This window comes from Crocodylus siamensis, chromosome 7 (genome assembly GCF_052110815.1).
Source record: "Crocodylus siamensis isolate JL-2025a chromosome 7, ASM5211081v1, whole genome shotgun sequence".
Taxonomy (NCBI): Eukaryota; Metazoa; Chordata; order Crocodylia; family Crocodylidae; genus Crocodylus; species Crocodylus siamensis.
Window position 1 is genome coordinate 81081980 of NC_143401.1, and position 144179 is coordinate 81226158.

At 42.8% G+C, this 144179-nt stretch overlaps 1 protein-coding gene and 1 long non-coding RNA gene across 2 annotated transcripts; one reads left to right on the top strand and one right to left on the bottom strand.

The window, feature by feature from the left end:
* Positions 1-231: 231 nt before the first annotated feature.
* On the bottom strand, positions 232-22570 carry GPR26 (G protein-coupled receptor 26). The gene is made up of 3 exons (XM_090058009.1): positions 21903-22570; positions 12078-12191; positions 232-460 (listed from the first exon to the last, which is right to left on the bottom strand). The coding sequence occupies exons 1-3, from the start codon at positions 22568-22570 to the stop codon at positions 232-234; spliced, it is 1011 nt and encodes a 336-aa protein (XP_089914135.1).
* Positions 22571-28715: 6145 nt separating this feature from the next.
* On the top strand, positions 28716-96499 carry LOC149860024 (uncharacterized). Its single transcript, XR_016443642.1, has 4 exons — positions 28716-28808; positions 86516-86636; positions 91292-91400; positions 96324-96499. It is a non-coding gene; the product is annotated as an uncharacterized LOC149860024 (long non-coding RNA).
* Positions 96500-144179: the final 47680 nt, after the last annotated feature.

Genomic DNA, 144179 nt, shown 5'->3' on the forward strand with positions numbered 1-144179 from the left:
GTTTGTAAAGCCTGACAGATCAGGTTTCAATAGAGCACTTTAGATAAAAGAAAGACACATGAAGCAGCCATCTTCACCACGGAAGTTGTTATAAAGGCTGCTGATGAGGTACAGGCTAGATGTCGATCAGCTTTCGAAACCACGTTTAGCTGCTGACACTTACTAGGGATACGTCAGTTACTTTTGTTCCTGTGTTCTTCTGCACTTCGTGGAGATTCCTTACCGGCGCTCTCATTCATTGGTTTGCATTGTATTCTGACTGTGCGATTCATTTGTGAGGGCAGAAGAATTTATGGAGCTCCTTTTTAAGATTTTGTTAATGATATCTTTCCACGTCTTCTTGTACTGATGTCGTAGTAAAGAGTACACAAAAGGGTCTGAAACAGCTTTGCTGTATGCCAAGCACTTGGAAATGACTCCCCAGTGAGACTCGATATTGTCTACAGATAATTCTACCAGTCTGCCAAGAAACAAGAGGAAAAATGTTACTGAGACACAGGCACATCCAAAGTACTGCTGCAAACGGAACAAATTGCTAGTTCAGGAAGAGACCCATTCAGTTGTTTTTCAACTGAACCAACGCACTTAAAAATAATTTGTTTGGATCATGCCAGATTCAATTAGTTTTCCAGAATTTTCTTGTCAAAACAAAATGTTGGTTTGTTTAACATGAAGTAAAGCATTTCATTTCATAACTCCTCTAGGAAAAGCAAAGGGAATGAAGGGCTAAATTCACTAGAATGATGGAGGAGGTGGTATTCTTAACCGCATAGCTTGCTTGTAATAGGCGTGACCTGAATTCCATTTCTAGGGGTTTGAACCCACATTTCCCATGCTCCCATTGCCTTCAAGCTCTGGAATATTTTTTGTTCCACTTTGTATAAAGTGATTGAGAAATGCACCTCAGAATACAATATAGCGTGATGCTTGGGAAACTGTCCTGAGGATGGAAGAACCTCAATTCAAATCTACTCTTTATGTGATGAAGGGAGTGGGGGGGGGTCACATAAAAAGTAAAGAGTGGGATGGGGTGATGGAGAGGGAGATTTGAACCCATGCCTTCAAATTGCAAGCAAGTTCTTGAAACTATTGAACTATCGTGTAAAAGTGTGCTGGCACCTTCAGGAGTTTTGTATTTTTTTTCCAGCTAAAACTTCAAAAAAACCAGAACCCTATATGTAAAATCTCCAGTTGAGTTCACACATAATTTGGGGATGATACAAATTGCATTTTTCAGTAAATTTATTATATGCCAAAAAATTTGCCCACCTCTACTTGGGAAAGTCTTATGACGGGTAACATACATTCAGTCATTATCTTTTAATTCTCCAAGCCTGCCTGAAAAATGAATGCTGCTTTCTCTGATCTCTCCTGGGACACCTATTTTTACAAGATCTTGGATAATAAAGGAAAAACCTGATTTTTTGCGTTGTCCTTCTTCAAGTGCTATTTTTAAATAATGCATTTTATCAGTTTGTATTTCTTAATGAGCAGACATTATAGAACTGTAATGGTAATACATTGAGCATAATCTTCAGTGCAAAGCTGCATGCAAAATTACACTTTGCCGGGAGTTTATTTCTCCCTTTGTGCAGCATCTACAAGTGTCCCAACATTTGCAGCATGTTGAGGCAAGTTGGAGCAGCCCCAGGTTGGCAGAGGATTGGGGGGTGGGGAGGGCGTCAGCCTGCCAGGGCTGCTCTACCCTGGCTCAGTGTGCTGTAAAGGCCCAGGCTGGAGCAGAAGGGTGCTCTAGTGCAAGGCTAGGAGGCATGCAGCCTCCACACCATAGCACCATTGTACCCCAGCCAGCCCTGGTCATCACCTCCATGTGCATTTTGGTGCATTAAATGACTTCACTATAAGACGGTACTTGTCCCAGACACTACAGCAGAGTTAATTAATATACTGGGCCCTAATACAGGCTCACATGTAGGCAATGATGCTTTACTGCAGAGCAAATTCTCCAACGCTGTAGTAAACTGCATGTGTAGATGAGCCCACTGTTTGTTAAACTAATATTACTGTCACACTAAGGGCATGGGCAGGCAAACAATTACACCACTTTAAAGTGCCAGGGGAAAGACTTATTAGCATCAGCTAATTCATTGTCACCATAATTCATTGTAACTGCTTTGTTTGTTTGTTTATGTCCTGGATTGAGTGAAGCTAAACCACAATGTTGCACCCCTGGATGAAACTTGAGGTGAATAATTTGTGGTTTAGTTTCTTTTTACCAGGACAACAGTTTCAGCACATATGGCTAGACTGCAGTATATTCCCTTCCCCATACTTCTTCAGTCAGTAGAATTGTTTTATTTGACCACAATCTAAACTGAATTGTAGTGAGTAAATTAATTCTCTAGTCTTAAAAGGTGCTTTTTTTCTTCAAATTTCCCAGTATGATTTTCTAAATATTGTCATAGATTGAGACGCATCAGTTGTCAAGCTACTGAACAGTCTATGTGGAGCACTGCAGGGCAGTACTATATAAAGTGCTCTTTAGCAACACCTGATAGTTCAGAAACATCTTTATTCTCACAGAGGAACCATATACAGTAATTCTTCCTGTTTATCAGCACCTACTATTAACAAGTATTGTTAACAGTCGGCACTGACAAACCAGCTGGCCCTTGAAACCAGCAAGTATTATGCATCTGATGAGGTGCTCAATAATAGGTGACCAGCCGGACCGCTATTAAACACAATGGAAAAATTAAATAGGCGTTGAGTGGGTCCTAGCAGAAAGTGGGAAAGTTTATTAAGGCGGGATAACTTGGGACACTGTTGGAGAAATCTTCTGGTTACTGAATCAGTCTTTTAATGGAGAGCACTTACACATTTACAACGTAGCAATATAAATGATAGGATCATGTAAATGCTTTGAAGCATAAGGGAAAGAAGGCATTTCATAACTTGAGGTCTTCTACACTGATATTAATAGAAATAGTTCATGCTGTGCTGATATTTTAGGCACGGCTGACAGAACAATATTGAAAATTCTCCACAATTTTCTCTTGCAATGCCTTTGAGAAGCACTGAAAGGCAAGTTCTGTTCAATCTATGTTTGTTGTTGAAAAACAATTGATTTTTCTGAGGGAGACTAGCTTTTAAAGGATGCGTGACCTGCTCTTTCAGATGAAAGTGCTCCAGTCTGCTCTTGGAAATCAAACCTTTGCTGAACACTGTTTCCAGCTGCAAGTGTCACTGAATCTGTATATAGAAAATGAGTTAATTGGTAGGGTTCCTCCAGGAAAAAAAAGTCCCAATGCTTTTTTCAGGGACCATGATTGAGGCTTGGTTTCTAAAGGAATACTAACAATAGTTTTAATAACTCAAGTGTCTTACAAATGATTAGATTTTCTCATTTGTTTTATTAAGCTGTCTCTTAAATCATGACTTCATCTTGCTTTTTGAAATGGCATTAAGAAATAGTGTCATCCAATGGACAGAGCAATGGACTGGGAATAAGGAGGCCTGCATTATTGAAGCGGCTGTGCTGCTTACCTTATATACTACCTGTGCTTCCCCTGCCCATCCCACCCTTTGTTTTTCCTGGCCATTTGGGCTGTGAACTCCTCAGGGAAGGAGCATCTTACTGTTGTGTTTGCACTGTGCCTAGCACAATGGACCCGGAGTTTCATTGGAGGAACGCTAATACTGCAAACTCCTTTATGTGTGCCTTACACTAAGATATAAACATTTTTAATATTACTTTTGTAGGCTTAAAACTGATTTTATGACTAGTAACAGGTCCAAGTATACCCTTTGCATATTATTTTGGGAACAGTGAAAGGAAGGGATTTAAGAGGCAGTGCAGCAGAAAGGTAAGCTTCCGTCAAGCTTATTGAATTTTCCTAAATGATGTCTTGTAAGGCTGTGCAAAGCTTCAGGTGTTGATTCAATTTGGAGGAGGTTTGGCTTGATTTGGTGGCCAAATCTCTGAAATGAATCAGGGGACCAATTAAAAAGTCCGAATCGATTCAAAGCTCTCTGAATCAATTCAGAAAAGTTTCAGAGAGGTTCAATGATTTGGGCAGTCCTTGCTTGCTGCAGCAAAGAGCTGTACCTGGACTCCGAGCTGGTAACTAGGGGCAGGGGGTGGGCTGGAGGAGAGGGGAGAGAACCATGGGAGGACCCCTGCCAGGCCCCCCCAACTCCCGCCCACTCCTCCAGCCCCGCAATGGCTGCTCTGCCTGTCCCAACTCCCGGTGCTTTAAAAAAAAGCCCCTATGCACTGGGTGCTGCCGGGCAGAGGGGTGATCCCTGCTGCCCCTCACTGCCCCATGCTGCATGGGGGGCTCTGCCATGAGGCCCCAACCCCCCCATACCCTCAGGCCCCCCTCCCCATGGCTGCCCCATGCACCCCAGCTCCGGCCCTTTAAGAACCCCCCCCAACTCACCAGCTCCTGCAGCAGCCTCAGGGTTCAGGGGGCTCATGCAGAGTCCCCCACATGGTAGGGGGCAGTGGGGATTGCCCCCTGCTGGGCAGGATCCAGTGAGTCTGGGGGTTTTTTGTTGTTTTTTTCCTTAAAGGGCCGGAGCTGGGGCAGGCAGGGCAGCTATGGGGGGACTGGGATAGTGGGGGGGGGTCAGAAGGGCTCATGCAGAGCCCCCAACACAGTGTGGGACAGTGGGGGGCAGTGGAGATTGTCCTCCACCCAGCAGCACCTGGTGAGTCAGGGCTTTTTTTTTTCAAAGTGCCAGGAGCTGGAGTGAGCTGGGCAGCCATTTCCAGGCTGGGAGAGCAGGTGGGGGATGGGGCCTGTGTGATTCAGAGATTTGGCTGATTCGTCAGCAGCTGAATCTCTGAATCAGTTTCAGCCATTTCGATTTGGGGCAGTGATCTGAATCACCGAACTGAATCACTGTCCCCTGAATTAGCTCCAAAGTCAATACTAGCTGCTTCGCACAAGCCTAATGTCTTGCATTTTAATATGATAGCTTCACCTCTAGCACATCTGTTTTCATTTGCTTTTTCTTGATTTGTGCATGAAAACCACCTGTGCTCTCATCATTTCTCACTCCATCTCCTGCCAATAAACCTTTCACAATAAAGTGAATTTACACTTGTGCCTTCAATATCCATTTGTGTTTATATCAGCATTGTGTGGAGGAAGTTCAGATGTATGCAGACTAGGGAAGTTAAATCTCATCACTGCAGAGGGGCAACCCTTGAAGATAATATTTGACTATTTATTTTAAATCCTATAGCGTAGTTTCCCTCTCAAATAATTTTATACTAGCCATTGTGACTGGCTCAGAATCAGAACCTTGTAATGCTGAAATCTTTCATTCACAAAGTTCAAACATCTGTTCAAGTTCTCTCATCTTGATATCAAGCTGCACAGTCTTCTAGAAATGCTTGGTAATAGAGAGAAGAGGTACATGAGCAAAGTGTGTGTGCAAGGTGGGGGGGAAGGTCAAAGGATCACAGAAAGAAATGCTAAAAATGATTGAATCGTTACACCATAGTAATGTAGTGTTGAGACGTTACCTTGGGATATCATTTAGTCATGTCCCCCGAACGGAGACAAGATATAAATATCTAGTCCATCCCTCACATACAGTTGTATAACCTTGCTTTTATGCATCTCTGATAAAGGAGACTCCACAAAATCTGTAGGTGGCCTAGCCCAATATTTCACCACCCCAACAGTTAGAGACCTTTTTTTTAGTTCTCAACCTAACTTTCTTTGCTGCAACTGAATTTGCTTCCTTGGTTTGTTCCTTCCCAACGGACATAGAGAATATGTGGTCACTGCTTCCTTTATGATTACTCAATTCCTTCAACATTTCCTCATAAATGATGCTTTTACATTTTTATCATTCTTCTCTCTCGCAAATCCTAATGGTCTTCTCTATTCTTAAAATGCAGTATTCCACCCGAGGTCTCGGCAGTGCCAAGTAGAGTGGAATAATAACCCATATCTCTTGTGTCAGAATGAGATTCATTTTTTCTGCAATAACAGCACAGGCTTATTTTATGCTTCAGCATAACTCAGATCTTTTACTGCTGCCTAGCCAGTCATTCCCCATTTTTAATTAGGCATCAGATTTCCCTCTTCTAAATGTAGCATTTTGCGGTTATCTACAACAAACTACAGTTTGTGGATTTACTTTCATTCCATGCTTTGAGTGTGAGCTCTGATGGAGTCTGTTACAACTACATTACAGTGGTTGCCTTGTATAACCAAGATGTGGAGAAATTTGCATTTGAGTCTGTGTCAATCAGTTCAATGAATTTTAATCAGTCTTCTCTAACACCACTCCAAGACTCACTGTTTTTTCTTTCCAGTGATTTATGCCTACCAAAAAGCCTACACTTTTATCAACAGAATTTTTAGTAGATCATTAAATACATTTCCTTAAGTGCCATTGAAATTTATAATTTCCATAACAAATAGTGCATTACTGCTTGGCAATAAAATTAGCTATAAACTAGGCATAGACAAGCACAGACAACTCAATGCTGAATGCAGCACACAGACGATCCTACACTGTTCATTCACCATATTCCTGATCAACTCGGAAATAAAATTTTGTTTCCAGCTGATGAGGGAAATAATATGCCTACAGTTTTGATTTTAATGGACCATATCAGGCAACAAGCAGTCCCTTTTAGTGAAGTAGCATTAATATTTTAGTGCCACCTGTAAATTTACATTCCACTGACGCAGCTACATAATTCCATTCTTTGGTCTCATAAGCCACTGTAGTAACTGTCTGATCTTCAAACTGCTTATAACTTCAAAGCTTCAAAGCTGTTTTCCTATAATATTTTGTTAATATTTTAGAATGTTATAATTATTTGAAGGTGCATAGTATCAGGTGGATAACACATTCTTTTACTTCATTTTTAGGCAACAGGTGAGAAAGTTTAGTTTGCGGTTTAAGGCAACATCTGATTCCCATCTAACTATTCATTTTAATGAAATATTGTATTGTAAACATTTAAAGCAAACTTATGCACTGAAAGAGTTTTATAGCATGCCTGTTTTTCATTGTTGTAGACTGAAAACTGACTTACCGGAAAAACACTGTATAAGGCAGATAGTTCGAACATTTTATCATTAAGGAATAAAACACAACCCACAGATGTTTTGGGGCTTTAGATGATGTACTTGTCTAAATAAATCCACCAGTCTTCCCAGAAATCTAGTTCAGGCTCTCCCTTTAGCCTGATCTTCTACTGCTTCAGTATGTGTCAAAGTAGTAAGAGTCAAATTTGGCCTTCCGTTTTCTTCACGCATATCTTATTGACATCAGAATTTGACTTTAATGGGTTTTTAGTTTAAAAAAATAGGTGACACTGTAGCTCTACGGGTATGAAAATAATTTTATAATTTTAAAACCTTTTTTACATCTATATTGTTTACAGAACAATAAAGTAAAGAAACCAAAAAGTCTCCTTCTGGTAGCTCTCTTTTAATAGTTAGTGCTTTGGATAAGATGCAATGTTGACTATTCCTTAGTGATAGTTCCCAGGCTTCATTAACATTCAGTATTGCTTTATAAATGTGTGTATATGTTGTGACCTGCCAGATTTTGCAAGAAACCATAGTGGCAGTATATCCTGACCTGTGAACCCTAGAAAGTTTTATTTCTAGCCATTGTCATTTCCCAGTGTCAAGGGAACCCACCTGTCAGCAGGAAAATATGATAGAGAGCAATACTGCTAAGTTTATATTGACAGAGATTTTACCCAGGAGACAAATAGCTGTACTTCACAGCAACTAAGGCTACCAGTCCAAGTTTCTCAGAACTAACAACTCAAAATTGCATATGGACATCATGTATTAATACGCGCAAGCAGACAAATGGATACCCCTGATGGGAATTCTGTACCCAAATGCCCATTTGCACAAGCAGGATTTGCATACAAAGTTCTGTCAACTGGTTATGAAAATATGGCCTTATTTGTCAAATATCCTGTAGAGATGTCATAAAGGAGTTTTTATTGCGGGGGAGGTGTTCCTTAAAAAAAGAATCTATTTTATAACAGCTTGTGGGCAGGCTAATTTCTGCTCATATTATACAGTTGTTAATTAATTTAGAATCACATTATTGCCACATGAAGTGAGTATTTACTTACATGAGTGAAAAATTACAAAAAGTGCCTAGAGCCTGAAATAATCTATTTTCCTTTTCTAATCAATGAATCAATAAGTTAAGTATTTTAATTTTCCTACTAAAAGGTCACAGGGAGAAAATAAGATATGCATGATAATGTTATTCGACTATGTAAAGATAAATAAATAAGTCTATATATAATTTAGGATTCATAAACGTCCTCCAGAGTACTGAGAACTGTCTCCCTGATCCAAAAAACCTACTCAGGTATATACTTGATTGCAACCCATGGACAGCCCCATTGACATCAGCAGGATTGCTCACACACTTAAAGTTTAAACATGTACTTAGAATTGTTGCTGGATCAGGAGCAGAGAACTGATCTTCATAGAAATTTAAACACTAGGGGTGTGCGAAGCAGGCCCTATTCGATTCAGATTCAGCCCTAATCAGGGACAGTGATTCAATTCGTTAATTTGGATCACTGTCCCTGATTCGATTCAGCTGAATCCAGATCTGAAGATTTGATACTGTTTCAGAGAATCAGTGATTCGGACATAGACACAGCTTTAAATGTTTTTTTCTACATACCTTGGAGGTACCAGAGTGACTTATGAATGCTGAGATGCTGGGGCAGATGGAGCATCCCACAGGAGTGCACGGGGGCCCTCCACATGCTCAGTGGCAAAGCCAGAAGTGCACCAGAAGTAGTTCCAGTCCGTTTCTGGGTCTGACGGGGAACATGCAGGGGGGACCCCCGCACCCTCTCCTCAGGTCGGCGATCGGCTACAGGGGGACTCAGGGTGCCTCCCCCAACCCAGGAGGCACCACTCATTAAGCTAGGGAGGCATGGGGGGTGGGGCTGTGCACTCCCTGGTAGACCCAGAAGTGGACCGGAAGTGCTTCTGGTCCACGGTCTGCTGCCAAGCCTCCCATGCTTCTGTGGGACACTCCCCAACATTGCAGCACTTATGAGCTCCTGCCACCTAGAGGTATGTAGAAAAATATTTAAAGCTGTCTCTATGTCCACATCTCTGAATTTTTCTAAATCTCTCTAAATTGATTTGGAGGGTTCCAATTCCATTCAAAGAGATTAAAGGGTTCAGAGATTTGGATTCAGAGATTCAGCCACCCAGTCAGGCTGAATCTCCACCGAATTGAATTAGGGATTGAAGCTTCGCACAACCTTCTACTGAGAGGAATCTTCAACCTACGCCTCATACCCAGGTTTCCCTTACAAGGTCTGGAGAAGGAATACTCAGAAACGAACTGGACAGGGGGCCACCAAGGCTAGCTAGGACTGTAATGCCAAGAAAACTGATCCGACATAGTTGCTGATATTTGTAGGCATGTATCTCTGGCCAAGCAGGTATCGTCCTCTGCTTAGGACCCTGAATCTGCTACTGGAGGGTGGGTCTTAAATCCAGTTTTTCTTATAGGTAGAAAAAAAATCCAGATGCAGAATTCTCAGAAGAGATGTAGAAGATATAGGTTCAAAACTTGGCAGTCCCTAATTTTGGAACAGGAATTTGAATCTCAGTCTCTCACATCCAAAGTTTATTAACTATTCTCTGATGGAGCAGCTTCCTACTAGAGTTGTTCCACTTCATAAGCATGACTAAATATTCACAAGGTAAGGAAAACATTACAGCGTAGTTGTCCTCTATTGCAGCTGGATGCACCCTTCATGTGCCTGACTGTCTATTGTGTGCATTGCATATACCTAAAGGATTAGGTGAGACATGTAAGATATTGCCAAGTTCGAGATCTTGCTTTGGAGACATGACTGCTTGGGCTTGAGTTAGGACATAAGCAAGTCTTAGCTGTAGGCTGATATCAGCGACTTTTGCATGTCACCCAGCAGGAACTCAAGTACTGGTGGGGCTGGGCAGCATCTGAGATGTGGTTTTGATGAGATCAGTGTCTAATGACACTTCAGGTGAGGAGGGGTGCCCTGGGCTGTAGGTCTGAACTTCAAAAAATGCTTGTCATTTGACTGGAAATGCTAATGTAGAGTGAAGTTAGCCCAATAAAATATTGTATTGTGGATGTCATCAAACAGGAAGTGACGCCTAGGTGACTAAAATCATATAAAATATGTCATAATCCCTGAGAATGAGTTTCATTGAGTACTTGATTGCTACTGTTAAATAGAATCTAAGAATAAAATATAGTCACGTTCAATTACAGATAAACAGCATGCATTAATTGGTTACTGCTGTCATGGGTATTACATGATTAATGCCACATTAGAAGCACCACTGTGCTATAGGATTCTAGAGCTGTTTCATTAACTCTTTTGTTAGAAATACATATACAGGATGCAATACAATTACTTTTGAGTATATGTCCACTTTGGGGGTCTGAATTTGGCTACCAATAGTTCATTTTTAATAGAACGTAAAGTGATTTCCATTTTCCAGGTCAGAACAAACCCTTGCTATTTTTTTTAAGTCCTTCATTAATGAATGAAAGTCTATACGGAAAACAAATTTGCAATAAACCCAAAATGCTTATGTGAGTTTCATCTTTAATACACTTATTTCATAAGAAGAATTTTGTAGTTCTTCTAGGAGCCAGTTTCAAAGATAAGCTAGTAGATAGATAATAGCGGTGTGCAAAGTGGGCCCTATTTGATTTGGATTCAGATTCAGCCCAAATAAGGGACAGTGATTCAATTCATTGATTCAGATTACAGTCCCTGATTCGATTCAGCTGAGTCCAAATCTGAAGATTTGATGTTGATTCGGCGAATCAGCAATTTGGAGATAGACACAGCTTTAAATGTTTATTCTATGTACCTCAAGGTTACCAGCATGGCTTGTGAATGCTTCAGTGCTGGGGCACATGGAGCATCCTACAGGAGTGTGAGGAGGAGGCCCTCCATGTGCTCAGCAGAGAACCTGGAAGTGGACCAGAAGTACTTCCAGTCCGCTTCTGGGTCTACCAGGGAACAAGCGGGACTTGCCTCCCCCCCACCCCCAACTCAGTGATCAGCCATGGGGGGACCCTGGGTTACCCCTCAGTCCCAGGAGGCAATAGTCACTGAGCCAGGGAGGTGCGAGATGGGGCCCCTTCAGTGAGCTCCCCAGTGGACTCGGAAGTAGACCAGAAATGCTTCTGGTCGACTTCCGGGTCTGCTGCCGAGCATGCTGGGGAGCCCCTGTGCATCTGTGGGACACTCCATGTGCCCCAGCATCACAGCATTCATGAGCTGCCTGATACCTAGAGAAAACATGTTAGTAGAAAAAACATTTAAAGCTGTGTCTATGTCCGAATCGCCGAATCTTTCCAAACCTCTCTGAATTGATTCAGAGGGTTCTGATTCAATTCAGATTCAGGGATTCAGCCACCAAATCGAACTGAATTGAATCAGGGACCGAAGCTTCACACAGGCCTAATAGATAATGACATCTGATTGTATATCACAAGAATTTTTATTTTAGCTGTGACTCATGAGAGCTTTGACATTCTAGCTATGGCTATGCTCTATCCAATCATACAAAATTCACATTTAAGTCTGTTGCCCATATCTTCCTTTCTGTCTGATCTCTTTTGATCAGTTTCTGATAAACTTAGTCATGCTGAGCAGTACCTTACTTTATCAGGACCCCCCACTGTTATCAATAAGACAATCAGAGATGAGTTAATATTCAGTGTGAATGGGGAGTATAGTGTCTGATCCAATGACTTTTGTGGAGTAACTCCTGAGTTCCTCTTATGAGCGCCAGTTCAGAAACTTGGTCTCCTGGAATGCTGAGATCAAAGTCTGGCCCATTGTCTGATTAAGACTTGGATTGAATATGAACTATACAATATATACGGTATCATTAGTGCAGTGAATGCAATCCCTGTCATAAGACTGGATATGTTTGACAAAAATTTTTGAAGAGAGTGGGAGACTTGAAAATTAATATTCTGTTTTCTGATTCACTAATACAGCAGTTGCCCTATTTTTCTGAGGTGGTGCATACGGAATTTCAGTAGGTAGGTATTTAACTTACCTTGTAATTACATAAGGTGCAAAACAAAGTACAAAAGTGCCAATAAAGGTACTGATTTTCTTTGTTGCCCGTTGCCTCCGTCTCCTTTGCTCCTCTAGACAACGTTCTCTTACGCTGTGATAATATTTAACACAAACAAGAATATGAAACATAGTATCAAATGATTTGACTTGAGCAATGAGTGACACAAACTTGCCCAGAAATATGCTATTTAGGCATGACAATGCTATGCATTAATTCATTTTACCCTCCAAAAATAATTACTGTAAGATAAATAGTTCTTTTCTTTTGTGGCACTGGATCATATTCCACTTTGCTGTAAGTAGCTGTAACTCTTTTTGGAATTGTGGGATGCTGAACCTGTTTCATTAGGCCCAAATTTGCCTCATTTGGAATTTGGCAAAAACTAAGTGATCCATATATGATGTTAGTCTATAGAAATAACATTTCAAACAATGTATTATAAGGAAGGAGAAACAAGAGCTCAAAACTTCCTGAAGGTATTGATACTAATCTAACCACAATCTTCATAACAAAATAACAAGAAAAACATAACATTAGAATGGTGGTTATATCATCAAACTATAAATTGACTATCCATAAACCTCTTAGCCACTTATGAAATGCAGAACACTAGAAAAATAGTTCATGCAGCTGTGTAAAGCAGAGGACTTATGAATCCAAAAATGATGCTGTCCTTAACACTCATCAGAAAGCAGTACTCTTTGTTTATGAAGACTGCCTAGATAAAGCAGATAGAAATTAGACATAGTTAGTATAATGCATGCTATTTTTGCAGTTGGCACAGTGGGTCAAATCTGGAGGTGTTTTCTCGAAATCAGATCCTATGAGCAACCCACAAGTTGCTGAGGGACTCAATTCAAATGGAATCTTATGTGAATGAGGGCCAAATCAGCTTTCTGAATTAATCCCCCAGCTTTAACTAAGGAGGCAAACTGCCTTAATTAGGAGTGAATATGTGTGTGTGTGTGTGTGTGTGTGTGTGTGTGTGTGTGTGTGTGTGTTGTGTGTGAGATCTGCCATCTACATTGGAAATAAAAGCGTTATGTTGGCTACCTATTCTCAAGGTTGTAGACTGAATGGAAGAGGTGGGCTATTAGGACACTGCTGTATATGAAGTGGAAATGAGTAATCTCAGCACAGTATGAGTCACTGAAAAACACAGGGTCTTCCATGTCTGAGAGGCTCAGCAGGAACATCAGGAACATCTCAGGGGCTAGGGACAGACTTCACACACAAACCAGTTTAAGTGATCAGAAACTGGTTTAAACCTGTAACAAAACAGATGTTCAGTGCACATAAACCAGTTTGAAAATGGCTGAAACTGGTTTGAGATAAACCTCGTTGAATGTAGTATCGGACTTAACTGATTTGGCTCAAACTGGTTTATGACATATCTGTCCCAGACCCCTTGCTGGTTTAAGATAAACTGGACACTCCTAGCATCCCGGCATGCTGTCTGGGCTGGTGAGGGCTCTCTGCTCCACAGCACAGCTGGCCCGTCCCATGTGCTCCCTGGCTGGAGCTCCAGAGACTGCAGGTTGCTCCTTCCCTCCCGCTTACCACTCCCCGCTAAGCAGGAATTCCCCTCTCCACTCTGCTTTGTGGAGAGGTGTCTGTGTATTAGCTAGCAGACTACATACTGGCTACAGTTCAGTGTTGACTCACCAGGCAGATCAACAGGTAGCTGGTAAAGTCCCTCTGTTGTTTTCTTAATGGGGTGATAAACACTGAATTAGGGGTGATAAACACTGTTATCAATTCCCTGCTGGGCTAATCAGAGCCTCCTGCCAGATCTGGCCATGCCCCACTCAGCTGGGTGCTGTGGAAGGGATGTGAGGGCTGCTCTAGCGCCCCCCAACTTCTGGCCTGAGCCACTGCAGGCATGTGCCTGCATGCCTGGGATGTCTGTGCGGTTACAAACCAATTCAGCCTAGCCAGGTTAGATTAACCTGCAAAGATTGAACCAATTCAGGCTCAGGCTTTTTGAATGGTTGTCCCTTGCCTTAGTGAACACTGTATCAAATAGCACAGTGCCTGGCAAAGCGTGTATTTCCCCAGGAGACAGAGAAACAGGAGGTGGATTTGGGTCAGTTCACTCCTGCAGCAGCAATGCTCTGTCCTGTCTCCTGCATAGAACTTATGGCAGAACTACTCTGATGCTTTGGTAAGAGCGGCACAGTTTGGCCTATGAGCAGTAAGTTGTAATTACCTGGACTCAATCTTTGTCTGTTTTTACTGTTTTATCCTATTTTTAGTGTCAAGATCTACTGTCTCTTGGTACTTTTTATCAGTTTTTCCCCCTTGCATGGCTTGTTCAATAACAACTATTTTTCTAACAACGCACTAGCTCCCTACTTGACTGCAGCCCCATCATGCTCCCTCAGACCCTGGGAATCCACAACATAGTCCAAGTACTCCCTTCTCTCCCTCCTCCAAGCACCCCATGTCAGACAACCACAGTGCAGAGTTCGTTCAGGTGCCGGCTACTAAACTTTACTGAACTCACGTTTAGGAGGCAATGGAAAGCAGTAAAAATGCCCAGGGCACTGACACTCTGAGAAGCTCTAAAACATGGTACAAGCACTCCCATCCTCAGCTTGCTCAGCTGGGGTTTCACTCCCAATCCCTGGTGTCATAGCCACTGCACATCAATACCTAAAAAGTGACTGTGCTACCTGTAATGCTAGGCACTGTACATTTGGACCCCTTTAGCCCACAGCAACTATGAACTGGTTCCCAGTCAGTGACATTTGGGAACCGTTGCATGGTTAGATGTGTCCACACTTACTCACATTTTCATGTATAACCTGTATTTGAATTCTACTAAATTCTTTGCTTCAAAGGTATCAATGGCAAAAAGTTCCAAGGTTATTTAAAGTTATGCTAAAGAAAGTGATTTCCTTTTTTCAGTGTTAAATACCCTCTGACATTTGTAAACCCCTAGAGCAGCTTCAAAAACCTGCCATCTTAAAAGCAAACAAAATACTAAAAGATGTTTCATCCACTGAAATACATAATTCCCATGCTGCCTCCTCCCTGAAACTAAAACCGACCAAACAAAGCCCTCAGAACTGACCAGACTGAGGAGCATCTAAAAAATGCCACATATTCAAGTCAGCTCCCTGGAGTTCTTCAGGGCTAGAAATGACAGCTCTGTCTTGGAGGAAATGTGATTTCCAACTTTCCAATGTTTGGATCTTAGATACATGACATTTTAAGATGGAGTCAAGCTATTCTATATAATTTGTAGAGGCCTTTTTTGAGCTCCATTGGAGTCTTGGTGCAGTTGGCGCACAAGCATGCTCTGGGTTGTGTGTGGGGCACTGGCAATGGCAGTTTTAGTTGCTGCTTTTTTTGCCATCTTCTCTCCTTCTCAGAGGGGGCACCCATGGGTGCTGCCCTGGCTCCCCCAGCTTAGTTATGCTAATGAGTTGGCTTCATTGCTATTCTACTGCATGGATCTAAAAAATAGTCACCCTTAATTAAAAACAGTGTCTAGATTATGCTTCAATATATATTCTCTATCATCTGTGACATAAAATTGTGGCATAAGGGTTTTATTAGCAATCAGCTGGGACATTCTGTCTAACACCTTCCCAGATTCTTCACTTTTGTGCACAACCATCTTCCCATTCTGATGTTCATAAGTTCATATCAGAATATAATTTCTTAAACTGTGTTTCATATAGAGGTATGTGCAAATGTATTTTCAGTTACTCTTTCAGCTACAAATATACACTTATGTGCATGTATGCATTTGCATGGGTGCCTTCACAATCTACCCCTGATTTGAGGATCTGAATGCAATGAAGAAACAGTGATTTAGGAAATTTCATAACTATGCTGTACTCTGTTGGAGAGTTATTGAGATACTGCACTTTTAAAATCACTGCAGACTACATAGGGGAAAAAGCTAATTTTAGGGGATTTTAAAAACTTATTGTGGGTTTTTTTCTGTCATGGTAACTAAGGCAACTTGGCTTACCGGAGTAGAGGTACCAATAAAAAATGTAAGACAACTGATGAAAAAGTATGCCATGAAGGTTTTATTGGCACTCATTCTGGAATATCTCCAGAGTAATATTCAAAGATTACTCAGGGCATAATGAATAATGTAGGCAACCTTTCCACTTCTGTGACAGCATGTGTGTGCTGGTATGTGAGAGCCTCATGCTGAATTGTGAACCCCATGAGGTTAGAGTGTATGCATCCCTATTTCTAAATGCAGGATTACAACCTAAATATATTGCGTGCAAAAAGACAGCATGAATACAGCTTGAGGTTGAGGAATATAGGTTGAGGAATACAGGCACTGGAATATCAGGAAAGATAACAACTCACCTTTAACTTTTTACTCTCATTCATAAACTTCAGTGTATCTTTTCCTCTTATGTCACTACAGTAGGTAATATAATAAATACTGATATTTCATATGCAAAATCTTATATACAATATACTATATTATACACGGGAAAACTTTTTGTATGCTATGTTTCAGCATAAACTTCTGTCTAATAATTTAACATGTATGCACCAGATTAAAGTAGCGGAGAAGAAAATTAATATACAGAAACTGTGATGATAAATGTGGAAAGACAAAGGGAACAGAAAGCCAAAAGGTACAGGAAGAAAAGAAATATCACTCCCAACAAGTGGCAATGAATAATGAAGCTTATGTATTACCACCTCTTATTTCCCTGTGTGTCCTCTTTTCCTTGTTTTGTTCATTTCTATAGTATTTTCCTCTTTTCCCTACTTTCACATACATTTTTTTCAAAACTTGCTCTGTTTTTATACCTGTTTTACTTCTTGTATGTTGTTGATAGTATTCTTAGTCCTGATATTGAGTTTAGGAATCCTTACCCTGGATCTTTGATTGACATTGTTAGTACTACAATAATGATAGATAAACTACCTATATGAGGGAAATTAGTTGGGGGTATTGTATCCTTGGAAAATACACAGTAATATTATAGGGTAGACAGTAGTTCACAGGTACATTTACTATAATGTGAGTATGAGCTATAACTGGTGGGAACAATTAATTAAATTCATAATCTCTATGGATTTTTTTTTTTTGGAACAAAAAGGAAACCCCCACAAAGTATTCCTATCTCTAAACCTTTAAAAATTATTATTAAAATAACTTCTGTATGCTGTTATTAAATCATTACTGAAAAATATGTGCTGGAAAGCAATTTCTGAATAAGATGTAATGGGTAAAAATCTCAGCAAGGGAAATTTAAGGTAGAGCTTTCTAGCTATGAGAGTGGTTAAGCACTGAAGTAGATTGTCTAGAAAGATGGTGTAATCTCCATTACTCATAGTTTTTAAGCACAGGTTAGACAAACACTTGTCTTGGATGGTATAATCCTGCCTTGGGCAGAGGGCAGGACTTGATGGTCTCATGAGGTCCCTGCCATCTCTGTCTTTCTATGAATGTGTGAAAAGCTATGAAATTTAGCTTTTCATTTTTATTTGTTAGCCAGTTAAATAGCATTGCTTTGAAGGGAATAAATAACATTGTTTCCCCCTTAGGATTGCCACTTGCTTTAGGTGACTAAATAGCTCCAGTATTTGAAATACTCAAAACATTTCCACTAGAAAAAATGAAAAACCCCAATGAAATAGGTCCAATTAATTATATACTGTTATCTTTCTAAAACTGGCAGATTTGAAGAATTTATTTGCTCTATTGAAAATCCTAGCATAGTTTTTTAGACCAGGGTTCAAAAGAAAAATCAATGGGACAACTTATACACTTAAAAATATGCATGTGCTGAAGTATTTTGTTGTATCGAGGCTTCCTAAACATATTCTGTAATAAGAGGCAGTTTTGTGGCCTTTTCACAGGCTCTCCTCACATTATAGCAGTTGGACTAATGTGTAATTGTTTTCAGCTACAGTAACTACCTCCATTTATTATAACAGCACTGGACAGCACAGCTAAAGATCAAATCCATCCAATGTCTGTTATTTACTACAGGACTTTAAACATCCCATCATGCAGCGTACCGGAACTTGGTATCTTGGATGGATTATGATTATTGCTAATGTACATGTGTAGTAATAGGCTCTACATTATTGTGTCACTTTGCAAGAAAAGGTGTGTAATATTCAAAACCACTGGAAATACTCAGTGATCAACTGAATATTGAATACCACAGAGAAGAACCATCCAAAAATTAACCTACTATAGAAAATCAAAATAATGTGGTCCAAGCAGAAAGTTTTTTTTACAAGAAAGATTTTTTTTCTAGGTTTGAGCAGTCTTAATTTTTACCATATATGTTGTATACAGTCCTACAGTATATCCTACTGTCTATATTGCTATAAGCTTGCAGACATGAAAAAAACAAACAAATTGGGGCTTTACTTCAAACTTGGCTCACTCCTGAGCTGAGCCTAGTGCATGCCCAGAAGAGGCAGTGTGTAAGTTGTATCTGACTTTCCCAACATCTTTAGATACTGGGCACTTTACGGTGGCTTTTATAGCGCTTTTCTCTAATAGCTGATTGAATCAGCTTTAGCTAAAATCATAAAAAGCCCCACTGAAGTGCCCGATCTATACAGAAGCTGCAGAGCTGGGTCAAAGTAATATGCCGCTGCTTCCAGTAGAAAGCATTTTTCCCCCGCCACATCTGTCAGCACCCATAGTGCCTAATTTTGCCAAAAACATTTTAAGCATAGTGACTACTATTTTGAGTAATCCCAGAGAAGTCTGTATTGGGACTATTGGCAGAGCACTTCAGGTATCTTGCTGTAGCTCCACAGGTGTGAGTTTGAATCCCAGTGGGCCTGTCTCCACGAGATGCTGACTGCTCAGTAGCCTAATAATACTGTGCGATAGTGCATCACAATGCTAATACGCTACTGCTTGGCATTTTTAGGCTACTGCACAGAAGTATCACTAAAAAGACTTTTGCCGGCACTACTGCACAGTATCTCCAGTTACTGTACATTTATTTAGTACTTGCTAATACAAGTATTAATAAATGCTCAGTAACCACTATGCAGTAACATCTCATGTAGATGCACCCATTCTGGACACATTATGAAGGTTGCAAGTTGACCTGGCCCTAACTGGGTTCCCGGTCATTTGGGTTGTGGAATTAAAATATATGACCCCAACTTCATCACTCCGTGGCATGCCTTACCAGAGTAGTCTGATGGGCCATCTAGGCTTGAGAAGACTTGCAACCAGTGAAATCAATGTCACTGCTCATGGCAGTAAATAGGTCTGGTAGTGTTAGTTGTCTTAAGATCCAAGTGTTGTGGGTTTTTTTCAACAGCACACAGGGTAGGGAAACAGGCATTCATCTATAATATACTGTAAAAGGAATGTTTTATACTTGTGATTCTTATTAGTACTAGCAGAAGTTATCTAACTATGTCTGTCCTCTAATCCTGTTCTAAAACAACCAAAAAATGCTAATTAACTGGGAAAAAAGAAAAGGTTTTTATGAGTTCAGCTCTTCCTTTCATCTCAGTCAGCCACAATTATACAGGGCAGCATAAGTAGTGGGAGACAATATGCAGCTGTAAGGTGTCACTGGCTGCCACAGAATAGCCCCATTAGCCGCAGCTTTCCAACAACTATGCAGGGCAGTATCCACAGGTGAACTCCTATCCCTGTATCCTTTCCATTGCTGTGGGTCCCAGGTTTGGGCCTCTTGGAAATGTGACTTATGGGCTCCTTCTGTTGGACAAACATGCTGAGCTGATTTGCTGTTCTGGAGTTCAGTAGCTACAGCTACAGTCCCTGAATATCCTCCCAGCAGAGGGAGCATCTATGTGCACCTTGCATGAACATTGTGGGAGGGCTGGTGAACATCAAAGAATTATGCTGGGGGTTTCCTTCTCCATCCCAGCCAAACCTCCTCCTCTTCTATCCATCCCCAGTTAGATGACTTACCCTCACCCACTGGCTGCCAAAGTCTTCTAAAAATACCTTTTTCATTTGCAGTCTTAGCTCCCACCTTCCAGCACAACTAAGGCAGACCTTTGGAGAGTGATCTATTTCCTTGTACACCATCCTTCCCTCCTCCTTTGATCCATCTCCAGTAAGAACGTCTCAGGCAAACCTCTTTGTCATTCCTTTCTTCACCCCACTACCATTTTCTTCCTTGTCTTCTTTTAGGCAAACATACCTCATACCAGTCCTGTTTTCCTTCAGGCACATACCCTAGGCAACTAGACACATTCTGCTCCCATCCCCAGAGTCAGACTCTTTTTCTCTGATACCTCTAGTTCCAATTAGCTTGACCTATGTCTCCTTGTTTCACTATATGCAACCAATTAGACTCACTTTCTGTTCCTTTTTAATAGCTTGAACCCAGCTCACTAGCTGAATCCATGGCTTCAGTCAAACAGACCTTATCCCATCCATTGAGCCAGACAACCTGTACTCTAAGCCAAGGCATGACTTGCTGAATCTCCTTCATTCTACCCTTACTTAAAAGACTCTTTCCCCAATTACTTCTTCCAGCCAGAGTAATTTGAATGCTGATTTGAGAGGCAGGTGGACTCAGCATTTTCTTCTTTCTATCCCACCTAACAGCTAGCCAGACCTGCTTTTCTTCAGAACTTGGTCCTCACTTTCCCATCCTATATCCAGTTCTCAGATGTGCCATCTCTATGCCAGACTCACACACCATCCCAGCACATTTCCATCTCTGGCCTCACTATGGTTAGGCGTTCCATTTTGACTCACAGCCCCTCAGCCAAAGTGCTCACCCAGCCTGAGTTGCTCCACTTCCAGCCACTGCTCTTGCCTTCCTACCCTGCTGGAGTCACCTTAAGCACCATAATTATTGACTCTTCTCTTATTGAAGATAGATCCCAGCCAAATCTGCTTCCCACCTCACTCAGCCTGTTAGACTCATTTCTCAGGCATATCTACTCCCTTGTACCTCCTCAGAGATCCACTGAGATTTACTGCTCCCTTACACCCAGGAATTTGTCTTTTCAGGCACCCCTCACCCCCCACCCTTAAACATGTGCATACTCTCTGCATACCTGTTCATCTAAGAACCATTATCCCTCTCTATACTGGATATCCATTCTTTTCATTCCTTTCATTCTGGTCATACATAAGCATGCTGAGCTGATTTAAAAAAACTTTAGTGTAAATCTAACTCACATTTCCCTTGTTTGGCAGATTAAGTTGTGATCATTAATGCTATCTTCTGTGCATTGTAGGCATTCACACTTTCTTACTTTGGAAACATTAACTCCTTAGGATTCTTCCCTAGTTACTGAGTCCACAGCAGCAGCGAAAGCTTCTAGTAAAGGAATTATATTCAGTGCACTTGTTTTCCACTGTAAATTCTTAAAGTTTAAGGAAGCACTTAATGATCAGTCTCAGATAGCATCCAGCTCTTTCTAAAATGACATTAGCAATAGCTGTGTATCTGCTCACTGCTAGATCATTTTTCCTGAGACAAAGGGTGACACACTAATCACTACTTCAAAAAGAAGTGCATTCCTATCCAAAGCTCCCTATTCCTCTGCACTCCCTCCCAATGTCATTCCTGAAACATAACAAAGAAGATCTCGTAAATTATATTCTTTGCAATAACCCCACCTTCAGTTTGGTTTCTAATTAATTTAATAGCAAATATGAACAAAATTAACTAGACAGGAATATTATAACAAGAAAATACTCGCTTTTGAGAATGTCCCCCCACCAAACTTGGGATACAGATGGGACTGGATTTTTTATGATCCTGAATCCACTCCTGCATCTGATTTGCCTTCTTTCATGAGTGCCCTCATTTATTGATTGCACCAGTATCTTACCTGGGGTGGATGTCCACAAGGAGCACGAGGGTCTGCATAGTGATCACATCAATCCTTTTACAGTGAAATCGTGCCACCTTCAGCACTTTCAGATATGTGAAACACAAGACTATGAGGGAGAGGATAAAACTGAGGGTGTGAAAGAACCCTGTGAAAATCACAAATTGTGTCCTGTCCTCCGGTCTCTTGTTGTACAGGGTGCAGGAGGCGTAGAGATGATGGAAACCCACCCAGGAGAGAGAAGCTGCCACTATTGGAAAGGACACAGAGTGTAACCACGTGTAGCTCAGTATGAGAGCAGCATCTTTGTAACGCATTTTGGAATGGTAACTCAGAGGAAAGACCACAGCTATCCACCTGTCTATGCTCAACGCTGCCATGCTCAGCATGGAGTTAGTGGTCAAGAAAGTCTCCAGGAAAGCCGCAACATGGCAAATCTGATCTCCTCCAGGCTGATTCTTGTGAATGATTCCAGCCAGGGTCAGGGGCATGTTCAAAACAGTCATCAACAAGTTACAGAATGTCAGGTTGAGGATAAATAATCCCGGGACCTGTTTGCGGATGTCTGCACTGTACAAGAAGCAGATCAGCACCAGCACGTTGGACAGCAACGACACGAGGATCAGGACCACAACCAAGAAAGCCAGGATCACTTCCCAAATGTTCATGATGCGTCCATTTACAGGAGGAACATTTCCAAAACTGCACCCAGCTGGCAGTCAGAGAACATGGTGCGAGGCACCCTCACCTCCTCCTCCTCATCCCCAGCCTGCTCACACTCTTGCATGCCCTCTGTATTTTTAGAAGAGCTGCAGTTTTTTCTTCCCCTGCTGCTTCTTTCCACGTCAACGCTTTCAGAGTCGTGCACAAAAGCACTGGGAATGCCCATCAAACTGCGAGGAGGGCTTAAAAAATATCAGCAGGACTGAACCACTGTCTCCACTCCTTCCATCCAAAGAGAGCAGGTTATTCAGAGAAGCAGGTCTCCTGAGATCCCTAATTATCAATCCAAAGCTTCCCAGCAGTTCACTGAGTGAATTTATTCTCTCTCCTCTCTCTCTGACTCTCTCTCTCCTCCCCATCCCTCCTCCCCCTGTCCCCACTCCCTTCCAGGCTGAATGTAACCTGCTTTTATGATTGCAGATAAAACCCTGTTAATGGATTAAAGCATGCACACTGCTGGCGATTTGCAAACATGAATGTGTTCCCCCCGACCCTGCAGTTGTAACAAGACTTTCCTCAAGAGAAATCCCATGCTTTTATTTAATTGATTTAGCCATTAATTTACAAACAGGCATGCAATAGAGTTCTTATACGATAGTATTTTTAATGTATATCATCTGTGTGCAAAATCACTGCTAGTTTTCCCGCTTGAGCATGAGATCTTCTTTCTATTGATTAGCTTGGCTCAGAAAGAAGGTAAGAATGATATACTTCACCACTCCTTTTGAGCTATCCCAGGACACAATAATTGGATAGCTTTTTCATAGTACTTTTCATTCATGGATCTCCAAACATTGGGTACAGGAGAGAAAACTCTTATCTTCTTTGTAGAAATGGGAAAAATCAAGCTGCAGAACAATAAAACAACTTGTCCAAGGTCATACAGCTGGTCTGTGGCAGGGGCAAGAAAAGAAGCCAGTCTTATGACTTGATCACACATCTTCTCCTTGACAAGGCTGGTTTCAACCTAATCCTCCTTGTCCCCAGGAGCAGTTCCTGCCAAACTGTAAGCAACATGCTGCTTAGTGAAGACACATTAAGCCAAGAAACTATATGTAAGTAGTTTTTTAAAATTAAACCAGGTTTAAATGGAGGAGTGAAAACAGTTTTCTGGTTTCTGCTCCTATCACTTTTAAATTGTTTTAACTGGACTGCTGAAATGTTACAAGCAACTGGTGCTGCTTGCTCATCAAGGCAGCTAGTCCTTACTTCTTTGATAATAAGGAAGCAAAATATATCCTGCGGCAAAGTATTGTGGCTTAAGTGGTTAGTGCACGTGTGCAGGAACTACATGCTTAGAAAGATTTTTTCTGCATACTTCTAGCACTTGTACAAGACAGTTTCCGGTTCATTTAAGATATCGATTAATTTAAGGAACATCTAGACTCCCATTGACACCGTAGCAGAGCTGTTACCATTCAATGGGTTGCATATTACAGAAAGACCCCATAGTCTTTCATTCAAATGTTTATCTTTAAAGCAGGTTCAATGGAGAAGAAAATAGTCTACATGAATATGCCATTGAAGACTGGTTTAAATTCATAGGCATGTTTAGCTCCAGTGTGAGATGCATAAAATGCACATTGGGCACAGTTCACAGGCCCCTTCCCTGCAAGTTGGGGATGAGATGGTCCAGAATGTTAGGAGTCTTGGGTCAATGTGCCACAATCCTCCTGTCTGTGGACACAAGTATCCTTGCCTCAGAGTGAGTTCTGCCTCAAATTGAGTAAGGGTTTAACTGCTTGAGTCAGGTGACCAATGGACACATGATGGCAACCTGCTAGTGGCACCTTCTAGAATAAATTAGGTGGACTGTTGCTCAGTTAGGTAAATAATTGAGGCTGCAAAACATGTTGAGGCCAAGGGTGAAGCCAGCAGACTTCCTTGCCCAGACACCAGAAAAGGATGGCTGGGACGTGGCTAGAGATGACCTTTGAGCAACAGTAAATTAGCAGAACATTCCAAAATGTAGAATCGTGAAGAGACTGTGCATGAGATCAGTTGACCAAAGCTGTGATAGCAGGGGAGCTAGAAGCCCTGGGAAAGGAAGCAAGCTGACTGGGGAAGCCCTAATGTTTGAGAAGTCATATTAGATGTAGAGGAATCTTACTAGAAAAGTGAAGAACCAAACACTTTTATGTTTGGTTCCATTAACTGCTCTAGTAAGAAGAACTGTCATAGAAATATGTGGAATATGTGTACTTTGTGGCAGAGAGGAAACAGGGGTGTACATTTGAACTTGGGGGCAGTATTAGCTAAGTCATGCGGGTTCCCTCTTCACATGTTCTTCTGTTTTCCCAGCAAAGTGATGCACACCAGCATGGCACAGACCACACCACTGTGAACCATACTGTGCAAGTGCTAGAGATATGCAGAAAAAAATCCCTCTAAGCATTTACCTCCAGCACATGTGCACTAACTCAAATTCTCTCCTCTCTTTCTCTGACTCTCTCTCTCTCCCGCCTCCCCCTGCACCACTTGTCCCCACTCCCTTACAGGCTGAATGTAATCTGCTTTTATGGGCACATACCCATACCATTTCAGTTCCATCTCTCTCTCATTATTTCACCCTACCCTGCTACACACAAGGCTCTAAGACCATCACATTACTCCTTCTCAAAGTGGTACTTCCACATTTCTTCTTCAGCTGTTGTTCTTGGATTTGGTGATACACAAACAGACTAAAAATGGCTACATATACATTACACATGGGCTGAACTGAGCATTGCAGGGGGAAAGGAAAGAAGGAGGACAACTCCACAGGTTGTGCTAAAGGAACAGGAATTTTGAAGGGTTGCCAGGAAGAAGGTCCAACTTTTGGAGTGGAAAGAAATGAGTGGGGCAGAAGGAGCATAGATTGGTCATATAAGGTCCATGGGGAAGGGACCATGTTGGAGTAGGAATAAAGAGCTTTCAGATGGTGGAAAGGATGCATATCTTTCAGAATAAGCATCAGAAGGTTCTGGGTGAAGGTTGGATTAGTGCAAGATGGAGTTATGTTGGATATGGGTTTATTTGTAAATCTTACATTTCAGCTTCACTCAGTGAATGTATGCACAACCGTCTGGACAAATACAATCTATTTCTCATATAAAAACTGAGGCTGAACTCTTGCTTTAAGTGCAGAATAGAATTGAACTGCAACTACAGAGTTTCTGTGGCTCCTTTGTAATATATTCCACAGAAATAGATGGAAAATGAAAAAAGGAAACAGAATTCTTAACAGCAGCTAGGAGTGATTAATATTAAATAAGGCTAGAACTGTTGGAGGTATCAACTTTTGATAGAGACATTAAATTAAGTTTCCTGGTGCTTACTTCTGGTAGCTGCCCTAAAGGAGTTAACCTGATTAGATAGTTTATAATATTCTAGGCATCATTGCTGTCCTGCTGCTGTCCACTGCTCTCCTAGCTTAGTAAAGGTTAATGAACACTTGATAGTGTATTTAGAGTGAGGTTATTTCTACCAGGGATCTATTTTGTAGCTGTGTTGGCCTGAGAAAAAAAGATACACAAAGCTGTTTGGCTAGAGGTAATATCTTCTATTAGACCAGCAAAATAGTGGGGGATACACTTCCAACCTCTCCCTCCCCTGTGCAAAATGGAGTTTATTTTCTACTTAGGAGAACTTTTACAATCTGTTATTCCTACCAGACATCAAAGGTCTAATATGGACTTGTGCCAGTGTGTAGGGAAGGTAGAGGGTTTACCTAGCTGGAGGACTCTAAACTAACTCAAGTACTGGGGACAAAGAAGCCATGCAAACTACTGAAGCTGAGAGGCTTTTATAGAAGGTATGGTTTGGCTTTGCTATCTCTCCCTGGCATGACAAGTAAAAGCATATCATTCCTCAACTCCAAGGTATAGCCCTTTGAAAAGAACAGGGGAGATAGTGCCAGAGATTACAGTAACTTTTGGCTGTCAGTCCTTTCTGGGCACAAAACATCCCAAATGAACAAGGGGAGTATCATCTCTCTCCTTCTCTACTAGCCAAGAGGGCTGCCCATCAGCTCAGGGATATGAATAAGCAGATTTATTCCTCCTTCTAGTCAGGGAACACCTAGAGACACTGTCCCTCTGGCTAGGGACAGACATTCAAAAAGCCTGAGCCTGAATTTATTCAATCTTCGCAGGTTACTTTAACCTGGCTAGGCTAAATCAGTTTGTAACCAGACAGACATCCCAGAAATGCAGGCACTTGCCTGCAGTGACTCAGGACTAGAGCAGTCCTCCCTTCCCTTCCACAGAGCTGACCTGAGGGTGGGGGTCATGGCCAGGCCCCGGCAGGATGCTCTGATTAGGGGTTCTTCCTCACTCCTGAGCAGCCCAGCAGGGAATGTTTATCACCCCTAAATCAGTGTTTATTAACCCATTAAGAAAGCAACAGAGGGACATTACCAGCTACCTGCTGATTTTGCCTTTCTCCCATCAGTTCAGAGGTAGTCAGTAGGGCTGAATCCTATTTGATTTGGATTCGGCCGAAATCAGGGACAATAATTCAGTTCGTTGATTGAGATCACTGTCCCTGATTCAATTGGGCTGAATCTGAATTTGAATATTCGATGCTGATTTGGAGAATCAGTGATTCGGACATAGACACAACTTCAAAACGTTTTCTACATATCTTGAGGTAGCAGGGGCAGCTCATGATCGCTGTGATGCTGAGGCAGCTGGAGCGTCCCCCAGGAGAGTCCACTTCTGGGTCTGCCAGGTATCATGCTGCTCCCCCCACCGCCACTGCCTCCCCAGCTCAGTTATTAGCTACAGGGAGACCTGGGGTGCCCCTCCAGACCCAGGAGGCACCAGTCACCAAGCAGGGAGGGTGTGGGAGAAGGCCCCCAGTGTGCTCCCTAGCGGACCCAGAAGTAGACCAAAAGTGCTTCTGGTCCACTTCTGGGTCTGCTGCTGGGTGTGCTGGGGAGCCCCCACACTTCTCTGGGATGCTCCATGCACCCCAGCATTGCAGCACTCACAAGCCCCTGCTACCTAAAGGGATGTAGAAAAAACATTTAAAGCTGTCTCTATGTCTGAATCTCTGAATCTTTCCAAATCTCCCCGAATTGATTCAGAGGGTTTTGATTTGCTTCACAGAACTTAAAGGGTCCTTTGATTCAATCTGGTGTCAGATTCAGCCACCGAATCGGGCCAAATCTCCACTAACTTTCATCAGGGACTGAAGCTTCACACAGCCCTAGTAGCCAGCATGCTGAGAGGTCTCTGTGTCTGTGAGAGATGGGTGACTTCCTGCTTAGCTGAGAGTGGGGAGGGGAGATGTGGAGCAGAAGCCAGGTAGATGCCTGCAGAGATGGCCAGAGATGCAGCCAAGGAGTGGAGGGGAGGGGCCAGCTCTGCTGTGGACCAGACAGCCCTGTCCATCCCAGAGAGCATGCCGGGATGCTGTGGAAGTCTGATTTAATTTAAACCAGGAAGGGGTGTGGGACAGACATTGCATTAACTGGTTTGAGCCAAATCAAATTTAAGTCTGATACTACATCCAACCAGATTTATCTGAAACTGGTTTCAGCAATTTTCAAACTGGTTGATGTGCACTGAGTATCTGTTCTGTTACAGGTTTAAACCAGTTTCTGATCACTTAAACTGGTTTGTGTGTGAAGTCTGTCCCTAGCCTTTGAGATGTTCCTGCACCAGTTTAGGGCTGAGCCTCTCAGACATGGAAGACCCCTGTGTTTTTCAGTGACTCGTACTGTGCTGTGTATTGGATTATTGTCGGAGGTGCATGATATACAGATGGGGTCCCTGATGTCCTGGTGTCTTGTGAGTCTGCGTCATGAGCAAAAACCTCTTTACCATTTATAATCAACTGATGATCACAGCTCGGTTCTCTCCTGCTCTGTCTAGATGTAATTCATAAACTCAGGAGGAGTTGCTCTGTTGGAGGTTAATCACTAGGGCATCTGGCTCGCCCCTACGGGGACTCCAACCTCCCCTGATAACCTCCTTTGGTGTTGGCCTCAGTCAAACACTAACCAGTTGTTAATATGTGATTGATAGTTGTCGAGTATTCAAGTCTACATCAGGTTAATTACTCCTCCTCAAACTAGTTCTTTTCTCTTGTTTCTTTCCAGGTTTCCTTTAGATCAAAAGGTTTATCACCCTTTCTCCAAGAGAACATTGCAGCTCACTGAATGTAGAGTACAGAGACACCTGAAGTGACCTGCATCAGGTAAGTGTTTACCCTTCACAACTTTTAGAGTCCTGTTAGCTTTCCAGCACTTTTCTTTCTCTATTTTCAGATTCCCAATTTCCCCAATTAGGATTTGGGGTTTTGTCCACCACAGTCCCTGGGAAATCACTCTAACCGAAAAAACCCAAAACAACAACCTAAAAATCAGCCAGCATCATCTGTGCCTCTGCTTACAGTTTGGTAGTTCGAGTTCAGCTCTCTTCTTTCTACCAGAGCCAAAGTCACCATTTCCCACTGTCATAATTACTCACCATTTTAATAATCCAGAGTTCCAAAAAGGAAGAAGAAAGAAAGAAAAAAACCCAAAGAAACTTCCCTGTTGATCCTGTGTCTTGCAGTCTCTTCTTTTTTGCTTCTGGGTTCTGGGCTCCAGGGTTGCAGGGTTCGGCCAAACCCTTTTCTCAGCATCTGAGGTCCTCTGAGCTCCAAGACTGGCCGTTGCCCTGTTCCTGGGGTAACTCTGCCATGCTTCAGTGGAAAGTCCTGACACTCATCTGCTCCCTCTCTCCATGAGTCCCTTACTGGGGTAGGCTTCTCCCCAGAAACTGGATACGGGCAGCATGGGACACCAATCTGGATAAACCGGTGGCTCGAAAAATGTTGTTCTAGCCACAGTGGCATTTTTCACAGCAAGGTCACTTCTGCCCACACTGGTAAGTTTTCCCCGGGCTCTCTCTCTTTCTCTGGAGAGGCATAGGGAGCCTCTTCACAATTATGTGAGCTTTTTATTAAAAATCCTAATATTGTATAGGACTCTGTTATACAGAAAGGGTGTTTTTTTCCCTCTGCGTGTGTCCTCCTGTTATCTGTGTATCCTATTATCTTCCTCCCACCACACTTTTGTCTGGGTGTACCTACTTCTATTTTTATTGTGGGAGAGCTAAATTGTGTATTTTGTTCTGAATGTGCTAAGAGAAACATGAAGGTATACTAGGTAAACATCATAATGCAAGTAATGTAGTGCCTATATTCTTTGCTATTCTATGGTTCCCGAGTCAACCATTCTCATGAGTAGGACTGAATTTTATGTTTTGGAAAGGTTTGTAATAATAAGGGACACGTGCTAAGAAGTAAGCAAGGGAAGAGTGAAGCCCAAGTCAAGTGAGTAAGCCCAATACTCTAGAAATGCACATCTCAGCAGAGAGTTGAAGGCTTCCTTGACTCAAATTCCAATACATATATACAGCAAGCTGCAGAAACCCAGAAACTTCATAAAGCTTTTCTTGCTTTCAGTAATCTGTGTAGTTGTGGGATTATTGCTTACTGTCTTCCTATTGATTTAGCATGCATATCCAAGAGACAGTAATGCGAGCTATAAAATAGCTTCGCATTACATGTAGCGAGAGGGAGAATTTGGCATGTAAATATCTATCATCGCAGAGGCACTTATGTTCTGTATGACTTGCTTGTAAATTTCCTGGTATTTATACAGCACTTTAATTTGTTTGTAATATACTCATGGTGTACAAATTTTATGTAATAATAATTGATTATTTACCAACAATATCTGAAAGTCTAATAGGCCCTGACTCAGAGGATCAAAAATTATTTTAATCCATATAATATGAAGAATATTAAAATGATGGAATCCTATATTTGTGTTTGTTCAGTTCATGATCAACTCTACAATGGTTTCCCTTAAAACCAATGTGGCCTGAGTTATGGATTGGCACATGAAAGATCTGGCTTCCTATGGCCTCCTCAGCCATTGACTTGTTGCTGTGTGACTTTCTGTCTTGTCCATTCAAACTGGAAGCTCTTCAGGGTGAAGATGGTTTCTTACTGTCGGTTTGGCCCAGCTGAGGCCCCAACATGAGGGTGAAGCCTCAATGTGCTATCATAATACAAATAATAAATAATAACAATCACGATTGATTGTAAAGTTCATAACAGGACACCACAAGTCTCACAGATGTTTGCAATAGCCTGTCATTAATAATTGCGTATTGTTTACCACATATATTACTGTATACCACAACATTAAGGTTCTTTTATATTAGTCTGTAAATAATACCTTTGCTTTGTGAGAATAAATCATAATTATTTTAGATGAAGGGTTCATTTTCTTTGCCTGGTTATAAACTTGATGTGTGGTAGTACCACGTTACCCTGTCTGATTTGTATTAGGAACCACGATACAAAGTATAGTATTCTGAAACGGGTATAGCATTCTGAAACTTGTCTAGGCAAAATGTTAATGAATCACTCTCCAAACAGCCATTTCTAGCACATTTTTGTCTATATTAGGCACTGGACTAAGGCATGAGGCTAATTAAATCTTTTTTATTTAGGGATCACTACTGGAGTTTAAACATTTTTTAAACTTCAAAAGCCTTTTGGGAAAAGAAAATGTAATTGGATTACGGAACTGCAAAACACTATGGCTTTTAATAAAATTCCTGATTACCAAATAGCCATGGTAAGAAGGGAGCTTGTACCAATGCTTCATTCTATTTTATTGAAGGAAAAAAAAAAATTTGTTGTTTTAAAATGTCATTAGGGACCAGTCTTGAAAGTGTTTTTTAAATGCATCTATGTCATTTAAGATTGGGCTTTGCCATCCTTACTTGTATTTGTGAGTGTTTATAAGTGCAAGTAGTCACCCTGCTGTAAATAAATCCATTCACATACGTGTTTACTGACATAAAGGAAGGCCTGGTAGATGGGTCCCTAACACTGCATCTCTGTACATGCTCAAATGGATATTTGCATACACAAAGCATGTGTGTTGACATACTTCTTGCTGTCTGTGCTCTCCATGTTTGCACTCTAAACTGCCAACTAATCTTTCACAGCTGAGCTCAAACCCCAGGGCTGACTGCATCCCTCAAAGGGCCAGGCAGCCTAGTTACAGCATGTCATTTACATATAAATGTAAGTATGTTCATGCAGTGTTTTTTTAAATCATTAAACATGATCATGCATGGGCTTCTTCTGCAAGTATTCTCACTGATACTATTAAGACTAAATGTGAATTAAAGCACTAATTAAATTTCAATAAGTCTTGCAAATATGGGTCTTTAGGGCAGTATAATTTAGGGAGCTCTGTTGAAAACCTAGAACCAATTAAAAATTCAAAGATCTTCTCTTATTGCAAACTTAGAATGTCTGAAAGAATGAAGAAAACAAATTAGGGATCTTCAGTGAAAAGTTATGATTAGCTGCCCTTCAGTAGGATGGAATAGTTCATCCTGCAAATTTCTTCTTATGTTTCTTAGCACTTCCCTATTCTAATTGAACTTCTCCCCTTTTTCACTGTCCTCCATTATTTTGACTAACAATAACAAAAACTTAGAAAATGACGGTTTTGTTATACTTGTTGAGAAGCAGAAGAGTTGTCCCTTTTGTAGTTGTATCTTTGGTAGTTCAAATGTAGACTGTCCTCAAAAATCAAAATGCCTGGAGACGGCTAGTAGGTGTTTGCTCTGGCCTCCATTAGTGAAAACTGCTACTTTTAAAATTATGACTATTTTGAAAGACCAACGTACAGGATTTGTTACATGTATACCATCTAAGTCTTTTTCCTTTTCCCTCAATTATACTGTAATTTAGTACCAACATTTTTATTACACTGGATGCTGAAGGATCACATGGCTTGTATTGAGAAATAAAGTATAATTTTTTTTTTATTGTCTGAGTAAAATCACGGCATATGAAATCCTGCTTCTCTTGAGTCAGTGATATAGTTCACATTGACAACAATGTAGCCACAATTTCATCTTGTGTATATATAGCAAAGATAACATGACTGATCTTCTATAATGCCTACATTTCTCTGGGTAAGGATAGGTGTTCTTGTGGGGAAGCAGGCACAGAAAAGTATTTCTTTTCTCAAAGCAAGAGGTCCGAGACATTTGTGGATACCTCCTCTGTCACTGCAAAGACTTACCTATTGGACCACCACAAAAGTGGAGTTGAGATAAATGCTGGCAAGATGGAGACAGAAAGAGAGAAGAAAAGGCATAAAAAACCTCTTTGTGCACTTACACATGAGCTCTCTTTGTGAGCTCTTCAGGTCAGTGCTGTGGTTTTTCTGTTCGTAAGAAATGTTTTGATCCTATTTTCCTGATATACTGTATGTGCTTCATGACACATGTTAAGAATATCCCTTTTGAACCATAAACTGCAACTGAATTGGATTTACTGGCCAGCTTCATCATTTCTAATAAGCCATCACTCTCAGAAACTCCATAAAACAGGAGTGTCAAACTGACCACATGCCCCAGGCTGACCCTGGTTGCAGGTGTCCTTGCGGGTCAGATCCACAATGGTAGTTGCGACTGGGGTGGGAAAAACCATGGCAGCAGTAGTGCGTAAAGCAGGACAGATAGACATACAGACAGATACTTACTGTGCTGGAGGTGGTGCAAGTGGCCGTGGGCCAACCACACACAGGGAGAATAAGGCTGTAAGCACAGTTCTTGCTCGCCCTCCTGCTGCAGATGACCATGTCCACTAGGCCCTCAGGGATCCAGATTTTGCAGCAGGCCTTGCCCGCTACTGACTATGCCCCCAAATTCCCTGGCCCACTGGTAACCCAGCAGTTCTGATGAAGTGGCTTTACAGACCATGTCTGGCACACAAGCCATATATTTGATACCCTGCCAGAGGAAAACCTTCCTAATTTTCACTAGCCAGTCTTACACTTCCCAGCTTTGCAACATACTACTGCAGTGATAGTTACTACAATGCTATTTACTAAAGCTCTTTCTCTGAATTATTGATGCTCAGGTTGTCACTAACTATTAGTTTGCTTCATGGAATTAAAGAAACACCAAGATTTCAGGCAGAAGAACGTTGCTGCTCTGCCAGCTGGATAGATTTTTAAGAGCTTTTCGGGTAGACTAGAGAATCAAATCAATCCAGCTGCAGCAGCAGCATCCCACATGAATTTTTGACTCGGGAACTTTCCGTGGGTGGATGTGTGTGGGTGGATGAAAGGCACTGCTCTTTCTTTCTGCAGTCTGTTTTTAAACAATGTGATCGCTTTATTCCCTCTGACCAATTGTGCTCAGTTCCTTGGTGTGGATGTGTTTGTAAATATATTCACCTACATTAGCTATTCAAATATGAGACATTATATTCTAGAAGGTCCCCTTTTTAGTGTCAACATAATAGTTAGTTTTTAAATTTATATTTTTTAATGTTACAGGTATAGTTTTAACAACACACAATCTATCAAGTTGTTCTTAATCTTCATTTTAAAGGTACATTGTACTCTGCATAGCATCAATGCAAATTTATAGATAGGTACCAAGAATGAACTATAGTCTGCTGTTTTCTTGGATGTTCAATTATATTGCATAAGGAAGTAACATGTTTTTAAGTGAGATGATATGGCAGGAATGGCTGCATTTGTTTGCTTACCTCCAAACACCATGCTCTGTCAAGAAGTTGTTTGAATTTTTAAACCAAATTATTTTTTACTGTTAAATCATATTTTGTCAAAAATGATTTTTTTTTCAAATAACAGTTAGGTATTGACACAATTTTCTCCCTGACCATTATGTTCAGTTACTTGGTGTGGGTATTTTAAATATTTAAAAATATTTAAAACAGAAAGGGAATCTACTTACCTACAGTTAGAGTTCTTCAGGGTATGTTAACTATATAAGCCTATGTTCACCATGGAGGTATATATGTACCTTAGCCCTAAGATTTGGAGATTGACATCGACAGAAGGGCCTGTTAGCATACATGTCTCAGAAATGAGCATAATCGTTTCGGTCTTACTTCAAATTTTATGTGCTTTTATGCAGATTCTATACGTGCAAATATTTGGATGTCCAGATCTTCAGATGTGTATGAAAGTTAGGACTTGCATGAATAACTTCCAATTATAGCAAGTTCTTTGGGCATTAACTACCAAAAGCTGGAAAAAAAGAAAGAAATATGCTTGAAAATTAGTGTTGTCATTATCATATGCATTATATTTTTTTTCAAGTGCTGCCTGTTTAGATTTATGTCAGTGAAGGACCAACCACCTGAATCTAACAGACTTAGCATTACTGTAAATTACATACATGATTCTCTGCCAACAATATTATAAAGATGAGAAAAACTTCCAATATATGTTTAAAATAGGGTCTGTGATCATTGTAAAGTACATTCCTGCAACGGGTCTACCTCCCCGGTGCCATCTTTCTAGTCATCCACACCTTATGTGGGGCACCCTTGGAATCCTCCTGTCCCGCTCTAATCTCGCCTGCCACGTCTTGTTGGACTTTATAATGAGAGCGGGAGACTGCCTATTCTATTGGGTATGTTGGGGTCTCTCCTAGAATGGCCTGACCCCTTTTATTCTAGCTAGGCCTCCTTGTCCAAACCCACCACACAGGGTTTGACCCCGAGGCTCTAGCTTTTCCTCCAAATGCCTAGAGGCTTGTGGCCCCCTTTTCTGTTCCCTTCAGAAGGAGGCCCCCCCCCGCAGGCACCAGCCCCACAGCAAAGGGACCACCAATTCAAAACCAGGGGCAACCCACCAGTCCCAGCAACAACACAAAAAAAGGCCCTATGTATATCTATATCCTTGCATGCCCCCACACCAGACGTCCCTGGCCTTTTTAAGCTCATCCTTCTAGTGCCAGGGTTAATCTCATCCCAAAAAGCTGCGCCTAGGGTCTGTGGCCCTCAAAAGCTGCATCCTCACTGGCATTGTGGTCTGCAGCTCCCAAAAATGAGGCCTCCTCCATCCCCTAATAGCCTCACCCAAACCTCCGGGTGTAAACAGCAAACATAAAACTCAAGCGCCTAGGCTATAACATAAATCTCTGCCAATTGGCAATAACATCATTCTTCCTGCCACACCAGGGTTGCTCTCTCTTTCCCAATCTCAGGCCGTACCTGTAGTCCGGCCTCTCCTCTTAGCTCCTTCTGGCAGATCTCCTTCCCCTCTGGCCTCCCAATGGGGAACTGCCTCACTGGACTCAGTTCTGGGGTTTAAATGGGAGCCAGGCCCTGCCCCTTCCAATCAGCTGACCACTGACAGGTACGAGGCACTGGCTCCCTCCGGTTGTCCTAGCAACCAGCACCTGGGCTCCTTCCTCATGGCTCTCAAGAGTAGCAGGCACCTTAGTGTCGTGCTACACACCTCCCCCCTTAAGATTCCGACTCACCAGGCTGGGTCACAATTCTTGTCCACCACACATCCTTTGCCTTAGTCCTCTTAGGTTCTTGCTCTTGTTCTCTGACAATTCAGGTTTGCAGAGGCGGAGGTTTTCAGGCGCCTCCTGCTCGCCTTTTCCCCAAGGCACACCATGGGGGATTTTGTGGGAGTTATCCTGCCACAGGTGGTCCCCCCACATTAGCCAACCTTGGTAAACTACTCTCCTCGTCAGTTGAGCTCCTTGTCTACTTTTGGGGTTTTTTTCCTCCCTCACACCTCTGGCTCATCTTTGTTCATCCCCATATACCCTGGCCTCCTTCCTAGGGCCAAACGTCGGGTTTCTATCTTTGCTACAACTCTCTGGAGATCCTGAACCCTTCCTCCTTCCTCACCAGCCCTCTGTGCCCAGAAGGTTCTGGACTTAAAGGAGTGCACCTGCTTTCTTGTGACAGGGTTAGGGCTCCCTGTTACAGCCCCCACTCTCTTCTCTCTTGTCTGGGGTCCTCCTTCTTCCCCTGAACCCTCTTCCTCTTCATATTTTCTAGATAAAAAATCCGCAGTCACATTTTTAGTCCCTGGACGATGCTCTACCTCAAAGCAATACAGTTGGAGGCTGAGGGCCCATCTCATAAGCCTAGAGTTATCAGTCTTCATAGTCTGCAGCCATCTCAGTGGGGCATGATCTGTAATCAATATAAACTTCCACCCTAACAGGTAATATCACAGTGTTTCTATAGCCCATTTGATTGCTAAACATTCTCTCTATCATTGCATAATTCTTTTCCAGAGGATGTAATTTTCTACTCATATATATTATTGGATGTTCCTCTCCTTCCTTCATTTGGACCAACACCACCCCGATAGCCCAGTTGGAAGCAGCTGTTAGTAACATGAATGGTTTGTTGAAGTCTGGTGTATACAGTAATGGCTGTGTATACAGTGCCTCCCTCACCTCTGGTGTCTATCTCACTTTGTTTGGGGCCACTGCCTTTACCATCTCAGTTAACGGCACCACTAAATCTGCAAAATGGGGAATGAACTTCCTGTAATAATTCACCATTCCCCAAAAGGCCCTCACTTGTCTCTTTGTCCGCAGAGTTTGATATTTCTTTATTGCCTCTACCTTGTCCAGCAGTGGTTGCACTTTTCCGCTTCCTACCTGGAACCCAACGTACCGAGTTTCTTCTTTACCAATCGTACACTTCCTGGGATTAGCAGTTAATCCCACCTTCCTTAAATCCTGCAATACTGCTTGTAGGGCTGTTAAGTGTCCTGGCCAATTATTTGTATGCACAATAATGTCGTCTATATATGCTGCTGCATACCCCCCATGCAGTGCCAGGACTCTGTCAATTAGCTGTTGGAATGTTGCCACCGCTCCTTGCAATCCGAATGGCATGCATCATGGGAATTGAAATAGGCCCCAAGGTGTGACAAAGGCTGTTTTTTCTTGGCCTTTGGGAGCTAACAGAACCTGCCAGTAACCTTTCATCAGATCTAACGTAGATATATAGCTAGCTTGTCCTATATTCTCCACCATTTTGTCCACCCTCAGCATAGGATAAGCATTGAACTTGACCACCATGTTCACCTTCTGGAAATCAATACAGAGCCTAATTTTTCCATCAGGTTTTGGCATGGCCACAATGGGACTGTGCCACTCGCTTCAGGACTCTTGTATTATCCCTTTTTCTAACATCATCCCCAGCTGTTCTTTTATCTGGCCTTGGAATTGTTGTGGGATTCACCTCCAGTTCTCGTGTATCACCTGGCCCGGAGGGGTCTTTATTCAATGCACCACACCCCATGCCTCCCTAGGGACCTCTTGGAACACTTCTTGATATTCACTCACTACTTCTCTTGCCTGCTGTCTCTGTTCTTCTGAGAGTTGGGGGGCCACCTCCACTTCATTACCTGCTTCGCTGTCCCTCAAGGAGGGTTCTAGTTCGGGTTCATCTGGTTGGGTGGCCAAGTACAGGCACTCCCATTCTTACCATGGCTTCAGCATATTGATGTGGTATATCTGTCTCTTCTTTTGTTTGTCTGGTTGGTATACTTTGTAATCTACAGGCCCTATTGGCCGGGTTATTTCATAAGGGCCTTGCCATCACACTAGCAGTTTACTTTCTTGATCTGGTAAGAGCACCAGTATGCGGTCCCCTACTTCAAACTTCCTCCCTTGAGCCCCTCGATTGTAGTGTGTTGCTTGCCGCTCATGAGCTTCTCTCAGATGTCCTAAAGCCTCCTTCTGTATTACCTCCAGGCGCTCCCTCAGGTGTATCACTGAACTGAACTATGCTCCGTGATTAGCCCATGATGTAGGGGACCCAGGTTTAGTGGCTAGGGCATTCACACAAAAGGTGAAATACCCTTGTTCAAATGTCTTTCTCCAATGGTCAGACAGTGTACCTGAATCTGGGCTTCCATCTCTTAGGTGGGTATGCTAACCAATGATTGGTGCATATTCTGAGGGGCTCTCCATAAGCCTCTCCTGTGAACAGCTGTTCTGCTTCTAAAATATTTGAATAATTACTGAGCAAGCAATTGAATGACCCAATAACTTGGTGTCAAGGCTACTGTTGTGGGAGATGGAGCGCCTGGGTCACAGTGCCTTCTCCAGTGAACAACTAATTATTTATGTAAAGTGGAATAGTGGCAATACCCTCTTTCAAAATAGCCATGTGCTTAGGCCATGCTTCTGCATGCTAGGATATATCTCAGCAAATCCATCCAATTAGGCAGATGAAGGAATTGCACCTGAGACAGTTGCAGTGTTAATACTAGTACCACGGGACTATGGTTTAAAAATGAAGGTGGACGGCAGCAGCATCCCTTAGGTGCTTTTCCAACCTCTTCTTAACTAGAAGTCAGGGCAGGACACAGTTCCTTATAGACTAATTTATTCAGAGAGGCATGAGCTTTTGCAGGCTGCAGCCTACTTTGTCAAATGCTATGACTGGGCTTGCAGTGAATAAGGGTACTAAATAGAAAAGAAGAAAGTAATTTAAATGCAAAGGATAGGGAAAAGGGTGGAAAGACAGGAGCACCGCTCAGAGGTGAAGGTGGGTTGAAGGATGAACAAAGAAGTTAACCCGTTCAGGGACATAGGGCTTTAAAAAGGTAGTCCAGATAATGAGTTAACAATCCAAAGTCTATGTTGAAAACCTTCTTAACACAATCCAGTCTGTGGATGATTTATTGTGCCACAATTTCCCATTCAAGTAGTTTTTTTAAAGTAGTTATTTAAGAACAACTACCCTGAGGTCAGAGATGGAATGTCCAGGGAGGTTAAAATATTCTGTCATGGGCTTTTTCATCATTTTGGAATTGATGTCAGATCCATCTCTCTTCATTTTTTCATGTAGAGATCACCTTGGCTGTCCAATGTAGACGGCAGAGGGGTGCTACAAGCAGGTGATGGCATAAATAACATTGGTAGAAGAGCAAGTGAATGAAACCCAGATGTTGTAGTCTATCTTGTTTGGTCCAGTGATGATGTGATCTGTGTTGTTGAGGGGGCACAGCTGACGTCTGGCTCTGTTACAAGGCCTGGCAGTGTTAAGCAGTCTGTTGCTGGAAAGATGCTTGAGGTTGAGTGGCTGCCTGTAAGCCACGCAGACTTGTCCCTGAAGGCTACCTTTACATGGTTTTGATTTTCCAGGAGGGGTTGGAAGTCTTTAATGATGTGTCCAAGGTATTCAAGCTAGCAACCAGCGGGATTCTGTTGCCCACATCCCAAGGTTGGTAGTGTAGTTGGTCAAACTAAGGTCTGAGTTTTCAGTTTTGTTGATATGAGAATCTGTTGTTTTGAGATTGTATTGTAATAGCAAGAATCCCTGCTTTACATCCTTAAGTATGCATCCCAGTTGGTGAGATCAGAATGCATACTGTTTTAACTTATGACTTACATAATGGGACTTGTGGTGTCCTTAGGAAAAAAAAAACTGGTGGTGTGAAGGTAGCAGTAGTAGTCAGTTGGTTTCCGATACAATGTGGTAATGATGTGACCATTTCAAAGTTTCCTTGGTGTCCAAGAAATGAATGTTTTCCATGGAGTATTAAAGTGTCAGTGTGATGGAGGGGTGGAAGTTGTTAAATTCTTGGCGGAATTTTTCTAGAGATTCCTTCCCCTGTCCATATCATGAAGATATCACCAATGTGTACCTTAGGTTTACCAGAGAGGTTGGAGGGCAACTTGGAGGGGAAGGAAAGGTAATAGAAACATTATTTATGGTAGAGCCAACACATGCAAAATGATAAAAAGACAAAGCCAGATTCATGCCTTACATCAATGGTTTTAATTTGGCACAGGGATCAATCTGGCACATGACTAAGTATTATATTTTATAATACATATAAATGTGTGTGTGTATTTCTGATAACTAAGCAGAATCTGTCATATCTGTATATTCAAGACAGAATCTGTGTATTGTGTATCTGTTTACTGAATAGTTCTTCAAGATGTTACACCACCAATCCTTGCCCTTTATAGAAGCATACCTGGTTTCTGTTTAGTTTTATTTTAGGTTAGGAATGTCTCCTATCACCCTGTCAGAAGGAACTAAGCAGAGGCTGGTGATAAAAAAACTAAACAACAAAAGAACAAAAGAACAAAAAACCCAAAAACAAGCCCCCCCCTTTAATTAATAATTATATGTATTTATGCAAAGCACTTCATAAATACCAATACTCATGGATCTCTTCTTGTCCATTACCTCTATACTTCCTCTTTTTACATGTATATCAGTTGTTTTTCTTGGGTCTTTCTATCAATTGGCTTTGTGTCTATATTAAATCTCCATTATAACACTAGAGACAGACTAATCTTGTGATATACCTAGATGACTTTAGAGCTTACTTATCTGTTGTTCTAATAACAAGGTCTGTTGGAGTATAATTCCTATGGGAAAGATACTTCTCCTGGAAAATGCTCTAGCCTTTACAGTGCCTTTGCCGTATTAAGGAAGGGTATATGAATGTTGGCCTCAGACATTGTTAGAATTGTTGGACTCAGAAGAATTGGCACCAGGGTTTTTAACTGTTCTGTTCATAAAGATGCCCTGGCAAAATTAAAGTTTATAAGAAAGATTCTGATTATTACTCCTAATATAGCTTGCTTTGCAGTGTATGAGGTAGTTAAGCCATATTAGTCTGAAGGCAGGCAGAATGCAGGGTAGATTTGCACCTCATAGATTAACTAAACCAGAGGTGTATAGCATACCCTTTCATAAGCCCAAATTCATTTAATCAGATACTGTGAAAGGACATTCACAGAGAAATATACAAAAGGAAGAGAGTGATTTGAATATAAAAAACAGGGAGGGAGGGGAGAGACGGAAAGGAGAGCAATTCTGTGAAAGGCAAACACGCAATAAACTTAGAGGCACAAGGGAATCACAAAAACTAATCAAGATAATGCAGTGAGAACCCATAGCCCTTGTTTAAACCATACTTACCACAGTCCAGTCTGTGGATGATTTCTTGTTCCACGGTTTTGCATTCAAGTTGGGTTTTAAAGTTTTTCTGTCTAAGAACAACTACGCTGAGGTCAGCAGTGGAATGTCCAGGGAGGTTGAAGTGTTTTGACATGGACTTTTGTGTCCTTCTGGCGCTGATGTCAGATCAGTGTTCACTCATTCTTACATGTATGAATCACCCTGACTGTGCAATATGGATAGCCATGGGGTACTATAAGCAAGTGATGGCATACATGATATTGATAGCTTCAGGTAAATGAACTTCAGATGTTTAGTGATGGTGTGTTCTATGTTGATGAGGAGGCATAGCTAACATCTGGGTATACTGCATCTCAAGCTTTTAGCTCTTATTATATCATAAACATATCAAGATATTGTCAGTCCAGTTAGGGAAAGTTCATAGATTTCATAGACATCAGGGCTGGAAGGGACCTCGGGAGATCACTGAGTCCAGCCTCTGCCCAAAGGGCAGGAAGTCAGCTGGGGTCATAGGATCCCAGCAAGATAAGCATCCAATTTACTCTTGAAGGTGTTCAATGTAGGTGCTTGAACCACCTCCGCTGGCAGGCTGTTCCAGACCTTGGGGCCTCGGACAGTAAAGAAATTCTTCCTTATGTCCAGCCTGAAACGGTCTTGCAGGAGTTTGTGACCGTTCGACCTCATTATCCCTTGGGGCGCTCTGGTGAACAAACGTTCCCCCAGATCCTGGTGGTCACCCTTGATAAACTTAGAGGTGGCCATCAGATCACCCCTGAGCCTGCGCTTTTCCAGGCTAAAGGGTCCCATGTCTCTCAGCCTGTCATCGTAAGATCTGTTTTCCTGACCTCTGATCATGCACGTGGCTCTCCTCTGGACTCTCTCAAGTTTCTCCACATCCTTTTTGAATTGTGGAGCCCAAAACTGGACGCAGTACTCCAGCTGCGGCCTCATCAAGGCCGAGTACAAGGGGAGAATGACGTCCCAGGATTTGCTCGAGAAGCATCTATGGATGCAAGCCAGTGCCTTGGTCACTTTACTAGCTGCAGCATCGCATTGCAGGCTAATGTTCATCTTGTGGTCAATGATGACCCCCAAGTCTCTTTCTTCTGTAGTGCTATCCAAAGTAGCACTGCTGAGCCTGTAAGGATGCTGCAGGTTTTTCCTCCCAAGGTGGAGAACCTTGCATTTTTCGGTGTTAAACACCATGAGGTTCTCGTCTGCCTATTTGCTGAGCTTGTCCAGGTCAGCCTGGATCACCTGCCTATCTTCTGGTGTGGATGCTTTGCCCCAAAGTTTGGTGTCATCGGCGAACTTGGCCAGTCCACTCCTGACTCCAGTGTCCACATCATTAATGAAGATGTTGAACAGGATGGGTCCCAGGACAGAGCCTTGAGGGACCCCACTGGTCATAGGGCACCACGATGAGTGACTGCCATCGATTACAACCCTCTGGGACCGACCACAGAGCCAGTTTCCCAGCCAGCGGATCGTGGTGGAGCCAAGGCCACAACTGGCCAGTTTGGCCAAGAGGTGATCGTGGGATACCAGATCAAAGGCTTTTTTGAAGTCAAGATATATGACATAAATCTCTTCTCCCCTGTCCAGGTGATAGGTCACCTGGTCATAGAAGGAAATAAGATTGGTCAAACAAGACCTACCCGCAACAAACCCGTGCTGGCTATCCCTTACAATGTTAGCCTGGGCCAGTCCATCAAGTATGGCCTCCTTAATAAACTTTTCTAAGATCTTCCCCAGGATAGAAGTCAGGCTAATGGGCCTGTAGTTAGCCGGATCCACTCTCCTCCCTTTCTTGAAGATCGGCACCACATTGGCCTTCTTCCAGTCTTTGGGCACTACACCAGAGCGCCAGGAGTTTTCAAAGATCCGTGCCAGGGGCTGGGCTGTGACGCTCGCCAGCTCCTTGAGTACCCTGGGGTGCAGATTGTCACGGCCAGTTGACTTGAAGGTATCCAGCTTCTCAAGATGTTCCTTCACGAGGTCAGCATTTATGGAGGGTAGGGGATCCCCATCACCCGGATCTCCCTGTCCCATAGCAGGCATGGGCGCCCCATGGGACTGATGAAAGACTGATGCAAAGTACCTATTTAATAGGTTGGCTTTTTCCTGGGCGTCAGTTGTCAGTTCATGGTTTATTCATTATATGTTTTGTCTCTTAACTAGTGCATGATCTGGACCAGAAATTTATACCCCATCACCACTTAGTTTCCTTATAACAAATAGCTAATTTATTTTGAAGTCGAAATAAAAGGTCTTATTTTTCTTTATCCAATATCATGGTATACTATTTGAATAGATCACGAGAAGCACAATTTTTCTTTACAGAAGTGCTTTTAATACCATAACCTTCTAGATGTTGTATAATTCCCTTTTAAAATTATTGTTTCAACCAGCTTGTTTGGTACTAAAGTCAGTCTTTAATTTTTTTACAAGCTCATAGTACAACAAGTGACTATAATGATAGACTGAAGCTCAGCAAGTTTATTGTTAAATGTTGTCAGTCTGAACCTATATTTTCAAGTTTTCTTTTTATAATCAAAACAGCCTTTTCTGCTTCTTTTCTGAGCCTTCTTGAACCCTAAGTTCTAAGCAAGTAATTGACTATCAAATGCAGTCAGTAGATCCTTGGACTGAACTATAACTGTCATGATATATTACTATAAGTGCAGCTGCTTCAGTTATACTGGCATTTCTTTTGGAACAAAAAGTAAATGCAACATTGGTTCTTCTTAAGAGATCTCTTTCATCTTGTTTCTGCTCCTGTTATTGACAATAACCAGCAACTTAATTACGTGGGTAGTCCCATTTTGTTCAGCAGGAAGTAGTCTACTATTACTGAAGTACTACTGGAAGCAACAGCAAGGCATTCATTTTATTTCAAATTAACTGTATGGCAATAGTGTTTAAAGGCATAGGGGAAAAAAATCCAGATGCATTCCAGAGAAAGCAGAAGCAATTTAACTGAAGAACAATTGAAGTGCTCTACCTCAATTATATAGATTATGATCTGACTGGGAAAGCAACCCCACCTGACTCAAAAGGCTGATGGAGCAATCTACAGTAAGAAAGCATTGTAGGATGAAAATGGATTTAAGCAGAGTCAAAAACCAAATTAATGGAAGGTCCAATGGCAAATTTCCATATATGTAAATATCACTGAATAATTAAGAGAATGCTATTGGAGTTCTCTTAATACAAAATGCAATGTATACAGCTGAATATATTGAACAAGTATGCTCAAGCATTCAAATAAATTCCCTAAAGGCTTTTTTCTATCAAGAAATATGATAAAAGCATCCAATTAATTTATTTAACTTCATTTTGTTCTGCTTCATTTACTTTGTGACATATATGAATTATGTGCCTACTTCCTGAAGAGTGCACAGTTAATGATTAATGGTGATTTTGATGAATAGTTAACAGGGTCCACTTTCCACCATTGCCACTTTCCCCCCACCCAGTCCTAAAGTTACAATGATAGAGCTGAGCAGTCAGCACCCTAGAAGAAAGCAGCATATTGTGGATCTGGAACTCAATTATGAACATTCACGATGGGTTTAATCCTTCTGCAATTGAAGTCAATGACAAAACTCATTCCCTTTACAGGATGAAAATTGTGGCATGGATTTTTATAGGAAAAAGAAGTAAAAAGTAATATTCTGAGATATAAAAAGGGTACATTTTACTCCACTGCCATGGTGAGAAAAGGATATAGAGAGCTGTAGGGTTGTTGATTGTAGTCATGTTGGTCTAAGGACATAGGCAGACAAAGTTCTTTGGATAGATGTGATGTCTTTTATTAGATCAACTAAATAGCTGAAAAAATTGTTCTTTGCAAGCTTTTGGGCACAAACAACTTTCTTCAGGCATAAGGAGAGTCACTCCCAGTCAGTATTCAGTCTTGAAACAGTATGGTTGCAATGCCAAGGCCCATTTCATAATCCATACATTGTCAGACTTGTTTGATTGTAGCCACTTGAGTAGAGCATGGTCCGTGACCAATGTGAACTCGCAAACTAAACCCAATGCCCCACTTAATGGCTAAGCATTCACTCTCCATGGTTGCATATCAAGTTTCATGATGTAGGAGTTTTTGGCTTGCATATGCTATGGGCCTATCTTCACAACTCCCAAGGCATCTGTCTCTAAAACAAAAGGTTTATTGAAGCTGACTATGGAAAACATGGGCTCCCTGCACAATGCTGCCTTGACTTTCTCAAATGCTTCCTGTGCCCCTTCAGTCTACTTTGTTTCCCTATGGTGCTGGCCCTTTATCACGTCCATAAGTAGAACTATCATCTCAGAAAAATGAGGAATGAATTTCCAATAGTAATTGGCCAGTCCCACAAAGGACCTAATCTCTTTTTTGGTTTGTGGCCTTGCATATGCCTGTAAGGCCTCTATTTGCTCCACTACAGGCCAGACATGCCCCTGTCCTACCGTAAAACCTAAGTATTTAGTCTTCTTCCACCCTAATCTACATTTATTGGGGCTGGCAGTCAATCTTGTAACCCTTAAATCTCTAAGTTTTTTAGATGGTGCTGCTGTCAGAAAATATTATAACATTGCCTATATAGGCTGCCACATAATTCTGATGGGGAGTCAGTACCTTGTCCATGAGATGCTGGAAAGTCACAGCTGCACCACTGAGTCTGAAAGGCATCATCTGAAATTCAAAAAGGCCCCCAGGCATGCCAAATGCCATATTTTTGCAGTCCTCACTGGCTATAGGTATCTGCCAATAACACTTGGTCATGTTAAGGATAGAGATGTATTTGGCTTACCCACTTTTCTGTACCATCTCCTCCACCCTGGACATGGGGAAGGCATCAAACTTCATCACAGCATTGACTTTTCTGAAATCCAGACAAAGCCTTAAAGAACCATCCAGTTTTGGTACTGTTACCAACAGGCTGCATGTGATAGTGTGGAAATCTGGGCACATTGATACCTGAAGGCAGGTGGGGTCACTTGCAAGGAGTGACTGAAAGCCCAGTAAGGGCAGGAGATGGATACCCACAGAGGAGGAGATGCTGACAGTGAGGCCTGACGTGCTTCAGCAAGCCCACTTTAGAAGTTTGTGTTTGCTTCCTCATAAGTCGCTTCCTCTATCAGCTGGGTGGACAGCCCCAGCACAGCACAGAGGCAGCTGCAATAACTCTGCAGCGAAAAGACCCTGGCTATCTGGAGATAGCAAGGATATGTGACCAACTCCACTGACCAAAAGCCTGGAGGGGTCTTTGAATAACTGACAGTCCTGAGCCTCTAGGAGAGGAATGGCTGGAGCAAGGAAAAGAGAAAGCTCCACCTGGATGCTGACAGTTGACCTGCAGAAAGTACGATGACACATGAGTCAGGAGGCATGAGTGTCTCGTGGGACTAGGCACATTAGTGATGCTGCTTTTTGTTGTTGTTGTTGTTGCATTGATATCAGACTGTGCAAATCTAGACAGGTATGAATTAATTTTGTAACTGGACTGTGCAAATTGGGAAGTATATGAATTTATTTTGAAGCCAGATTGTGCATATTATTTTTTTTTTAAGCTGGACTGGGTGAATTTAGAAGTATATGAGTTCATTACGGGAGAAATAATTTATTTACTTACAGGTTAATTTATTATTGAGTTCCTAAAATGAGGAGGTGTGGAGTAGCCTGTCTATTAGCTGATGATAATTGTTGTAGATCAGACATTGTCACGGGAAAATGCTCATCCAGGAGACACCTGGCATGCACTACCATACAAGTGGCTCCAAGAGTGGGCTGGTAGCGCAGATCCTGTGTGTTAAGAGTCCCAATGAGGGCCCTCAAAGTAACACCTGGTCGGTGTGTGGAACGGGTAAAAGGAGATGAGGAGCCCCAAGACTACCTGCCATATGAACATCTCACAAGGGTTGTTTTGTACATTCCTGAACCCTTCCTCTAATTATAAAAATCAAGTCATGGCACGTGAGTCAAGGAGTACACCTCATGAGCTGAGCACTTTAAGAGTAAATCTGTATGGCCATAGAAGATATTCTACCCAAGACAAGATCTGGTACCCATAAACTACATCAAAAGGGGAGAACCACACTGAAGTCTGTGGCACCTCTCATATTGCAAATAAGAGAGGGGCAAGTAACTAGTCCCACTCTCTAGGGTCCCCTTGTGTGGTGGCTCTTAACATCCCCTTTAAGGTTTTCTTAAACCTCTCTACAAACTCTGTTTGTGGGTGGTAGATAGCTGTTCTTAAATGTTTGATCTGTAAAGTCCAGCAGAACCCTTTCATGACTCCAGACATAAAATTTGTCCCCTGGTCAGTTATGATTTCATTAGGCAAGCCTACCCATGCTGCCCTCTTCATGCTGCAATCTTGGGAGCAGTGATTGATCATAGGGGCATTGCATCAGGAAACTGGATGTCATAGTCTATGATGACGAGCACATACTGGTACCTGGTGCTACATTTTGGGAATGGTCCTGCTATATCTAATGCAATCTGGTCAAAGGGTCGCTTTATTACTGGTGTCACGGGCTAGCTGGCAGTGATCTGGCCCAGGGGTTTTGAAAGGGCAAAAGATGATTGGAGGACTTGGGATTCCCTTTCTGCACCAATCAGGTCCCAGAGACTCACCCCTCCCCCCATCCTAGTTGGCTCCTTGGGTCACCTGGAGGGGGATAAAAGAGTCAGCAGAGCTGACTCAGGAGAGACCAGGGAGGGACAACAAGGAAGGAGCTTCACAGAGCTGGCAAGAGCTGAGCCAGCGGGGCAGGAGCAGTGCCCCGGAAGAGCCTGAAAGAGCAGGACCTGCAGGCAGCAGTGGGACCCTCAGCAGAACGGCATGCAGCCAGCAGGAGAGGCTCCCCACTGGGCTCCAGGATCCTCCCACTCCAGCAAGGATCTGAGCAGTGACCTGAGAGATTCCCAGCTCTGCTTCCAGCTCCTCCAATCAGAGGCCGGGCAGCTCAATGTGAGGCCAGGGCTCCAGGAAGGTCAAAATCCCTAGCAGGCTAGAGCACTGCCACTGGTGGTGGCTGTGTGGCAGTGTTCCTGCCTACCACATGGGAGAGCTGGGTTTAAGTTCCAGCTGAGGTGACTTGGGGTGAGTGAGATAACAAGAAGGAAACCTTCTTGCAGTGGAAAGGGGCCATTGTGTTTCTCCCCTTCCAAGTACCAAGGCCCTATATTTCCTTGTCCTTTGACATATTGCATTTTGTGCCTTTTTATATTTCACCAATCTGTATTGTTTGTTCTGCTCTGTGTGTTTTATATTTTGTTAACCCTGTTTTTTGTCAATGATTGTAAGTGTCTACCCTTTGTTGAATCCTGCCCCCTTGGGGCACTGTAGTGTTCTACTATATCCTCTGATTTATGCCTGTTACGTTCCCAGTATTAAAAGGTATATAGTTAAGTCCCCATTGGTGGTTTGGCTCTGCTCTATAGGGGGAGGAAAGTCCCTACACCTCCCACAGCGCTTGTGCACCTGCTTTGATCCCTTCAGTTGGAGAGGGGGTACCTCTTGGAGTATCGCCCAGGTTACACTGGTATGAATACAAGGGGTACCCACTTAGGCTGAACCATGGACACCCTCTGACAGGCAGAAAATGTTTCACAAAACCTTTCTACTTCTTTATAAATCCCTGGCCAAAAGAACCTCCTCAATAACCAGGCCTCCATCCTATCTTGGCCCCTGTAGGTAGACAGCATGCTATTCAGATTAGATCCCTCCTATACTCTGAAGGGACCAGCAACTAGGCAACTTCCTCCCCTTCCCCCACCCCTTTATCAATACAATATAGGAGATATTTTCTCACTTCAAGTTGTGGCTGCTGTGTTACTAGCTCCAGCCTTAGGACTTCATTGTTTCATCATACTACATTTTTCCTGTAGACTTTTCAGAACATCTTCTCATCAGCCTGATCTGCATGGAACCATCCTTGGTCCATCAACTGTTCTACATCCCAGTGGTTCTCAACCTTTTTTGTACCATGGCCCCTTTGTAAGTATCGATGGCTTCCCCTGCAGGACACACCACATGGTTCCTCCTCTACTCGGGTCCATCCAGCAATAGCGGCAGGGTCTGTGTCAAAGCACGGCATGTCTCTGCATTGTTGGTAGCTGCTGAGGCTGATACTTGCTCCTAGCCCGGTAAAGAGAAGGCCACGAGCTGTGTTACTCTCCTTCCTCCCTCTCTTTCCCTGCTACACAGTGGTAATGCGTTCTCTGAAAATGACTTCACAAACTTTCAATGCATCTAAAGTAGAGCTGGCTGACTGCATGGAGCACATGAAAAGTTTTGATTTTTTTTAAAACACTTCCTTGCCTAATTGGAACAAAGTATAAAAAAGCAAGTGTTTCTCTTTTGGAGGGAAACTCTCAAAAATATTTATCATAAGAAAACCAATAATGGCCCTTTTTGGCCTGGTCCAGGTGTTTTAAATACCAGGGTCGGTGGTTGTCCAGGAGCTGACAGTCCAGATGGGACAGCTGACCACAGAGTTGAGCCCTGGGTAAGTGCCAGGAATGCAACTAGAGAACTGGGCAACAGTGTATCAGCCAGCTGGCAAGTTGGCAGGAAATCAGGCAAAGAAACAGAATGGTTGGCTTGGTCACACTTCTGTCAAAAAAATTTCATTTAGGTGTAGCCTAAAGCCCAGCTTGGAGAAACCATCACTCAGAGTCCTCCAGGCTCATATACTAAATGCCCTCTCTTTTGAGCTGTCAATTAATGCTACTTGTGGTAGTTGCTTTCATGTTGTGCATTCTTGTTTGGTGGACTTGCCACCCATGTATAGATAAGTAGTTGTGAGTTTATGGCAGTATACTTTAGACAGCAAAACTCTGAAGATTTATATTCATTAAATTAGTCAATAGATATGTTTAGACCATTGGGAATAGGAATTTTGAATGTTAGTTTCATTAATCCACAGGAAATAAAGAGGGCACAATTGCTGACCCTGTGTGCAAGGAGGAATTGGAAAGTTTCTTGACATATTTCAAACTGGTAGCCTGAGGCTGCAATATAGTCTGGCACATTTGACATTTTATTGTTAAAGATTACAGCCAAATTCATCCCCAGTGTAACTTTACTCACTTCATTTCAATGGAACCACACTAGCAGTACATTTAATGCAAAAGGAACACCATATAAAATGTTACAAAAAGGATTATTTGAGAAAGAACTGTACAACAGAAATGCTCCATTTTATAAATGATTTTTAAAAGTTACTTTATATATTATTCTGCAAACATTTTCCGTATGGCAAACTACTAGTGCACGTTAATACAAAACAACATACCTTTCAAGATTTCAACATTTACAAATGATGACCTCTAAAATCTGGAACTGCTGAATGGCTAAAGAAAATGTAGGTATTATCCTTTTCTATAGCTCAAAGAGCAACCATATGCTTTCTTAAAGTCTCAATGACTTCTACTTCAGGACAAACACAACCAAAAAAAAAATTAACAGAAGTGAACATGGTGTGGATGATATGTTCCAAAACAGCAGCCATCTTGACTTGAAAGTGGTCTCCAAAATGGAGGGCCTCACAGTTAGCAGCAGCCAGCTGGATCACTTACAAATATAATAGGTGGTATACAGGGAGCAGAGTCAATAGCAGCTACTGCAGAGACTGATATGCCATACTGCTACTCTAACCTCACTAAACTAGAAAACATCTACCAGGCTCAAATTCCCCCTTTTTAAATAGCTTATTCAAAAATATATTGAAAGAATGATTCTGATGCAGTTAGTTATTTTTGTTCAGGATTCTTAGCTGCTGTAGTCTGTTTTCAGTATATTGACATAGGTTCTCATTTTTCCATTTCATACTCATGTAAAACGTGTGGGTTGAAATTAAAACCTTTTCATACAGTTAACCAATGTGACAGTCAACTATTTAACATAATTCTGCTATGATACCTTTTGGAATTCTTTTTCTTTAGTACAGAAACTGTTAAAATAATAATAAGCATTATAATAACAATGACAACAACAAACATGAAAGGGAGAATCTACATGAATAAGGTGCATGACCAAGAAAAAAAGTCTTTTGCTCTCTGTAAAGTGTGAATTGCTCATAACTAACAGTCAACTTATTTTAACACAAAGACACAGGTCACTCACTACAGTGGTTAAACCAAAGCTGATCACTAATAGAACAATTTGGACAGCTCAAAAGTTCACAGCAGTACTGCAAAATTCACTTTATCCCTCAGCATGCGATGGATAGTTTGGGGTAGCTTCCATTTATGTTTTGCCATATAGAAGCACATCTCATTCAGTGAATTTTCAGACCTCTCTAAAATTGCAGTGGTAGAGGTTATTCGAGGTCATAGTAATTATATTATTGCAGTGGTGAAGGGCTTCTATATTTATCTGTGTATTGCAATACTTCTTCTCTCCTGACCAAGACAGAGGAGCATAAGGACGACCTTATTCATTACTTTATCTTTGTCAACCTAGGAAGCAAACTACTCCTGTAGGTAACAAGACCACTTACTTAACAGGGATATCTCTATCTGTCATAAATTAAAGGATCACTCCAAAACTTGAGAATTCAATGTTGTGTTACTCTGTTCCATGCTCACAGCTGGGGCTGATGCTGCTTTGATAATCTTTATTATGGTAATATAAAAGAATGTGTTAGCAGAGTTTGCACAGATACTTCCTCTCCTTTTTTGAATATATCAATGGATGAAAGGTTTTGGGAATAGAGACAGAGCACGAGAAGTTGCTGAGTGCCTTTTTCTTGATCCTGAAAATTTTCAGTTCAGTCACAGACAAAAATATGGGCATTCAAAAATATTCCAATGAAACTGTCAGATAGCGTTGGCGCTGGATTTAGGGCCCAGATGCCTTGCTCTGTGGGGGTTTGAGGGGAAGACTCAACTCAACCCTCAGACCAACCATGACCTTTCCATTCGATAAAAGGAAAATTATTGATACACAGTGATAACAGAAAAGAAACAATACAAACAATCAAGCAATTCTATATATCTGTAGAATAGATATATTCCAGGTTCCCCCTCAGACCTAGGAGGCACCAGTCGCCAAGCTGGGGAGTACAGGGGGATGGGGCCCAGTGTGATCCTCAGTGGATCTGGAAGTGGACAGGAAGTGTTTCTGGTCCACTTCTGGGTCTGCTGCTGAGCATGCAGGGGAGCCCCTCCTGCTCCTGTGGGATGCTTCATGTACCCCAGCATCACAGTGCTCACAAGCTGCCTGCTACTTAGATGTATGTAGAAAAAACAATTAAAGCTGTATCTACATCCAAATCTAGCCGAAACTCTCTGACTCAATTTGGAGAGTTCTGATTCGATTCAGAGAGATTAAAGGATCCTCTGATTCAATTTGGATTTGGAGATTTGGCCACCAAATCAGGCTGAATCTCCACTAAATTGAATCAGGGACTGCAGCTTTGAGCAGCCCTAATATCTACCAATCCTCTGTCATCAGAGTCATCAGTCCTCTGTCATCAGAGTCAAGCCATGTGTGGCAAGGACACAGGTTTCACTCTGGAGGCTCTTTTAGGTGTCACAGGTCAGCATGTTAGCAGCCTGAATGTGGGATGCCAATGTCCCCTCCCTCCCCACCCCCAGTGGGGTGGATGAGACAGGATGGTGTTGTGCCCTCTGTCCATGGTAGCGATGGACATCCCTCCCAGGGGACAGGGACCCCTCTCAGGCACCTTCTTGGGGAGGAGGATGGGGAGGACCCTTTGTTACTCTGATGTCTGCTTCTGTATTCTCCTTCCCTCCTGACATTCCATCTGTGGCTGTCACTGTGGTTGTCCTACTGCCCACGTCCTGTTTTGTCAGTATATTCCAAGCTCATCACATGTATGCCTTTCCCAAAACAGGAATTTTAGGCTTCCCTCTTTGGCCTTGTGAGGTGATGCCACAAGGTGATGCTTCTGAAGGCTGAGAAAACTGTATGTGTGAAACCCAGACTTTTAGAAATCAATTTACCCCTGCCGCTCCTCCTGAACCATTCTAATGCGTATACATAATCCAGTTCCCCCCAAAATAAATCTTTAAATACCATTTTCAGGCCATCAGATAGGAAACTGGATTTTTGGTATAATAATAATGAAGAGACTGTTTCCTGGAAATTGTTCATTTTTGCATGAGAATACAGAAACCCTGATGTCAGGACCGGTGCAAGGATTTTTGCTGCCTTAGCAAACAAAGTTTTTCTGCACTCTCTTATAACATACCTGGGACCAGGCACCAGACAGAGCCCCAGAATGGTGGCTTGGCAGTGCTGGCTTGTACTCGTGCCCAGACTCCTGAGGTGGCCCCCAATGAGGACATGCAAGGTGTGTGCACACTGTTTTTGCTTCCCCTTTCAATTTGCCAGCCTAGGTAGCTGCTTGTGCTGCCTGGCCAGTTATGCTGTCCCTGCTGGGATTTTGACCAGCTTCTCCTCCCCCTCCCCCCATTTTTTTCAACAAAATATTGATGCTTTCTCATAGGTTTGGAAAGTTTCTAAGACACTTTAAAGCTTAATTCTCCTGTCCCTTTTTGTGAGCAGTCTAGCTCTGTTGCTTTAATTCTAGAACAGTGAGAGACTGAGAAATCCAAAGGAAGAGTTCAGCACTTTTCAGGATAAAACCAATGTCTGCATCCAAATGAGCATGGCCACGTGGTATGTGGTGCTGTAAACGTGTTTGCGGCACCACATACCACACATTTAGGTGTTCTTTGCACTGGAAGGGTGTGCTGCCCATGTATGTGCTGCTCCATTTTTTTTTCATTGGGTTTTTTTGACCCCTGGATATTCAGGGGTCAAAAAAAAAATACAGAAAAAAGAAACACATGCATAGGCATCACTGACCACTCAAAAGCAGAGCCATGCTGCCTGGAGCCATGCTGGGCTGCCAGCCAGGCTTCACATGGGATAATCACTGCTGCTGTAGCCTCGGGAGGCCCCGGAACCTCAGGCAAGGCTGCTGGAGCCAGCACAGTGCTGCCCCCCAGCCTCCCCTATCCCACCTGGGGTAATTTGCTGTGTGCCAAAGCGCACATGGCACAGGCATTTCCCAGGGACAAGTAGCAGCGACGTAAAGTCCACACTCATCTGAAAGCGGCCAGTTGTTCCTGTCATGGGCTAGCTAGGACTAGGAGATGGTTATATTTCTTTCTCTTTTGAGTGCAGTTTCTTCAAACTGAACTGCCATCTTCTGAAATACTTTACAATATGAACACCCTCAATTTCCTTACCATAGTCATTTCAGTTGTAATGAACCATTATTCATAGAATCATAGAAGTAGGGTCAGAAGGGACCTTGTAGATCTTCAAGTCCGATCCCCTGCCTGGGCAGGAGAAAAACTGGGCTCAAATGACTCCAGCCAGCTAGGCATCAAGCCTCTTCTTAAAGACCCCCAGGGTAGGAGCCAACACCACTTCCCTTGGGAGTTGGTTCCAGATCCTAGCCACCCTAACTGTGAAGTAGTTCTTGCGGATATCTAATCTAAACCTACTCTTCAACAACTTATGGCCGTTATTCCTTCTTATGCCGGGGGCGCTCGGGGAAACAAGGTCTCTCCCAAACCCTTCTGGTCCCCCCTAGTGAGTTTATAGACGGTCACCAGGTCCCCCCTCAGCCTTCTCTTGTGAAGGCTGAACTGGTTCAGGTCCCGCAGTCTCTTATTGTAGGGTCTGCCCTGTAGTCCCCGGATCATGCGGGTGGCCCTCCTCTGGACCCTTTCAATGTTGTCCACATCCTTCCTGAAATGAGGCACACAGAACTGGGCGCAGTACTCCAGCTGTGGCCTGACCAGCGTCGCATAGAGGGGGAGGATCACCTCCCTGGCTCTACTTAAGATGCACCTGTAGATGCACGACAAGGTCCGGTTAGCCCTGCCAACTGTGACCTCGCATTGTCAGCCCATGTTCATCTTGGAGTCAGTAATGACTCCTAGATCTCTTTCTGCCTCCATGCTCTCAAGAAGGGAGTTTCCCATCTTATAAGTGTGCTGCTGGTTACTACTGCCCAAATGCAGCACCCTGCACTTGTCAGCATTGAAATGCATCCTGTTTTTGTTAGCCCACTCCTGTAACCTATCCAGGTCTTGCTGCAGTCTTTCCCTCCCTACTAGCGTGCTCACCTCACCCCAAATTTGGGTATCATCAGCAAATTTCAACAGGTTGCTTTTCACCCCATCTTCCAAATCACTGATAAAGAAATTGAACAGCACAGGCCTAAGGACTGAGCCCTGGGGGACTCCACTGCCCACTTCCCCCTAGGTCAAATATGACCCATCCATCACCACCCTCTGAGTATGACCCTTCAGCCAATCTGCAATCCATCTGACTGTGTACGCATCAATGCTACAGTCGCCTAGTTTTTTAATGAGGATGGGGTGGGAGACGGTGTCAAAGATCTTGCTGAAGTCCAGAAAGACACCTGCATCCAATGCTTTTGTGACCTGATCATAAAAGGCAATCAGGTTGGTCTGACATGACCTGCCCCTAGTGAAACTGTGCTGGTTGCCCTTGAGCATCATCCCTGAAACCAGCCCATCACAGATGTGCTCCTTGATGATCTTCTCAAAGAGTTTCCCTAGGATTGAGGTAAGACTGATGGGCGTATAGTTGCCAGGGTCCTCCTGCCTCCCTTTTTTAAAGATGGGGACCACGTTGGCTATCTTCCAATCATCTGGCACCTGACCCGAGCACCATGAGCACTCGTAAAGCTGTGCCAAGGGCCCTGCAATAACCCCTGCTAGCTCCCTCAACACCCTGGGGTGAAGAGCATCTGGACCCACTGATCTGAACATGTCCAGCCCCTCCAGAAGCTCTCTAACTCGGTCCTCCCCAACCTGAGATACAGAGGCTTTCCCCTCGATTCCGTCTTGCATCATGGTGGGGAAGTCCCAGTCCCTGCACAAGAAAATGGAGGTGAAGAATTGGTTAAAGAGGTCTGCTTTCTCCTCTGGCGCAACCACCAGATTGCCCAGAGAATCTTGCAGGGGTCCCACATTTCCCGGTGCTTTCTTCATCCCCCCATATATTTGAAAAAGGACTTTTTATTATCTTTGATCTTGGACGCTAGTCCTAGCTCTATGTCCGCCTTAGCTTTCCTGACAGCTCCCCTACAGGCCCGAGCAGAGAAGGTATACTCCTCTTTGGAGACAGCACCCCCCTTCCACCGGGTGTACGCTGCCTTTTTGGCAGTCAGGCATTCCGGGATGCCCTTGGTGAGCCAGGACGACTTTTGGGCACTCTTGCCCCCCTTGCTTCTTGTTGGGATGACCACCCCTTGGGCCCTGAGTATCGTCTCCTTAAGGAACAACCACTCATCTTGAGCACTGAGTTCCCCTGCTCTCGAGAACCCCAGCGCTTCTCCCACTAATCTCCTCAACTCATTGAAGTTGGCCCTCTTGAAGTCTAGGGATACTGCCTTGCTGCAGGCCCTTGACACCCTGCGCTGGATGGTGAATTCCAGCAAGCGATGATCACTATAACCCAGGTGGTCAAGAACCCAGAGACCCCTTACCAGGTCATCGCCTGTGGCCAGGACCAGGTCCAACAGGGCATTTCCTCTGGTGGGACTGTGCACCTCCTGAATTAAGTGGAGGTCCTGTATCTCGGCCAGGAACCTCCTGGAACGGTCTGACCTGGCTGACTGTTCCTCCCAGCAAATGTCTGGGTAATTTAAATCACCCACGACGACTACATCCCTTGCCTTAAGTGCCTCTGCAAGCTGGCCCAAAAATTGCCGGTCTAGCTCTTCCCCTTGGTTGGGGGGTCTATAGTAGACCCCCACCGTTAGATCCCTCTCCCCACGGCCCCCTTGTATTCTTGTTGTCTGTTGTTATTTCAGGGATCTTATGAAATTGAATTTTCAGTATTAGCACTCTCTCTGAGGTGGATACCATGTGCTGTCATATAAACTCCTATATTTTCTCTTTAACATGTCCTGGAGACTATGGACAAAAACACTTAAGGTTGACCTCCAATAAATTTCTTTGCCTCTTGCTTCAGTAGAGGTTTCACATTTCTGGGAATCTACTTTTAGTATATCTCAAGGGGAGCAAAGAAGACTAAGAATGAGCTGTGTGAAAGAACATATGCAAATAATAAGACACTCAATGTAATTAGGGTCAATGATGTGTCCTCTATTCACAAAAATGTATAATATACACTGTCAAGGCACAGATTCAAGTGGCAGTGACCCCTTTAAGAAACAAAGTCACTTGAAACAGCTGTTTGTATATCATTGCTGCATTGCACGGGAAGTAATGCAGGCTAGAGAATATCTACTCACATTCTTGTTTGAGTTTTCACGGAAAGACAAAAAACCGTTTTGCTTGAAAGGTCTGGCACAAGACCTGGCATTTTGGCAGTACATATGCTGTATGGAGACTTGACAGTAGTATCAGTTCACACTAATGTTTGGAAAGACACTTTAGGAAATCTGCTTATGGTTAAGCAGCAGCACATATGGACACATGTAGTGTACATATGGTGATAACTTCTGCCACCTGATTCATGGAGTAGTACTGATGCTGACCTAAAATAAGATGCATGAGGTAGAGCTAGCACATGTTGCATTTGTGTGTCTGAGGTCTCATTTAAGATTCTGAGGGCATCACCTGGGGTCACTGGAGCAAATCTGCTTTCTGACCAAGTCCATATTTTCCCCCTTTTCCAAAAGAATCATCAAGTAACAGCTAAAACAGCTTTATGGGTCCTTGTGCTACAAGAATGGGAAAGAACAGTCAAGAACTGCATGGGACATATTATTTATATAATTGATTTTAGTCCTTTTAACCCACATGTCAAGTCTGGAGATGATGTTTAGTAATGCCTGTCTTAGCAAATACAGTGCTAATAGCTTAGATGCCATTTAGCAGTAGAAGAATTATGAGAGCTGTAGTACAGGCACGTGTATGTGGGAGTGGCGAGGTGTTGGGGCACTAGTATTGTAATATTTTGTGTATTTGTTGAGATATTGGGGGCATTTTAGGGAACATTTTCTCCTGTGTCAGAGCTTGACAAACAAGTGTGGGAAGGGCATCTAAGAGCCCTGACAACAGTTAGTGTTAGTCCTAAGTGGCTCTAAGTTCTGTTATTGCCACTGAGTCCTTGATGGACCTTAAGCCCTATAATAGAGTTGTTGGAGCTTTGTCTCCTGCCTAACTGTGGTATATACATTACACCATAGTTGTAGGAAAGGTCAGGAAGCAGAGGCTGGGGTCAACTCAGATGTGTCACCAGAGAGTTATCCTACACCATGGGTTGGTCTCTAGTGGTTCTCTGCCTGATTTATAATCACTTTATGCCTGTTGAATAACCATTAATGTCCATAACATAGGTTGAGAATCCAGTCCCAAATGCATTTATATTTGTTTCCTTTTTTTTGTTTAATTGAAAATTAGAAGAATGAATTATAAAGAGAAAGGACAAATCTGACATATTGCCTCTCTCTACAAAGAAAAAGAATATGATAAGGTTTGAAAAAGATATGATAAGGCCCCCTTTTTGAGCCAGATTTATCTCTATATTTGAATTCTGTGTGATGGATATAGCTTCTTTAGTTACATCAAGTTAAATCTTGAGATTTCTATTGGGTTTGGAAACCCACGGGAGATTGTCTATGTTAAGGATGAGTAAAAACTGAGTGATGATGACCCTGATAGGCTATTATGATTAAAGGTAATGATAAAACTAGCCTCTATCAAACCCATATGGGTTATTAACCAAACAGTTTGATTAGATTAACTTCCTAAGGGCGTAATTTGAGAGGTAACCCTCATCCATTAGCAGTAAGCAGATCCAAGCCATCTGTTCTCAGAAACCTAGACTCCTGTTCACATTTTTCCACTGAATTAAAAAAAAACCAAAAACCTCTGAAGCAATTATTTTGATCGTAATGATATTTTACAAAAAACAATTAAAAAAAGAAACATGTCCCAAGGGCTGAGGACCTGAATATCAGATCTCAGCCATAACAGTATTTTTCAGACAAGGCATACCTCACAGGAAATAAGGTCTCACAGTGAAAGTAGTGACACATCTGTAGAGCATCGGTAATCCAGAATAATGTTGTTAAGACTAGCTTTATATGTGTGTGGTTCAAAAGTAGTTTAGTTTTCATAAAATCCTTTGAGATTCTAATTTATGATGTGAAAAAGGAATCTGTGCACTTTTCATTTTAAGTAAAATGCCTTGGGTTAGGATTGCCTGTTAGAAGTATCAGGTACCATTCGTCACTGTGGGCTTGCCCACACAGCATCTGCCCAGATGTTGCAAAGGGGATATAGTAATGATTTAACCAGCTACTGAAGGATTATCAATTGTAACGCAGTAGAGATGCTATGGAGCGTTGATCCCCCCAGTGTAGGGGCCTTCCTGCTATTACATTCCTTGAAGTAAAACCAGGTGACCAGATATCCCTATGTTTTTGTTTTCCTCTTCCTATTCGTGATTTCTTCTTAGACCCTTGTCTTTAGTAGTAGAAAAAATACCTCTGAGAGTTTCCCTTGAATCTAGGGCCTTATGAGGTAAATTACTTTTTCACAGATAGTCAATTCAGAGGATATTACCTTTATCGTCTTATTCACTAATGGACACAATTACTTGCTGTGAGACTTTATTAAGAACTATGTCAGATGATTTTCACCATGGGAAGCTGCATTAAATGATTTGTTTAAAAAAAAAAGAAGCCTGAGAAAAAATTTTGAGACACTCATCTTATCCACATTGAGCTTTTAATTCTCTCAAGGAAATTGTAGCTAGAAAACACATTTCTTCAAATTCTTCTTTCTCATTTAACTTTTTTCTCAGTTGTCCCACTGGAAAAGACTGGATTTGCCATATAGAAATTCAGAACCTGATAATGCTGAGGAAAAATGGAAGCTACCATCTGACTTTTCATGACTTATGTAGGGGAATATTTATTACTATTCATTTTTAAATAGTCCGACTGAACTGTAACAACTGCTGTTTTACCCCAAGAGGGAAAGCAAACAAGTTTTTAATAACATGTAATAGTGTAAATAACTTACATAAGACTTGGACATAGAATCATAGAAAATTCAAGCTGGAAGGGACCTCAGGAGGTCATCTAGTCCAACCCCCCTGCTCAAAGCAGGACCATCCCCAAATATATCATCTCAGCCAGGACTTTGTCTAGCCAGGTTTTGAAAACCTCCAAGGATGGAGCTTCCACCATCTCTCTGGGTAACCTGTCCTGGTGTTTACTATGCTCCTAGTGAGAAAATTCCTAATATCTAAACTTCCCTTGTCGCAACTTGAGACCATTGCACCTTGTTATATTATCTGGCACCATTGAGAACAGTCTAGCTTCATCCTCTTTTGGACCCCCCTTTAGGTAGCTGGAGGCTGCTATTAAATCCCCTTATAGTCTTCTCTTCTTTTCTCCTCTCTTGACTAAAGAAGCCCAGTTCCCTCAGCCTCTTCTCATAAGTCATGTCCTCCAGCCCCCTAACCATTTCTTTTGCCCTCTGCTGGACTCTCGCCAATTTGTTCACATCCTTTCTGTAATGGGGGGCCCAACACTGAACACAGTACTCCAGGTGTGGCCTCACCGGTGCTGAATAGAGGGGAATAATTGCTTCCTTTGATGTCCTGGCTGTGTTATTCTGGATCTTAGGAAGAAGGAGGAAGGCTCGTTGTCCTCATTAAGTGTTTATTGTAACAACTAACCCCTGACCCATAATGGTTGACTGACCCCTTCCTGTAGATGGCATCACTCTTTAGTAAGGGAATTAACCCTTACTACTACACTGGAAACACTCCTACCAATGAAGCCCAGAATGCCATTAGCCTTCTTGGCAACAAGGGCACACTGTTGGCTCATATTTAGCTTATCGTCCACTGTAACCCCCAGGTCCTTTTTTGCACAGTTGCTGCCCAGCCAGTCAGCCCTAAGCCTGTACTGGTGTATGGGATTGCTCTGTCCTAAGTGCACTCTTTGCACTTGTCCTTGTTGAATCTCATGAGATTTCTTTTGGCCCAATCCTCCAATTTGTCTAGGTCACTCTGAATCCTAGCCCTACCCTCCAGCATATCAACTACTCCCCTGAGATTGGTGCCATCAGCAAACTTGTTGAGGGTGCACTGTGTGCCATCTTCCAGGTCATTGATGAAGATATTGTACAAAACCAGCCTCACAATTGACCCCTGGGACACTCCACTTGACACAGTCTGCCAACTAGATGTCGAGCCATTGATAACTATGCTCTGAGCCTGATGCTGCCACCAGGTTTCTATCCACCGTACAGTCCATTCATCTAGCCCATATTTCCTTAGCTTGCCTGTGAGAATGTTGTGGGAGACCGTATCAAAAGCCTTGCTAAAATTAAGGTATATACCATGTCCACTGGTCTCTCTACATACAAAGATCCAGTCATCTCATCATAGAAGGCAATCAGGTTGATCAGGCATGACTTACCCTTGGTGAATCCATGCTGACTGTTCCTAATCACCTGTTTCTCCTCCAAGTGCTTAGAAATTGATTCCTTGAGGACCTGTCCATGATTTTTCCAGGGACTGAGATGAGACTGACTGATCTGTAGTTCCCTGAATCCTCCTTTTTCCCTTTCTTAAATATGGGCTCTATGTTTGTCCTTTTCCAGCCATCTGGGATCTCTCCTGATTGCCATGAGTTTTTAAAGATGATGGCCAGAGGCTCTGCAGTCACATCAGTCCATCAGTCAACTCCCTCAGCACCCTCGGATGCATCCCATCCAGCCCCATGAACTTGTATATGCCCAGATTTTCTAAATAGTCCCTAACCTCTTCTTTCAACACTGCTGGCTGCTCACGACCTCCCCAAAATGTGCTGCCAGGTGCAGTAGTCTAGGAGCTGACCTTGCCTGTGGAGACTGAGGTGAAAAAGTACTTCAGCCTTTTCTGCATCCTCTGTCACTAGGTTGCCTCCCCCATTCAGTAAGGGATCCACACTTTCCCTGATCCTCCTCTTGTTACTGACATACTTGTAGAAACCCTCCTTGTTACCCTTTATATCCCTTGATAGCCACAACTTTAGTTGTGCTTTGGCCTTCCTGACTTCATCCCTGCATGCTCAAGCAATGCTCTTATACTCCTTCCTAGTTGTATGTCCAAGTTATCACTTTTTATAAGCTTCCTTTTTCTGATTTAGTGTACTGAAGAGTTGCCTGCTAAGCCAAGCTGGACTTCTGCCATCCTTGCTAGTCTCCCTTCATATTGGGATGGTTTGTTCCTGGACTCTCAATAAGGCTTCTTAAAAGTGCAGCCAGTTCTAGTGGACTCCTCTCCCCCTCAGGCAGGCTTTCCAGGGGATCCTGCCCATGAGTTCCCTGGCCAAGTCAAAGTCCTCTTTTCTGAAGTCCAAGGTCCTTACTCTGCTGCTCTCCTTTCTTCCTTTCCTCCAGATCCTGAACTCAGTCATCTAGTGGTTGAAGCTGCTCAAGTTGCCATCTACTAGTACATTCCTCATGCTGAACAACACCTTCCACATATATGGTCCAAAATCTTACCCTTGTCAGTTGGTCTTCTATTGACTCCAATGAAGAAAGTTTTCACCTATGAGTTTTTTAGTCTTGGCAGAATGATAAAACCTATCAGATTCCAAGATAAACATGCTCAGACCAAGCAAGTGCTTGAACTGGAGACCAAGAAACTTAGGAACAACAGAATGCAATGTTGAAGATAAGGCATTTTTTTTCTCAGAGTCAGCATTGATTCTCCATTATCTGTTAAGAAGTCAAAGGGATGAGAAGCAATGTATCACCAGAGTACCTCAGTTGGGACCATTAATGATCCTTAAAAACTACGGGATTTTTAAAAATACTAGTTTTGTTAACTGTAGAGTTCTTGGCAAGTAACCTCACTCTTCTCATTTACATTCCCTCTGAATGTTCTGCTGTCTAAGGTGTTCTTCTTTATTGCCTGCCATTACGGTGTATGTGGCTTTACTGTGCCCTGTTAAGAGCTGCCAAGTCCCACCACTGAAGTGTCTGCGTTTTATTGGTGGGTGAAATATGGGCTATGACCCTTAATCATTTTTTTTGACAAGAGGCTACATAGAAGTGGAACAAGTTATTTATTGCAAATGGACCCAGTCTCAAAGCTTGGAATCAGATGTTGTACCCTTGAAACTTTAGAGGTGATATATATCTGGAGTCCTGGCCTGCCCATCACAGAGGTGAGGCTGACTGCAAGATTCTGACCCAGGTATGGATTCAAATTGCCTTGCTCCCAAAATGCAAGCATCGTCAGATGCAAGATTTGAATGAGGCTGATTTCTACTATAGTTTTTCAAAGGGGTAACAGTCTCTGTGCAGGTACCGGATTGCCTATGGTTCCATGATGATTTAAAAAGTCCAGAACTATATCTACACCTACAGCAAGTGTGGCATATCAGGATATTACTAACTTTTCTGTGGTTTATGCATAGTTTCCTAGCTGTCTTTTCAGTGTCAGGGGTACTTCTATTCTGCTGCTATTATTTTTTGGATATCTCTTCTCTGTGCTAGGCTTTGAGGACAGAGATAAGAAGCAGAATCTGAACAAAGCAACTTTTTCTTGCCTTCACTCCATTAAATGACAAGCATTCCAAGTTAGGGTCAAAATGGAAAGACAGAACTGTGAGGAAAAAAATACTGATCTGTCAAACCTCTGTGCTTCTAATAATGCTAGTATGTACAGTCTTAAACAATCATCCAAGGGACAGTCAGAATTTGGTTTCCTAAAAGAGCATGTTTTTTAATTTAAAAATCAAAACTGTACTGAACACTTTGGGGGATACATTAACGTGTACAAGGGGATAAATCGGGGCAAACCCTTTAATAGTGGTGGTTTCTCTGTGCAGTTAAAATCCTTGTCATTTCAACTGCGATTGAGGCCTGATTGGATTTCTGTTAAAAAGATCTGAAACTGATATCTCTGAATATTTTTATTTTCAGATGCATTACACAAGTAGGCAGGAGTACTGAATTTTTAGTAGATAAAGAAGACATAGCATTTTCAGTGCTGTTCATAGATTCATAGATTGTAAGGCTAGAAGGACCTCAGAAGATCATCAGGTCCAGCCCCCTGCACCAGACAGGAAATACAACTGGGGTCAGGTGACCCCAGCAAGGTGACTGTCTAGTCTCCTCTTCAAAATCTCCAGGGTAGGTGATTGCACCACCTCTGGAGGGAGCTGATTCCAGTCTGGACACCCTGGCTGTGAAGAAGTTTTTCCTGATGTTGAGTCTGAATGGTCTTCCAAGAGTTTGTGGCCATTACTCCTGGTTTTCCCAATGGTGTTCTTGTGAACAGTTGCTCACCGAGCCCTTGATGTACTCCCGTAACATTGTGGTAAGCTGCTACCGAGTCCCCTCTCAGTCTTCTCTTTTTTCAGGTTGAAGCGTCCCAGGTCCCTCAGCCTTCCTCGTATGGCTTGCCTTACAAGTCTCTGATCATACAGGTTGCTCTTCTCTGGACTCTCTCAAGCTTTTCCACGTCCTCGTTGAAGTGCCATGCCCAGAACTGGACGCAGTACTACAGCTGCAGTCTCACCAATGCCGAGTAGAGTAGGGGAATCACTTCTGCTGTTTGATAGTATTTTGTTGTATCCAGTTCCTCCCGTTTCTATCTTCTGGGCATGTTATTTCCAACACCCACCCTTTCTAAAAGTGCAGCCAGAACAACGGCATAGTTTTCCTACATAGTATCAAAATCAAGCACTCCAGGGGAAGAAACACCCCATCAAACCCAGCTATCTAATTGTTGTTGTTTTTAAGGCCTGCTTCTAGTCCTCTCATCTTTAAAGATGGTGTTTGTGTGGCTCTATTCCCCAGAAGGCAGACTTCAGTCAAGAGAAAGGCAGGAAGAGCATGCACTGTTAAGCTAGTATCTGTATCAAAAGAGCAGTAAGATTGTGTATCCCCCTGATGAGTATTTATTAAAACACCTGCTAGCCAACCAAGGGAGGACATAAAATATGCAGAGTTAACTGACGCATGAGCTCTCTCAAGGCACTATGGGCACCCATACACAAGCAGCAAGGCTGCTCTGACATACTGTAATTACAGAGCATTGGAACAGACTCAATCGATTAAATCGAGTCTGCCAGAGCATAGCAATTACTGTGCTGGAGCAGACTTCAGTGTCTCATGTATTAGCATCCCAACACTGAAAAATGGTGGAGGGGGATTCAACTAGCTTTAGTTAAAGCATCCCTGCTGCCATTTTTCAGCATGGGGACGCTGATACATGAGATGCTGTTGGAGCTACTCTAATTGAAGTGCTCCTTCCCCTCCTGCCCTTCTCCCCGCTTGCAACTCCTGGAGCATGTGTATAAATGCCCTATGTGCTTCAGTGCTCCAGTAATGCATGGAGGAGGATCAAGCACCTCACCAAGCATCTAAGAGGCATAGTTCACCCAAGTTGCCTTGTGTCACCATCACAACTTTGCCAAGCTGCTCCAACTATTTCTTCCACAGTTCAATACAGCTACACTTGGTGCATCAAGTGCCATTGGAGCAAAGACAACTTATTCCCACTGGCAACTGCCAGCTCTTAGCCAGTGTTACAGTGGCCAGGTCATATATATTAACTCACCATTTCCTGGTTTTTAGGTATTTGAATGCTGCTGAATGTGGTGTTCTAGAAAGGCACAAGATACTGTTGGACAACCTTAACTCTGCATTAAGCCTTTTTGCTATTGGATAAATCAGTGGGCTTCAAGGCCAAAAGGGACCTTTTTGATCATTTGATCATCGTAAAGCAAGCCATAGAATTTCAGCCAATAATTCCTGAACTGACTTCTTATTACGTACATCCCAGGAAATACTCGGTGAACAATTTTATACCCAAGAAAAACAGCAGGGAAAAATCAGGAATCCTGAGGTCCTCCTGCTGCCATCCACTTTCCAGGAAGCGGGACTGTGCTCCTGATAAAATGGACTTTACAAAGCAGCATCAAGATGAACAAGAAATCTGACAAGTAATCACTTTCTTAACCATGCTGAAAGCTTATGTACCTGCTAGATATGTTTGAAGTACTGGCTGTTTATCCAAACTGAACCCAGACTCCACCTATTTAGAAACTCCATTAATTATAGACCACTGGCTCTGCCATGAATAAGGCACTTCTTTCTCCATTGACTGACTTAGGAACTTAGACTTGAAAACCTGGCAAACCTGGAGAACATTTTAAAAGCACAGTGTGTTATGTTTCCCCCCAAGGTTTAGTTTCTCCCAGTCTGCTGAGTTTGGCATTTAGTAGCCCTAAGCATTCCACTTCCCCTATAAATGTTGCTTCTAAAGCTTCTGCTTTAGTTATATCAAGTTTTGCCCTTGAAATGCGCAGTAAACACATATGCAAATTGAGTGTAGGAGCTTCTTATGCTGGCTGAAAAAAATTGCTTCTTCAGGAAAAATACATAGGTGACAAAAAGCCATGGCAATCTGAAACTGAGGAAAAGTGTTTCTCACTAATGTGTGGAGAAATTGTTCAAGAACAGTTAATCCTTGGGAAAATATTGCCCTGGTGATTCTGGCAAGATTAGAAAGATTGACTATTATTCTATGTGCTTTCCAATTATTCATCATGTAATTGGGCAGAAATCGTGTCATTGATGCCATTTCCACCCTCTTTTTTTTCGTCTTGGACTTTTAGATTTTTTTTATCCATGGCATAAAGTTTTTAAGACCTGAGACAAGGCTTATTGAAGTCTGAGAAAATGCTTTTACTGATTTCATGGGGTTTAAGTCAGACTATGAGCCATTTTTCTATCAAGTAGGAAATAATTAACCTATCAGGTACCTCTCAACATTGTGTAACTTATTGTGACTACTTGTGAGTTCCTGAATACTTGAAATTGGAGCATAGATGAGACTTAAGGGCCAAGTCCAGACGAGTGTGGCCATGCAGTATGTAGCACCGGAGACCCATCTGCACAGCATGTACCACACATTCAGCTGTTCTCCACACTGCCAGGGAGCAGCGTGGTGGGCAGGTTGGCCTCTGAATATCCAGGGGTCAAAAAAAAGAAGTCACAATAAAAAAGCAGGGCAGTGCACACAGGGGCAGCATGCACTGCTCAAAACCAGAGCCTGGCTAGCTGGACTAGGCTCTGAGCAGCAGGACTGCCACTGCTGCAGCTCTAGGAGGCCCCCAGAACCCCAGGTAAGGCTGCAGGGGCCAGCACAGTGCCTCCCCCACCACACCGGAGGTAACCTGCTGCGTGCCAGAGGGTGCGTGGCACAGGTATTCCCTGGGGAAAACTAGTGGTGGTACAATGTGTCCTGCTGCTAGTTGTGCCTGGGGAACCAAATATCTATACTTGCATGGACATGACCAAGAATATTGTGAATAAAGGTTTTTTCTAGCTCGCTGTCCATTTGGGGGTGAAAGAACAAGCAAAAATGTTATTTTGGGCTGACTAAAATATTTCACTTGCCCTAAAATGAAAAATTTACATTTATTCAGGGGTGTTGGTTGCAGCCTTGTTCGTCGAAGGACATAGCCAGACAAGGTTATTTGGGTAAATCTGTTATCTTTTATTAGCCCAAAGAAACAGACCAACTATTCAGTTGGCCTAATAAAAAATATCACATTTACCCAAATAATCTCGGCTGCAAATTTACATTTAGGCTTTTTATAATTTTTTCTAATGCAATTGAAGGAAATTTCACACTAACATTTTCTAACTGCAAAAACAGAAGAGCTTTCATTTCACAAATGTCAAATGTTTTAACCTTGTCAATTATTTTTTCACATGAAGGATTTGACAAAACAAAGTTGTGAAACAGCTTGTTGAATCTGGTTTTTTAACCAAAAAGGTTTTGGTTGAAAACTTTTCTCCAGCTCCAATCTTAAGTCACTCAATAACAAACCTATATAAAGCTTTATATAGCTATATATATATAACCTAGTACTAATGGCATGGTTGTTGTCTCCTGTGATTTATTTCTTTGTGCAGTGCTTTCTTTCCTAGGTATTGACCCTGTAACCTTCAGAAAAATTGTAACTTTGTCAGATTAGATGTAAGACATCACCACTGAATTTGTAGAACTCAGATTCCATTACAATTTCAAGGCCGGGAGCAAGGCCATGAGCTCCCTGTGTGTACGTAGGCTAGGAGACTACAATTCTAATCACTTTAGAAGAGATATTCCAAACCCCACTGGAAAAAAAATGACCAATTCATGAGCATGGTTAACAAGCATAAACAGTTTCTGCTGCTGAGTTTTTGTCAAAATTCTGCAATGTTAGTGACTGACCTTAGTGGCTATGTAAAATCTGCCCTTGCCTGCATATAAAATAAAGAGAAGACTATGTAAGAAGACTTCACCTCCAAACTGTACATCAGATCAAGGACTAGACACTCTTTCCTTAAAAGCTAAGCTACCACCATTGGGTTTCTACTTACTGAGGGCATGTACAGACATTGGGGGAGGTTAGACTGAGTTAAAAATGGCCACCGGATCTAAGGTAAGTCTGGATGGGAGGGGCTAGTGGGGGGGGCTTGGGGAGTATTGGGGGCAAGCAGCATGCATGGAGAGGATTGGGGAGGCAAGCAGGGTCCTTGGGGGACCTTTGGAGAATCGGAAGGGCAAGTGAGGTCTGCAGCTGGAGGTGGGGTTGGTTAGATGGGATCTGGGATGGTTTGGCAGGATTGGGAGGGCTAGCAGCTTCTGTGAGAGGAGGACCCTTTGGGGGATAGGAGCTCACATCCCTCCCCAGGATCAGGGACTATTTTTAGTCCCACAACCCTCCCCCTCCATTCCCAGATGAACAATCATCTCACCAGACCTGATGTAAGTGAGATACAGTTAACTTATATTGGGTCGGCCATTTTTAAGCCAATCTTAATCTTCCTGAATTTCTGTACAGTTCACACTTAGATGGACCTAACTCGGGATCTAAGTGTAGGGCCCACATCTAGGTGAACTAAGTTACATCGGGTAGCTATTTTTATCTCTTTGTATGTCTATGTGTACCCTGAGAAGTCACAGCAGGTACATGGGGAGTTACCACACAGCAGCTGACACATGTTAAAGCTCCACATTCTTTATGCCCTGTGGGTGGATGTTTGTACATTCAGACCCCGAATCTCATTTTAAAATTTCAGGTAAGATTTTTTACAGAGCAAAACCAACAGTAATAGATTTCCCACCTTTCTTAGTGATCTGTAGGTATGATTTACTCTGCTGTTCTCTGCCAGGACATTTGAAAATGAGACTATTAGAAGTAAGGAGAGCAATTCTCTTCATAACTCCTTTCTAAGAGTCATCACAGTTTGGGCTGGATTTAACAATGGTAGCCTGAGAACATATAGCCATCATAATTCTTTTACTTAAGACCTAAATGAAACAGTTCATTTTTACGAGAATTCCCTTTCTCAGTACCTGATTTAGATTGGGTTGTAGATGAGGCCAAAGTGTCTGCAGGTGAAACAGCATAACATTGGGATTTCAAACTTCACATTACAATAGTGTAAGAGTGATGTTGTAGCTGTGATGGTCTAGACATTATATGAGAACAAGGATTTCTTAGACTGAAATCTTTTATTGGACCAACTATGTAGTAGGCATAGAAAGTTAGACAAGCTTTCAAATGCAAGACATTCTTTGACAGGTCTTGCATTTGAAAGCTTGCCAAGCTTCAAATTGAAGCTTAATAAAATCTAGTGTTTCAGGTTATTTCACTGTGAGGTGTTGAGTTTGGTCTTACCCTGATACTTCAAGGTGAAACACAAAGGATGGAAACCAAGGAAAAAAAGAGACCCAACTATTTTACCATGCTCCCTACAAGCAGAAAGCACCAAGTTGCTCACGTCTGCTTTCTACTCACTGTAATGTCTGTTCTGGAACTGGAAGGAGAGATTAATGATTTAGAAGCATTTGCCAGCTCTTACCATGCTCTTTTCCTCATGGGGTGTTTCCTAGCCTGAAGGGGTTATTTTTCAATAACTTTTCTCTTAACTGCTTCATAATTGAAAATCTTCAACTAGATCCTGTTGAGCTCTTTCCATTCCTCTTTTTTTCAGAGAAAAGCAATTTCTTGGTACTTTGTGTTACAATTCAAATCTTTGACTATTTCTTTCTCAATAATCTCTGCTTTACTGTACCCATCCAAAATAAATTGTGATACATTGTTCCTAAAGCAATTTAGCCACAAAAGATGCTGTACCTTAACCTTTTACCAAATACAACCAATATATTTTGCTCTATAATAATATATATCAGCAATTTTTGTTTTTATTTTAGTTTAGTTTAGGAAAATACTGGGGTTGTGCAACGCTTCAGTCCCTGATTTGATTCAGCAGAGATTTGGTCTGATTTGGTGGCCGAATCTCCAAATCTGAATTGAATCAGGAAACCTTTTAATCTCTCTGAATCGAATAAGAACCCTCCAAATCAATTCAGAGACTGTGGCAGCAAGAAATTCCCAGAGGCAGTGGGAACGCCAGGGGTAAGGGGAAAAGACAGCCCCCTCACGCTCCCAGGAAACTCACTTCTTGGATGGGCTGGGGCACAGCAAGAACCGTGTGAGCCTGTGTGAGCTGGCTCTTCAAGTGGCTGCTTCTTGGGTGGGGTGGCAACCAGCTGATTGTAGCAGCTGCTGCTGCCACCGCAGGGACTTAAAAAACCCCACTGGAATCCAGCAGTGAGAAGGAAGCTGGCTGGGAGTGCACTGACCAGAGGGGAGCACTGGGCTCGAGCAGCAGCAACTCTGCAAGCACTGCCTCACATTGGCAGAGCAAACATAGTGGCTGGTAAAAAGCTGGGGATGGGCCATTCCCAGCTCCTCAACATTAAAGACATCCATGCAGACATTCCTCTCAAGGAGGACGCCTATCATCTGAGGCTCAGACCCCTGAGGCTAGGGGTTGGAGCCCCTGGGGCGATCTACATCTGGACAGCAAGCTGGAGCACTTCAATCAATGCTGAACCCTACAGTCTAGGGGTTGACATCACTTTGGGATGCAGACCTGAGTATCCGAGTGGTTGGCATGTGGACGGGGTGTAGGGGAGGTGGAGCCCGAGAAACACTGCAGCACACCCATGATAACCCCACCTCTGGGACAAGAAGGGAAAAAAAACACCACTTAACCCCCTCCTTCTTTACATATATCATCAAGTCATGGCTGGCGAGTTGGGGGAACCCTAACCATGGGGCAGAGTCATACTTACAGCGCCAACTCAGGGCATGACAGAGAGATTCAGAAAGATTTCATGATTTGGACATAGACACAGCTTTAAATGTTTTTCTACATACCTCGAGGTACCAGGTGGCTCGTGTATGCTGAGATGCTGGGATGGATGTAGTGTCCCACAGGAGCATTGGGGACTCCCCAGCATGCTTAGCAGCAGACGCAGAAGTGGACCAGACACACTTCCAGTCCATTTCTGAGTCCACTGGGGGGCCCTCACATGCCCTCCCAGCTTGGCAACTGGTGCCTCCTGGTTGCTGCACTGAGCTGGAGGGGTATGCCCCGCCCAGAACACTCCCCAGCAGACCCTGAAGTGGACTGGAAGTACTTCTGGTCCACTTCTGGATTCACCAACGAGCACACAGGGGGACTCCCCCTGCACTCCTATTGGGTGCTCAATCCATCCCAGCTTGTAGAGTTCATGGGCCATGCCTGGTACCTTGAGGTATGTAGAAAAAATATTTAAAGCTGTGTCTACGTCCGAATCACTGATTCTCCAAATCAGCATCAAATCTTCAGATTCAGATTCAGCCGAATTGAATCGGGGACAGTGATCTAAATCAACTAATCGAATCACTGTCCCCAATGTGGGCCAAATCTGAATCCAAATTGAATATGGCCCATTTTGCGCACCCATAGAAAATACTTCAGCAACCAAGTGATGTTTAATATGGCTGTACATTAGAACAAGGATTTTAGCAGGGTTTATATATTCCTTGTTTTTGAGAAATGCTGGGGTTTCTTTTCTCCTCAACTTACTGGCTATTTGCGTATGCACTAGGCTACATTCAATTCCATTTCACTGTTGTCACCTATCACGTCAGGGATATCAATGATCCAAAACTACTTTTTTCCAACTGCAAAGTCCATTGCTGTTTCCTATTTTTATTTAATAGAGAAAGCTGAAAACTGAGGCAGGCAGATATTAGAGGTGTTCAAAATAACTTTGCGATAATGAGAATTGTTGAATATTTGCCTGTCTTCACTTCTGTAATTCTAACATCAATATTGCTACTTGTATTCTCTGTAAACTTAAAAAAACCTAGGTTTTACTAATAACTTAAAATATAAATAATATAAAATGTAATATGTGCCACCTAAGACACATTATAAACTGCAGAGTTCATTTATGTACTCTAATTATAGATATGCATCCTATTTAGCTGCTTATGCTAAATTTATCAGCCTCAGGATACTCTGTAGTCTAGGTAATAGTTCAATATTTAATAAACTTTGTAGGCATAGACTGCCATTAGAGTTTGATAAGAAATGTGTTTCAAAGAGCATTTTAAAGAGGGACTCACATACTTCTAAGATACTTTGTGCAATACAGACATGTAGAAAAAGTTCTTCACTACTACATAATAGAAGCTAATTAAAAAGGCAAGCCAAAACCAGTGAACACAATGTGAGAAGTTTTCAATCCCATCCCCAGCATAGTCTACATTTGGTAGAGAGATTGTCTTGACTCTCCCAGTCTCAGATTCACCACCATGAAAACCAGTCCCCTGCTCTGCTCCCTGCTCTCCCCCCTGGCCACCATTTTGTGATTAGATTATATCCCTGGGGCAACTACAGCAATTGCTAACATGGAAAAATAACATTAAAAGTAATTTTGTATGCTTTCAGCAGTTTGATGCTGTGGTTTATCAACTAGAAGCAAAGCAGCTGAGTGTTTACTATGTGGCTGCACTGGTTTCCAAGAGCTTATCACAGGGCCAAAGATGCAATGAGATGAGATCCTATGATTTATGTCATTCTCCATCTTTTAGAACGTTTTCAAGCACCAGATTTTTTTCTAGTAAAATATGGCAATATAAACCATTTAAATATTAGGGAGGGATACATCCTGGTTTATCTGTTTCTCCTGAGAGAAAAAAGTATAATAGCTGAGATCTGCCAGGCACATATATGAGGATAAAAAAAATGTACAGAAGTGTATATTTTTGGAAACTGGATTTGGGCTATAGATAGAAGATAATGTTGGATGAATTTAAAAGCAAGTGCCTTCTCCAGATTACATCACCCATGATGCACCCTGGTCTCCCATCTAGCCAAGTGTAATCTCAAGACTATAGTAGATCACAGACAGCCAGGCCTGTTTGGTTAACATAATGACAGAAAGCACTTGGATGGTAACTCCAGTAAGGTCTGGTGGTTTGGGAAATTTCATGTCAAGCCAACCTGAAACAAAGAGTTTTGGTTTGGTTTAAAAAAAATACAAAACAAAATGTGTGGCTTCAAGAATGTCATTTTTTTTCCTTCCAGTTGAAAATGGTGAAACAGTTCAGCATTTCCAAATTTTCTGTAGTTTCCATCCTCTAAAAATAAAAAAAATGCAGCTGGATTAAGCAAGCATTTGTCTTTCACAAAGAAAATGGCACTGATTATAGCACTACAGAATGAAAGTTGTCTGATATGTTGCAAAGGAGGCTTTCTTTCCATGTACGTCATGGTCATGCTGTTGATCTTCATTGCTTCAGCTTTCTCTGTCCCAGTTTGTCCAGGGGCAAACTCATAACATGCACCCACTTAGGTAAAGGGTGTGAAACCTCCACATGAAAAGTAAACTATTTGAGTTGGTCTAATAAAAGATATCACTGCCCCATGTCCTGACACCACCACTGCCCATGGCCCAAAACTGCCCAGTTATGCATCTGGGTTTGCACTAACTGAGGATGTGACTTTATGTTTGTACTTTACTTCAGCCCAAGTTCTCTATCGTCATTCTGCCCATCCAGATGGAGTCTGTTTTTCAGAGAATTTATACAGCACCAGATAACACTAAAAATATATATGTAATTTGCAACCTAGTTTAGTCCAATCTGACATATAAGTGCTGATGTAACTTTTATTGGTTGCTCAGAATGCAGCAGATTATTACTGTATTATTATGTATTATGATATTATTATGTATTATAGTGTATTATTCTTTTCAACAGAATTGAAAAATGGTCCATCTGTTTAAAATGCTTTAAAAGTCATGCAGGTGTGCACCATAATTCTATCCATAACTTGCTTGTATAACTTGTGCAGTCCACAGCCATGGTGCTGTATAATTAAATTCAAGACAGCATATTATTAAAGTTATTAACCATTATGAACAATCTCTGACAAAGTGAAAAAAAACACAAAGTCCTGATTTACCATGGTGGTTGCACTGTTAGCAAATGCTGTGTCACATGTGGGACTTGCTAGCATGGGAACAGGCATCTATAAGGAGCCCTGAAACATTACAATTTCCTGAATTCAATTAATGTATTTCAAGTAGATTAAAACAAAAATAGTGGGAAAAATGCTCTTCAAATTTAAAGGAAAGGGCTCAAGAACCAACTCCCAATCATACCCCATGTGTAGCTAGGAATCTACAAAGCATATAAATATCTTACCAGAGTTAAAATAAATCTGTGCAAGAGGAAACAGACATGCAAATTGAGACCTAGACCATTTCCATGAACTGTCATATTGACTGACAAGTGTGTTTGCATGAATCTGCATGAAAGCTAAAGCAACCTCAACCCAACAGCTGTATGGCAAGAGTAAGGTAAAGCATGGGTTCCCAGATTCTCCTAGAACATGGGGCACTCTTTTAGCAGAATAATATCTTGTGATTCTCCTCACAACCTCTGTTCCACTCACAATGGCTCCCCCCTCCCTTTCTTCCTTCCCCCAGCATATCCAGAACCTCTCTCTTCAATTCATCACCCCATCAGTTGGTTTCCTTCCATTCAAAAGCAATTCCTGTCTTGCACATACTTTCACAAAGGGTCACCAGAGATATGGGGGGTGGGGAGGAGGGACGGAGAAGGGTGGCCCTTTAGGTACTACTATGACACAAATGAATTATAACAACACTAAGAATAATACGAATAGAGGAATTTTCTATTACTACTTCTCTATGTTCAGGATCAGCCTGAGGATTCCACGGGCCAACTCGTAAGATAAGGATACAGTGTTCACTTCTAAGGCTTTGTAGGCATTCTGAAAGGCTAGAAGGTATGGTAAGTATGACTTGCATATTTCTCAACTACAGTACTGTATGTTCTTACCGGGTGGGCCTGATCCTCATCTCACTACACGTCAGCTGGAAACTTGTGTAACCATTTAACTCACTGAATTGCCCTTATTTATACTGGGGTAGGTGAGATCAGAATTGGGTTCAACATATACACAGGATTACACAACAGCACAATAGTTTTCTTGACTAGACTATACACAAGTGAGCTGTTGCATTGCATTGAGGTTGCAACATTAGCCAACACTAGGCAGTTTGATTTATCAATGTGTACACACTGGAATTCTGGAACAGCCTGCCATCGGAGGTGGTTCAAGCACCTACACTGAACACCTTCAAGGGTAAATTGGATGCTTATCTTACTGGGATCCTATGACCCCAGCTGACTTCCTGCCCTTTGGGCAGGGGGCTGGACTCGATGATCTCCCGAGGTCCCTTCCAGCCCTAATGTCTATGAAATCTATGAAATATCAGATTTACCCAAAGAACCTTGTCTGCCTATGTCCTTACAGCAACATGTCTACAACCTACACCCCTGTAAATATAAGGTGTTCATCTGTTTTTCCTACCTCCTAGTTTAACGAAGAGATTTAAAACTACCTCCTTCACAGCTTAATAACCAGCCCACACTTCTATTCTCTATGCTAAAACTGTGGAAATTAATGATTCCAATTATGTTTGCTTGTTAAATTATACACACAAACAATCAACACTAGAATATTTTAAAGGGTTGCACAGAGAGAAGAAAAATGGTGAGTTGCCCCCCTTGCATAGTGTGCGAAAAGAAGGAGGAAAAATCTACTTTGGCTCTGAGTCTGATTCAGGAAGGTAATCAAGGTGTCAACCAGTGTAGAAAAAGAATCAATTGTGAGTTAGGAACCTCACCCCCCCCCAATTAAAAATCCTTAAATTCCTTTGCCATTCTGGCCCCTTAATCATCATTGCCTATACTAATATTGTTCATTCGTCACAATATATACATACTTCTTTAAGTAAAGCCAGCCTCTGGTTTCTCAGGTTCTTTGTGTATGCCTTTCTGGGGTGGCATCCTATGATTTTCCCACTTTGGGGCAAGCTCATAGGCTACAGTACCTTGAGTATTGACTGCTTGCCCAGCAAGTCCAGCTGGGTAGCTCACCTGCCAGCACTGCATACAGAGACTCAAACATCCATTTAAAAACAAAGTAGTTGCTAAACTTTTGACATTATGACTAATAGACTTTGCAGTCTGAATTCACATGTCTTACTGGCTTCATTCAAATTACACCAGAAATCTGTGGGGGACTGCCACCACTGTTCCAAGTGAAAAAAATATGATAAATTATTTTTTTTCCGAAGGTAAATATTAAGTGTGAAAGTATTGCCAAAGTAACCTGAATCTGCTTTTATTTTGCAGATTCAATTTCCTAGGTTTTCAGGGTGGGGGCAAACAACAATCAATACTTTGGGATTTTTTTTAATGTTACTTTTCAAATATTTCATTTTTACACACATGGTGTTTAAGAGCTTCCTTCCTTCCTGTTTTCAATTTTTTTAATTTTGGAATTTTGAGAAAAAATGTTTTCTCTCAAAAAATATCTCAGAAAAATATTTGACATTTTTTATATGTGTAATGCAGAACACTATTTCTAGAGAACTATGCCAAGAAAATTACCTCGAAATTAACTGACTTTCATTGTCATCCTATGGGTTTTTTGCATAATTTATTAATTTGGGGTTTTTTGCAGATGGCATTTAATGAATAATAATGCTATGATGAAAAGATTACTTAGCACTTAGAGAAAGCTTCGTGTAGATTAACTAATCAATTTAGATGCTGCATCCCATTTGTTTACAGTACAACTCCCAACTGGATTGTAATTATCTAACTTTGTAACTATATTTAAATTTCTAAATTAAAAAACACAGTTGGAGTAACTAATTGTCAGTGCTTACCCACCAATTTGTATCAAAGGGCTCATCAGTGTAGAAGAATATGTGATCTTAATATACTCTAGGCAGTTACAGGCAGCAAAGGAGAGAATCAAGTATGCTAACTGCTCTGTGGATACATAATACATAGATTTGAGTTTAAGCACACACTCAATGTGCTAAATATCTCTTTAATTTTAGAATTAAAGTGCAGAATAGCTGTCATGTCATGTACTGTAAAAAAATGTGTGCGGGGTCATAGTATGTAAGGAGATCTAAATCCATTATAAATCACTATATACATATTGTGAACAAAAGGTCTGTATTGTCAGCAATGGGACTTAGGTCAAATCTGGGTCTTGATAGCAATGATTTAAATCTGGCTCCTAAAAAAATCTGTGGTGAGAAGTTCACTCCTTAGCTAAGCTTATTCAAGCAGACCTCTCCAAGCTTGTGAAGTATCTACCTAGTCTTGCTTATAATTATCAGCATCTTTCCAAAAACAGCCTCTAAAAATGCCAATCCCCCCTTCTCCAGGCTCTCTGGTTTCCCGCCCCCTCCCACCCCATTCTGGTCTTCTCACATTATTTTGTGCGTGCTGCAAAATTCCTGCCTCATTTCCCTCATCCCTCTGCTCCATTCCCTTCAGTATTGAATTCTAGGTTTGTAATTTATTAAATATATCAATCAAATATTGATAAGATATGCAGTCCAAGTCCTAGAGCCTAACATCAAATGGAATCACATATTATCTACATATGCTCTACAATTATACACTGGGAAAGAAAAGGCAGTAATCAAAATGGGGTAAGGGGCTAGGTATGAAACTAATTTCCTGTGACTTGCCCATGACATTTGCCTGACTAACATTTATTTCAGTGTCCCATTTATATTTTGAAAGGAGTGCAAAAAGCTGGTTTGCAAAATATTGCAGTGTGTGGAAAGTCCTGTTAGATTACTCGGTAGGCAAATCTAGACAAGATGCCTTAATGTGTAGTAGACTGTTGTTATGTGCATTAGCATGTCACTGCGAAAACCATGCTAATGAGCTAATTCACAGTAGAATTAGTCTACTGCACATCAAGTATCACCAAAAAAAATTTTCCTTTGCAACTGCACATTAGCGTGGCTACTGTGCCTTTATCTAGTACCTCATATTAGAGGTACTAAACTTAATGCACAGTAGCAAAGATGCATTAATGAACATGCAGATGTGCCAGTTGTTGAGTGGGAGATGAATATGAGTGCATTAACCCAACAGCTTACTTCTTTTGGACTGGTTATACAAAATTTATAGATTGGTTATGGACTTTAAAAGCCAATCAATACACACTAATGGAAATTGGTCAGTTTTGTGTCTTGAGCACATCTCCTCCTCGGAGAGAAGCAGCTGGCCTCAGGACTCAGTAATCCATATCATTCCATGTCGGCTCTGAAGAAAATACTAAATTGCACAGAGAAAAATTGTACTGGAAAAGCCAAAATTGCAGACACCCACACCACAAAGAGGACCAAGGATATTCCAAACAGAGTTATAAAATATATGTATCATTATATTCTTATGTATTGACATAAAAAGGCGTGCCAAACTCAGGAGACACTGTTCATCCTTTAGCTAAGCTGGTGTGACACCATTCAGTGGTAATAAACTCAGTATTTTTTTTTATAGTCTTTGGTTGAGCAACACCTGTTTTTTTATAATAAGGGTTTCCCATACTGCACTAACATGGTTTATTTGTTTTCTAATGGGATGTACTTGTAGGTGGTTTAGAGAAGGATGAGTGTTTGCCTCTCTTAAAGTGCCTTCTAAAGCTGATTTGTTGAAATAAAGTCTTGCTTAAATAAATTCCAAAATTATAACAACATTAAAACAGAAACTGTAAATATTTATATTTTAAAGGTCAGCATTTCAATAAACAGCATTTACAAATGTAATGGCTACTACAGCATGTTCAACAGAATGAGCTAAATGACATGCGTGCTGTGCTCTAAATTATATTCCTCACAATTTCTTTTTAGACTTTTATTTTGTGATGATTAGTAAACCCCATTGCATTGTACTAAGGAGCATTGCTGTGGTGCAAGCTGTTTAACCACTATTCTGGACTGATTTGTTTTCATATATATAACATTCACTGAGCGATTTCATCTGCTTCCCCTCATCTATTAGACTTGCAACCTGTTTTATGCTTATATTTATTTGTTTTTACAACCCACAAAAGCTTTGCTGCAAAACGCACAGGATTTGGGATACAGCTCAGGGTCCAAGACAAGACATGAAGCGAAAAAATAGAGATAACTGAAAAATGGCACAACATAAAGTAAATATATAGAGAAATAAAGCATTATCTAGTAAACAGGACATATTGATCGTCTCAGTATATTCCACCTCGGCCTTAAAGTTACCTTTGTTACAACAGATTTGCTGAAATGTTTTGGCTCTACTAAAGCACTGGAATTTTTTTAGCTTGCTGGTTATGGAGTGAAGAATCTGCATATATCAATCAGGCTTTGAAGGCAATTGTGCAAACCACTAGCTTGGCTTAAATGATCAGGGTAGACATGTTAGCATCAGGTTCTGCTATATTAAATAGTCACTGCTTTATTCAGACTTCAGTCAGGCTTCTCTGCACAATGGAGCATGCAGCCAGGGAGGCATACCTTTGGGTGGTGATTCTGTTTACTTTTGAAGGCTGACAGCAAAGGCTTCTCCAGTCTCAGCTAGACTGGTACAAATAACAGTAACTCCCCTGAAGTCAGTTTAATACATTTGTATACAACCATTGTGCGGTCAGAATCAGGCCCCACCTCTCCTGTGGAGTGTTTCCAAGATGTGTGAAAATATTAGAAACACAATCCACTATGGTAATAATTTAGTGCAGGACAGAACTGGATGACTATAAACACAACTAACCAATGGGGAAACTTCACTTACTAGTAATTAGTATTTGAGATGACAGTGGGTGCTATGGAAACCCATTAAAAATAGAGACATCAATCTAGATCATGGGTTAGCAACCTTTTAGGAGTGGCAGGTCAGAGTAACACAGCTGTCTGAGACAGGCCAATGCTGGTGGCACAACCATCATTTCCTTACTGCTGGATTGCCACCAATGCTCTTGTGACGAGGCGGGTGGCGAGTGCCAACCAGGGGTCAGCGACCCACAGATGCTACCAGCAGCATGGGCATTGGCCAGTGGTGATCGCTGACTGCCTGCAGATGTCGGTGTCGGCAGCAAGGGAGGGGTGGCGAGTGGTGATCACCTGCAGGTGCTGCCACTGTCGGTCGTGCCTTTTCATAGGGCATGCCCTGCCATGCTCAGGGGGTGCATGTGCACCCCCTATGCATCCCCAGTGCTTGCTGGGCCAGACTGGGCCCATGGGCCATAAATTGCTGACCCATGCAGAGAAGTCTAGATATATAAGAAGGAAGAAGCAGGTAATTACAACTGGAAAATCTCTTATCTATTTGTTGCTCCACTTGCTCTTTAGATGACAATTCAGTGAAATAATCTAACTATTTGTGGCATTCTGCCTAAAGGAAGAAACTTATGAAAATTGTAAAATGTCAACCATTAATAAAGAATATGTTAACCCTTGTAAAAGGGAGTAAATTATTAATCACTAATTGGAAGAATAGCAAGTAAAGCTGTGTGAAAAACTTTTCAGAGGCAGTGGCTTTTGCTATTTTTGGAATTTGCTGTAAGGTGTTCACCTTATATAGCATTGATCTTGGAAAATGTTCATAGCTATGTACTGAACAGTGTATCATAGTGTGAGGAAAGCTAATGATCAAAGGCTAATCTGGGGTTGCTACAGAAAGTTATCTCGTTTCCTGATTCTCAGCCACAGGTTAGGATCCAGCCCTCTACTGTAGGATCCTCAAGTACATATGCACTTTAGGGTACACAGCTCCCTGGCATTGTCTCCATAATCGAAATCTGCACCTGTTTATAGAAATCAAGCATTCTCATACAACTTGAGGGAAAGGATGGACTAGTAGCTAAGGGGATACCTGGCTTCATTTCCCTGTTTTGACACAGATTTCCTCTGCGAAACCTCAACAAGACACTTAGCTTAGTTTCCCAGATGGGTGATAACTGTATGCCCCTATGTCACTGAGGTCTTAGAAGAATAAAATCATTCAATATTGCAGGTTAGAATAGATGAAAGAACTATACTGATTTAAAATGAGGAAAGGAACCTTACTGGATACCAGGATGGTCTGTTTTAACTGTTTTGCTTGTATGGGCTACCCCACAATACGTGCAAGCTAAATCCCTTTGACTCCTTGTTCTAGACTCCATCCCAGACCCCTTGTGCTCCACACTGCCTTGCCAGTTCCTTGACTTCTCATAGTAATTTATCAGATGTTGCATTCAGGGGCAAACTGCCTGGTTTAGCTTCCACTTACTGTGGGATAGAATAGGCACATGAAATGTTTAGCAAACACCAGCTGACATGCTATCACAAGTAAGAAGTTCCCTGCCTTCTTTTTGTTTGGTGCAATTGTTTCATTCACTTATGCCCTTATTCTGGATGTTAAAAAGGGGCGGTGATGGGGATGAAATAAAAATTTAAGACAGAGTTTAAAGTAGTGGTTCTCAACCTTTTCAGACTTAAGGCACTCCTCATTAGACTTGAGACATCCCTCAACAAATACCAGCACTTAGTTTCACTTGGTTTTTGACTACAGAAAAAGAATAGAGTAATCCTTCTGTTGCAAAGAACTAAAAAAAATCACAACAGGGCAGAATGTTTTCAACACAATAGATTGTTATTTGAAATTTCTGGGTTTATCTTGTTTGCATGCCTAATAGTGCTAACATTACATGACATCCCTGCAACACCCTTGAGAGGTTCTCAAGGCATCTCAGCATGCTGTGGCACCTTGGTTGAGTATTGGTGGTTTAAAGGTACACTCTCCATTTACAGTCAGACAAATGAATCCTGAACTTTGTGCTTGAAAACCTCCATTAAAATGGTTCTCCACCACTCTGGTAGTGTAAAGGGACAGGAATAGGCTCCTGAGAATATGTCCCATGTTACAGTGCTCTTCAGACTTTGTTGAACCTGTGTAAGGACTGCATGCTAACTCAAGTCTTAGGTCCTGATATAGGAATTCTTGTTAGGAGATGTTTAGGGTGATCTTTCCAAAGGCTCTTCCCTGTTTTCCAGGCTACAACTAGGATTTTATAATGTAGAACATAAGTTAAAACAGCCTCAAGGTTCCTGAGGATTTGGGAAATTTTTTCTTTATCTTCAGATTATGGGCAATGCAAAGGTGAATTCAAGGTAGATTTGCTTCCATCATCAGGCAAAGGAAATGGAGTAACTGAGAACCAGTTCCATGATTTCTATTCATTACATGAAAACTTTTAGCAATAAGTAACATCATTAATTTCACAGATCCTTCTTTTTATATGATAAGGTCCTTCTCTTATGTATGAAAAGCAGATGCCAACATGGCTAAGGCTTTCAGGCATCTTAGACATAATGGGTGCATCTACACATGGGGATTTAAGGTAAATTAGCCATTTTTAAGATGCATTAAGGGCATAGGTCTACACATGCATGCTGTTAATGTGCCTTAAAATGGTAATTTTAGGCTAATCACGCCTAAATTTAATACCTGCTTAAAGCAAGTATCATATTTAGGCACAATCAGTTAAGGCACCTTAACCCATGTCTAGATGCTGTAAGGTGCCTTAACACTATGTGACTTAGCAGACTGGAGCCAAGCCCATGAGGCCACATGCTGCCACTAGGCACCACCAAGATGAATAAGTTGCGCGTGCTGTTTGGCAAGTGCAGGCACTGCAGCTGGAGTGGCAGTTCTGGCAGCAGCGGTCTGTGTTGGTGTGCAGTAAATCAACAGAAGGGGCAGGAGGTGCGAGGACTCCAGTCAAAGCACAGGGAAAAGGCCCCCCATGACTCACTGCAGGGGAAGATTCAGTGTAGCACAGGCAGGACCTTTGCTATTGGCTCCCCCATGACTCTCCATTGGGGTGGGTTTGCTGGCCAAGCAATGCAGCCCTGCAGGGGCCGAATGCCTCAGTGCCCACCTGGGATTCTGGTGCCCTTAGAAGCCCATGCTGGGGCTCCCATCTGGGACAGCAGGCAGGCTGAGATTGTGTCTCCCCCCCAGCACCTGGCATGGCTTTCCTTGCTGCACCCACCTCCATCCCATGCAAGTGCCTGGCCTCTGTGCCAGACGCTGCAAGGGGGAGAGGTGGCATCAGTACCTGGGGGCTCTGCAGCTCAGCCCCGCTAGGCTGGGTGCAACATAGCTGGGAAATTGGGCTTAGATCAGGTGAGTCAAGGAGAGAGCTGAGCCCTAAGCTGCATTGAGTCCAGCCTGACAGGGACTTCTGCTGCCAGAATCATGACTCTAGTTGCAGCATCTACGTTTGCAGAACAGCACCCATCACTTCTTTGTTTTGGTGGCACCTGGCAGCGTGGGGCCCCACAGGCTTGACTCCGGCTTGCTGTTGTTCAACGCTGGGGAGGCAGAAACATGGGGGGGGGGGGTTTTTAGAGCCAGGAACAGGGCTGGGCTGATCACATCCAGGGGGATTGGAGGCTCCCACCCTTTGACCAGAACTGGGCCACGCTGCCCGGCTATGCTGCCATGGGCTTCCAGAGTGCTGTCCGGGGCAGGCTGCCCAGCAAGCTGTGTTAAGGCACCTTAAGGCATTTATGTGCAGACACACGCCTAAACTGCCTTAATGTGTCTTAGAGTAAGGTGAATTAAGTTTAGATGCATGTAAATTCACCTGTAGACATGCCTGGTGAGAGCTAGTTTCACTGTGAAATAAGTTTAAAGTGTGATTCTGCTCTGAAAATGACTAAGTGATAATAACACCTCCTTGATCAATAGGTTAGATCTTTGGGTGGATTCATAGCTGCTTGTTTTAGTGACAAAAATAATCACCTTTTCCTTTTTTTTTAGCTCTGCTATTTCAGCTGCCCAACATACAGCTAAAAGTCAGCTGTGTTTTAGTGCCTTCTTGTTTATTGCCAATGGAACTTAAAATTGAGTTCCAAGTGTAAAACCAGTCAGCTACACTACAGATGAAAAGATGCACTTGTTTAGCCAAAGGAAGAATTTGGCCCAAATGACCTTTATCATCACTGATGATCAAATATGAAATCAACTCAGTTAAGGTCTCAGGTTTGTTTGCAGGCTGGCAAACTCACCCCGGTTGATCAGGGAATTACTGATAAGTGACTAACCATGGAACCCACCATGAAAATCTTCTAAAATCACTTTTCAGAACTGAACAACACCCCTGTGTGCTCAGCTATCAGCATCCCCTAATTCATGATATTCCTTTTATTATTCATGCATAAGAAGGTAATACTAGTAAGATTAAAACAAAGAATAATCAGGGCAGAGGAAAACAATTACTATGCAAAGGAAATGGGAATAGCATATAAGAAGTCTTGTTTTTCCCTGGTCCTAGCTACATTTGAATTACTATAGCATATAAAAAACAATTATATATTAGAATGATATATCATCAGCAATTCTCACAGTTGAGGATGATTGTCTTCCACGATTGCTTTATCTGTGGGTCCAAAGATGGCTGACAAGGCCAATCTGGAAATGATATAATAAGGTATAAGACAGCATCAATTTCCTATCTGAGAACTGTTTGCTTCCATGGGACTCCCAATAAACCTATACAATTATGTTTTTAAAAGTTCAGTTGTCACCAGCAAGGAGACAGCAGTACATCTCATCACAGATGTGAGGATTAGTTCATAAACAATAGATTTCATGGATGTCACTGCTTGTTGGATTTCCATCTTTGCCTCCTACACCTCACAGCAATGTATCCAAAACCTGACAAAACTGTAGGAAGAGCTTTGGCAAGAGTCACACTACAGCCACTTAGCCAGAGGAAATGTTAGGACAAATCTCAGACTCAAATAAACAAGCATTAAAAATGGATGTGATATTCAAAGCCTATAAAACTAGAAAACTTCTGCATGAGCTTCCTTCACCTATAGTTTTTGCTTTATTAATTCAGGTAGTTTACGGACTTTCATAATAATTTGATTACATGGGCTAGTGAGGGTAATAATGCTTTAAAATGTTTTATCCTATCAATAAGGGTTTCCTTCTAGCAAAATCAGCTGTTTTGAGTAATGTGATTCTGAATGAGACCTCATGGGAAATAATGAAAATAGTGAAGTAAATAGTGAAATAGTGAAATACTTACTTAGGAAAAAAAATGTTCATGATGTCAATGGTGTAAAGGCTGATGAAATCCAAAAGAATAATATCTTACCTTTAAAAACTTGTCTAACTCACTCCCAACTATGCAAATGGTCCATAAAAGCTGTCACCCAAACAAATCCTTGCCTCTCCGAAATCCAGTGAATTTTGGATGCCAAATTGACTTTTCAGGTTTTGGCTCAATAACAACATTTACATTGGAATATTAACTTCAATTTCAGGTTCTTCAATCTATATCTGATCCTTTTGTAGTGATAAACCCGGGTGTTAGAGAAGTTAAGAAGGTATTATTATTGCATCTGTTTCACAGATGAAAAGACTGAAGTATAAGAAATTAAAGCTGATAAGTGGAGTGCAGCTAGTATCAAGGTGAAGGCCCCTAGGGTTGGTCCTAGTGTAAGGCTATGAACTTAAAACTGGAACTTTTGGTGACCCTGTAGCCTGAAGGTAAAGAAAGTAGAGGGCCATGTGAAAAGATAACGTGCCATGTGAAAGATACCTGTGTGCCAGGTGATAATTACCTATGTGTGTGTCATGTGAAAACCTTGAGGGTGGTGTGCAGGGTAGGTTTAAAAGGAATCCTTGCCTCAGAATCTGTGAGTGTCTGAGTGTGTCTTAGAGACAAAGTGGTTGGGAGAGCATTTGTTGGAGTGTCAGGTAAGTTACAGCCTGGGAGGTAGTGCCTGGGAGCCTGGAAGTGTTTGAGAGATTGAGAGTACTTGTATGCTGGAGCTGAGAACATACTTAAAGGAGAAGTTCATGACCAAGTTTCCCAATTTTGATTAAAGTGTGGATTAACAATACCAGATGTGAAGACTCCATCATCAATTCAGAGGCAGGAGATTGCTTGAGGGCCATCCTGATTCATCTTATTGTAACCCCAGTTGTACGACCTCGCAATCTTCATAGGTAACTATCACCCCTCTTTCCTTTGTTATATGTTTGTAAGTGTATCTATGTTGCCCTGTATATAATTGTGTGAATAGTAGGGCTGTGTGAAGCTTCAGTCCCTGATGCGATTCAGTGGAGATTCAACCTGATTTTGTGGCTGAATCTCCAAATCTGAATCAATTCAGAGGACTATTTGATCTCTCCAAATTGAATCAGAACCCTCTGAATCAATTCAGAGAGATTTGGAAAGATTCAGTGATTTGGACATAGACACAGCTTTAAATGTTTTTTTCTGCATACCTCTAGGGAGCAGCTGTGATGCTGAAGTGCATGGAGTGTCCCACAGAAGTGTGGGGGACTCCCCAGCAGACTCAGCAGCAGACCCAGAACTGGACCAGAAGCACTTCTAGTGTACTTCCAGGTCTACCAGTGAGCATGCCCAGGGGAGCTCGCCACAGTCCTTCGGCTCAGTGACTGGTGCCTCCTGAGTCTCGGGGGGGGGGGAACCTGGGGTCCCTCCGTGGCCAATTGCCAAGCCAGAAGGGTGTGGGGGGGCCCACCAGAGCTCCCTGTCAGATCCAGAAGTGGATCAGAAGTACTTCCAGTCTACTTCCAGGTCTCCTGGGCAGCACACTGGACACCCCCCACTCACGTCCCCCCACGTTGGACCCACTTCTGGATTTGCTGCAGGAACATGTGGAGGCCACCCCCCCACTGCTGTGAAACACTTCATCTGCCCCAGCATTGCAGCGTTCATAAGCCATGCTGGAACCTCAAGATATGTAGAAAAAACATTTAAAGCTGTGTTCAAACTGCTGATTCTCCAAATCAGCATCAAATCTTTAGATTCAGATTTGACTAAATCAAATCGGAGACAGTGTTCCAAATCAATTAATCGAATCTCTGTCCCTGATTTGGGCCAAATCTGAATCTGAATTGAAAAGAACCCACTAATAAATACTAGAATATATATATAAGGGGTGCATGAAATGGGCCGTATTTGATTCAGAAATAGATTGGCTGTGGGAGGACACTGAGTGTCCCCCCAGATGCATGAGACACCAGTCACCGAGCTGGGGAGGGCGCAGGGAAGCCACCCACGTGCTCCTTGGCAGACCTGGACGTGGATCGGAAATGCTTCTGGTCCACTTCACAGTCTGCTGCAGAGCACGCTGGGGAGCTCCGCATGCTCATGTGAGATGCTCCATCCACCCCAGCATCTCAGCATTCACAAGCCACCTGGTACCTTGAGGTATGTAGAAGAAACATTTAAAGCTGTGTCTATGTCTGAATCATCAAATCTTTCCCAATCTCTCTGAATCAGTTCGGAGGGTTCTGATTTGATTCGGAGAGATTAAAGGGTCTCCTGATTTGATTCAGAGATTTGGCCACTAAACTGAATCGAATCTCTGCTGAATCAAATCAGTGACTGAAGCTTCTCACAGCCCTCGTATGTAGACAGATAGTTATAGATATAGATATGTATCGATATCAATATCAATATAGATATATTTAGTATAGGAAATTATTTTAGGATAGGTAATAAGTTTTAGTATTTATAGTACATAATTATTATATTAAATAAACTATTTTTAATTCATTGAAGTTTCCTCAGTGTGAATTGTTTTTTACTCAAGGACTGGGCAACAAGTTGATAGATGCTGGAGCTTGGGTCTGCTCCTCAGTCCTCCTGCCCATCATTTCATTAGATGGTCAGCATTTGATTGAACATTTAGACATACAGGTTTTCTGGCCCCAACACTAGGGCCAGTTTTGTTCTGCAAGTTTACAAATGACACTAAGCTGGTGGAGTAGTAGATATGCTGGAGAGTAGGGCTAGAATTCAGAGGGTGTGTCTACACATGTAATTAATTCAGAATACGCTTACTTCACAGTAAAAATACTGCACAGTAAGCCTACTGGGGAGCATCCTAACAGCATGCCCTGGTTGCAAAGAAGGTTAATGGCCTACTGGGGGCTTGGGGAACTGCAGCTGTGGTGCTCCTGCAGCTGTGAGACTGGCCAACAGCTGGAGCATGGCTCCAGTGATCCAGGCTCCAGTTTTTGGTGGCGTGTACTGAAGCCACATGTGCTTTTTATTGCGCAGGCTTTTTTGACCCTGGGATCTCCTAGACTCAACCCCTCCACCCCTCACGCTGCAAGATGGCAGTGGGAAACACCTAAATGTGTGGTGTGTGGCTACATAACCACATGGCTGTGCTTATCTGGATACAGCCATATGGACCAGATTGTTCATATGTGTCCATTGACCATGTGTCTCAAATCCTGTGTATGATGGACATAATGGACCAGATTGTCATACCATCAGTTGAGTTGAACAGTTCCTTACACCACTTAATAGAGCCAATAGCATAAAAGGATGGTACTACTCAATATGAGCATAAGCATCACCACCTGGCCCAAATGAGGGAATAGCAAACACTCTTTATGGTTACAAAAAGAGGGAAGTGAAAAGGTTTCTTACAGCACCTGCAGCATAATTATCCTACAGAAAAAGGCAGCAACTAATTTAAAGAAACCAAAAAAATCATGCAGATGATGTCTCTCTAAATTTGTTTCTCATCATAGAGTCCAGCACAGAGCAACAAAAAACTGATTAGGGACTTAGGAAATGAGACTTATAAGGAAAGACTGAAAGAATTAGAGGTATTTAGTCTGGAGAAGAGAATACTTGATGAGGGATTTAAAAACAGTCTTCAAATTCCTGAAGTGTGATTACAGAGACTGTCTTTCTGTGTGGCTGTAGGGGATAGGACCAGGAGCAATTGCCTCAAGCTTCAGTAGAGGAAGTTTACAGTGGAGATTAGGGGGAACTTTCTGACTGTGGAGGATGGGGGTAGGGGTGGGGGAACAGGCTACCTTGAGAAATAGTGGAATCTCCATCCTTGGCAGGTTTCAAGGGCAGGTTAAACTGGGATGGTTTAAGATGAGCCTGCCCTGAGCAGAGGATTGAACTAGATGACCTTAGGAGGCCCCTTGCAGCCTTACTTTCCTCTAATCCTTTACCTGAGCTCAAGGAATATCTCTGTTCTGAAGGTTACAAAGCTGAGATACTTTGGAGGCCAACATAGCAAACAGGAGGTGCAGAACCTAATCAATAAATTAAACAGCAGTTTGGTTATCCAAACCAAATTATGTTCATCCAAGAGTTCAGAAATAGCTTGAGAACAAGTACCTGGACATACTAAACAGTGAGCATTACATCAGACAACTGGAAGATATCAAATCTTGTCTTTTAGGAAAGGCATATTAATGCCTTAGCTTTTTTTTCTGGAGGGAGGGGAGAAGGGGACAAGGGAGAGCCCACTGTCCCTTTCCACAGCTCTCATTGCTCCTACACAGAAAATTTATACCGATAGAAATCTCGAATTATATCCATGGAAAGACAGAAATAATAATTTAAGCATGATAAGCAAATTTGTGTGGAACTGTTACTTCTATTACCAAGAAAATGCCAGAACCCCTGGAATTTAATGGCTCAGGGACTGGGCCATGAATTGTTATAGTGGAAAACTGATGATGTTCCTAAACAGAAGCACATTGCATTGTATAATACAAGAGCCTTACTTCTGCTCTGTAATTTAATTTGGACTATCTCAGTTCATGAACAGTTAAAAGCCCTCTCACTCTGCCCCAAACCCTGCCAAAGGGTACTGGCATAGTGAATGCCAGTCAAATGTTTCCAATTAGCCTCTTTTTGGACATTAGCTGTTGCTGACATGTGCACTGCTATTCTGCCAATGCACAGAAAGTCCTTTACAAGTGCTAGTGTATAATTGCCCTCCCCTTGCTCTCTCTCGCTCTGTCATGCTATAATAAGCACATATTCAGAGAAGTCACAGAAATCCAGTGTTGGTTTAATTGCCTTTGAGCAGATGCTGAATTCCTACAATTCACCAGCCTAATGGATACTGTAAACAAAACTATGAAGATAAAATTCATAATTAAAGTGGTAATATAGACTTGTAGAAATCATGTATATATTTTTTTCAAAATCCTCATCCTCATTGAATCTACTTTACAGTAGCAGAGCGTATTGCAAGGTTTTCAAATAATGTATCATAACAGCTGTTTCTGATTGGCATCATGATGTTGTCCTTTAACATGTTTCTTCAACCATAGCAGTTAAAAAAGTAAATGAGTAGCTTTACTAAAAAGCCATTACACTGAAAGGATGTGCTCTATTTGCTCCAGTCAGACAGTGCTGACAAAGAGTCATGCCGCAACAGAATGGTTGAATGCTTGAGTGCACGCTGGAGAGAAATACCAGTTCATATAGACACTGAAATCATGTCCATTCAGATTAACTCGGGTAAGTAGGTGAACATGTTTACAGAACAGTGACACACGCTGCCCAGATTCAACCTTCTTAATTGTGTTTCTCTTTTGTCTATCCAACTGTATTTAGGGAAGTGATTTTCTTTTATAAAATGAATCTCAGCATCTGCCAGATACAACATTTATCCAACAGGAAATTAGTGAGCAATACATGCATCTGAGGGCTCCTACCTAGCATTTGCAAGGAAAAAACCTGGTTTCCTAGAATGTTCTTTGTTTTCCTAGAAGCTTGTGGCAAGACATGGCTTGCCATTTATTCTTTTATGTTTTCGGGCTGTTTTACATATTGCTGTTTACTCTTTTTCTCCACTTAGGTTAGCTTTGCAGAAACACCCAGCTGCAAAGGAATGAGGAAGATACTTCCTGGTGCATCATCAGCAGAAATACCCATTGAACTGAGACAGCCAGAACTGTGTCAATCTGGTAACAGTACAACTTTGCGATCAAAGTTCTCAATTGGCCTGCAAAACTTTGATTACTATTAATACTGCATGAAAATAATCACCTTATTCACAACTCCTAGTGTTTACTTATGAACTAAACACATCTGATCTGAAATCACTGGGCATGATAAATCCATGGTGCCATTTTTACAGAATACAAATAAATATTCCTTTAGACAATCTACCTGTGTGGAGACTGATCGACCTTCAACTCACAAATAAGCATATCTGATGAAGGGATCCTTCTATTTATTACAATCAAATTGTCAACCAGTGCAGTAAACACACATTGTTTTGTATGCTTTTAGAGGCAGATTATTTTTTTCTACAGCACTGAGCTTACTGTCACCCATCAACCGCTATAACAGAAATGCTTCCCCATCTCTGCCTTTATGCAGCTACCTGGCTTCCATGTCTGTTTTCTCAGAGCACAGTCTCTCCCTATGGTGGTATCATTAGATGGTTACAATTGGAAGTGAATGCCATCGTGCAGCAATACCAGGCTGAGTCTTATATTACAAATAGCAAAGAAGAATGATATTCAGTAGGGCTGCGTGAAAAACCATCATTTTGTTTTGACATCAGTTTTTCTGTTTTGAAGGGACAGTGTTTTCTTTCATCATTTAATTTCATTTTGAAACACTGTCCCGTTTCATTTAGCCAAAACTGTTTTGCTGTTTCGACTCCTCTCAATGTTTCACCTATAGGCTATAATGAGGAATCATGAAAATGCCTAAAACATTGTTATTTGTTGCCTGAGTCAGCTGAACATTGCAGGGATGGTAGCCCCTTCTGAGGGCATGAAGCCTGCCAAGTTTCCAGGAGATAGGTGCAGAGGTTTCTCAGAAACTACACCTCAAAATTGTGAAAACAAAATTTTCCAGCAATGGCAGCCTTCTGTTATCTGGCAAGCAGATCCAGGGGCTCACACCCCGGGGAGGGCTTCAGGGCTGTGCCAGACTCCTCCTGGGGGATACAGATCTGTTGGATCTGTATCAGATGACAGGAGGCCGCCACTGCTGCCTGGGACTGGTGATGGGTGCAGCCTCCACCCAGTGCCAGGGAAGACGGATGCTGCCGCTAGCCACAGGCAGAAGCAGCAGCAGCCTCCTATCATTTGGGCACAGATCCAGGGGTCTCCTCCTGGGGGTGCAGGCCCCTGGATCTGTGCCCCAGGTGAGAGGAGGCTGCACTGTGACCTGGGACCGGTGCTGAGTGTGGGTTGTGCCCAGCACTGGAGAAAAGTGCTGCTGCCTCCTGTCCCAGGCAAGCAGTGGCAGCCTTCCCTCATCCGGCATGCAGATCTGGGGGCTTGCACTCCCAGGAGGAGTCTGGCACAGCCCAGCAGCCCTCCTGGGGGTGGCAGCAGCAATCTTGTCTGGTACTGGGCGCACCCCTGGACACAGTCTCAGGTGGGAGAGGCAGCCTGAACCTCCACTCATGCGGTGTGCAGATCTGGGGGCTTGCAGCCCTGGGACTCCTCCCCGGGGTGTAGGCTGCTGGATCTGTGCCAGATAAAAAGAAGCTGCCGCTGCCACCTGGGACTGGTGCTGTGTGCAGCCCGCACCCAGTGCCAGGCTCCAGCACCCAGTGCCCACACCCAGTGCTGGGCTTCAGTGCCAGGCTCCATGAAGCTCAGCCTGGCAGTGGGAGGTAGAGTGCAGCCCCAGCTCTACCCACCTCTTGCCACCGGGTTGCACTCTGATCAGCTTTGCCAGCCCCACAGAGCACAGCCCAGCGGTGGGAGGTGGACAGAGCTGGTGTTGCGCTCTGCCTCCCACCACCAGGCTGAGCTCCATGGGGCTGGTGGAGCCGATAGGAGCACAGCCCAATGGTGGAAGGAGCACTTCGCCTTCTGCCACTGGAGTGAGCTCCAGGGGGCTGGCAGAGCTGATCAGAGTGCAGCCCAGTGGTGGGAGGCAGACAGAGCCAGTGCTGCACTCCAATCAGCTCCACCACCCTGATGGAGCACAGCCCAGCGGCAGGAGATGGACAGAGCCAACACCGCACTCCACTTCCCATCACTGGCCTGAGCTCCACGGAGCTGTTGGAGCTGACCAGAGCACAGTCCAGCAGCAGGAGGCAGGCAGAGCCCGCGCTGCCCTCTGATGGGCTCCGCCAGCCCAGCAGTGGGAGGTGGGAAGAGCCAGGGCTGTGCTCTCCGCTGACCTGAGCTACATGGGGCTGTGGAGCTGCTCAGAGCGCAGCCCTGGCTCTCCCCTGCCTCCCACCACCAGGTGCTTTGAAACTTGAAATATTTTGAAACTTTCAAAACATTTTGAGTGCCCTCATTTCATTCTGAAGCTGTTTTGAAGCTTTTTATGCTGTTTCAAGTTTCAGACGCATCAAAACAGCTTCAAAATGACACACTTGGTAAAATTTCGCACAGCCCTAATATTCAGTCCTTGGGCTAAATCAGACGTTGTAGTAAATGTATCCTAAGAGAAATAATCACTTTTTTCCCCCGTGGATTACCTTTTGTCATTTGCACTGGCATAAATCTCCACTGAGGAAATGGCACTTTTTGGCTTTTGGCACCTGCCTTTAATTTCTCCAATACAAATAATGGTCATCTTTCTGCCATACCATTCACCTGCCTGGGAAATGACTGGCTGAAATGTAGTCTGCCAGCAATATGCTTCAACCCAAGCATATACCTCAAAAGAGATGCCTATTTCTAGTGTATGCAACTTTGAGAAACTTCCCCTCACTCCTGCCTAGAAGGCAGTATTAATGACAAAGTAAATGGCTCCTCTTTATCCATGTTTCTCGAGAGATGCCTCCCAGATGGAATTCCCAGGCCTAAAATGAAATATATAAAAGGTTAGTATTTATCATGGTCATTGAGTTGAGAGATGTGTATTAACTAAAGGGTCAAATTTAAAAAACTGAAGTTGTCTAAAAACAAATGCCTTACAGATCAGATTTGGAAAAAGTAGGAATTGTTATTGAAGAATAAGTTTTGGAACAAACTTGAACATCTAAAAGCATAATGGGTTGGGCTGGGTAAAACAAGCTTGGGAAACAGACCCCAAATTCAGCCTATGGTCTGAGTTGTGGTTTCACAGATGCATTCAATGCCAAATTCCCTCCCACCCTATTTGATACACAGAATCATCTAACTTGATGCCAGCCTTCCAAAACTTCCTTTGGTTATCAGACTCTGAATGAAGATTTTATTTCCCCACCAATACAGTAAAGCATGAGAACTTTAATACATCTTTTGCATGCCCTCACCTTAGCATGGGACCTTTGCCATTGATGTTCTGACCATTTTCCCTTTATTTCTACATATTTGAATATAAAATGCTTGAATTGCAAATAATTATTTTTATTTAAAGTGCTTTGCTATGCTAAATGCTGGCTATTTTAATTTTTCCTGGAAAGATTTTCTAAATAACAGTTTTAGATTAGCAAATTTTCAGTAACTGCTGCTCCTTGCAACACATAGTATGAAACTCGGATCTGAGCAATGGACATTCCCTGAGCTACTTTACTTTTAGTATAATGACTTTAGTTAGAACTTGAACATTCATCATTCTTCCATTTCCCACTTTGTAGTCAGATTCAACTGCACATTTAGGGCTTAACCTTGCAACCCTTATTCAAACTGAACAGCACTTGAAAATGGGAGTAGAACCATTGATTTGAATAGAATAACTTGTCTGAGTAATTGCTACCATGAAGGAAGGTTACAGAATTGGGTCCTTGGTAAAGATAGATATCTTAAATCTGTGTTATAAGCATCCTGTGAAAACTGAGGGTAGTAGACAATTGGGTCTATGTTCTTCCCTGCATGTACTTACGTATCTCTAGTTAATATGAAGACTTGTATTAATATGTGCTACTACCATGAAATGACCCCAATTTCTTTCTGAAAGTGCCCTGTCTTCAGTGAAATGTTTCTTTGGTTGTTATAAGTGTAGTTTAATAATGTTAGCATTTAAATGGCTCCATTAAGCCCTGAAGGTAACACTTACTGGAAATGAGATGGGGGAGGGACTGCTGTTCACCCATCTGCTCCCAGTGACAGGGGATTGTTTTCTGCATGGTTGGGTTCATATGAGATCAGTACATTCCCTTGTATGGAGATAGTTGCTAGCTTCTCAGCAAAAAAGGACAGAAGAGTTCATATTAAATTATTAAAATATGGGATGACATTGGAGTGTTTTTGTTCACCAGCTTATGGAAAGCTTGTTAAACTGCGAAATAAATGGACTTTAAAAAATTGGCATTAAACAAAATAAATCTTTATCCAAACAGAAATAAAAGTTGTTTCAGCCCCAGTAGGTTTGTTACCAACAGTTTGGAATTATCAGCAACAAAAAAATCTTTAAAATACCTACCTGGCCAGTCTGTCAGCCACAAACACCAAGTAAAATTGGTTAAAAATAGTGGACAGGAAGGTTCCTACTTCATTCTTTCACACTTCTCTAAAGTTTGACCTATTCTTGAGTAAACAAAAGCCCGCTCCATTGTACAGGAGGAAGAGCACCCTTTGGACAAGTATAAATCAAGAAAGATTCTCAGCTACTATAACTTGATCTCACTTTGCTGACATCAGTAGATTTACACCAGCTGAGAATCAATGTCTAATTTTCACTTCAGACCCCAGGTGCTGCCTGCAGGGCCTTCAGAGCAACAGCAGAGAATCAGACTTTGACTCTCTTGTTCCTGGTGATTTATGCACTCATAGTGTTGGAGGGGTCCTGAGAAGTCATCTGTCCCAACCCCCTACCAAACACAGATAGATGTTCCATTCCTCTACTATCTCAGACAAATGTTTATGCAGGCTCTTCCTGAAAACCTCATGAGTGAACTTGAGGCTCAGTGTCCCCCTGTTCTGCTCCTCCTGCCATTCTTTTTACCTGTCTAGGAGCTGATACCAGTATGTTTGATACAGATAAGAGGCTACTTGGGACAACAGGCTACTTGGGAACAAAGGTCAACCTGCTACCCACTGCAAAGGTCAACAAGCAATGCTGAGAACTATTCCAGTGAAGGGAAATATTACACTGTGGTGAAGGTATACTCTTCAATGGCCCAACTTCCTAATATCCAAACCAATCAAACTCAATATACAATACAGCACGTTATCAGCCAGATACATTATCCAAAGGGAAAACACCTATAGACTTCAATGATATTTGGTTGGAACTTTTAGGGTAGGTTGTAAAATCACTATAGCAGTACTAAAGTTATTAGGACAGCTCTTGAGGTCTTGAGTTAATAGGAATTGAGAAAAGAGTTCAACCACATCAGTACTGACATTATCCAGGGCACCCCATACCAAGCTAAAAAAATATTGATCATCACTGGTATGTATGTATCAGATGAATAAGATATGCAGATATGCCCATCTTTCTTTTGGAGACCTTTCTACAACTGAAGATGCTTGCAAAAATTTGATTATATCACATCATTGAACCCTATCTTAACCATACTATATTCTTCTTGAGACAGCTGTGCTGATGACTGCTGTTTACAAGAATTCTGCTGGTTTGATTTTGCATACCAATTTGTAGTCACCTACAGAGGTAGACATACAAATAATAATTTAAATTATTAATCATAATTTGAACTATCATTTAATGAAAGAAGGCAGCATGATACCTCCACAGGCTCCAGCTAATATTAAGTTGTTTCATCTAAGATTTATTTAGCTCCTTTTTCTCATCAACACCTCTTTTCAGACCTCTGCAGCTATTACCTTTCCTTACGGACTACAGCTTTGCAGAGGGACTTCCAAATACAAAGTATTTTTCATCCATTCTGAAGAAAAAAGTAGGCACAGTGATGATTAAAAACAATATGGAGGGCTGTGAAATCTGCAGGGGGAGCAGATAAACACTTAACAAAAGCAAAATAGCTTGAGGAGGGAGGAGATCAAGACCTTTCCAAAGGGAAGAGGATCATTATTGTTTGTAGTGTAAACAAAGATTTTCAGGAATCAAGTAGATCAGGGCTGTCAAACTCATTTGGCCCTGCAGGCTGGATGAGGGTCACCAGGCTGTTCTGCAGATTGGCTGGGTCCAGCCTGCATGCCACACATAGCACAGGGCATCCAGGTCTGCAAGCAGTGCCTATGCCAGATTGAATCCAGATCAGGCCCTAGGCCTTCCACAGGCACTGAAACCAGCATACAGTGCTGATTTGGCCTACATGTACCCCACATCCTGGTGTGCCATGGCGTGCATGGCGTGTATGGTCCAATCTGGACCAGTCCCAGAACCAGTGTGCAGAGTAAGTCTAGCACAGGAGCCTCAAGCAGTGTGCATCCTCGACTGACTCCCTGCTCTGCGTGAAGCACCAGATCTGGCACATGCCCCATGCAGCACATGGGGTTAGTCCAGAGACCCACAGGCTGGATTGTATGGCTCCATGGACTGGATCTGTTTAACACCCTTGGAGTGGATAGTATGCCATTGTCCCAGCCGCCTGTGGAAGGTTTAAATTGAGAGTGTGGTCAGGGGTAGAAAGGTAAGAAAGATTTATTGACGTAACAAAAACACAACTACGCGTAGTAACAAGACAAAGGATGACAGACAAAAACAGTGCACGTCAGCAGCTTATCGGCAGTCCCTTTGATGCCTGATACACAGCAAGCTTCTCTTTCCACAAAGTTTAGTGAAGTCAGGCATCCCCGAACAATGCTATCTGAGGGGTACCGGGAAGGACCCTGGAATGCAGTTCTTGGGCTCCTCGAGGTCTACGGGGTCATGATCCAGGCAACAGCTAACTAATCTTTTTCACAGAGGTGCATCTTCCTTGTGAATGGTTTTCAGATAGTCTAGCTAATTTATAGCTTCTGAACGACACTGATAATGTATGACTACTAAGATTCCTTTTACTTCAACTGTCCTTAGACTCACTAATAGCAGTACAAGCTTTGCATTCTTTTGATAAGGTAATTTTAACTTCACCACAGGGCCTTACTACTTCTAGGCTTTGCTAAATTTACTAGGCCTTACTTTATACAAGGCCTCGCTACATCTTAAACTATAATTAGGCTTTTAGCAACAACTTATAGCTTACTCTCTAAACAAATACAGAAAAACACTTGGTCTAATCTTCATAGAGCCTTCAGCAAGCACCTTTATCACACAGACATACTTTTCAGCTGCCACAGCCATAAAGTCAATATCAGTATTCAGACCTTGGTTCTTAGTGACCTTCCAACTTAGGAATTTTTATTCCCAGACTCACTTTTTGAAGATGGTTTGTAAGTTCCTTTTGGGCATGAGGATAGTGAGGTGAGAAAGGAAGTGGTTGCTCTATGAAAAATGTGCTCCTATGGATATTTATTTTTTTCTGTCCTTTATATTTTTGCTGTGCAAGTCCATTCTGGTGCATAGTTTCTGTCTAGTTTCAAACACAGTTTCCATGTGGGCATTGGGTTCACCGGAATAAATATACCACATTTTGGGAAAGTTATATAAAGGATCCACAGATTTTGAAGGTTTTTTATAGAGGCAGAGGGATGATTTTTGTAGCAGTGGAAATGTGTTGACAGGTTTTGCATCTATTGTTAAGGCAAGGCTGTGTCACATTTGATGTTAAACTTTGGATGTTGTCTAATGAATATCTGTTGAGCTTCAGATGCTAAGAATGCTTCTGATGATGAGAATACTGATAAAGAATGCTTTGCATTGAAACCTTGTCTAAATCTATCCCAAGCTATCTCTTCTTCTGTTAATAGTTTGTCATCTGCCCCTGGGATTTTCTCCTCCAATTTCATAGTCCTCCACATCGCTGTTCCTGCTTCTCCCTTCAGACCTGATGAAGAATGTTTTACATTCAAAAACTTGTCTAAGTCTATTCCATCCATGCAGTTGGTCCAATAAAATATATCATCCACAAAAATCCTGGCCACTTGCACAATTCCTGGACGATAATGGCTATAGCATCATTCCAACAGTACCAAAACACAGGATTTATGACATGGGTTTTTACTTCTTTTTGTAAGTACAATGTGTATTGCCATAAATTGCTTTTACTTAGTTTATTTTATTCAGGCCTATTAATGAACCAAAATTATTTCCTTATACACAACTCCCACATCCTGTGATGTGCTAAATGCCCTCAAGTCCGATTGAGTTCATTGGGAGTTGAGAGTCCCCAACAAATCACAGAACAGGGTTCTTGACAAGTGTGTGTGAGTTCAACAGATGTCTGTTGCAAATGAACACATTGCTGTGTGTGGTTTAAGAAGGAACTATCTTAGGCAGTTTCTGTTGCCACTATTTTAACACGAGACTTGTGCAAAATTTTCTCTTCCTGCTTGTGATAAATCACATCTCCCTGGGGCACATATGTTAGCAGACAGGAAGCATAAGGGGCCATGCTACCTATTCATTTGTTTTCTCATTAGAGCAAAAGCAACATTTTATCATTCTTGCAACTGTAGCAGCATTTAAAAAATAGACCCACCTGAAAGAATGGAAAGGGCTGCCCAGCAGAGAGACAGAGTTTGTCCCAGTGGGGACACTGTAGGCTCTGAAGGAAAGTGAAGCTGTTTTGGAGGCAGCCTTGTTGGAAGTGGGAGGGGTGATGTAACCCCAGCAAAGGTTTGAAAGAGAGCTGTTAGCAAAAGCCTGGGAAGGGCTCTGGGCTGGGATTGGCTGAGAGGCTTGGATAGAAAGGAGCAGTTTTCCCACAGGAGAGAATGAGAGAGAGAGATGGGGGGGGGGGTGTGGCGGAGGAACAGGCTGGAGTCTCAACACAGCAGTTCCTTGGAGAGCCCCTAGGAGTGCCCTGAGGAGCAGCAGAAAAGGCTGCCATGGGAGAGAGAAAGTATCCAGTTCCTCTCTCCAGCCCAGGAGCCTGTGGAGGCAGGGTCAGAGAGGGGCTGATTGTGTGGAGACTCCAAGCCAGAAAAGACTTGCCTGCAGCCTGGTGACCAGGTGGGTGAGCATAGCAGAGCTGGGTGGGGGGACTGCCGGAGTCTGCCCTGTTTTCCCTGAGGGGCTCCAGGGGCAGGAAAAGCCCAGGGGGGCTGTGTTTGCCAGGCTGGGAGGCTGTGTGGGACAGGAGAGTTGCTACAGCCTGAAGTTCAGACACTGCTCCCTGCTGAGCCAGGAAAGGGGTCAAAAGCAGGGGAAGGCTGTCTTTGCAGGGACTGCAGAGAAGCCACTGCCTGATGCCCGCAGACCCTTGCTGCTGGAGACCGCAGGAGCATGGAGATGGACATCAGCACCAGGGAGTGTCCACAGACCACGTTGCAGGGACACAGACAGTTCTGCTCCCTGAGACACCCTCCAGGGCAGTGCACATGGGATCCCCAGTACACCGTGTGCAAGTGAGAGACTGTAAATAATTTCTTGAGTGTTTATTAGTTGGTATATCAATGTGTTTATGTAATGGTTATTTGTTATGTTGTAAATAATTAAATCTTGTAAATAGTTTGCCTGTGAGGGTGCTTGATTGTAAAGGGAGGCTCTCCGCTTGGGGAACTGCAGCAACTTCCCAGGGGGGCTGGGCAGGGCTACTGGCTACCGGGTACCCCAGGATCCCACTATTCAGGTGAGGGTGCATGTTGTGTTGTGCCCAGGGTTACACAACTAAGAAAAAAGCAGTCAACAAATTTGTATTTCTTGAAAGTATATGCTGTTTAGTCCTTTCCAAGGAAAAGGAAAAAAAGATCACTTCATAAGTATTTTAAAGTGCCTCAGGGTGATTTAGCAGGACGAGGTTTGGTGGGGAGTTTCATCAGAGGCAATGAAATAAATAGACTAGAGACTCAAACTTGGCTAGGCTCTGTTCAAGTGCCAGGAAGACCTTCTGATCTTTGTAAGCTATTGAGAGAAAGGGTTTCTGGTAGAAACCAGGTAACTTGGTCAAAGGTAGAGCTGAATGCAATATTATCCTTAACCCAGTTAGTGTGCAAAGCACTGTATGCTGTTGTCCTTAGAAGCTGATCTTTGGTGTAGTGAATAAGTTTTTAATGAAGTACTCCTGGGAGCAATCTGAGCACTTTCATAGCCCATTAGCATTTTTTGGTTTGATGTGGTTTGATTTGGCTTGACTTTGGTCTAAAACCTCAACCCATGTCTGCAATAACATAGATCATAAAAAGAGGGGCATGTATTATGTATTTAGACTTTGCTTTTTGGTATTAAAAATTCTAGCTTTTATAGACTGCAAGGCATAATGTAGGCTTCAGCATGGGGGAAGGGCTAAAGTGGAGGTTCTTGAAGATCATTTTGCACTTCATACTAATTACCTGTTGACTGAGTTGCAGGGGACTGGACTCAATGAGATTCTTATGTGCCAATTTTCTTTAAGGTAGGCCATTCAGTGAAGTTGTTGTGCATTACAAATGGCTTCCAGCATGCAACTCATAACATGACATTCTTAATCCAGGCTGTTTCAAGTGTGAGTATGCTTTTAATGCATTTAGTTTCTAAGGAACAAAAACAAGCTTTTGCAACTGCAGTTCCCAATCAATACTCTGTAAAAACAAAATTATTGTACAGAGAAATTGCCACAAATATTGCAAAAGGTATTTGCAACTACTTACCTAAGCACAAACAACAGATTCACACTGCCTTCATGTTTTATTACTCTTGAATAGTTTCCATGAACATGTAGGAATGAACTTTTGTTTGTAAGTGTTTGTGGAATGGAAAAGTCATAAATAATTGTATGAATTTACAGGAGCATTTCAACTAAGTGTTTATGTAACTCTAACTGTTCTTTGTGAGATAAAAACCATCAAACCAGGAGCAGAAAAATGTTGTGTGACTTACATGTTTAACCGTATACTACAGATGGCCAAGTAAGAATTGTGACTACTTGAAGCAAAGGTTGCAGTGAGTGGTTTCAGCAGTTCATACAGGTCTCATCAATGTCTAGGCTAGATATGCCCAGTTGAGCAGGAGCATAATGTTTAGATTTGTGCCGGCCACCTGTGCATGGCCACACAGGCAGAATGGAGACTTAGCCTGCATTTTAGCATGAGTACAATTCAACAGTACATTCTATATTGAATCATAAAATCATATAAAAGTAGGGCTGGTAGGGACCTCCAGAGGTCACCTAGTCCAAAGTGCTACATAAGGCAGGGTCATCCACATCCAAACCATCCTATAAAAAGCCACTGTTTAACCCAGGGGTTTTCAATCTTTTTAGATCAGTGTACTGGCTGGATGCAGAGCAGTGTACCAGTGTACCTCCAGTGACCGGAAGGGAGGGGGGCGGCATGCAGCCAAACATGGAGGGGAGGAGGGTGGCATGCAACCAAATGCAGAGCAGCAGCAACTGTTACGTGTGAGCTTCCTCTTCCCCCCACATCCAGCCAGGCAGGCAGTGCCTACACAGCAGAGTGGGATGGGGTGTAGCGGCGCTCCATCCTCGCCCACCCACATGTACCCCCTAGGGCCTTCTCAAGTACCCCTGGGGGTATGCTTACCCTCTGTTGACAACCCATGGTTTAACCTGTTAGAAAAATTACAGAGTCAACCCAGACAAGATCCCACTGGGGGAACGCCTTACTTGACTTGATGCTGGCTATGGGGGATGACCTGGTGGGGGATCTGCAGGTACAAGGCAACCTAGGGGATAGTGACCATCAATTGATATCCAGCAAAGGGTGGGAAAAGTAACCAGTAGGGCAGAAGTGCTAGACTTCAGAAAGGCTGACTTCAGTGTACTTAGGAGATTAGTTAGTGGGGCATTAAAACTCAAAAGCACTGGCAAAATGGGGGTCCAGGAAGGGTGGTCATTCCTCAAGGAAGCAATCCTTGAGAAGATGGCAATCCCACTGCACAGAAAAGGGGGCAAAGTGGCCAAGAAATCATCCTGGTTAAACAGAGAAATGCAGGAAAGCCTAAGGGCAAAACAAGGGGCATATAGGCTGTGGAAGCAGGGGGTGTCTACCAAGGAGGAGGATACCTCTTTGGCTTGCACTTGCAGTGAATCAGTTAGGAAGGCCAAAGCAGCATTAGAACTCAGGTTGGCAACAAAAATCAAGGACAACTAAAAGTCCTTCCTCAGCTACATAGGGAGCAAAAGGAAGGCGCAGGGCAGCATAGGACCCCTACAGGATAGACAAGGGCAGTTGGTGACAGATAGGAGAGACAAAGCAGAGCTCTTCAGTGAGTTTTTTGCCTCTGTATTCTTGAACTTGGATCCAGACAAATCTCCCTAATGCATTATTGACAGAAGCAGGAGAAACACCAGCCTACCAACTGTCAGCACTGACATAGTAAAGAGATATTTGGAGGGGCTGGATGTGTTTAAATCCAGGTGACCGGATGAACTCCATCCAAGGGTGCTGAAAGAATTAACCAGTGTCATAGCAGAGGCACAACTGTTTGAGCACTCATGGTGCTCAGGTGAGGTCCTAGGAGACTGGAAAAGGCCAATGTGGTCCCTATTTTCAAGAAAGGGAGAAAGGAGGATCTGGCTAACTATAGACCAGTTAGTCTCACCTATATCCTTAGGAAAACCCTTGAAAAATTATCAAGGATCACATCTGTAGGAGTCCAGAGGGTAATATAATGCTGAAGGGCAACCAGCATGGGTTTACAGCAGGTTGATCCTGCCTGACTAAACTTGTTTCTTTCTATGACCAGGTCACTAAAAGCTTAGATACGGGAGTTGAGGTAGATGTCATCTACTTGAACTTTAAGGCCTTTGACTTGATTTCGTAGACACTACGGCTGGAAGGGACCTTGGAAGATCATCGAGTCTAGCCCTCTGCCCCAGGGGCAGGAATTCAGCTGAGGTCAAAGGATCCCAGCAAGATAAATGTTCAATTGTTTTTTAAAAGAATCCAGAGCTTGCACCACCTCTGGAGGCAGTATATTCCAGGCCTTGGAGGCTCAGACAGTAAAGAAGTTTTTCCTCATGTCCAGCCTGAAATGGTCTTGGAGGAGTTTGTGGCCCTTTGACCTTGTTGTCTCTTGGGGTGCTCTGGTGAACAAGCATTTCCCCAGATCCTGATGTACACCCCTTATAAACTTATAGGCAGCCACTAGGTCCCCCCTGACACTTTTCCAGGCTAAAGAGTCCTATGGCTCTCAGTGTTTCATCATAGGGCCTGTTCTCCTGCCCTCTGATCATATGCATGGCTCTCCTCTGAATTCTCTCACGCTTTTCCACATCCTTTTTATATTGTGGAGCCCAGAAATGGATGCAGTACTCCAGCTGTGGCCTCACCAAGGCTGACTACAGCAGGAGGATGACATCCTGGGATTTGCTTGAGAAGTGTCCATGGATACAAGTCAGAGTTTTGCTTGCTTTACCAGCTGCAACATCGCATTGGTGGCTCATATTCATCTTCTGGTCAATCATGACCCCCAACACCCTTTCGGCCATGGTGCAAGTATAGCACTGCTAAGCCTATAAGCACACTGCAGGTTTTTTTCAGAAGGTGGAATACCTTGCATTTTTCAGTGTTGAACGCCATCAGACTTTCATCTGCCCATTTTCTGAGCCTGTCTAGGTTGGCCTGGATCACCAGCCTATCCTCAGGTGTGGATACTTTACCCCAAAGTTTGTTGTCATCTGTGAACTTGGCCAGTCCACTTCTGATACCAATGTCTACATCATTAATAGAGATGTTAAAGAGTATAGGCCCAAGGACAGAGCTTTGGGGGACCCCACTAGTCACAGTGCCTCACAGCGATTAGCTTCCATCTATTACCACTCCCTAGGTCCGACTTCAGAGTCAATTCCCCAGCCATTGGACTGCGATGTAACTGAGGCCACAGTTGGCCAATTTTTCCATGAGGAGATCATGAGACACCAGATCAAAGGCTTTTTAAAAGTCAAGATATATGACATCAATCTCTTCTCCCTTGTCATATCACCTAGTCATACAAGATGAGATTGGTCAGGCAAAGTCTACCCACAACAATCCCATGCTGGCTATCCTTCAGGATTTTGCCATTAGCCAGTTTGTCAAGAATGGTCTCTGATAATTTTTTTTCCAAGATCTTCCCTGGAATAGATTTCATAGACATCAGGGCTGGAAGGGACCTCGGGAGATCATCAAGTCCAGCCCCCTGCCCAAAGAGCAGGAAGTCAGCTGGGGTCATAGGATCCCAGCAAGATAAGCATCCAATTTACTCTTGAAGGTGTTCAGTGTAGGTGCTTGAACCACCTCCGCTGGCAGACTGTTCCAGACCTTGGGGGCTCGGACAGTAAAGAAATTCTTCCTTATGTCCAGCCTGAATCGGTCTTGCAGGAGTTTGTGACCGTTCGACCTAGTCATCCCTTGGGGCGCTCTGGTGAACAAACGTTCCCCCAGATCCTGGTGGTCACCCTTGATAAACTTATAGGGGGCCATCAGATCACCCCTGAGCCTACGCTTTTCCAGGCTAAAGAGTCCCATATCTCTCAGCCTATCATCATAAGATCTCTTTTCCTGACCTCTGATCATGCACATGGCTCTCCTCTGGACTCTCTCAAGCTTCTCCACATCCTTTTTGAATTGTGGAGCCCAAAACTGGACGCAGTACTCCAGCTGCGGCCTCACCAAGGCCGAGTACAAGGGGAGAATGACGTCCCGGGATTTGCTCGAGAAGCATCTATGGATGCACGCCAGCATTTTAGTTGCTTTACTAGCTGCAGCATCGCATTGCAGGCTCATGTTCATCTTGTGGTCAATGATGACCCCCAAGTCTCTTTCTTCTGCAGTGCTATCCAATGTAGCACTGCCGAGCCTATAAGGATGCTGCAGGTTTTTCCTCCCAAGGTGGAGAACCTTGCATTTTTCGGCGCTAAACACTATGAGGTTCTCGTCTGCCCATTTGCTGAGCTTGTCCAGGTCAGCCTGGATCACCTGCCTATCTTCTGGCGTGGATGCTTTGCCCCAAAGTTTGGTGTCATCGGAAAACTTGGCCAGTCCACTCCTGGCTCCAATGTCCACATCATTAATGAAGATGTTGAACAGGATGGGTCCCAGGACAGAGCCTTGAGGGACCCCACTGGTCACAGGGCACCATGATGAGTGACTGCCATCAATAACAACCCTCTGGGACTGACCACAGAGCCAATTTCCCAGCCAACGGATCGTGGTGGAGCCAAGGCCGCAACTGGCCAGTTTGGCCAAGAGGTGATCATGGGATACCAGATCAAAAGCTTTTTTGAAGTCAAGATATATGACATCAATCTCTTCTCCTTTGTCCAGGTGATAGGTCACCCGGTCATAGAAGGAAATGAGATTGGTCAAACAAGACCTACCTGCAACAAACCCATGCTGGCTGTCCCTTAGGATGTTAGCCTGAGCCAGTCCCTCAAGGTTGGCCTCCTTAATAAACTTTTCTAAGATCTTCCCCAGGATAGAAGTCAGGCTAATGGGCCTGTAGTTAGGCGGATCCACTCTCCTCCCTTTCTTGAAGATCGGCACCACATTGGCCTTCTTCCAGTCTTTGGGCACTACACCAGAGTGCCAGGAGTTTTCAAAGATGCGTGCCAGGGGCTGGGCTATGATGCTCACCAGCTCCTTGAGTACCCTGGGGTGCAGGTTGTCAGGGCCGGCTGACTTGAAGGTATCCAGCTTCTCAAGATGTTCCTTCATGAGGTCAGCATTTATGGAGGGTAAGGGATCCCCATCACCCGGATCTCCCTGTCCCATATCAGGCATGGGCATCCCATGGGACTGATGAAAGACTGACGCAAAGTACCTATTTAATAGGTTGGCTTTTTCCTGGGCGTCAGTTGTCAGTTGCCCCATCTGGTTTAGCAGGGGTCCAACATTGCCCTTGCTTTTCCTCTGGCTCCCTACATATCTGAAAAAGGACTTTTTGTTGTCCTTGATGCTTGAAGCTAGTTGGAGTTCAGTTGCAGCCTTGGCTTTCCTGGTTTGCTCCCTGCAGGACTGGACCAGCGCAGAATAATTCTCCTTGGAGGTGAATCCCGTCCTCCATCCTTTGTAGGCTTTCCTTTTTAGCCGCAGGAGGTCCACTAGGTCCCTGGAGAGCCAGGGTCAGGCTCATTGGCCTGTAGTTCCCCTGGTCTACTTTCCTCCCTTTCTTGAAGATAGGCACCATATTGGCCTTCTTCCTTTCTTTGGGCACTTCACCTGAGCGCCAGGAGTTCTTAAAAATCCATGCCAGTGGGTGAGCTATGATACCTGCCCACTTCTTGAGTACCCTGGGGTGTAAACTGTCTATGCCAGCTGACATGAAGGTGTCCAGCCTCTCAAAGTGATCCTTCACATGGTCTACATTGATGTAGGGTAACAATTCTCCCTCACCCTGGCCGTCCCGTACCATATTAAGCATCGCTGACCCTTGGGGCTGGTGAGAAACCAATGAAAATACCCATTAAGCAGGTTGGCTTTTTCCTGGGTGTCAGTTGTCAGTTGTCCCATTTGGTTTAGCAGAGGTCCAGTGTTATCCTTGCTTTTCCTCTCCACATATCTAGAAAAGGACTTTTTATTGCCTTTGACATGTGTAGCCAGTTGGAGTTCAGTCACAGCCTTGGCCTTCCTGATTTGCTCCCTACAGGTCCAGACCAGTGCAGAATACTCCTCCTTTGAGGTGGTTCCAGCCTTCCATCCTTTATAGGTCTTTCTTTTTAGATGCAAGAGGTCCACAAGTTCCTTGCAGAGCCAAGGGGGCTGCTGTGCCCCTTTGCTACCTTTCCTCCGAGATCGGATATACATTGCTTGTGCTTTCAGGATCACTCCTTTAAGGAGCAATCACTCATCCTGGACTCCCCTCCCCTTTGGGTCATGGTACCTTAGGGCCTTGCCAACAAACCTCCTGAGCTTGTCAAAGTCAGGTTTCCTGAAGTGGAGGACTTCTGCATTGCTTAATGACTTGCCAGCTTTACAGCTGATAGTGAAAGTGATCAGCTCATGGTCACTGTCTTCCACCTTGTCTTCAATCATTAGGTTGCTGACTAGATCATTCCCTTTGCCAGTACCAGTACCAGTGCTTTTCCTCTTGTCAGTCTATAGACTTCTTGAGTCAGACAGAGCTCATCCACGCAAGTGAGGAAGCTTTGCAACCATTTGGGTTTGACCAAGTGCTCTTCCCCTGAGATGTCTGGGTAATTTTCCCATGAAGTTTCCCATGACAACCATGCACTGGTAGCGTGAAGCCTCAGCCAGTTCCCTGGTGAATTCCTGGTCAAGCTCTTGATCCTGATTAGGTCTGTAGTAGACTGCATTGTGCTATGTTCACCACAGATTTTAACCCAGAGGGTATCCAGTCATCCACCCTGTGTGCCAGTGTTGACTTTCAGGGACATGTAGCTTTCCTTAACATACACCCCAACCCCTTTTATCTACACGATCTCTCCTGTACCAGGTATAGCCATCTATATCTGTGGACCAGTCATAGGTGGAGTCCCACCAAATCTTCATTATCCCTATGAGATCATAGCCATTCTTGTTTAGCAGGAGGACCAGTTCCTCCTGTTTATTCCCCAAGCTCTTGGCATTGCTGTACAGGCATGTAAGTGTCCCATTGGCTGCCCTAGTCTTCCCTACACATCGTTCTGGGTAGTCCCCCCATCCCCCAGTGGGCTTCGTTTAAAGGCTGGTCAGCAAGTATCCCATCCTATTCTTATAAACAAATTGAATGGCTGTGCCATAGACAATTACACAGTCATGTGGGTGACAAATTGGCTTAAGGGTCACACCCAGAGAGTTGTGGTGGATGGATCAGTATCAACCTGGAAAGTTGTGGGCAGTGGGTTCCCTCATGGCTCGGTCCTTGGGCTGGTTCTATTCAATATCTTCATCAGTGATCTGAATGAGGGTGTGGAAACCATTCTGTCCAAATTCATGCATAAAACCAAACTATGGGACAAAGCAAACACACTGATGGGAAGAAACCGAATGCAGGAAGAACTAGACAGGTTAGGGAAGTGGGCAAAGAACAATAGGATGCAATTCAACAAGGACAAGTGCAAGGTGCTGCACCTAGGGAGAGGGAATTGCTAGCACACCTATAGGCTGGGGGATGACCCTCTCAGCAGCACAGCAGCAGAAAGAGATCTTGGAGTCATTGTCAATTCCAAGATGAATATCAGTCATCAATGTGATAAAGTAACACTTTGTCATGCATTAGTAGGTGCATCACAAACGGGTCCAGGGAGGTGATGTTCCCCCTCTATGTGGCACTGGTCAGGCTGCAGCTAGAGTACTGCATCCAATTCTGGGCACCACAATTCAAGAAGTATGTGGAAAACCTTGAGAGGGTACAGAGGAGGGCCTGCAAGGGATGTCTTATGAGGTTAGAGGCCTGGAGAGAATGCCTTATGAGGAAAGTCTGAGGGACCTGGACCTTTTCAGCCTCTGCCAGAGAAGGCAGAGGGGAGATCTTGTGGCAGTATACAAATTCACTGGGGGGGGGGGGCAATCCCCGCTGCCCCACACTGCCCCACACTGCATGGAGAGCTCTGCACAAGCCCCCTGTAGATTCCTTGAGGATTGTGTCAATGACTTTACAGGTATGAAGCTCAGAATGGCTGGTCTATAATTCCCCAGAGCTTCCTTCTTCCCCATCTTAAACATGGGCAGTCTATTTGCCCTTTTTCAATCATCTGGGACCCCATCCAACCTCCACAAATTCTCAAAGAGGAAGAGATTAAAGGACTTACTTACTTCCTTAAAGGATCATAATTTAATTAAGGTAAAAAGGATGGTCATTATCTTACAAGCACTAGTTTTTAGATTATTTTTCTTAAAATTATTTTCTGCGTTTAAAAAAAATCAGGTTCTAGAGTGGAAAGACTAAATGAAAAGAAACAGCTTATTGTAGCATCACAAACTTGCTGAGATGACCTGGTTAAGTAGATGACCTGGAAATACATCTTAAATGTATCCATGAAATTCCAAAAAAATAATGTGAAAAGAAGGTAGTACCACTTCCCCTTGACTAGGGACCAGATTTTATTGGAACTTATTTGTCAGATTGTTGAGAAGGAAGGCAAATGGAGCATTCTCAGGCTCCCTTATTCTCAAAAATACCTCTTAGCCCTTCCTGTCTCTACCTTACAGCTCCATTGCTGCCCTCCCATGTAGCGCTCGGTTTGAATTCACCAAACACCTCACCTACAGCCAATGTATGGATAATCTCTACTCAGACTTTTTTCTCAAATCTCTCCTTCATCCTCTCCACTCCGCTTGACAGAAAATGAGTTTGTTAATGGTTTTAATGACCTTTTCTTCCATAATTTAGGACCTATATTCCATGTTCACCCTGCTTTATCTCTCAGATGCTTTTGTATTGTTGAGTATCTGTAGACTCTCTTGCCATGTTACTTTCTCAAGGCTTTTGAAATTCCATTGTCTCTTTGCCTGTTCTTCCAGATTTTTTTTCAGTGACTGCTCCTCTTGCTATCTGCAGTGGAATAACACAAGGCAATAGCAGTGGTTCGTAATGTAGCTGGGTTTGCTACATTATGTCCGGTATGTCCAGGATGGGAATGATCAGTTCCTGCCAAAGAAATAGCCAGTTTTAAATGACAGCTGTCATGACATAACAGGATGTGTAAAGTCAACTCCAAAGGCATATCCTGTGCTTCCTGGCCAGCATTGTACCATCTGATATCAGAAGAAAGGTAGTGAGCCAAAAAGATCATATTAGATGGAAAACCACAAGCATGGTCACACAGAAGTAACTAAACAGCTTAAACCACAAAAGAGCTTGTGACCAGTGTTGTGCCGTTGGATATGACAGCTGACAGGGCACAACTGAGGTTATGGAAGAAAAAATTACACGTTCTTAAACGGACCTGGAAACCCAGGAGGACCTCTCAAGAGGGGTGGATCTAGATTGGTCAACATGGCAATGTCTGAATGGCCTGCACATACACAATGGAAGATCAAAAATAAATATGATCAAATGGGACCACTCTAATGACACTAATATCTATGACTGCAGTGAAATGAAGACCATGGTACACATGCTCATTTGCCGAATCCTTCCTGAGACCTGTACAAAGGAGGACCTCACTGCAGCAGTGGAAAGAGCCATCATTTGTGCATGATTCTGGAAAAACAAGTTTAACAAAGGCATGAAAAAAGAATAAGAGTCTACTGGTAACATGTTAAGTGCTCATCGTCCCCCACATTTGGGATGGTACAACGTATCTCACAGAGTCACTCTGTCACCTGGTTTCTGCGATTCTGCAGGCACACAGAGTTCTTCAAATAACACTTTGAATCTACTCTTTTCTCTTTATTTACACCATTAAATGAAGCATTTCATTTGCCTACTTAGTAGGCCTGTGCAAAGCAGCAAGTATTTGCTTTGGATTTGGATTCAGAGGATTCAGAGGGACAGTGATTTGATTCAGTGATTTGAATCACTGTCCTGATTTGATTTGGCTGATTCAGAGATTTGGTGCCAATTCTGAGATGTGGCCATAGACTAAATAGGCAGTCCTTGATGATGCTGGACACAGCTGCCTCCAGCTGGTAAGTCTGTTGTGGTAGGCAGAGTGGGGAGGGAAGGGGTATAGGGGAAACAGATCAATGCCCCCACAGTGAGGGATGGATTTGGGATGGGGCTGGAACAAGCTGCCCAGCAGGGGCTGGGGGGCAGGGGACTTGGAGAGAGGGGCTCCTGACACTATGCACCACCAGTCTGGGAGCTGCTCTTCCGGTGGCTCCTCTGGCGGCTCTCACTGTCAGTCTGGGAGTGCATCGGAGCAGGATAAGCGGTGCACAGTGGTGGAAGCTGCTCAAGTCTCACCGTGCCTCCTGAACAAGCCACGGCTTCACCACACCCCGCCATTGCTGGGTAAGCAGCAGCAGCAGGGCATGGGGGTTGGCACGTGCACCCAGATTGAGGCAGGGATGGTGGCAGGGGCTATGAGGAATTTTAGGGTGACTGAAGCCCCCACATGGCCGCCACTCTGCTACACTCAGTGGGTTGGGTGGAGCCAGGGCTGTGCTTTGGGTGGTAAGCCCCTGCTGCCAGGCTGCACTCTGCAGGATGGACAGAGCCCAGGCTGTGGCTGGGGGTAGCCACCTAGAGCGCAGCCCTGGCTCCACCTGCCCTGCAGACTGTAGCCCGGCTGCGGGTGACTGGGGCTAGCTTCCCAGAACACAGCCCACAGAGTGCAGCCCGGCAGTGAGGGCTTGCTGCCCAGAGCACAGCCCTAGATCCACCTGTCCCACGGAGCACAGCCCAATGGCAGGTGGCTGAGGCTAGCCTCCTGGAGTGCAGCCCAGCCACACACACCCCGCACAGATCCGGAGGAACATGCCCGCTCCCATGCCCGCTCAGACTGGTGGCAAGAGCCACCGGAGAAGCCACCAGAACAGCAGCTCCTGGACTGGTGGCACATGGTGGCACGCAGTGGTGGGAGCCCCCTCCCTGAGTCCTATGCCCCCCCACCCTGGCTGGGCAGCTTGTCTCAGCCCCAGCCCCAATCCCTCCCTCATTGTGAGGGCATTGATCTACCCCCCAACACCCCTTCCCTCTGCCCTCCACAGCAGACTTACCAGCTAGAGGCAGCTGTGTCCAGCATAGCTGAGGCCTGCCTGTATAGTCTATGGCTGAATCTCTGAATCTCTTCAAATCAATTCGGAGTCTTCTGATTCAATTCAGAGATTCGGCTGCTGAATCAGCCCAAATCTCCTCCAGATCAATTCAGCTATGAAAGCTTTGCATAGCCTCTATGACTTAGTTACCTCTTTGTGTGGGTAGTGCAAACCAACAAACTACTCTGAACAGCTGAGATGTAGGGGAACTGCTAGTTAGGCAAACTGAAACAAACATTCAGTCTTCCAAAAAGTACTGAGAACATTAAGGTACATGTGAGGAGACAGGATCTTGGTTTTTAATGCCTTACCTCATAGATCCATACAACGTACATTTTTCAGCATTCAATTAATCGACCACAGAAGAGTGAAGAACTCAGTGATTTTATAAATCTTTGATATTTGTACTTTTTCTGCTACGCACACCCTGGGGAGGCTGGAGGGCTCAGCCGGGCTCCTCCAGAGGGGTGCAGGCCCCTGGATCTGCACGTAAGATGAGAGCAGGCTGCCACTGCAGGCTGGGCCCGGTGGCAGCACCAGGCTCTTCCTGGCACTTGGCAGCAGCACCAGAAAGGAAGGTTGAGTGGGCTATGGTGAATTTTGGGGTGGCAGCAGCCCCCTCCCAGTGCCACTGCCCACCCAGAGCACCGGAAAGAGCTTGGTGCCACTGCTGGCCCCAGCCAGCAGCAGCAGCCTGCTCTCATCCCACATGCAGAACTGGGGCTATGCACCCCATGGGAAAAGACCGACACAGCCCCCCAGCCTGCAGTCCTCCTGGGGTGCACATAGCAGCAAGAGCCACCCACCCCTGCCCTGCACCCACTGACAGTTCCCTCTGCTTTTCTCCCTGCTGCAGCCCCGGTAATGGCTGATGGGCTGTGCCATGCCCCTTCCCCAATTCCTTCCCTAGTCCCAGCCTTACTTCCTGCCTCCCTCACTGCCATGGGAATGTATCCCTGTTTCTCACATTGTAAAATGGGTTCCCTTTATGCAAATTCAATTTATGCAGTTTTCCAGGAATGCATGTGGGATTTATGGGTAGTTTTCTGGATCTGTGCATGGGATGAGAGCAGGCTACTGCTTCAGGCTGGGAATGGTGGCAGCACCAGGCTCTTCCTGGCACTCGGGGAGGGCAGTGGTGCTGGGAGGGGGGCTGCTGTGTTCCCAGAAAACTATGCATAAATCAAATTCATATAAAGGGAACCCAGTTTACAATGTAAGAAATAGGGATACATTCCCACGGTGGTATGGGGGGGAGGAAATAAGGCTGGGACTAGGAAAGGGATGGAGGGAGGAGTGTAGCGCATCCCATTGGCTGTTCCTGGGACTGCAACAGGGAGCAAAGCAGAGGGAACTGTCAATAGGTGGGGGGTGTGGGGGGTGTCTCTTGCTGCTACGTGCACCCCAGGAGGGCTGCAGTCTGGGGGGCTGCACTGAGCTCTTCTGGGGGCATGTGCCCCCAGATCTGCATGCAGGATGAGAGTAGGCTGCTGCTGCATGCTGATGCCAGTGGCAGCACCAGGCTCTTCCTGACACTTGCGGGGGGCAGTGGCACTAGGAGGGAGGGAGGCTGCTGCCACCCCAAAATTCACCATAGCCCCCCTTAGCCTTCCCTCCCAGCACTGTTGTTGAGTGCCAGGAAGAGCCCGGTGCCATCACCGGCTGCAGCCTGCTCTTATCCTGCATGCAGATTCAGGGCCATGCACCCCCCCGGAAGAGCCTAGCACAGCACCCCAGCCAACAGCCCCCCCAGGGTGTGCATAGCAGGAAGAACTGCACACCCCATGCCCCACACCCACTTACGGTTCCCTCTGCTTTATTCTCTGCTGCGGCTCTGGGCCTTCGCTTCTCTCCACTCAGCCCCTGCAGCAGTTACCCTGGGAGCAGCCAACACCAGCTGCCTTCAGCTGCTGGCCTCCACCATGCCCTGAACCCCCTGGGACTTTGCTTGTCCCCACTCATCCTAACCCCTGGGCTGCACAGTGCTGTGCAGGCAGGTGGTGTCAGCGGCTCCTGGGTCTGCTGCAGCAGGGGCTGGGGTGAGTGGGGAGAAGCAGAGCCCTCAGGTACAGCACAGCTTGTCCCTGCTCACCCCAGTCCCTAGCCCTCAGCCCCAGGAACACCAGCTGCCTGCACCACAGCATGGCGCAGCCCAGGAGCAGGGGTGAGTGGGGACAAGCAGAGCCCCAAAGGGCTCGGAGCACGGTGCAGCCCAGTGGCTGCAGGCAGCTGGTGTTGGCTGCTCCCAGAGCAGCTGCAGCAGGGGCTGGGGTGAGTGGGGCCTCGGCCACATGGCCCTTTCTCCTCCCCTCACAGACTTACCTACTTGGGACAGAGTGCCTATGCCAATCACATAAGAGTGAATTTACCTCACATGTAATGAATTTTGGGTATAAAAAGGGTCATTGAGTAAGAGTTAATCTGCATATACAGAACCCACATAAATCAAAGGAAACCTGTACACAGATATCCTGTAAAATTTTTCAAGATTTTGAAAGTTTTTTCTCTCTCCAACTAGAAGGAAAAGTCAAATCCTAAACATTTTTTGTGATATGAAAATGCAGAAAAAATGTTGATCAGTTAAATTTAAAAAAAAAAGAAAAACCTCTTACCTCACGAGCAATAATAGCTTTAAAATTACCATTTCTGCATTGGATTTTATACTTTTTTTCAGGTCTTTGCAGAAATTTTGTGCTTTGATAAGCTACTATAATTTGGAATAAAGTGCTCAAAATGAATGAATCATTTTTATAAATTCAGAACACTAGCCCTTTGGCCAATGAAGGCTAAATTTGTAGCATGCCTGCCATAAAGGTAAGCCTCTTACCCTTCCCAACTGCAATTCTAGTCTCCTTTCCCTGCCCAATCCACTCCTCTGCTTTCTGCTTCCTCCCGTATGCTCTGTGCCTGATCTACTGCTTTGCTTTTTGCTCCCTGTCCAATCTGCTGTTCCTCCCCTGATCTGCTACATGCCACAGACCTAAGCTACTTGTGCCTACCATGGCACAGATGCTATACAGATTGGCCACCCCTGCCCTAGTATATGTATCATTAAAAATATTCTCCTTTTCTTATATTCAGATAAAGAAGATTCATATAAAGAAGATCCAACAGGGCAAAAAGGAAGCAATGGTCATGGGGGTTAATGGAGAAGAGGTGCAGAAAGCATAGCTCTAAGAATAAAACAGCTGGCATTACAATCTGTGTGACTCACAGCCCCAGAGTGTAGGAAATGCTTCCCTTAAAAACAAAGGGAAAAATGAAAGCAACCACTAAATATATATACATTTTGCCCTCTAGAGCAAGTATTTTGACTGTCCCTCCTAGCACTGCTACTGGCAGTTCCTGGTTGGATTCTTGGCATCCTTTTGTTTCAAGTCCAAGATAAGTGCTACTGCTCATACAGACATTCACTTCTGATTTCTTTAGAGAACAGTCCTTCTGTAGAGAAGGTAGCAACTTTCTGTCTCAGAAGCAAGATACAATCAAAAGGATCCACAGGTGAAAAGCAAAGAAATAAATACATTTTGAGGTAACTGAAGCATTATTGGCTTTTTGCGTCCAGTGTTTCCTTAAAACCATAACAATTTCTTCTGTGGCAGACATATAGCCTGGAAAATTCCAGGCCAAACAATTAACAGTTGTCAAAGTTATATGCCACTGAAAACAGGATCTTTTAACGGTGTGTGTTAAACAACCTTAAAGACAGGTCCACCCAAATACCAGTAGCAAAGATCCAAATCAGTGCCTATTATCCAAGACTGATGGAAAGGTAAATTTATTGCAAAAGCCTTTTTATTGAGGCCATCAACCTTAACACTAAGGCCTTGCACAAACGCTGTTGGTGATCTGAAAAATCTGTGCGGCTTGAAACCAAGCTTCTTAGGCTAGATACTCTGAATTGTACCCACCCTCATTCAAAGCTTCTGTCTCTTCTTGCACCACGGCCATGTAATGTGCTAACAACAGCTCCTGTGTTGCGATCTTCTCTGTATTTCAGTCATAAACAACTGGTGCCTCCCACGACTGGGGGTGGCAGCATCAATGGCATCAGCAGCCCGGTGGCAAGCAGCAGCAGCAGCAGCGGCGGTGGTGGGGTGGCAATCGGTGACTGCCTGCAGAAGCCATCGGCAACAGTGCGGGGGGCAGGAGTTGGGATCGGCGATTGGCAATTGGTGCCCACCCACAGAAGCCGGCAGCAGCGGTAGTAGGGTAGATGGCAGCAAGTGGTGACTACCCACAGAAGCCAGCATTGGCAGTGGCCAATCTTAGGGTGGGCATGTGCCCCGCTCCACCCTGTACCCCTGTACCCACCCTACAAGTCTCCTATGATTTCAATATTGTTTCAAACAACAGTGCTGCTCAGGAAACTGGTGATGTGGCATAGACTGTTGCTACTGATGAGTCCTGCCAAGCCAAATTAGTCAGACTTCTTACTAAGATTTCAACCTCATTCCCAGCAAAGTCCAAACAAGCAGTATTCCCATAGAGAATTAGTAGGCTTTTACGGTAAGAAGTGGTATTTGTATGGCCCAGTAGTTCTCAACCTTTTTAGATCAAAAGGAGCGTTCACTAGACTCAAGGCACTCTTCAAAAAATGTCAGCTCTTGAGAGAGATTTTTTTCTTAATAGAGAGATTTTTCTGTTGCAAAGAGCTCAGAAAGACCAGAATAGGATGAAATGTTTTTTGACACTATGGATTCCTACTTGAAATCTCTGTGTTTATCACGTAAGTCATGTCTACGTGTTTGCACACCTAACAATGCTAATATTGCATGGCACCTGGCTCCCGCTTTTAAAGGCTCCCATGGCACCTCAGAGTGCTGTGGTACCCTAATGGAGAATCACTGACATACCCTGCCACCATTTCTATACCTATGAGCTCCCACCTGTGCCAGGCAGAGGTGGGGAATATACGACTGAAATATATTTGCAAAAAAATATTGGAAAACAAATTTAATGAACTGATGGGGGCTACAAATGTTGATAGTGTGTTGTTAAGATTGATCTAGTGTCCAGCACAAATCTTACACAAATGCAAAGGTGTGCAAGTCAAAGGAACTTATTCCAGCCTTTTTCAAGGTATTGGTAAAATCACAGATGGAACATGCTCTCTTGTGCTAACCAAATTTTCTGCTGTTCTATACACCAGTATGATGGAAACAATGAAGATGAAAATAAAAAGAGAGACAATAGCTGAGGGAAAGTAATAATAGAAAAATGAAAAGGAAATTATTTGCAGCTTATTTTAGAAAGGAAATGACTAACAGAAGACCTCATTCAAGAATAGTAAATTCTGTAGGGAAGAGAAAAAATAGAAGCCAATGGAATATTTAAACCTGTGTCAACTGCAGCACAAGAAGTAGGCAGATCAAACTAATACTAATAAGCACTATGACCTAAGGGCATCTAAGTGCCTATTCTTTACATAGCTAAGAAGTTGTTATGAGAAATCCATTACTGAGCATTAGGACGTGGGAACCATAAAGAAATGCAGCTTGAGAAGTGCCCTTGAGACTAGGTACCATTAGGAAAAAATGATAGAGGGGAAAAGGTTAGCATGGAAAATTGCAGGATCTTTTCAAGTGGAAGAAACTTTACAGCATGTCTAGTGTCTGTGACACGAATTTATTAGGTCTTGGACCCAAGCCAAGTAATGGATATTTTTCTACCTTTGCCAATAGTGTCACAACCCTGACTTCACCCCCAAACCACTGCTCAGCTATGCTCAGATTCACTGTACATAGAGAGTTAGTAGGCTGTCTTGGTAAGAATAAGTGGAATTTCCACAGCCTGTCACTATGTCCATAGGTATTAGCCCCCATCTGTGCCAGGCAGGGGTGGGAACATATGGAGAATTTATAATTTAGTGACACCATTTTCCTTCTCACCCTGTCACTTGATTCTCACACTTGGATCTCACACTTTTGTTATGTGCACATCTTCTGAAAGACTTTACTACTACTTCTCTTTTGCTTCCTTTACTTACAATTCCATCTACTCCCCCCAATGCAAAGCATCTCTAGAAGAAAGCAATCAGCATTCAGAATTAATATCAGCTACTATTTTAGCTTATTAACACACATCCAAAGAGTGAATTAGTTGTTACCACCTAGTCTTCTGTGTCCATTATTCTCCCTTCATTCTTGTATTTTGCCAGTAGATGATAGCTACTTCATAAATGTTTTTCTTTGGTGGAGTTTAGAAAGCAAGTGCCACTAAGGACTGGTTGAAAAAACTCTACCTAAACTTTTTTTCAACAGGCATGTTGGTTTTTAACCAAAGAAATGTATTTCTTAAAAGTTTCTGTTTTCTGTGGAAACTGTCAACTCTGTTAAAAAAAAATGAAACCCAAACCAAAAAAATGCCCTCTGAAAATAAAATATTTTGTCTGAAATAACTGCTATGAGACTTCATGGCAATTGTGGTTCCAGTACCCCATGCTCATGCCTATGGAGCAGATTCCCTATCCAGACAACATAAGCAATAGTGCAACATGAACATGGCTATCATGATGCATCATGGCACTCAGTGGGTGTGTCTACACGAGACGCTACATTACCATAGCAATAAGATGTAGTGACATAACTCATTGCTATGGCGACGTAGCATTCGCAGGCATGAACCATGACACTGATGCTACTGCACAGTAGTGTCGGAAACAATCTGGGTGGTGCCAGGACTTAAGCAAGTACTAAATGACTGCGGAGTAACAACTGCTCGCTCTAGTGGACATGTGGATGCGTCCAGCAAGTGTAATATTCTGCCCAGGAAGCTTAGCCCACAGAGAAGGGGATGGATGCTGATATGGCATGAAGTACCTGAACTTTAACTCAAATGAGGCAACACTGGTCATTTTTATTTTGTTGGTTTTAGAAAACATGAGATACAAAAATTCAAGATGTTTGTGGCTGGTCTTCAGCTAATCAAAGTTGGTGACATTTATCATGAACAATGTCAATTCATGACAGTTGACTGGTTTTCACATCTCTAGGGCTTTCAGATTAACTATGGCTGCCTCCTAAAATGCTATTTGAAAGCTTGTTTTTCAGTTGACCTGGGTAGGGCTGTTTACTGTAAACTGCAATTTTGTAACCAGTTTCAGTTTTCTACACTTGGTTGTGATGCATTCCTAAACAATATTTCTCACTCCAACTTCTGAAAAGTTGGAGTCCAAATTTTTGTTCAAGTAAACTGAAGTGGTTGGCTATTAATTTATGATTTTCTACAATGATTGTTCAAGTATACTCCAAGTGCCTGAGGGATCCTGCTATCTTCAGTAAGGTTTAATTTACTTTCATATTTAAAACTTCAGTGACCTTTTTCAACATATAGATGATAAAAATATTTTCACACGTGGATATATCAAATGACATGTCCACCTAGGCCTGCTGATAAAACAGCATTGCTCTGTTACTGCCTGCCTCTGGCTACATTAGCTGTCTGCCTGCCTTGTTTGTGAGTTATAAATAGCCAAAGACTGCATACTCACTGTCTGCTTACATTACAGAAACCATGATTTTAATTCCCTTAAACAAGACTGTCTCTGGATTCAGGTCTATCCAGAATGTTTAGTGCTACCTGTTTTTTCTTATGTAGGTGGAAGATTTTTAAGGAAAAACACGAACGTAAACCATGAAATAATCTAATATGAAATAATAACATAACGAAGAGGGTATTTTTATATACTTAAGAAACATTTCAAAATAGACTTACACACCATTTGTTAGAGCTAGCTGAGTAATTTCTGTTCTCCTTTGATGGCATTTTATACAATGTATATGAGTATACAAAATTAAAGGCAGTGGTGTCTCTGACAGACTATCAATTATAACTGGATCAACTTAGATTCATTATTAATATTTGTAATCTGCTGAGATCCACAGCCCCAAAACAAGATCAAGATTCCCCCCTTCCCCCCTTCCATTGTGCTAAACAATGTGCAGGCAAAAGGCAATAGGGAAAGATCTTATAGCTTAAATAGACAAGAAAAGTTCCTTGAGTCATGCTATCCAGTAGGCAGGCATTGAGCATACCTCACACATGTCCATAGGACAAAATGCAGTGGGGGCCACTTCCTTTTAAAACGTGACTAGTAGGGATGGTGCCACTGACCACCTTCTGTATAATAGCCTAGTGCTACACAGCCAGGATGTGGGAACCCAGATTCAGTGCCTCTCAGCTGGATGGGATTCCAACCTACCTCAGCCTTCTTAAAGAGGGCTATAAGCACTGGTCTATAGGTTAAAGCTGAATATTGGCACTGTCCACCCTTCCTGGTCAAGGTGTGCCGCAGAGTAGTAAAGAAGGCAAGTTTCCTTGGGCCCAAAAGCAACTGAGAGGAAGCATGACCATGTACCCTAGTGCTTAGGTAACTCACTGGAGAAGTCAGCCAGGACTGTTTCTGCATTTTAAGACTGCCTAATATGAAATACAGCACTTCGGGTATGTACTGTAAGCACTTGACTCTTCTAAAAAAGATGGACAGCACCACCACTAGATGCCTACTCTGGGGACCCTTTCCTGACTAGACAGAAGTGCTTGATGTCCTGAGTCATGTACCTGAGTCTTGAGCAGGGAAGGGTTAAGGACTGCCCTAGCCCCCTTCCATCCTCAGCATTTGGCTATTGGCTATGGGTAGGCTGCCTTTTGCCAAGTTCTTTATCGAGTCTAGCTGTAAGTGGCTTGCAGACAATTTGTGGCAGTCCAAATCTCGACTTCCAGCTAAGTGCCATAAATGCCATCCTTCATTCTGATGTCATTATCCATCTAAATGCTTTTGGAAGAAAATATTGCTTCATACAATCAAACAAAATGTTGCTTTTTCTACAATGAATTTGTGACTGAAAGACTCGAGGGTCATGGTGAATAAGCCACTAAACTTGAGTTTGCAGTACATTGTGGGCAATTTCCCACAGTGGGAGTTAACTTGGCATAAAAGGGGCACTCCGGGATGGTATGGCCATAGCAAAGAAACTAAATGAATTCATTGAATTGGTCTTACTGCAGACGATCTGGTATAGGAGATTCCTACAACAGATAAATTCTTCCCAGCAGATGGATCCAAAGAGCAGAATCATATTGAAATAACCAAATAGGAGGATTTAGAACAAATCAAGATATTAAACCCTAATAAGTCAGCAGGATTAGATGACATTCACTCAAGAGTGCTGAAGGTGCTCAAATGTGAAATTGCAGAACTGTTGACAGTAGAAGGTAAATTATCATTTCAAATGGCCTCTGTGCCAGAGGACTGGCAGGCTGCCAAAATAAGACCCATCATCCAAAAAGGGCTCCAGCCCTGATGCTGGGAACTCTCTCTACCTCTGGCAAATTGGTGGAATCTCTGCTAAAACATAAAATCAGCATTCACATTGATAAATATGACATACTGACTCAGCATTGTTTTTGTAAAAGGAAATTCTTTCCTATCAATCTGCTGGAGTCCTTTGAGAGCATTAACAAGGATGTGGACAAGGGGGATCTAGTTGATATATTTGGATTTTCAAAAACCTTTTGACAAGGTTCTTTACTGATGATTCTTTAAAAAATGTAGTTGTCATGATATTAGAGAGAAAGATGCAATAAAGATAAAAGGTGATCAGGGTTATGGAGCAGCTGCCATACCAGGAGGGACTAAAAAGGGCAGGACATTTTGGAATTATTTACCAAGTCCCAGAATATAAGAACCAGGGTCACCCACTGAAATTAAGAGGAGAGAAGTTTAAAACAAACAAAAGGGAGTTCTTACACCAGTGTTATATAATTCATTGTTACAAGATGTTATAGAAGCGGACAATATAACCAGATTTTCAAAAGGGTTGGTCAAATTCATGTATCATAGGTGCATTCATAGCTATGAAATAGAAAAGTTAGGAATGCATCCTCTGACATCTCTCAACCAATGATGGTAGATGCTAGGGAGGGTATGACGGGGGATGGATTATACTAGACATGCCATGTATGTATTTTTTTCTCTAAAGCATCTACTACTGCTACTGTCAGTGACAGAATACTGAATTAGATGGGCCATTGTTCTGACCAAGAATAACATTGCTTATGTTCTTAATTCAGTCATCAGAGGCATTAATAAAAGTCTATCAAGTACTAATAGAGTTCCAGTTCTAGTATCAGCAATCCAAAAACGGTACTGATAAATTGGGCTGGTTCCAATAAGAGACATGAGAATGTTAAACACATGCCTAACTCTGGCTAGGTACAGACAGTCACAACCCCTCAGGCTGAATTGATTCAGTCTTTGCAGGTTAGTTTAAACTGCACAAATTAAACTAAAACAGAATTGAAGAGATATTTACCCTTTCATACAGGAAATACAGCCATATACCTGCAGTGACTCTCTGGCTGTGTTCACTTCCTCTTTCTGCTGCCCCCAAGGTCACTGGGATTTGCAGTCCAGACTTACAGCAGCAGGACTCTGCAGGGTTGCTCATATCTTCTTCCTGCTTTCAGGTGCCTCTAGGATTTGCAGTCCACAGTTGTAGTCAGCAATAAGTTTGAGCAGGAAAGGAATATTTAACCCCCCCTCCCTGGCCACAGACCGTAACTGGGGTTTGTTGCAGGGAGGAGGGGGTACTAACTCCCCTGTAGACTGGGCTGCATCCCCAGCTGGGCTTTCCCCCTCCATCCCCTTATCAGCCACTGCTCCAGCTAAGAAGCAAAGGGGAGGGGCCAGCCCTGCTCTCTGGAGCAGACAGCACAACCCAGCCAGGGCTGGAAAGCATGCTGGGATACAGAGGGACTCTGATTTAACTTGAACCAGGAAGGGGTCTGGGACAGAAGTTTTATAAACCAGCTTGTCCCACATCAGTTAAGTCTGATACTACATTCAACCAGGTTTATCTTAAACCAGGTTCAGCCATTTTGAAACTGGTTTATAAACACCGTGCTTTTGTTCTGTTACTGGTTTATGTGTAACTTCTGTTCCTAGTCTCTGAGATCGATCTGTGTAGTGTAACAAAGAAGATTAAGGACTGACTTGGTCAGTCTTTAAGTGCACCTACTTAGGGAATAAAATGTAGAAAATAGAGAGTTCTTTAGTTTAACAAATTCAGACCAGCAATTACTTGTAAAGTTTTATTAGTTAAGGTAATTAACTATTGGAGTAACTTCCCAAGTGTTCTTATGGATACTCCATCAACACCAACACTGAAATCAAAACTTGATGTTCTTTCCCACCTAAAAGATGTGCTCTATTTCAAATAGGAATAAATTCAGGGAAGTCTTCTGGTATATATTATGTAGAAAGTGGTCCCTTCTGGCTTTATGCCCCATACATCTATGAAAATGTCACCATTGGATTTCAAACCTTTTTCTTCTATAGAACAATTTCAAATTTTAATTTTTATCCTGATTGTAGACAAAAATAAATATAAAAATATCAGTTTTCCTCATGATAGTAAATGTATTTTTATTCATAATATTAATGTATTTGTTTCTTGCCAATTACACATTTACGTTTTTTCTTTTTCAATAGGAATTTCCTACTTCTGAATAGGAGCCAACATTCATTATTAGGTCTGTGTTGTTAATCACCTAAGTAGCTTTGCAGGGTTTCTTCCAGATATGATGACTGGCATTATTTATGCTAAAATCCTAATTATATTCTGAGTTCACAAGTATCCAGTGGTAAACTGAATACTAATAAATGATTTAAATGACCCTACAAAGTAGAGAAATGTAAACTTGCAAATAAGATTTTTGTGGTTTATACTTTCTATTTTTCAGTCTGCTTACCTGTAAACTCCGAATGGTGTGAGAACTTCAGAGCCTGAGCTAAAAGACCTTTTCATTCAATAGATCAAAACATTATAGTTCAAAGCCCTTTCTATGTATATTGGTTAAGAAAAGGTGTTTACTGTTTACAGAAGAGCAGTACTTGTCAGAAGTTTCTGGCTCCATTCCCAAATCAGCAGCTGACTCATAGTGTGAGCTTAGGCAACCACTTAACCTTTCTGTATCTCAATTTACTCATCTGTAAAATGAAGATGACAATTCTTACATACCTCACAGGCAATCTGAGCTAAGGACATCAGTACTTGTAAAACTCATTAAGATCCCAAAGGTGAAAATCACCAAAATTTGAAATGCAAATTATTAGTAAAAAGAGTTATTATTAAAGGTATGTGTACAGCATTTCGGATGCTAATCAGAAACTTTTTGCATTTGACAAAAGGCCTGTCAAATATTCTAAAGTCAATGCTGATGAATAGACCTGATGACCTAGCATTAACATTTTGCCCTGCTATGAAGAATACTAGATTTCATTTCTTTCTCACTTCCTGGGTTGCAGTCAGACTAACTCAGCACTGACCTCTCCAAGCAGAATAAAGAACAACCACCGTTTGACTCCTTAAAGGAGCCATTTTCAGTTCTTAGCTGGTGGATTCTGCGAGCTTCAATAGTAGGACCAGGATTAAGATCCCTGAAGAAAAGTTCTGAACCAATAAAAGATACAGTGCATCCCAGAAATTTGAAGACAGCCGTTTTAATACTCTTCAAGATATGTGAAACCCTTTCAAAGAGGATTTTAAGTTGTTTCTATGCTCCCAGCAAGGTGCTGAGTATCTTCTCTAACATACTGAGCACCCTCTTTTCTAATTGTCTTTTATGGAAGTTGAATGCTCCAGACATTTTTTGAATGGGACTATTAGTAGGAAAACCTAGCACAAAGGGAATCCTTCTGTGGTTCTGAAGGCAAACCACAAGAAAGCAGAGGTATGCAGGCTGTAATTACAGTAATTAAACTGAAGTGTGAAAGGCAGCAAGACATGCAGAAATCCCAAGGAAATGCCATTGTAATGGGCAAAGACCTGTATCTACAGTTGTCACTTGTCTTTATTTGAACCACCATGCAAAGGGTAAGTCATCATTTCCTTTATAACTTGCTTTTTCTTTTCTGCCCTCATAGTCTCATAATCTCACGCCTCCATTTTCTGAAGGGAAAAGATATGGCTACAGTGAAGATGAATAGGATCCCTATCCTCAGAGACACCAAGAAAAATGGGTCATTATTGCTTGCAGTTTTCAGGGGCTTTAAGGGCTGCACCTCCAACCTTTGCTATACAGATCTGTAGGAATGGCTCCATCTGCAAAATTCTTTTCACATATTAACGTAATGTAACATATAGCACATGAAATGACACAGCAGATAACAATGTTCAGCCACATGGTTTGTTGCTCCATGTTAAGCATTATGCCATGTCATATGTTAGCAACATGAAAACAAAAACATGGTCTTTATTTTTCCAGAGTGACAACAAACAACCACATCTCCTGGTATTCACATGTCTCTGAAAGTCCCAATTTTCTGAAATACCAGTTGTTTTCAGCCCCTGAATGGTTTTACTATTTTTTTCCTCTTTGTCACATGATTTCTAAGGCTGGGAGCAGGAGGCTAGAAGGGATCTCCTGGGTCACAAGGCAGCCCCAAACAATTGTTGGAAACCGTTAGGGTGACACTAATGTAGATTTTTTGGACACACTGGAGCTGCAGCTGAATAAAGGCCTTTTTTCTGTGTCTCAGCTGCTGGTCACAAGGCAGCATGATGTATTAGGACTAACCTTGCAAATGCTTAGGCAAGCAGTTTTCTAAACAAAGTCATTGTGTTAAAGCCCATTGTGTAAGTAGAACAAGATGCAGCCCACCAGCTATCCTCAGGAGATAAAGTAGAAGCAAGACCTTGGAGATGATGCTGAAATCAGCAAAGAACAAGAAAGAACCAGCAAGTGACCAAAAGCAGCAGAGGTCAAAGTCTTGTACATGTGCTCTTAGCAGAGCGCCATGCAAATGATGAAATGCATGAGCAATTCCATGCTAATGAAGTAAACTAAACCGAGGAGGAGCTTGAGATGGGAGGAGAAATAGGTGGAACCCGAGGAAGGACATAGGTGGAGTGAATTTTAATATATGAACCAAGGTCTATAAAACGTTTAGTGCTGCGCCCCGTGTTCATAGGCTGGGTGTCTGTGAGGGAGCTTGCCCAAAGCTGTCTCCATTCTGAATAAAGCTATTGTGAGCAATGTGTGCTGGTGTTTGCTCCCTGCTCTGCTCCAGCTAATGAGTACCAGGATCCATGGGCAATTGGACCGTTGTCCCCCTAGTTGTTGGGCACCTCATGGAGTTGGGGTCTAATGGAACCAATCCCTTTCATAAACTCATCCAGCTCCATCTCAATTGTACTTGGGTTTTTCTTCCCTCTGCTCATACTGGAATGCTGTTCCAGAGCTTCAGTGCTCTGACGATTACAGACGTTCTTTTAATTTTCAGTCTAAATTTAATCAGGGATGGCTTGTACCCATTTGTTCTTGTTTCAGCTTTGTCCTTTAGTTTAAATTGTTTCCCTCCCTCATGTTTATTGCTTAGATGAATTTATAAGCAACATCCATATCCTCATCCAGCCTTAGTTTTGCTATGCTGAATGAGTCAGTCTTTTCATTCATCTCTTGTATGATGATCTCTTTACTCCCCTAATCATCCATTTCTTTGATGATCAATTTTTGTAGGCCCTCTGTTTATTCCTAATATTTTTCTGAGGTGGTCATTCACACAGTTGAGTCTGAAAAACTTCCTTACAAGATCTTTCCTTAGTTTGTGGTAGAAATTGTGTACCTTTAAATTAAAGATATTCAAGCCTTCCTGTACAGGTACATAAGCTCCTCAACCAAGATTACCTGCGTTACTAGTCTCTTGGGACAGGAGCTCTTTCACTGAGAGGTAAGCTGCTATGTTCTTTTGTGGTGGTGAGCTTTTGCAGAATGGCTGACATGCTGTAAATCCCTGCCTTCACTTAAATTTTAATAGCTTATTTGTATGCCCATGTTCTTAGTTGATCAAAGTTTACCATTTTGAAATCAAGAAACTTAGTAATAGACCTACATTTGTTTTATTCTTTCTTTTAATGTAAACTGAATCAATTTATGAACACTTAATCCAAGGTCATCTTCTACAACTGCTCATCAATAATGTTCTCATTTAACAAAACCGAGTCAAAAATAGCATCTACTTGTTTCACTGACTGAAGAAGAAACCGGTCAGCTTTCAAATCCACAAATATCTGGGCCATTATTAGTAGCATTAGTAGCATTTATTCTTCAATCTGTATAAGAAGCATTTATCTCCCTAATAACATTACATCATACAGATCCAAATGCAGCTACAAGGGTCTATACCAGACTCCCAAATTTATATAAATAAAAAATATTTTACCCCCAACAGGATTTTGACCCAGACCGAATGTATTTAATCCATGTTATAAAGTATTGGTTTTTTACAGTCTGTCCCAGTATTAATGAACAATCCTACCCCACTGCTTTTTTAAAGGCCTCCTAAACAATGTATACCCTTCAAAAACTGCATTCGGCTCATGCCTGCTATTTTGTTTCTGTTATTTTTATACTGTCCAGTTCCTCCATTTTGTTGCCTGGTCTTCTAGAATTTCAGATATTGTATGGGCTAGGGACAGAAGTTCCACATAAACTAGTTTAAGTGATCAGGAACCAGTTTAAACCTGTAGCAGCATGGAAGTTCAGTGCATTTAAACTGCTTTCAAAATGGCCAAAACTGGTTTAAGATAATCTTGGATGGATGTTGATTTAGGTCAAACCAGTTCAGGGAACTTCTGTCCCAGATTCCCCTCCCAATTCAAGGTAACTCACATTCCTCCAGCATCCCAGGATGCTGTGCAGCCCTGGGCTGTGCTCTGATCTAGTGGAGCAGGGCTGGCCTCACCCCCCAGCTCTCAGCAGGGACTTCTCCATCTTCTGCAGTGAGGAGCCAAGCTGATTCCTCTGGCCCTGCCTCCTCTTCTGCCAGAGGGATCCACCTGGCTCCTGGCTTGGGCGAGGAGTAAAGCTCACACTGCGGGTTTACCCTCTGCTACCCCCACAACCAGGCACAGCCAGGTTTCTCCCCACATCTGCTCCTCAGCCTGTCTGGGGCTGAGAAGGGAGCATGGCTAGGGGACTTGCCCAGCTCCCAGCTCTGGGCATGGGAGAGAGAGGGAGCAATGCCCTGCTGGGGGACCAACCCCTCCCCAATGGGGGTCAGGTGCTGGAGACTGAGGAAGGGGCATGGCTAGGGGAATCGCCAGGCTCTCTGCAGTGGCCAGCAGGCTGGAGAACATGCTCTAATACTCCCTGGCTACTGGTATGAACTATTGCAGGGGTCTCACTATCTTTCTGATTTGAAAAGTGAAAGTCAGTTCACTTGCTTATCGGTTCAATCCAGGCAGTTTAGAGAATGCTGCAAAGATTGAATCGATTCAGCCTCAGGCTTCTTGGTTGTTTGTACTTAAGCTTACAGAGCTACACTCAGGTTCCTAGCTGGACAGGCATAGTTTTATCATTAATGGCATTTCCTGTCAAAATGGAGAAAAGGAACACAACTTCAGTGCTAATCTACTTCGTTACACTTGAGCATGTTGTTATTTAAAATTGAAATTTCTATTTTTCCAATTAAACCTTGTACTTTCCCATTGTCTCTGTTAATTAAGCAATTAAATCATCTTTTGTAATCCCCCAAGCCTGGCATTGACTTCTTATTGATCCTTCTCTTTCCTTCTTCCCTCCCATTTGTCCCCATGCTAACTACTGCTGATACTTTATGTGCAAAGTATTTTCACAGGTATAATTTTTCCTGTACAAACTGACTGACATGCCACTGTCTTGATTGCTATAGCTTTTTAAAAGCAAGCTTTTGCCAGTAGATTTTGGTGATTATGTGTAAGTGAGACAAAAAAAAAGGATCTTTCATCTCGATGTCCCAAAGTATGGAATGAATGAAGTTTGTAGGAGGGCATATATGTTTCAGAGTTAACCCCTGAATAGAAACACCATGGTAAAATTCACTGAATTTCTGCTAACTTATTTTTGAAAATAGAGTAATATATACTTAAGATTGCGTGAACTTTGCTTACTAGCCCTTGGGGAGCAGATTGTTTTAAATAGGCTATGTAAGCAAGACGCCTATTGTATACATTCCCCGCTCCCCACCCCCAATAGCCATGTTGTGTTATTATAGCTATGAAATGTTATTGCTTGGGTTTTGCAAGCTTTTAACTAAATCCAAAGAAGATGCCTTGCCCTAAAGTTCTCTGATCATTTTTTTGTTGGGTTTTTTTTTTAAGCTTCAACTTTTCAATGTATTGATTAATGTGCAGCAAAGCAAGCCTTGCTGCTTCTGGAAATGCTGTTTGTCATCTGTCAGCACTTGCCACCATATGCTGCCAGTTCGTAAGTGGCATAACAGGATGCTAGGTAATATAAATTAGACTCAGTGCATTAGAGATTAGACAGTTTACATTTCATCTTTTGTAATAAAAGGCATGATTTGTCACCCACATTTGGCACTTGATGCATAATCTCTATATAATTTTTGATTTGCATGATTTACACTGTTCTTAAAATTTATTTAATGTAATAAGCATGAAGAGAAGCTCATGGTTGATCTGATATGACTAAATAACAGCTTACATTTGATAGCACCTTTCATACCAAAGGCTACAAATAGCACATCTAGTAACATACCTGCAAGCAGTTGAAATCTACAGGGAGAAGTGGGGAGGAAAAAAAAAAGAGAGAGATGCTTTTTAACAAATTTGAAATACAATGGGTACAGCGCTATTTCCCTGAGGGTAGAGTCAGGGACTGATCCACATCAAGGAAAGCAGTATTATTTAGTGGCTTGGATACTAGACTCTGGCTTGGGAGACCTGGGGTAAAATCCTGACTCCACTCATGTCAATCCAGAGTTTCACATCTGGATTCTAGTCCTACCTCTACCACCATCCTTCTGTGTGACCTTGGTCATTTTACCTTTACCTTAAATGGACCACCTTGTCCATTTAGGTTCAGAGCTGGGATAACCTGATATTATATGAGCTATTTGGTGCCATTGGATCTCTAGGTCCAATAACATAGCAGCATATTTTGCTTTGGAAGGAGTGATTTCAATTGGCATGCTAAGTAGATTGGTCAAAAATCTTATGGAAAGACATGAGGCACAAATGCTGTTTGATTCTCAGACCCTTTCACCAAATCTAAGTACTGTCATAGCTGCATTTGGAACTGGAAGAGTCACCTGCATCTTTCCTGCAGTTGAATCTGCAGATATTTGAGAGAGAGTTGCGACTCCTTAGTGTCCAAAACCAGTAAAATGAATATGCTGTCAGAAAAAAATGAGTAATCTTTTGCAAGATGTCAAAGGACTTGTGACTGAGGCAGATATTTGCTATCATGAGAGCTAGAAAAAATATGTGATTTCAGTTAATGGCATTATACTGTTCTGTGTTACAGGGCAGAGTAGTGACACACCAATTATTTTTCTGGATACCTGTAAATCCCACTCATTCAAATATTATTTGTAATTTCATAGTTTAAGATAGTTTAAGGCTAATAGGATACATTCTTAGGTTTCAAAAAATTAGTTAGACCCAAGTGTTTCAGTCCTTAGGAAACTAGACAGGAGACCCTAAGGCACCATCAGTTCAATGGCAGGGAACTGATTAAGTGATATGAACCTTGTGGCTAATCAAGACCACAAGCTACAGTAAAACAAAAAAGGTCCCTGTCAAGCTACCTTGTGAAAGTTCCTTTCTCAACCCAAATCTGGCAAGCAGAATGAATCTGAGCATATAAGAAAGATATGCTAGCCAGGCAGGGTTTCTCACTGCCACCGATCCATGGTGTTCAGTGTCCTTCCCCAATCAAGGCCAATTTGCGCTAATTCAAAGAAAGGCTAGAATATAAACCAACTTGAGAACATCTCTAGCTAGGTGACCTGCAGGGAATAACTCCTTCCTGACCCTTGTGGAGGTAACTGGCTGAAACCTTGAAGTCTAAGATTTGATTATAATCATTCTCTTAAAGTGAAGTTGCAAGTGTTACGAGCATTGTGAGAGCAGTGTAGACGGCCTCTTTTCCCCAAATACCATGAAGACAGGAGCTGAGTATGGTGACTTAAGAGTGTCTAAGACACTCAGGGCATTTTTACACATGTTCCAAGGGTGGAGCAGTGTGGGGGGAGTGCTTTAATTAAAGTAGCTCTGAAAACTGCTCTAATTAAAGCACCCGCAGCGTCTCATGAATTAGTGTCCCCACACTTCAAAATAGCAGCAGGGGCACTTTAACTAAAGCTTGTCAAATGAACTTTAGTTAAAGTGCCCCCACCACTATTTTGAAGCATGGGGATTCTGATACATGAGACATACAGGCTGGCTGGAGTACATTAATATCCGCACTCCAGCAGACTTGATTAATCGAGTCTACTCCAACGCACTGTAATTACGGCACGTGAGAGCAGCCTCCTAGCACATCTACAGGCACCCTCAGATTCCCAGGCTAGAAAAGACCACCACCGCCATCAAAAAAGACCACTTATGTCCCCGTCCTCCCAACTCATGCAGATGCAGGCCAGCGAATTTCCAGCCTTTCAAATGTTTCCGGCCTTCTAAAAACTTTGACAACATCAGATTGCACACAACTAAGACTTGTTCAAATCCAGTTGCCTCCAATTATTTCTCTTTCTCTGGCTTACAAATATTAAGTTCAATATCCAATGTGAATCCTCCTGTCAGCAAATTGTCTATTGTAGAATGTCTCACAAAAGCTAGATTAAAGCATGTCTTTTAGGAAGATATCTAATCTTGGCTGAGCAAATGGTAAATCTACCATTTCCCTGGCAAGCAGTACCGTTATTTAATTACCCTCCAACCTAAGCAAATGAATCTTATTTCAAGGTTGACTGTGTTTAACTTCAGTTTCTAGATCTTGCTATGCCTTGCCAGCATGGAGTAAAGCTTCCTTCTATCAGATATATTTTTCCATGTGTAAATTCCCCACCTTGTTAATTAACTTGTCTCTCCATCTTCTTTCTGACAAGTTGAATGAATTTATCTTCTTAAATCTCATTTTGTTAGATATATTTTGCAGCCCCTGGGTATAACTGGAAGGCCACAGCATGACTTAAACATTTCTTAATACCTTTTTGGTTTCATATTTAGTTCATGTGATTTCTAGCATTAACTACTTAGTATTTACGCTATAATCGCTCTGAGTCATAAATTAGTCATATGAATTAATGCTATTGACAGGTATCAACAAGCATAATTACCATGTAATTGCTCTTTAATTACAATGTAGCTGCAGTCACTATGTGAGACTGATATTGTATTTTAAACCGAAGGCTTAAACTGGAGAAAACAGTGAGGCTTTAGGGAAATTATGACATATTCAACCACCACACTGCAGGTCAATGCAACTTCCAATGTAAAACTAACTTCTGTGTTTGTTCATCACTGCACCACAGCTAACCACATGCTATTTTCTAAATGCAGTCAAAGTGAGCCAGTTTTTAAACTATATATATTTCTTTTTCTTAAAGAGAATATTCCTGTTTAAATCCATTGACAGTCTTATCATACTGGTATTATACCCTGACACAGTCCTCTGAAGAGTCTTCATCAGTTTTAACGTATAGAGTTTGGAATTTAACTTTAATTTTTCTATAACCTGGTATCAGGTATAAAATCTTTCCCTTTCATGAAGAAATGCCTTCTTTGTTAATAGCTGCAGGTGTTAACACTTTTTTATGCTGTTTGAAGCCATTTCTAATTCAGTAAAACTAGGGGAATGCTGGAAAACATGCATAAGTGTAGGTATACCTAAGATTTCCTCCAGAAAATGAATTTTATAAACCAAAGGAGGTGGATGAACATGGATGAATGTGGATCCAGATCCTACTTTTTCCTGTGTGTGTGTGTGTGTGTGTGTGTGTGTGTGTGTGTGTGTGTATACATACAGATGTTCAGAGGGGTTAGGCAGAGGTTCGATCACATTAAAAATGGCCATCCAATCTAACATAGTTCACCCAGGTGAAGACCCTACACTTAGACTAGGTACAGACATTCAAAAAGCCTGAGGCAGATTCAATCTAAGTTATGCGTTTTTCTGTAAGCGGTCTAGTTTAGATCAATAGTGAACAGAACACGCGTTCTCCCTCTGGTGGAAGGAGGAAGCAGGAAGGGGGAGGAGGAGCAAATCTTAGACCGGGTTCTGTCATTTTAAACCAACCTACCTGCGCCAAACTTCTGTTCTGTTATGGGTATAGACCAGTTTTGTGTGCTGAATTTCTGTTCTGTTCCAGGAATAGACCACTTTCCCATCATTTATACCAGTAAATGTGTAATGTATAAAGCTGGCCTGAGATCCCTACTTAAGTCAATTTAAGTGCAAACTGTATAGAAAGTCAGGAAGGTTAGATCAATCTAAAGATGGCCAACCTAATCTGAGTTAACTGTGTGGCGGTCGGCAGTCCGGAGCTCCAGTGCTGGATGACGAGCTCAGACCAACAGGCGGGGGCTAACGGGGCAGAGACGGCGCTGATGCATAATGGTTGCAAAGCTGTTTTATTACTTACGCTTGTAGAGAGCATAGGTTTCACAGTTACAGCAGTTGTAAACTTTTAGTTGCCTAGTACGATCGAACTCTAACTTGAAAACGACAGCTGACAAAGCAAGTCGACGGGTTTCGAGTATGCTGGTGCGTGGTACGCCGGGAGACAATGGTGGCGGAGAGACTTTCACAAGTGGCCAGCTTGAGAGGTAGCCCAAGATATCTCTGAGCTGGTCTCTGCCTTGGGCGGGAACTGTGTTGCCTTAAATACTTTTCAAGCAGCCAATCATACGATCCCTTTTGTGGAATGGTCTAGTCTGGTTACGTAATGGCTATCTGTTTAGTGCGTGACTGGGCATGCGTACTCTGCCAATTTGAATACCTTACTCCATCACACACTGGCCATGTATGTGGTGCATGTTTGAACATGCGCACCTGTCTTAGGGGCTTTCCACCTGCATGTTTGTACTTGTTCCTTTTAACTCTGTGTCATCAGCACTTTCCGATTTTGGCTTAGACAAACTGTACCATGAAGGTAGTCTAAGTTAGATCGAGTCCAGTGAGACCAATCTAACTGAACTTCTCTACAGTTCCCAGCACAGCCCTGAGGCTAGGAAAGCCTAGCTATTGGCCCCAACCACAGGACTGTGCATTTCCCCCACCCAGCAACAGGCTATTTTTAGCTTTCTTTCCCCTTGCCACCCCCCTAGGTAGACAACTCGCTCCATCCCCCAGACCATCCAGTCCCCCACTCCAACAGATCCAGCCAAACTCCCCATCCACTTCCAGTGTCAGTTTTACTGGCTTTCACTGGTGCCTGGAGCTGAGGAAGTAAGTCAGGGTGGGAGGAGGGGTAGGCAGAATTGGGGGGAGGTTTGCCAGGCAAGTTTGCTCATCTGGGAGTCAGGGAGCTCGTCCCCTGACCTGGGGACAAGAGAGCTCCCATCCCCCTAAACCCCCCTCCCATTGATCCTGCTTGCCCCTGATCCCGCCAAACTTACCACAGACCCTGCTTGTCCCTCAGTCCCCCTGATCCTTCCTACAGACCCTGCTTCCCCCCAATCCCCTGCATGTCCTTCACTTGTCCCCTGATCCCCCAAGTCCCCCCTCAGATTCTGCTGGGCCCCACAATCTTCCCAACCCCCCACAGACCCCACTTGCCCCCTTTCCTCCAAGCTCCCCCATCCCAACTTATATTAAATTTAGTGGCCATTTTTAACACAGTATAATCTCCCCCTAACCTCCCTGAATGTCTGTATGTATTGTGTGTATGTGTGTGTGAGCGCGAGAGAGAAGGCTGAAAAGGTAGTTGTCTATTTGGTTGTGTATTTGACAGCTATTTTTAATCACATTTAATGTATTATTTTTGCTACTATGATGTAAATGTGATTTGAATCTTCTCTATGAAATGAAACACATAGAGATAGTCTCTGTTTCAAATAACTAGCTTGGTTAAATGGCTGCATAAAAATTTCCAATACAGTCAAGATGTTATAAATCCATTTAAATAGCTTCCATGATTGTACAGGAACTTCAACACCAGGGTTAATTAACAACCAAAATATTAAGAATAATATTCAAAAATATAAGTGGGTTGCAAATGATAGAGATCAATAATAGGAAGAATAATCAACCTTTGAACATCTGGAGTAATTTCCAGCCTTTGAGCAACTGAGATGTCGCCACTCATCATTCTGATGAGCTTGCATTTGCCTAAAGAAAACTCAAGACAGACATATCTGTGCAAACAAATGAATTTTTGCCACCAGCAATAAAATACAAAAGCTGAAGTGACTAGGAAACATTTCCTCTCACCACATCAAATGCTGAGCAATAAAGATGGCCTATTGTTGTTAAGCGGAGAAAAGTGCAAGAGGTTAATACATAATGACATGTAGCCTACTTCTTCAGCTTTATAGATGCCAGCAGCAAATGTAGCAGTGGAAAGAATGGACAGTCCAACATGAAGATAAAATATCAAGATTCCTGCATTGTAACATAAATAGCTGACCATGACTGGTTATTATGTTGCTTTTATTTGCTAACAGTTTTTCATTTTAACTCACCCAGAGTTCATGACTGCTAGATTTTAAAGAACTGCCATTTGTAAATATTTCTTATATGCATGGTTTTTAATAAAGAGTTTAATTGATGTTTCGGATATCAATTGGGTTATTTTTTTCCAAGTTGTAAGGAAATTCACTTAAATTACTGTATATGTCACGGTAACTGCTCATTCCAGACTAAACTATAGTTATATTTAAAATAAAAACTATCTGACAGATCTATCTTTAGCTTTCCAGGTGACTGACTTGCAAGCACACAGTTAAGTCTAGTGGCTAAATTAATTAAGAAAACCACAAAACTTTGAAAACTATGGCAAATTAATTAAAAAGAAAGGTGCCTGGTGCAAATAGTAGTGTGCAGTGGCAATGTGTAGGGGGTGCATAGGGGTGCACATGCACCCCTGAGAGCACTGGTGCACCCTCTGACAGCCAGCGCTCCTCACTTAGGTGATGGGCAGCAGGGGCAGGCGGGAGTACCGGTGCCCCCCGCAAGTGCCAACCAGTGAAAAGGATTTTGCATCTTAGAATCATGGGAAATAAGGCTGGAAGGGACCTCCAGAATTCACCTAGTCCCTATTCCCACCCTAAGGCGGGATCAAATATATCTACATCATTCCTGACTAATTTGCTGCTAAAAAACTCCAGTGATGGATATTCTAAAACAAATCTGTCTTAATTATACTTGTATCTGGATAAAATTGGATAGGCCTCACACATTCAAATCTAGTTGTCTTCAATTATTTGTGTTTCCCTTACTTACCTTAATGTTTTGGTAGAAATTTAATGTTACCTTAATGTTATGGTTGAACTCTAACATGCAACTTTATGACACACAAGCCCTGCCCATGGCTCATTATATTTTTGGAAAAGTTAATACATTTTTCCTATTAAGTCCTATTTACTGAATTAATTTCTTTAAAGCCATTAAAATGTTAACCAATTGGTAGTAACTGAGATATCATGATGCAGAGCCTGAATGATGAGAACAGTGATTCTCAACCAGGGTGTGTCCAGATCCTTTGAAGGGTGCTGCAAGGTGTCAGGAGATGTCAGGTGTGAGGAGAAAAGCAGTTAAGGGCAGGCTCAAGATTGTCCCTGCCTGGCCCATTGCCCACACCCACTGCCAGACCCCTCTGCAAGGAAGTAAATATTGTAATATATAAATTCATTTTTTAAATGGGGTGCCATTCTATTCACAAAAGTTATGGGGGGGGCAATGAGGGGTGTCTTGAGTCCAACAATGCTGAGAACCCCTGGATTAGAAGAATATCTTTCCTCACATATCCATACAATTTTTTTTTTATTTAGCCACATTTTTTTTTGTTCTTTCCCCTTTGTCATCAACATTGAAAAGTTTGAAAATACTCATGAAAACTAGATGTTGTTCGTTAATATTTGCATTGCAATCTCTCCCAGTAATGGATCAGAGCTTCACAGCTCTAGGCGTGTCAGGCACATAGTACAGTATGGTTCCCATACTGTTTTTTATGAGAGACAAGGGACAACAGATGTATATAGCGGTACATGTAGAGAGCCCAAAAAATAGAGGCAGTACTGATCAGGATGTTGTTGGTATCAACATACCTACAAACTGTTAAGTGCTTGGTAGACGCTACATGAAAGGTATGTCTGAAGAAGGCTGCTGCAGTGACTTTTGGATGTTTATAGGAACTCCTCCCCTGGTTAAGGGGCAGCACCAGAGAAAGCACAGATGGACTTACTTGAGCATTTAATGAGTAGGCAACAAAGGCCGGTATCACTTGCAAAGGGAAGCTAGAGCTGATATTTCAAACGAATGTGGAATGGGGATAGCAATACACAACCTTTTCGAAAAGCAAATGTTATTTTCTATAAATAGTTCTTGAAATTGCATGGCTTGCTTAGACAAAACTTGATTAAATAAAAAGAATCAACGCAAAGAAAAGATTCTGGAGTGATACAACTTATTCAAGTAAACACGAAGGTGTATATTGTGAATAATCCAGAAAGCCCAATTGTTTACTGAAACACTTGCAGGAATACGTTTGAGTGATAAAGAAATTAAGGAATGTTGCATACCATTCACAGACCATTTGAAAAAAGACAAAGGATCAAATTTATTAAGTTTCTTGGATCAATTGATTTACTGAGCTCTACTATGGTATGTTCTTATACTTAGAATAGGACATTAAAATGCTACACACATGTGCACATGCTCATACACACACACACGTGTGCTCACTTGCTCTCTCTTTCTCTCCCTCTCTATCGAGTTGTCTGGAACCTTTTCTGAGATGAGGGAGGCATATAAATCTAATAAATAAATAAATAAATAGTAGTTACCATATTGATGTGTAACTAATCAGTGGGGGAATAATGGTGGTGGAATCATGAATTTCTGACATGCACAAAAGTGCTCATGAAAGATTGATCTTTATTGTCTGACTCTAATCATGTAACATTGATCATAGCTACAGAGGATTAACCTGCTAGTTCAACTGATTCTAGTGGGCTAGTTCTACAAGTCCATAATTATTATGTCAAACTTGTATTGATGTTGAAACCCTTGGAAATGCTGCCAGAATTAATCCTGAGCTTGTCATTTAAAGCTGGCCCTGGGCAACTTCAGGGTTACATCACTGGCATTTGCAAGGTTGTCAGTAAAATGCATATATAGGTGGATGTATATTTATGACGTCTGCTTCATGGTTCAAAAAGGTTTAAACATACCAATCCTTATTTGTGTAGCATATTGGTAGAAAAACTCTGAATACTGAGAAATACCCCAAATGATCCTTCTGCACTTCCAAGCAATCATAGAAACATTCAGGTAGTTAGAGCTCACTTGGTCATTTTCTTCTCATAGGGAAAAAAATCAAATCATATAATTGTACAGAAGAATTAAAGAACAGGAAAGAAAAAGGAAGATGTTGCTCAGTAAAAAAGCAAAGCAGGAATATCACTGCAGTACAGATTACTGTAAATCAGACAGAAAATGAAAGAAATCACAAAATTACACAATCATGTCATGTTGTAAAGGCTTAAATTTATAAAAGGCAGGAAAAATAAATAGTACTGACAACATGATTTACACTTATAAAGAGCCTTGAATATTAAAAGAACCCCAAGCCCAAATATTCTGAACTAAATGGATGAGACTCATTTCACCCACAAAAAATGCTGCTGCTTCCAGCATGGACTGTAGCAGGGGTTTAGTGGTGAGTATTAGAAATACACAGAGCTAGCTTCAGGGCAGAAATGTAGGTGGCATATTGGGTTTAACACACATTTGTGGAAGGTGCCATGAGATACTTAAGGACAGAAATAGCCTTCTGATTTTTCGTTCAAAAGAAGTTTCCCTAACATGACTTTACATACTGACTCAGCGTACAAAAAGAATATCATTTGTTGACTCACCAGCCTGGCATGACTTAGCTTAGAACCAGGGAGATCCTGGTTCTCCCTGTTTAAAAATCCAAAATTCTCTGATTGTGTGTGTGTGTGTGTGTGTGTGTGTGTATTTTTCCCCCATAGAAAAATGTAGATTTAGTAATGGACTGAGCGGAGGGGGCCACAGTAATACCTATATATATATAGGTATAGGTAAATATATATAGGTATTAGCCTGGCCCCTCCCCAAGTCCATTACTCTTCACAGTGCTGGCAACACAGCTAGCACAGGGGTTGTGGTGACCACAACAAGTCTCACCACCCTGCTCCACCTGCCCACTGGGCCGTGGAGGCAGCTCCTGCCTGTGCCTGTCCAGCCAGACTGCAGACCCATGCCCCACTGTGAGTGCACAAATCTGGGGGGCACTTGCCCCTCAATGCCCCCATAGACTTACCTGCAGGGAACTGCAAAAGCTGCTCTACACTATGCTGTATGGCTACTATGTGGGTGTGTGCCCAACCAGCCCCTTTTAGGCTGGAACTGTGCTTGCCTGCAACAGGAAACCTATGGTTTCCTACATTTTTCTCCTGTAAAGGAGAAAATCTGCATTTTTCTGCAGCAATCAGAAAATCTGGATCCCTGTTTATAATTGCTGTAGCCACAATCTGTCTTTAAATGAATCTGCTGTGCTTAGATCCATGCAGATCCATTGTTTCGAAAGCCCTAGAAATCAAGACCATATTATGGGCTAAGATATCCCACTAATCCACAGTACAGGCATACAGCTAACCTTACTGTAATTTAGAGGCTGTAATGCAATTTTACTAGTCCCTATTCTCTATAAAAGGAAGCATTAGGCACTTAGGCCCAGATCTTCAACTGTTGTTTAGGCACCTTACTCCTATTACAACTGATGTCCCACTAAGAGATAGGTGTTTAAATACTCTGAGAATACCATGGATATCAGGACCCAGATTACAAACAAATTACTACAAGATTAATGAGGTCAGGGTTTTACAGTGCATCATCTACTCTGAAGAAACTATGCACATGCACTCTTAGCCAACAGAAAATGAAAGCTTAGCTATGGTAACTTAGGTATTTACCCTCAGGGTAAGTAAGCTACTTGCCTCTGCCCCACACTGACAGGAAAATAAGCCACCCCTCCTTGCATGCACATGAGCAGTTACTTCAGATTAATGAACAGGCTGTAAATCCCTGATGTCTTTTACCTTGAGGTAACTTGTTCCTATGCCCATACCTTCAGTCCCTGTTCTCCCTCCCCCATACGCACTAAGAGCTGAAATACTGGCAGATCTAGTGCATCTGTATGGAGAGCACTTTACTTCCCTTTAATCTACTCTATGGCCTACTTAGTCTCAGCCACAGTACATAACTCTTAAGTATAGTGGGGTATAATGGAAATTAGCCTTCAATGCTCTAACGGTGCAACTACAGTATAATAATACCTTTTTCTGTGAAAAAGGCAGGCTCCCTCAGTCCTCTATTTGCAGTTTGTAGATACCTATGGGCCAAGCCAAGCCCACCTTCTGTAAGTAAGTACTCCCATTAAACAGACCACTTGCATGAGCTCAGAACACAAAATTTAGCCCTAGTCCTGAAAATCCCGGCCCTGCATATCAGGACACTCTAACCCAGAGGAGAGATCTAAAAATGAGCATTTATTGCACATAGTGATATTATTTTTAATGGTGGCCGGACACCCCCATTTACTTCAGTAGAATTTACAGGGGCTAAACATGGAAATAACTGTCCAGTGCTAGGCTCCCTTGCTTGGAGAATTTGTCTTAAATTTCTTTCCAAAATATGTAAGGACATTTCATTGGTTAAAGATCTTTAACAAATCTTTTATTACCTCTTGAATAGAAATAAATCACTGTAAAAATATTTCAGTCCCAATTGCTTCAAGAAACATGTAGCAGAAATAAAATAATACTTAGTTCACAGCTCAAAAGCCCCACCAAGTGGCATATTGGATTAAATTACCTACAGAGTGCTGGATGGTGCTTTTAGGTGAGCAAAATGTATGTTTCCTTGTTATGATGCTCCTAACCACGGTAGAGTTTTGTCATTTACATTAATGGCAAATGGTTGATCCCAAAAGAGAAAATTATGTCTGTGTGCTGTGCACCTTCCCTTTTCCATGACCTTTTAAGGGTCAGGAAAATCTCCAGTTCCTAAACAGAGGTAGGTGATGATTTCCTCTTCCCCTGGGGAGCATGGTGCCAAACTATGAATAAAAAAGATCCAGTCATATGTACAGAACTCCTGTCCTACCATAGAACTCTGCAGTCTTTAGTTTGTGGACTTGTAGGTCTGACATGGTCCTGGCCTGTCCGACTGCAGTGAAACTGCTCTTCAAATGTTCACTTTAGTGAGTTTCCTCCTTCTGGCACAGGAATTATAGACATGGAATCCATGACAGGAACATAGGAACATGGATGTTGGTAATTATGCACCAGGTTTAGGCTGTGTGTAGATGAAACGAGGGCATGTATGCGCATCACTTTAAAGCGGGTTAAATGCTTTTGCATCGCTTTAATGGTGTTGGTGTTTGCACATGGTGATGGCGTATTATGCATTAACTCCACTCATCGTAGCAAATTCAGCAGCGTAATGCACCTTAAATGACTGCAAACTAAAACTCCTCTGAGAAGTTTTAGTTTGCTGCCCTACATCCATGGAGTGAAGCACCAGGCTCCATAAAGCTCAGAGGCTCTGCAGGAAGCCCATGCAGGCAGGCTGGCAGCAGCCCAGGAGAGCAGGCTCTGCCCAAGATCTTTTTTTTCCCCCATGGAGCTTGCCTCCCTGCCTGAGCTGTGCAGGGGCCTGGTGCTTCCCTGCATGGCTGTGGTGCCCCCTGAGACCACCCAAGCCAGGTGTCTGTGGGAGAGTGCCACCTAGCATGGCGGGGAGGGAGCTTCCACGGAGGGAAGCACCAGCTCCAACCTCAGCTCAGGGATCGTTCTGCCTGCTGGTAGCTCACCTCCCCACCCCACCACCAGAGAGGCGGGTAAGTTTGGGTGTGTGCACGACATGGGGGCCTAAGGGACCCTAAATTGAAGTGGTGTTTTTAAAAACCCAACACTTCAATTTAGGGCCCCCATTTCATCTACACAACCCCTTAGTGACTAATTTCAAGTCAAGTCCAATCCTGAGGATGCTGCGACTATTAGGGCATCTTAGATGCTGTAACAGCTCTCCTCCACTCTGCCCTGCATTTGGCTAGCTTTGTACACTCTGTCAGTTGAAGCCCCATCCAGTCCTTAATATTGGTTCCCCAGCTCCTCTTGGGTCTGCCTCTTTTTCTGTTACCCTCCAGACTGCCCTGCATTATGAAGTTGGCATGGGTGTCCAGCCCTCTTGTGATGTGTCCAAACCATTGCAGCTTCCTTCATTGTACAACCTCCAACAACGGTTCATAGGATTCTTGATTGATTTGCTGCTTGACAGACTCATTCGTCTGGCGCTCAGTGTACAAGACATGCATCCGTCTCCTAAAGCAGTGCATTTCAAATGCTTCAATTCCATTCTCTAACTTCTTATTAAGCATCCATGCCTCATAGTGACTAATTTAATCAGTTCTAATTTGAGGCTGGCAGATTAGTTGAAATGTCACCTGAACTATCTCATGCTACTAGAGAGCCATTATGGCTCCTTGCTTCCCTTTTTAGGCCCTTACAAGGCCCCATTTCTGTAGCATCTGAGCCTCTCAGAAATGTTAGTGAGAGAAAAAACTAAGGCAAAAGGTACCTTTTAAAGCTAAAGTGCAAAGAATAAAGGGGGTGAGAAAGATATCTCCTCAAACTATCCTGAATCAGTAAAATATAAATTCACCAGTCCTTCCCTCTCTAGCCTTGTCCACCTTACAGCAATAGCTGAAATCCATTTGCCGTTCAAAGCTGTGGGCTTGTAATTATCAATGTGTAAATGGAGGAGCATGCCAGTGAGACATCAGCTGAGACAGCAGTACAATTCATCAATTTTTGGCAGCTACAAGGGTGTACTAAAAAAAAAAGAGAGAGGAAAATTTGTGTCTGACCTTGAAAGAAAGGGATAGCCAGGATGCTACCAGTTCATGAATGGGCAGTAATGACAATTGAGCACAGGAAATTAGCCTCTCACAACTGTGTGCAATCCTACCCAGATGTACCTCTGATCCATCTTGCAAATCATTCTTTTTCTCATACTTTTCTATGTCAAATATTCTGACATTTACCAAATAAGAATAAAATGTATCATCTCTGGGCATGTCTACACATGCAATTATAGTACATGAATAAACTGCGGAGCTAATTGCTCCAGAGTTAATTGCTTCTGGGCATGCTGTTTGAACATGTAACTAGGAGGAATTAACTCTGGAGCAATACGCACTGCAGTTTATTCAAGCACAGCATGTAGAGCCCAGGTGGAGCAATGGGGCTCTGGGTGCCAGCCTGC

Bases quoted from the DNA above. Each gene is read 5' to 3' on its own strand.
- GPR26 (XM_090058009.1), bottom strand. From the start codon at position 22,570: ATGAACATTTGGGAAGTGATCCTGGCTTTCTTGGTTGTGGTCCTGATC. The intron at 12,192-21,902 runs GTAAGATACTGG...ATATTATCACAG, and splicing joins CTTGTGGACATCCACCCCAG to CGTAAGAGAACGTTGTCTAG. The intron at 461-12,077 runs GTAAGTTAAATA...GTTTCTTGGCAG, and splicing joins GCACCTTATGTAATTACAAG to ACTGGTAGAATTATCTGTAG.